At 47.9% G+C, this 141217-nt stretch overlaps 6 protein-coding genes across 9 annotated transcripts; 3 read left to right on the plus strand and 3 right to left on the minus strand.

The window, feature by feature from the left end:
• Nucleotides 1-10959: 10959 nt before the first annotated feature.
• Nucleotides 10960-28255, minus strand: Dmkn (dermokine). Of its 2 annotated transcripts, XM_036182130.1 has the most exons (20): nt 27887-28255; nt 27525-27683; nt 27376-27432; nt 27128-27172; nt 26823-27035; nt 25858-25902; nt 25227-25283; nt 25004-25054; nt 22750-22797; nt 21257-21316; nt 21059-21106; nt 20629-20676; nt 16426-16482; nt 15750-15794; nt 14116-14163; nt 13954-14004; nt 13514-13582; nt 12085-12111; nt 11923-11970; nt 10960-11260 (listed from the first exon to the last, which is right to left on the minus strand). In XM_036182130.1, exons 1-19 carry the CDS (start codon nt 28253-28255, stop codon nt 11923-11925), a joined length of 1545 nt encoding a protein of 514 aa, XP_036038023.1. In that variant the 3' UTR covers nt 10960-11260. The 2 variants fall into 2 exon arrangements, with proteins under 2 accessions (XP_036038023.1, XP_036038104.1); XM_036182211.1 differs by lacking the exons at nt 15750-15794; nt 16426-16482; nt 20629-20676; ... (9 more) ...; nt 27525-27683; nt 27887-28255 and adding an exon at nt 15392-15489.
• Nucleotides 28256-39066: 10811 nt separating this feature from the next.
• Sbsn (suprabasin) lies at nt 39067-43621 on the minus strand. Of its 2 annotated transcripts, none has more exons than XM_036177922.1 (4): nt 43176-43621; nt 40337-40402; nt 40172-40216; nt 39067-39238 (listed from the first exon to the last, which is right to left on the minus strand). In XM_036177922.1, exons 1-4 carry the CDS (start codon nt 43527-43529, stop codon nt 39215-39217), a joined length of 489 nt encoding a protein of 162 aa, XP_036033815.1. In that variant the 5' UTR covers nt 43530-43621; the 3' UTR covers nt 39067-39214. The 2 variants fall into 2 exon arrangements, with proteins under 2 accessions (XP_036033815.1, XP_036033719.1); XM_036177826.1 differs by having other exon boundaries at nt 39215-39238; nt 41715-43529.
• Nucleotides 43622-57698: 14077 nt separating this feature from the next.
• Gapdhs (glyceraldehyde-3-phosphate dehydrogenase, spermatogenic) lies at nt 57699-69434 on the plus strand. The gene is made up of 11 exons (XM_036182537.1): nt 57699-57765; nt 58770-59010; nt 61077-61173; nt 61339-61445; nt 65402-65492; nt 65576-65694; nt 66098-66179; nt 66461-66612; nt 66719-66881; nt 68240-68337; nt 69312-69434. Exons 1-11 carry the CDS (start codon nt 57699-57701, stop codon nt 69382-69384), a joined length of 1290 nt encoding a protein of 429 aa, XP_036038430.1. The 3' UTR covers nt 69385-69434.
• Nucleotides 69435-69763: 329 nt separating this feature from the next.
• Nucleotides 69764-71579, plus strand: Tmem147 (transmembrane protein 147). Its single transcript, XM_036185413.1, has 7 exons — nt 69764-69967; nt 70040-70109; nt 70591-70650; nt 70734-70870; nt 70994-71078; nt 71174-71295; nt 71377-71579. The coding sequence occupies exons 1-7, from the start codon at nt 69891-69893 to the stop codon at nt 71498-71500; spliced, it is 675 nt and encodes a 224-aa protein (XP_036041306.1). The 5' UTR covers nt 69764-69890; the 3' UTR covers nt 71501-71579.
• Nucleotides 71580-73881: 2302 nt separating this feature from the next.
• Atp4a (ATPase H+/K+ transporting subunit alpha) lies at nt 73882-86448 on the minus strand. 2 transcript variants are annotated; one of them, XM_036203602.1, is made up of 22 exons: nt 86408-86448; nt 86170-86310; nt 85998-86057; nt 85356-85559; nt 84305-84418; nt 83836-84088; nt 83408-83676; nt 82697-82895; nt 82287-82396; nt 82070-82204; nt 81566-81758; nt 80393-80568; nt 79410-79546; nt 79173-79323; nt 78918-79086; nt 78673-78827; nt 76988-77111; nt 76542-76687; nt 75001-75134; nt 74575-74676; nt 74391-74482; nt 73882-74220 (listed from the first exon to the last, which is right to left on the minus strand). In XM_036203602.1, exons 1-22 carry the CDS (start codon nt 86417-86419, stop codon nt 74192-74194), a joined length of 3105 nt encoding a protein of 1034 aa, XP_036059495.1. In that variant the 5' UTR covers nt 86420-86448; the 3' UTR covers nt 73882-74191. The 2 variants fall into 2 exon arrangements, with proteins under 2 accessions (XP_036059495.1, XP_036060220.1); XM_036204327.1 differs by having other exon boundaries at nt 79194-79323; nt 86408-86419.
• A 26704-nt stretch (nt 86449-113152) lies between these two features.
• Nucleotides 113153-113512, plus strand: LOC118582999 (transcription elongation factor SPT4-A-like). Its single transcript, XM_036186266.1, has one exon. It carries the CDS (start codon nt 113153-113155, stop codon nt 113510-113512), a length of 360 nt encoding a protein of 119 aa, XP_036042159.1.
• The last annotated feature ends 27705 nt before the right edge of the window (nt 113513-141217 follow it).

Here is a 141217-nt window from a genome sequence, read left to right on the forward strand (position 1 = left end):
GTCATCTTGGGAATAGCAAGTTGTTTAAGAATCTGGGAACTGTCTTATCTGGCTCAAAACTAAAGCTACCAACCTCTTCACTTGGGCCTGCACAGGTGTCTTATGGTCAAAGAGCCAAAAACTTCACCCACAGGTGAGGCTAATGCACTGTTCTCTGAACAGGCATCCTAGGAAAAGCCTGGGAATTCAATGGAGCAGGTGCAGGCCACTGATGACGTCATATTCCTCCTCTCCAGTCACCACTCCTCACACTTGACACTGCCTGATTTCTTTACCTCTTCAACGATCCCATCCGTTATCCTTAGAGAGGTGGAGCTGGCTCATCCTTCACCTCGAGTTGACAGGTAACTAATGAATAAACTCTAGAGACTTCAATTAGGCGATTACCTCACTGTGCAAGATGGATTCCTTCCCACTTCCTCCCGTCTGTCGGCTTACAATCCTCTCAGAACTCAAGGGTCCCCCTACCTGCCTTCTCCAGAGCCCAGTAGGATAAGGACAGAAACACAGATTCAGGAGCCACTTGATTGGTGGAAAACACTTTATTGGAGGTACTGAGCCAGGGGAGATTTGCCGTAGAATTGATGTGGGATTCCACGTTAGCTCCTCTTCGTGGGGTCAGCCTAGATCCTAGGTCTTAAAGAGAGTGATCACTGGGAATCGGGAGCTGCACTTCTTAGTCCTTTTATCTGAAGGGCAAGGGATGATGGTCAGAGTGAGGACCCCTCCCCCGGGGTTGGAGCCCCCATAACAAAGCCAGGATGGGTGGGGCTTCGGTGGAAAAGAATTCTTAGCCTGGTCTGAGTTTCCATTGCCTTCTGAATATAGTAGCTGGGATGGCTCTGAGCTATAGGGAAGGTTTATCCTTCCTTCGGTCATCCCCTCCCAAATCCTCTGCCTCTTCCCTTACCCCAGTCCCCTTAACTTGTGAATGAATACCACTCTTACCTTAGGGAAGTATTCCCAGTTAATGAAAGGTAACGCATTTTTGAACATCTGAAAGGAGAGAGTGAGGTCAGGTAAGCAGGGATCAGTAAACACACACTGAATGAGCAAGGATCAGTAAACACTCACTGAATGAGCAGGCATCAGTAAACACTCACTGAATGAGCAGGGATCAGTAAACACTCACTGAATGAGCAGGCATCAGTAAACACTCACTGAATGAGCAGGCATCAGTAAACACTCACTGAATGAGCAGGGATCACACACTAGCTTGCTCACCACAGTGTCACAGTGCCTATTGCTTTGGTCTGTAATCACAGGAAGAGCCCACATTCTAGAAGCTTCCTTCTGTGTTTGGCATTGGCTGCTGTGCAAACACGCTTTCACTTAGACATCCCAGCATCCTCTTCAGATAAGCAATGTCTTCATTCCCCGCATCCCAGATAAAGACACTGACACTCAAAGAGCCAAAGATGTTTGCAAGGGGTCACACAGAAAGCACAGACCAGGGACACTCAGTCTGGCTGTACTTCTGACTCAACTCTCTTGGTTTAGGAAAACCCGTTTCTTCATGAGGAATAACAGGACTCAAATAAATTGTGGTTGGTTGGTTGGTTTCAAGTCAGGACCTTAGCTATGTCCCCCAGGCTGGCCTTGAATTCACGATCCTCCCACCCCAGGCACTGGAATGCCAGAATTTCAGGCATACTTCCCCATACCTGGTACTCAAATACAACCTAAGCACTTACATCAGCGATAGCATGCCAGTTCAGGAAGTTATCAGACTTAAAGGCCTGTGATGGGGAAGAGAAGCCAGAAATCGGTCAGTTCCAGAGTCCACCCGCGCTTCACCCAGCCCTCTGGAAAAGAGGAGGATGGGCCCCGGAATGTCGAAAGCTGTCTCCTCTGTGAGGCAGGCAAGCCGTGGGTGCTAGAGAATCTTACTTACAGACTGCAACTTGTCAAGGTTCAGGAACTGGTTGTTAAAGCCCTAAGCAAAAAAGCAGCGTGTTAGGGAAGTCAGGAGGAAGACAGACATGAGGAGACACCAGAGAGTGTAGGAAAACAGGTGTTTACCTCTGATCCCGCAGCATAATTACTGACGGTCGTATCTTCCTAAAGAGGGTGACAGAGAAGAGACAGATGACCCTGTGAATGATGAGTCCCTCTCCCTGACACCCATCCCCTTGCCTCTCCCTGTCTCCTTCCTCCTCTGTCAGCTGGTCTCCAAGAGGCACCACCATCCTCTCTCATTGGGGCCCCAGTGCCGGTGCCATTCTGGTCCAGTACACCCAGTTGCTGGCAGTGGGTGGAAAGGGTGGAGAAGCCCCAGCTAACAAAACCAGCTAGTATTGTTTGGCAGTTGATTTTCTGTGCGCCAAAGCGCCCATGCTTATTGGCCTGACTGGGTGGAGACCAGGGTGCTGGCAGGAGCCACGCCCCTAAGGTGGGCTGCCTGCTCACAGGCTGAGACTCCTCTCTTCTACCCCTAGATCTCTGTTCCTCCATCTTACTGACTCCCTTATCCCTCCCTCCCCATGACAGGGGTCACAAACATGTGGCCATCTGGGCAGAGTCCCAATGCAGAGCTCAGTGGTTTGACAGAGCCGCTTTAAATTTGAATTCATCTTGGGCAGGAGGGGCCTGAAGTAATGGCTCAGAGGTTAGGAACAGCCGCTGCTCTTGCAGAGGGCCGCAGGTGTTACCAGCACCTGCATTAGGGGCCTCACAACTGCCTGTGACTCCAGTTCCAGGGATAAAACATTCTTCTGGCCTCTTAAGCACTGGCATTGTCCATGCACATATACACAGACGCTCTTTTTTTTTGTTTTTTGTTTTTTGTTTTTTGTTTTTTGAGACAGGGTTTCTCTGTGTAGCTTTGCGCCTTTCCTGGATCTCACACTGTAGACTAGGCTGGCCTCGAACTCACAGAGATCCACCTGGCTCTGCCTCCTGAGTGCTGGGATTAAAGGCATGTGCCACCACTGCCTGGCCAGACACTCTTAATTAAAACTAAAATCTTAAAAATTAAAAAAACAAAACAAAACACATGCGTGCATGTGTGTCAGGATCTAACTATATAGCCTGAATGAACCTCAGACTCCTACTTCTCCTGCCTCAGCATCCTAAGTGCTGGGATCACAACTATGCTCCACCTCACCCAGCTAATTCCTAATAAGTAAGAATTCATAAATAGACACAGATGTCCAGTTTCTTGTGAAAAGTGTAAGGCTCCAACCACCATTTAGGCACAGTCTGATGGCATAAAGACTGAATCCCCATAGACCTGCCAAAGTCCCCCAGCTCATTTGAGATCTAAGCAGATCCTGCTTTCCCTGAGGCCACTTGCTCAAACCCAGTTGAGATCAAGCCCCCTTGTCTTAGATTTTTAAATCCAGGAGGAACATTCTTCCCTCCCTAAGGATAAGGCAGAGGCAGAGGCAGAGGAACTCCAGTGTCTTCTCTGTCTGAGGACCCAATCATAAGAGTCTAGGCCAGCAGGGAGCCTCCCGTCATCTGGAAGCTCCTCAGGGATTTAGAAAGGAAGGCTGAATTAGGAATGACCCATCTCAGCTTCCAATCCCCCCACACACACCTTACCATTCTTTCCAGATGTGTAAACACCTCTGTCCTGAATGTCTTCCCAGAATTGTTCTGTTCTGTGCCCTCCTTCCTTTTGCACCAGCTTCTTCCCCATGGTCACCTGCTTCCTCCCTCCCCCCTCAGAACCCCGGCTTCTCATCCAGCTCCCGGAGCACATTTAACAAATACGAGCAACTTCTCCAGCAATGGACAGGAAGTACCAAGGGGCAGCGGGGCAATAGGTCTGAAAGGCCAATGTAGGTGGTGTGCTCACCTCAGTGCCCCCCAGGGCAGCTCCCTGGGCCGCATGTAATGCCAGAAGAGAGAGGAGAGCCACAGCGGGAAGAATTGGGATCTTCATGGTGTCAGGTTTGGGGTGCTCTGAGGCGGGGCCTCACTGGTGGCCCTTTATATTAGCAAGGAGGTGGCTCTGAGGACAAGTGGGGTTCCCACCCTACTGACTCACCCCCAGATCATGTTACCCACCCCTGGGGCTCTGGGAGGGGGAAGCATAGACTGTTCCCAGTATATCTTTGATTTCTCAACTCTCCCCTTGCAAGGTGAGGCTGCCCTGTGTCTGTTCAGGCACAGGGTGATGGGACAGAGACAGGTTGGGCCTGTCCCTGCAGGAGTTGGCATCCAAGCGAGCTCTCCTTCTGCATTTGTCTCTTTTCCTCTATGCCCCACACCCTGTGCAATCAATCTAAAGCCCTCGGACTGGTGGGAGGCCTTCCACACTGCAGACCCCACCTGCCCTTCCAGCATCCCTCTTTGCTCCCTTTGTACATGTCTCACATGCCGGCTAAAGTGGGCTCCTTACCCAGCTCCCCCTTCCTCCTCCAGGCATCTGTCCAAGCCTCTCATCTTTCTCTCTCCCTCTCTTTGTTCTTTCCTTTCCTTACAGTTTTTTGAAATAGGGTCTCGTGTCGCCCAGGCTGGCTCACTGTGTAGACAAGGATAACCTTAAACTCCTGATCCTCTTCCTCAGCCTCCCAAGTGCAGAGATTACTCACAAGTATCACCCTGATCCCCTAAACTGTTCCTTAATCCTAAAGTGCTTTTTGCTCATCTCCAGTTCTTGGAATTCAACATCCACTGTAGTGAAGCTTTCCTGGTTGCTCCCATTATCCCAACATATGCCTTCTCAGAATCTTATGGCTCTGAATAATACACATGCCTGAACTTAATTTCTCTTGTTTCTTCCTTGAAATATCAAGTCTCATATAAGTGTGGGGGTGGGTTGGGGGAGTACACTTTGGATATATATATATATATATATATATATATATATATATATATATATATATGTGTGTGTGTGTGTGTGTGTGTGTGTGTGTGTGTGTGTGTGTGTGTATATACATATATATGGATATATATATCCCAAGCTTTCTAACCAGGCTGGCCTCAAATTTACTATGTAGCCAAGGATGACCCTGAACTTCTGAGCCCTCTGCACTGCTACATCTGATTTATGTGATGCTGGGACTCAAACCTAGGGCCTTGTGCATGGTAGGCAAGTATCCTACCAATTGAGCTATCTCCCCGGCCCAGGAACTATGCATGGATCTCCTCTCTATCCACCAGCACCATGCCTTACACACGGTGCAATGGCAACTGGGAGCATTAGAATTGCATCCACTCATCCTATGGCCCAGCTCTGCACCTGCCTCTCTTGGGCATGGACCCTGCACATTATCCAGATGTTGCTCCCGGAATTTCCCATAGATGACCTAGGAATACAAGGAAACCAGAAACACAGAGGAGCAGAAACAAGTGTCCCAGAGACCCAGCTAGAGGAGCCTCGGAGCTGGCCTGACCTCTGAGCTCCTGCTCTCCCAACAGTCCCACTACCCACCCCACCTAAAAGCGACAGAACAGCCCCATGACTCAGCTTCTGCAATGAGGTTCAGATGGCCCAACTGGTGTCACAGGGAGGTGCTGGGACAGAAACCAGTACTGTCCTGGCAGAGCCACCCCTTATCTGAGGGTTGGGCTCCCTACCCCAGCCTGAGGCAACACACACTGTGGGCAGGCCTAGGGTGGAAGGGTTGGGTGTCACTCCTGAGGAATCTTCATGAACCCCAGGGGCTGGTGCTGCAGCCCCCCCCCCCCCCGCTGTCCTCGCACCCCAGTGCCCTTCCCCTAAGCACCGAGCATCTTCCCCTTTGCTAAAGGTATAGGAGGACACAGCCTGAGGAACACTCTCCCCTGTGATGACAGTGAGACTGTGGATGTCGGGTTCACCTGATGCTCCTGGAGGGGGCGAGGAAGAAAATAAAGTGAGGCGGGTGGAGGTCCTCCCAAAGGGTTTTCTGGAGGACACAGTTTGGGCGAGAGGGTGGATTCATTCTGTTTAACTAATTAACAGTGCTTGCCTGCCAAGCTCATTCGAGCCTTTGCATCCGGGTAGAGGGAACAGAAGCCCTAGAAGAAGAGAGGAATCAAAAGAGGACAGATGTTATGCAAATCAGCTCGATTTAGACATGCTAATGGTGGAATCCAATTTCAGCCCTGGTTCACACAGTACCCAAACACAGACTAGCCCACACCAACACCACACTATCATCTCTGCCTGGCTCTGGGCTCTGCTCTATGGTGGGGGCTTTTGTAGCAGAGTGACGTCTCAATGATGTTTTCCTTTCCACCTAATGGTACCAATAACCTTGCCAGTTCTGTCTCTGTGGCAGGCCTTGTGCTAAATATTCTGAGTGCATGATCTCATCAAATTATCAGAAGTTCTGGGAGATATGCATTCTAATTACCCACATTCTGTGGGTGGGGGAGCCACGGCAAATACCGAGGTTAATTTAACAAAGGTTGCATGCCTGGTGTGCTTGTGTGGCAGGGCCAGTGTGAGAGCACTGGGTTCCAAGACCTGAGCTGGGTCTCTGACCGTCCTTTGCTCCCTGTGCTGTAGTATCTCTCAAAGGACTTTAGCATTTGCTATGATCAGACCCTTGACCAGCGAGTGCAGGGGAGACTCAGGAGCCCCCTTGGCCAGATGAGCTTTGTGACCAAAGCTTGAAGCACATATGTGTCAATCTAAATGAACTCAGTCAGACACTCTCAGCAAACAAAAAGAAGAAACTAACCAGGCACAGTAAAGGGCTGTCATCCTAGGAAGTCCCAAAGCTGAGGCAGGAGGATGCAAAGATCAAGGCATACCTGGGCTATGGAGTGAGCTCGAGGCCAGCCTGAGCAATTTACTGACATGCTGTCTCAAAACAGAAAGCAAACGGGGGCTGAGGATGTACCTCAGTGGTAGAGCACATGCCTGGAGTCCACCAGTGAGGGAGTCTGAGTGTGGCCGGCTCAGTGGTAGAGCATGTTCAAGGCTCTGAGCTCAACCAAGTTACTGGCATTTGGCAACCATGTCCTACAATAAACCTGCAATTAATTACCTTCGTTTCCAGATGTCCCACATAGAAAAACCAGCTTCCCACATCAAGTATGTCTTTGAAGGTAGTGTTCCAGCTGGGTGTGGTGGCCATAGGGGCCTGGAGAGCTGGAGCCCAGCCTGGGCTACATAGCAAGATCCTATCTCAGAAAACAAACAAACAAAAAGTGTAATCAGACAAAGACAGCACTCTGCTCTGGACCCCGTGTTTGTAGCTGTAGTGTGTAAAGACACAACACCTCAAAACACAAGCCGATCCTCTCAGGTGTTCAGCCAAAGGAATTCTGTCCCTCTGCAAAGGCAAAAGGTGGCTGGCTGTGTCATCTGATGACTTGTCCTCACTTGTCACCTTCCAGATGATCCAAACATTGTGTTTGTTTTACAGTATTGGGGGTTGAACCTAGGGCTATGTTTTGTCTTTAACTTTCACACATAGTGTGTATGGGGTGCATGTGTGTGGAGGTCAGAAGACAGCAGCAGGAGTCAGTGCTGGCTTTCCACGAGCTAGCCAGCTTGTCAGCCCTCTTTTTATTTTTTGTGACAGGGTCCTAGACCAGGGGCGGAAGAGATCGTTTAGTCAGTGAACTGCTTGCCATGCATGCATACAGTCCTGAGTCGGATCCCTAGAACTCTTGTAAAAAGCTGTATAGCAGCGTAGATTCCTGGGCTAACTAGCCAGCCAGTCCAGACACTTGTAAGCCTATGAGAGACCCTGTCTCAAGAACAAAGTAGATGACTCCTGAGGAATGATACCTAAGGTTGCCCTTGCCTTCTGACTGGTACTCAGACATGAGCACCCATGTTAGCATGAACTCTCTCTCTCTCTGTCTCTCTGTCTCTCTGTCTCTCTTCCTCCCTCCCTCCCTCCCTCCCCTCCCCCCACACGATTACACACATGATTCCCAGGCTGGCCTTGACCTCCTTCCTCAGCCTCCTAAGCAGCTGGAAAGATAGGTTCGGCTCCCTGATAAATTTTCAGGAGTGAAATGATTTCTATGTTAAGCACTGATGTTAGTCTCCCTCTCCATCCTCCTCGTTTCCTCCATCCACACTGCCTTGGTGACTTTGTGTTCCCCAAGTGTTCCATGCCCAATAGAATGGGGAGGGGTAGGTTGTTCTCAATAAGGGAGGTCACAACAGTTCAGTCATGGAGTGGAGAAGAAGAGGGAAAGTCTCCCAGGATCCCACTCTGCTTTGAATGAATACATAGAGAAATGGGATCCCACTGACTCTATAACACCATCTCTGGGTCTAGCCACTCCAGTCCTTCTCTGAGAACATCAGTAAACCGCCCCCTGCTGTCTCACCGCCTGCCCCCACACACCCCAACTGTGATAGAACTTGATGTGGGTAGGAGGTGAGGCCCAACCCTGATTGCTCCATCATGACATGCGCTGGGGTAGGAGCCAGCCTCCTGGGTATCAAGGTTGAGTGATTAAAGGGATGAACACCAGATACTCAGGGAATCTGGGCACAGATGGGGGCATCCCTGGAGAAAGAAGGGGACCTGGGGTCTCAGGAGAGGGTGTGGGGCGATTAGAGTCGGAAGAATGACCTCCAGCCAGTGCCAATTATTACCACACTCCTGGAAGCAGCCACTCCCCTTCCCACTCAGAAGCTGTTTGCCCAAACTTCTCCCAGGAAGACTTCCTGGGTCAGTCCCACTGAACTCCAATCCCTCCTCCCGTTGGGTAATCCGTAAACACTTGAGCAGACTCTTCAGTTCTCTGTATTGGGAAGTCAAGAAAGACAAGATGGCCAGCCTTTCCATTCCTGCTCCTGGGGAGGAGGCAGAGAGCCACCTAACAAAACAAACAGGTACTCAGGGATAGTAACAGGTGCCTGGAGATGACCTAGGGAGGGGCCTGTGAACTGAGACCCGAAAAGAAACAAACAGAGAGAAAGAAAGAGTTAACTACTGGGGGTGGGGAGAGATTGAGCTGGACCTGGTACCTGAGGCAGGAGCATTCTGCCTGTACTATGGAACCAGCAAGGGCAACTCGGATGAGAGCCTGCCTCAAAACAAAATGTAGTGCCTGAAAGTTGGTTCAATGGGTAAACGTGCTTGTCATGAAGCAATTGTCTGAATTTGAACCCCAGGATCCGCATAGTGGAAGGAGAGGCCTGACTCCGGCAAGTTATCCCCCTGACCCCCACACAATAAACATGTAATGAAAACATTTAATTAGCAAGTAAAAAGGCTGAAGATACAACTCTGTGGGGAGAAGTAGGGAAGAAGGAGAGAGAGAGAGCAATTCCAGATCACCCCGTCACCTCCAGAGCCTCTCCCACCAGATACTTGACGTCGAAGGAGTAGACAACCCAGTCTAGGGCTGATCGGGAGCTTGAAAAATGGGACCTCAGAGGCTCCAGTAAAAACTCAGGGCTCATTAGGAGGGAGGGACCACTGCCCGTTATTAGAGGGCCCTCACACCAGACAACCTCACGTTAAGAATCGGGAACCATCTTGATCCTAGTTACTTGGTCTCCTCGGGGACTGGCCCCAGGAGACCTGGGTTCCCTTTCACACAGCAGGAAGCCCTGTCACCAGTGAGGACCAGCCTTCTTCCAGGGACGGCCCCTGGTCTTCCCCCACGTGGCTGTGACCAGGTACTACTGCAAGGCCCTCCATACAGTTGAGAGCAACCCTGAGCCTCAATTTAAGAACCACATTAAGGGGAAAACAGCAAGTAGGCCTGAATTTCCACCAGTTTGATCAGGTGCCTTGCCTGAGTCAGCATAGGGCCATGTTCCTTTCATTGGTTCACAACTTGAGGCCTTGTGTCTAACTACAACCAAAGACAGTGTTGCCAAGTGCTTAGCGAACTTGCAAATGGCAAAGGACTTGCTCAACTCCCAGGATGTCTTGTCTTTCTCTTACTTCCTGCTCCCCTCCATGGATAATGGGGGTGGGAGGACAGTGACAGGGGCTCCTCCATTTGGGCACTCTGTACCAGTTCCATGAAACACAGTACTGTCTGGCCTGTTCCAGGGTCTCCTCAGCCTGTGCCCAGTGCCCGAGCGGCTCCCACCGGTTCACCACTGGCCTTCCTCAGTGTCACAGCAGCAATTGCATGGCAAGGTAGTGACTTTGGCTCCCCTTCATTCCCCAGCTTCCTAAATGCTGCCACCACCTGCCGGTCCCCACCCAACCGTGAGTATTATGACACACCCAGCATATGCTCTACCAGTCATTGCTGGTGAGAGGGCTGAGGAGCCAGACCAGAGCCAAGTCAGGTTTCTAACAGCCCTGCCAGGGACCAGGCCTTAGTTTTGGTTTACTGGAACTGGCTGGAGCTGAGCAAGCTGTTCTCAGGAAGACCACAACTCAGGGGCAACCAATCAGCAGATGCCTCACATCCTCCTGCTGGTTCAACAGATGCCCTCCCCCAGCCTTCTGCTAGCTAAAGATAGCTTTTCCTACCCTCTGGTCAACAAGCCCCTAACCACTACAGACTCCAACCAGTCAGCCCCCAGACTAATCTTTCCTCTACCAATCAGCACCAGATTAATCTCTCCTCCCTGGAATTCCCCTAACTCCGCTTAAAAGGAGCTTGCCACCTCCCTTTGGGGGTCACTCCTTGCCACCCCAACATGTTTTGGAAATAAATGCCCTTGCTAAATTGCATACGTGACTGTTTGTCTTTCTTGGGGCTTCTTTCGGACCCTGACAGCTGGTCTGCCCTGCCCGGTCCCTGTGTGTCCCCACCCCCAGAACTGGTCTGTTGTTTTGAACAGCCTCCTCTGGCCACCAAACACCTACAGCTACTGTAAGCATGATATTTGTATGCTAGGCAAAAATTGTTTTTGAAGATGGAGAAACTTACATGAAGCCATCCATCAGCTAGCTGCAACCCGTGTTACCCAAACCTAAACCCGGGTCTCATCTCTCTCCAGCTAACCACATCTCTCATTCTACACTCAGGAAAAGGGTTCTCAGCCAGAAACCCATCCTTCCATTCCTCCACACCCTGGTCAGCCGGGTTGTATTGAAGAATAACACGTGGAGAAAGTCTTGGGAAAACAAAGTCGTGTTTTATTTCCACGGAGAAGCTTGAAGTAGGGAGTTCCTAGTGCGTTATGGGAACTTCCCGTCACAAATGGGAGGAGAAGACACTGGCTGGTAATCCGATGGGGCTGATTGTGATTTGTCTCCGAGACACCACAGCCAAATGAGGAGGATGAGAAGAGGTAAACCAGGTCCCTAGGTGGGATGATGGGGTGTTGTCAACACCCAGGTAGCTCTGTCGCAGCAGAGAGGACTGTGGGTAAGTACAATCAAGCTCCCTGAAGACCTGTGTTCATGAAGTGTCAGCAGTGTCTAGAAGAAAGTTTCTAGAAGAAAAAACACAAAAGGAGGAGAAAAACAAACTGTAGAGCGCAGCCATGCCCACGTCGATGGGAAGCGAACACTCTTTCACAAAGATTCCTATCCCGTCCACCTTCAGCCTCCTCAGGAAACAAATTTTGTGGTCTCACTGAGGTGTTCAGTAACCTTTCCAGGCCAGGCATGGTAGTACACACCTGTGCCACCAGCACCTGGGAGGCTGAGGTGAGAGAAATTAGTAGTTCGAAGCCACCCCGAGCTATACAGAAAGACCCTGTCTCAAAAATGCAAAACAAAAACCTTACCAAGAAGAACAGACTTCCATCCTGGGGCCTCACTTCACCATACCTCTGAAGCTTTGCCTCCTAGAAGGCTCATCTGCCTGTGAGCAGCACAGGCCAGCCTTCTCCTTGGTTCTGTGCCTGTGTGGTTCCCTCTCTGTTCAGCCCTTCATCCTCACTCACACACAGTCCCATGTGTCCTGGACCATTTTCCAGGTCTCACAAAGAGAGTACCCCTCTTCTGTATCCACCCCGAGGAAACCTGAGGTTTGCTGCTGCTGCTGCTGCTCACCGAAGTCCATGGAAATGCCCAGCTCCCAGCCTGCCCCAGAGGTGGCCACTCCTGCTCCCGACGTTCACCCACTTGTGTGGCCCACTCTGACACTTACCTACCAAAACTTCAGCCACTTCAGCAGGCCAGGTTGTGCCCGGGAAGCCTGTGGGACAAGAAGGATGGCTGAGTAGACATCACACTGTTAACTCTACCCTCAGCAGCCTCGGGTCCCTCTGTCTCCAGCTGCATCTTCTCAACCCCCCCCCCCCATACTCACCGAGGATGATGAAGGAGTGACTCCTCCCTGGAAAGAGAAGATCAAAGAAGGTGACATGAGGCCATGGCAGCCCTCTCTAGGCTCTACTTTGGCCTCAGGCTCCCCAAGGTCCCCTCTGGTGGGCACAAGCCAACATTATCAGCAAGGTCCTTCAGGCTGGTTGTGGATACTCAGTCTGTGGATTTTCCCCCAGAGCATACATTTTATCTAGGATGATACTGAATAATGGCCCCCCAAACACACAACAATGGAGGAATAGGAGATCTCTCCTGTCCATGAGATAGATGGAAGTCAGCCTATGGTGGCATTTCCTTCAAAGTAAAAGTGTCTCACACATAATAGGCTAGCATCCTACCTCTGAGTACATCCCTAGCTCTTTTTTGACCTTTATCTTTTGAGACAGAATTTCTCTAAGTTGACCAGGCTAGATTGAACTCTGTAGCCCAGGCAGTACTTGAACTTGTGATTCTCCTGCCTCAGCCACCATCCCCACCCCAACCCAAGTAGCTGGGATGATAGGCCACCAAGCTCCGAGTTCTCTAATCTTAGAAGTGGCTTCTTTCGCCAGGGCCTCAGTGTTCTGGCAAATGGAAGAAGTCACTGGTCTGGCTTTTCTTTTTGAGCCTCATTAGAGTCTACCATATTCACTCTCTGGTATTATAATATCACCTTGCTTATTTCCTGACTAGTTGGCTGGCTGGCTGATGGGTTGCAATTCTAGGAGTGGAGCTCAGGGCCTTTCCTCTGCCAGATGGGCCCTCTGCCATGGAGCCACACCCCTAACTCCTAAGAATGCCTTCTGATTTGTTTGTTTGTTTATTATTCGTCTATGTTGTAAGAGTATGTATTTGGGCCACAGTGCACAAGTGGAGGTCAGAGGACATGAAAGAGTCAGTTCTCTCCTCCCACCACGTGGGTGCAGGGAATCGATCTCAGGTTGTGAGGCTTAGCAGCAAGCACCTTTACCTGCTGAGCCAGCTCATGGGCTAAGACTACCTTCTCTGCAACCATGCAAAACAAGTCTCTCAACTGCCCACGTCCCACCTCTGAGGCACAAAGAATCCAATTTCCCACCAACCAAGAGTCCCTAAGCTTAGCTTCTAGGATGCACTAGGCCGCTTTCCTCCACCCCAGCTGCTGTCCCACAAAGGGCAAGAAAGCCACACTATGAAGCAAGTCTGTGTGTTTGGCCTGGTGGCTGTAATCTGTCCGTATGGAAGCATTTTGTTGCTCAGGTTTCTCCCCTGCATGTACTTCCAAGCAGCTGTCAGGGCAGTGTGTGTGTGTGTGTGTGTGTGTGTGTACACTGGGGTCCCCCTTTCAAAGCAGTGTGATGGAGAAAGGAGGCAAGCCTCTCCCTGCTCCAAGCACACACACACACACACACACACACACACAGAAAGAGAGAGAGAGCTTTTTCAAAACTCACCTTGGTAGTGGTCTTGGCATAGTATTGCCAGTTGTAAGTAGGATTCCCCTGCGGGTTATTGTAGTAGTTCTGGGGGAAACAAAAGGGTGTGAGGGTGCAGAGGAGACGGGAAGATGGCATTTCATTATGTAATAAACATGACACTTTTTTGTCCAGACAACAGGTTTCTTAGAAACCCGTGCTTTGTAACATGGGCTTTCTTTCATGTTACCCCACAGTACCAACTGGAGCCCACCCCATCAGGTCCTTCCTCCTCCTCCCTGGTCCCTATCACCCCAGCAGGTCCTTCCTCCTCCTCCCTGGTCCCTATCACCCAAGCAGGTCCTTCTTCCTCCTCCCTGGTCCCTATCCCAGCTCCCCAAGAGTGACATGGGAGGCAAGCGTAGGTGACAGGAGAAAGGGTAACACTTCAGTTAGGTGTCGGGGAGGAGATAGCTTGCCTTGGCTGTGACAGCTGACAGTTCTTGTCTTGCTGCTTCAGGTTGAGAAAACTATCAGGTGGAGGAGAGACAACAGAGAGAATTTCAGATTAGCCAGCCTTGAGAATGGGCCTGAGAGAGACTCAGGGCTTTCCAGGGAAGCCTGTGGACAGAGGGACTCACCTGATCAGCGCCACCTGCCCTCTTCTGTAGCGATGACAGATCAGAGTCCTAAAAAGAGCCGGAAGCTGTGGTCAGCAGTTCCTCAGCCCTCCAGGCCTTGCCAGCTTCCAAAGCGCAGACATGCCACTGCCTCAGCTCTACTTCCTCTTGGGGCTCTGCCTATCCCTCCCCACCCCTGTAATGGTCCCAGCTAAGTCCAGTAGGGCTGGAGGATGCCGATGGCCCAGACAGATAGAGGATGCGGATTTCCACACTCAGGACTGGGGAGCAATGGTGGAGAGTGGAGTTGGGTAATAGCACCACCCCCACAGTGTGGGACACACACCACCCCCACAGTGTGGGACACACACCACCCCCACAGGTGCCGCAGTGAGGGACACCAGCAATACCACCTCTACAGGTGCTGCATGGTTGGAAGCTCTGAGTGGAGATGGTGCTAGAATAACAAAGGAGATGAACATGTGTCTCTCAGCCCTAGCCCTGCCAGCTGGCAGACACTGCAGCTCCCTCTAGGCCTCTTGATCCTGCTATACTGAGGTTATTCTCGATGGGATGCTTAAAGCTCAGTGATTAGGTTAGTTCCCAGGAAAGGGAAGACAGGCAAGGAGGCATTTAGAGCAGCTTCAGTGTGCTCCCCACAGCTCCTCAACATCTGACACAGGCAACAAGGATCACACCCACAATCAGGATCTCCACCACCGAGCCACACCCCAGCCCCTCACTGGGGGATTCTAGGCAGGGGCTCTACCACTGAGCCACACCCCAGCCCCTCACTGGGGGATTCCAGGCAGGGGCTCTACCACTGAACTACACCCCCAGCCCCTTGACACTTAGCCCCACTACTAGCTCTGACACTGAGGTCACAAACTGGTCACTCACAGGCCTTTAGACACTTTTTGTTTGATCTTCTTTTTTTTTAAAAAAAGTTGAAAATGATTTAAAATCAGATTTCTAGTTTTTCTTGAAAAAAAAAATTACACTGTAGTAACTCAGGTCCCACATGTGTGCATGAGGAACTCAGACAGTATTGTCTCAGTTCTGGTTCCCAAAGGCCACTAGCCATTCAACATTGCTGTGTGACTTTCTAGATGACACAGTGGACCTGCTCATCCTCCCCAAGACCCAGCTGTTCAGGCTTCTCGCACCAACCTGAATGCCTGATTCCCCTCAGCATCCTTCCCTGTACCCCTGTGCCATCGCTTGAGAGTTGACCCCGAGTCCTTTCTTCCTCCCCATCTTGGGGTCTCCCCTCCACCCACTTTCCCTCGGTACCCACCCAGCTGTGGCTGTCTCCGCACCAGGCCACGCCCAGCAGCATAAGCAGCAGAGCCGAGACAGTGCCTGGCTTCATGGTCCTGCTCTGGTGTAATAAGTCCCAAGCCTCTGGCCCCGGGATTTTATCCTACGGAGACCCCTCCCACCTCACTCCTGACTCATAGCTTCTCTCCTGCTCCACCCAACTCAGGATTGCATAGACCAAAAAAAGTGGGAGGGGATGTTGTCTTCCTTCATCAGGGACAGGAGGAAACCCAGACAGGGACATCAGTAAGCCATCTGTCACGGACTGCCAAACCTGAGTCCCAAGAGCTAAGCTGCCTCAACCCAAAATGAGAAGCTTTGTCCAACCCCCTTACCTCAATCTGTTTCCAGTTGAAGTAGGGAGTTTTGCGTTTGAAATTCTGGAAGGAGAAGAAGAGATGAGAGAGTGTCCATGGTATCAGAACTCAGAAATGACAGCAGCACACGGGGCCGGGTGCCAGGCGGCCACGAGAAAGGCCAGGTGTGCCTTGGAGTTGGGTGAAGATAAGCATATGGGAAGCTGAGAGTGCTTGGATTTGAGATAGTGTTGGGGATAAAATACAATGAGATGGTCCATCTCCAAGATGAAAAGAGTCATCAGGTGCAGTGGTACACACCCAGAACCCCTGCACTCCTAAAGCCAAGACGAGGATTGTGAGTTCCAAGCTAGCCCAGGTTACACAGTGAATTCAAGGCCAGCCTGGGCCAGCTAGTGAGTTCAAAGCTAGCTAGGGCTACATGGTGAGATTCCCCCCTCAAAAATATACAATAACAGCTGGAAAAAAGTGAGGGAGAAGCTGGGGGGGGGGGGCGGTCACTTAGTAACCGGGCTTGCTTAGCACGTGCAAAGCTCCATGTTGGATCTCCAGCACTGCAGAAATGAAACAAACACCCCCAAACGAAGAACAATGTTGGTGGTAGGTGGGATACAGCTGCTTTGCGGGACACACATGGTAAGGGGGGCATGATGGTCAAGATCCCCAGGTCTTTGGAAAGTGGGACTTCTCCTACCTCCCAGAGTCTGCGGAAGTAGAGTAAGGCTCGGGTGCTGGGAGGTGGGAGGCGACCCTGTGAACAAAAGATGGGGAACAGGTTAGCAGGGAGCCCCGCCGCTGCTCATCTAAAGCCCCAACACCCACTCCTGCCTCTTTTCAGCCTTCAGAGATGCCTCTTAACTAAGGTGTGAAAGGCATGCTGGGAGTCCCTAGGGACACCAGAACCTGGAAATGGAGAGAGAGAGAGACTGGCTAGATAGATGTCTGTGCTGTGTGCCTGCTCATGCCCAGCTCTGTCCCTCTCCCTGGTACAACACAACCCTCACATGCCCCTCAGGACCCAGGGCTACCACAGTCACCAGCACATCTCCCTGCCCCCTCCCAGGACAACAGTGGAGGCGAAGAAAGGAGCAGAGACCAGCAGTGTGGGACAGCTATGGTTTATTTCCAGGGGGCAGGGTGAGAGTTGGGGGTGAGGGAATGGTAGGACCCCCATCCAGCTTGTAGCTCCTCATCTGGTGGTCATGGTTTGCGAAAGCTCCCTTTGTCCTGAGCAGAGAAATGGGTTCTAAGAGGAAGCTAGAGGAGTTGGGATCTCTGGGGGAGCAGTGGACAGGGGGCAGGGCTGGCAGGGAACCCTGCCCTCAAATTCTGCATGGATCATATAAGACTGCCATCACTCCACACAAACCCCAGGCCCCAGCTGGAGCTAGAGGCCCTCCTCTGGCTCACTCCATTGGCTGAAGTGCTCGGCTCCCTCATCCCCTTCCCACTGGGGAAGACTAGAGCTGGGTGCCCTCTCCTGCCCAGCTATGCCTCCCCCTTCTTCCAGACTGACCTGCTGAGAGGCCAGTCCCTGTGGATCCCACCTAGCTAGCATTCCCCAGATGGGCAAAATGCCTAGTGAAGTGCCAGCCTCTGTCTTGGCCTCCTTGGGGATCCTTAGTCCCCAAGGACCACAGCAAAGAGGTTTGCCCCACCAGAAACTGTTTTCTTAAAAAACAGACCTCCCTTTCCAGGCATGGTGTGCATGCCTGGAAGCTCAGCTCTCAGGAGGCTGAGTCAGGAAACCTCAGGTTTGAGGTAAACCTGGGCTACCTATTGAGTTCAAGGCTAGCCTGAGCTACATTGGGAGGCTCTGTCTCAAAGTTAAATAATAAAGCAAAAAAATAAAACAGAATATATTTTGTCCATTTAAACCAGAAACTTGTTGCCACTGAAAAAAACCATCTCTCCTGCCTTTGCCTCAGCCCCCAGAAGCCAAGAGCACACTCCTGAGGTTAGACAATTCTGTTCCCATTTTACCATGGCCCAGTCTCCCACAGAGACCCCAAGTCTTGGAAAGGATGTTTTAGAATAAGGATTAAAATTTCAGCAGCTCAAAGGGCCGATCAGGCGGCTGGAATGCTTGACAGACAGGTTCAGAGTAGCTTCTAGAGAACAAGGGTCCACAGCACAAAGTAGGACCACTCTGTCCCATGAAGGGGGCTCCCAGAGAGACCAAATCATTCAAGATAAGTCAGGTACCTAAGTCATTATGAAGTCATCCAATTTTTAAACTTCAGCAAGTAATTTATATTATTTTTTTAAATTTATATTATTTTTTTAAATTTATATTATTTTTTTAATGTGTCTTGGTGACTCATGATAAAGCCACCCCATCTCTTGGGTATGTACTGTTGTTTCTTAACACCCTCCAACTCTCCTGAGCCTAGTGTCTCAGGCCTGTCATTCTAGCTACTTAGGAGGCTGAGGCAGGAGGATCATGAGTTTCAGGACTGCTTTGACAACTTAATGAAACTTTGCCTCAAAATAAAAAGTGAAAAGAATGCTAGAGAGGTGACTCAGTGGTAGAGCCCCTGCCTAGAATCCCCCAGTGAGGGGCTGGGGTGTGGCTCAGTGGTCGAGCCCCTGCCTAGAATCCCCCAGTGAGGGGCTGGGGTGTGGCTCAGTGGTAGAGCCCCTGCCTAGAATCCCCCAGCGAGGGGCTGGGGTGTGGCTCAGTGGTAGAGCCCCTGCCTAGAATCTCCCAGTGAGGGGCTGGGGTGTGGCTCAGTGGTAGAGCCCTGCCTAGAATCCCCAGTGAGGGGCTGGGGTGTGGCTCAGTGGTTAGAGCCCCTGCCTAGAATCCCCAGTGAGGGGCTGGGGTGTGGCTCAGTGGTAGAGCATCTGCCTAGAATCCCCCAGTGAGGGGCTGGGGTGTGGCTCAGTGGTAGAGCCCCTGACCTAGAAATCCCCTGTGAGCGGAGTTGGGGTGCTCAGTGGTAGAGCCCTGCCTAAGAAGTTCCCCCAGTTGGAGGGCTTGGGGTGTGGGCTTCAGTGGTAGAGCCCCTGCCTAGAATCCCCCAGTGAGGGGCTGGGGTGTGGGCTCAGCGGTAGAGCCCTTGCCTAGAATCCCCCCAGTGGAGGGGCTGGGGTGACTCAAGTGGTAGAGCCCCTGCCTAGAATCCCCAGTGAGGGCTGGGTGTGGCTCAGTGGTAGAGCCCCTGCCTAGAATCCCCCAGTGAGGGGCTGGGGTGTGGCTCAGTGGTAGAGCCCCTGCTAGAATCCCCAGTGAGGGCTGGGGTGTGGCTCAGTGGTAGAGCCCCTGCCTAGAATCCCCCCAGTGAGGGGCTGGGGTGTGGTCTGTGGTAGAGCCCCTGCCTAGAATCCCCCAGTGAGGGGCTGGGGTGTGGCCCAGTGGTAGAGCCCCTGCCTAGAATCCCCCAGTGAGGGGCTGGGGTGTGGCTCAGTGGTAGAACACTTTGTCTGGCTCTCTTTTGTCTCAATCCCAAGCACTGAAAAAAAATGAATTATTTGAAGTAAAAATAGGGCTGGACAGATGGCTCAGGATTTAAAAGTACTTGTTCTTGCAGAGGACAGAGTTCAGCTCCCAGCACCCACATCAGGCAGCTCACACCTGCCTGTAACTCCAGCTCCAGGGATCCAGTGCCCTCCTCTGGCCTCCATGGGTACCGCTCCCCAACACACAGAGACACACACAAGGAACAAAATTTTAAACTTTTAAGAAAGGTAATTTTTTTTTAAGTAAAAATAAACTCCAGGAACTAATGTCATCCATTGTCACGGTTTCTGCCAGAGACTTTGGATTTTTTTTTTTCCTTCATCCCTCTAATTTCCCATCAAGCTATCATGATGTCAAACTATCCTGGCCAAGGGCATCCACTGTGAAAGGGAGGGGCAGGGCGGAAGAAGGAGGAAGGGTCTCACTGCCCCAGCTGTGAGGATTATATGTGAGCAGGGTCACTCCCGAGACCTGTCACACATCTGGTACTCAGCAGCTCCCCCTGTCCATTCTCCTTGTCTCTCTCGGTTTTTCAGTCTACATATGACCTTGTAGGTCCACATGACTCCCCATTCAGTGAATTCTCTAGGATCATGCCTACTCAGTCTGCCTAATCCCTTTTGTGTAGAGCTGGGACTGAATCCCGAGTTTCACCAGTGCTAGGTAAACAGCTCTACCACTGAGTCACACCCCAGCCCCTCACTGGGGGATTCTAGGCAGGGGCTCTACCACTGAGCCACACCCCAGCCCCTCACTGGGGGATTCTAGGCAGGGGCTCTACCACTGAGTCACACCCCCAGCCCCTCACTGGAGGATTCTAGGCAGGGGCTCTACCACTGAGCCACACCCCACCCCTCACTGGGGGATTCTAGGCAAGGGCTCTACCACTGAACCACACCCCCAGCCCCTCACTGGAGGATTCCAGGCAGGGGCTCTACCACTGAGTCACACCCCAGCCCCTCACTGGGGGATTCTAGGCAGGGGCTCCACACTGAGTTTCAAGTCAGACCTTCACTGATGGACTTTAAATTTAAGATATCATCTCTTAAATTGCCCAAGCAAGCTGTGAACTCACTCTGTAGTCCAGGGTGGCCTTGTATTTGCCAATCCTATTGCCTCTTCTTCGCAGTTGCCGAGATGACAAACCTGCACCTCACAGGTCTAAAGGGGAGACTGAGGCTGAGGAGTCACTTGGTTCTTTATATTAAGATATTAAAGACAGTCATCTCCTCTGCTCATTGCCAGCATCCAACAATTTCCGAATTCACCCTATCTTTTCAGGTCTCCATTGGCTCCCCACATAGACACATTTGGTTTGATCATTTGCCAAATGGTCATGATTACTCTTCTCCTGCCTCACCGTGAAGATATCTAGCTCTCCTCCCTCTGGTCCTCTGCTCTCAAACCATCGGGGCGTGGGCTTCTGGCCCTTACCTTGTTTATGGCATCCCAGTTAATGAAACCCAACTTGGATTTGAAATTCTGCAGAGAAAACAAAAAGAAATGTCCAAATCAGATCATGAAACAATGTCTGGCTTTTTGTTTTGTTTTCTTTTGTTTGGCTTTTCAGGCCGGAAAAGGTCAAGAGCACTGGATGCTCTTCCAGGGGATGTGAGTTCTATTCCCAGCACCCTGCATGGTGGTTCACAGCCATCTCCAATTCCAGTTCCAAGAGATCTAATGCCCTCTTCTGGCCTCTGCTGGCACCAGATGCACATGTGGTACACAGACATTTATGCGGGCGAAGCACTCATGTGTATAAAATGAAAATAAAATTTAAAAGAAAAAGTCAAGACTATGGCTTTCTCTTGGGACGTGGAGGACTGAGGAAGTGGGGCCCCCTAAGGGGGGCCAAGCAGCTTACCTCCCAAAAACTGTCAAAGTTGAAGGGCAAGGAAGACGGGTCGGAGTTCTAAGGAGTGGATGAGAAAGAGCAGACAGTTAAGAGTCCACTTTGTGAGCAAGAGGCGGAGGCAGGAGATGCGGGTGTCAGGAAGGAACAAGGCACAAGGATGCCCGACACCCCAGTCCTGGCCCAAGGCAAAGTAAGAGTTCCACTCACCACAGCTTTGAGACCACTGACCGCTTCATTATGCTCACTGTCCCCATTGGATCCATGCTCCTGGGTAGGGAAAGGAGGCCATGTTGAAGGCCCAAGTTCACCCCCACACAAGCGCCTGCCAGTCTGTCCCAGGCCCAGCCACCTCCACCAATGGGCCTGCGTCTCTCCTTCTCGTCATAACCTTTCTCTTCTCTCTCGCACACCTGAACTCCCAGCTCAAAAAGATGAATGACTTCAACCACGCAGCTGACCCGATCTCTCGAGACATGCACACACTTTGTAGCCCAGGCTGGCCCCAAACTTGCAGTGATCTTCCTGTGTCAGCCTCCCAGGTTTACAGTGGTTACAGTGATCCACCACCATGCCTGATGGTCACATTTGTGCCTCCACTTCCTTCTGCCCGGCCCCACCAAAGGCCAGTGAAAATAATGAAAGGCAATGTGTGGCCCCACTGTGCTCCAAGCACCACAGCATGGGATGGATTTGCAATGACTTCATTTCTCCAGAAGTGGCCAACAGGGCCTCTAGACTGACCTGCCTGTCTAGACCCTGCATTACCTCAGTTTGATGATAATACAGAGAAGTCAACAGTCGATAAGGAAGATGGACAGGTCAGGGTTCACTGTCCCTTCTTATGCTAGGGAGCCAGACTCAAAGAAGTCAATTGACGTGCCTGAAAAAGCCTAGATGAGGGGCGGTGGGCCTGACTCTTAACCCCCATCTTTATACCCAAAGTTCAGCAACCTGCCTCTTCTCCATACTTACTTATTAAGCACATTTAAATGTACCTATATGTATGTCTGTATGTATATATATGCATATATATGTATATGCATGTATATCCTATTGATCTCTATTCAGGGGACAGGTATCACTGGGAACTGAACCTAGAGTCTCACATATGTTGAGCAAGTGTTCTACCACTGAGCCACACCCCAGCCCCTCACTGGGGGATTCTAGGCAGGGGCTCTACCACTGAGCCACTCTCCCAGCCCCTCAATGGGGGATTCTAGGCAGGGGCTCTACCACTGAGCCACACCCCAGCCCCTCACTGGGGATTCTAGACAGGGGCTCTACCATTGAACCACTCCCTGGTTCTCTTTTGCTTTTTAAAATAGGATTTCTCTAAGTTGCCCCAGAATGGCCTTGAACATACTCTATAGACCAGGCGGTCCTTGAATTTGTGATCCTCCTGCCTCATCCTCCCTAGTAACTGGGATTAGAAGTCTTGCCTCCAGGCCTAGTCTCTGTTCCTGTTACTTTTGACTGATTTCACATCTGCCATCAGTCTGGCTCTGATCCCAAACAGAAGGAGGAAGGGAACCAGTGGTAGAGGAGGGAGGGAGATCCCAGCCGCCACTTTGGTTTCCTGGTTGTCAGTCAGCAGTTTAAGAGATGCTTGGGAGAGGATACAGGTATTTTTGTCTCTTGACATTCTGTCCCACTTTCCACTGTCCCTGCTGCTAAGCCACCCTGGCTGTCCCCTGACTCACCTGGTAGTCGTGGGAGCCCCCAAGGAGACGGCTACTTTCTCTGCTTTCCTGGGGAGACATAAAGGCAGAATTCAGTTTGGGAGGAGAGGGCAGGACAGACAGGCGCAGGGGTGGAGAGGGGGGTTCAAACAGCGTCTTCTCTCCCGTGACTCTACCAGATCCTACTTCAACCTCTCACACTATTAGTGCTGAATAATACGCCACCCTCTGTTAATATTTATTTCTCCAGAACCCAGCGACAAGCGCCATTGCCACTAAGTCAACTGAATCTCCCCTGGCCAGGCTGCTGGACTAAATTGACAGAGTAGAAACTCCAGATGGGCTGGTGTCTGCACTGGGCAGAAAGGGAGCGGCAGCCAGTGAGCCTGTGGGTTGAAGGCACACGGTATGGCTACTTAGCCACCTCCTGAGTTAGAAGTCAGCAGTTCCATTGTTTGCTCCTCATTCCCAGAGCTCACTCCCCAGCCAGGGACCTGGCCAGGATGGAGGATACCTACCCTGTTAGCATTGCTACTGAAGACTTGTGACTACTGTTTCATTTGTAAGTAGAGTGTCTATTCTTAAAGACTGCTGTCCCCCTGCCCTAATGTCCCCTGGGACCTCTGGGACCTCCCTGTTCTCTGCTAAACTACCATAAAAGAAAGAAAAGCAGAAAAATATGTAAGTACTTGTAAATACTAGAAAATGTTAGACATTTGAAATAATACACCAGTGGCAGAGAACATAGAAACAGTGATGTTATTGACTCCGTTTCTTCTTCTTCTTGTCTGTCTGTCTGTTTGTTTGTCTGTCTGTCTGTTTGTTTGTTTTTCGAGACAGGGTTTCTCTGCATAGACCAGGCTGTCCTGGATCTCAGAGATCTGCCTGCCTCTGCCTCCTGAGTGCCAGGTCTAAAGGCGTGTGCCACCACACCCAGCTGACTCCCTGTGTTCTTAAAGCTGATTTAAAAAATAAATAAGTAATAAATAAATAAAGGAACAAGCGTTGACAAGCTGAAAGAGTTGCTCTTCAAACCTGGGAACTCATAAAAGTTAGCACCCTAACATTCACGTTCTTCGGAAAGCTGCCTCTGCTCAGCCTCTCCATCTTCTCCCCATCTCATCTTGCCCTTTGCTCAATGTCCTCTGCTGCCACCCGGGCCCAGCCCAGCAGCCACAGCATCTCCAAGGAACAGATGAGAAACTCTTGAGTCCCGGCCCCACCCCAGATCTGCTGGCTCAATCTGCATTTTGCACAAGACCTCTAGGTGGGGACAGGAATGTCACACTTACTCAGCCAGCATCACTGCGGGTGCTGACCTTAGTGCCCCGATTTCCGGAATAACTAGGTAAGTGTGTATATGTTCTGCTCCTCTACTGGCGTTCACTGGATTCTGGTCACTGGCCAGGGACGGGACATTTGAAATGACTGTCTCTAAAATGGACTGATAAAATACTGACAGTGGGCATAGTGGTGCATGCCTGTAACACTGGCACTCAAGAGACAGAGGCAGGAGGATCAAAAGTGTGAAGGTAGCCTGGGCTCAAGTGAGAGCCTTTCTCAAAAATAAGTAAATGAAATTGGACTGGTTTCCACATGGATTCCTCATAGCCTCATCTGGATATAAAGCAAAGCGTGATGCATGAGAGTTTTCCATCCAAGTTTAAGGCCTGTTTGGGAGTTCAAGGCCAGCCTGGGGAACTTAGTGAGCCCCTGTCTCAAGGTAAAAACTAAACAGAAGCTGGACCTGGTGATTTATGTCTGTAATTCCAGCACTTATAAGGCTCAGGCAAAAGGATTTCTGTGGGTTTGAGGCCAGTCTGGACTGATCCTTTTAGTGAAATATTGTCTTAAAAAAGAGAGAGGGAGGGAGGGAGGGAGGGAGGAAGGGAGGAAGAAAGAGAAAGAAAAGAAAAGGAAAGAAAAGGAAGGAAAAGAAAATAAAGACTAATTCCATGGTAGAACATTTGCCTAGAACCCCCCAGTGAAGATCTGTGGCCCATTGGTAAAGTGGTTGCCTACCATGAACAAGGCCCGTGGTTCAATCCCTGGCAGCGCACGCGCGCGCACGCACACACACACACAGAAGGAATGCTGTCCCGTTGTCCACTGTGACTTTAGAGACTTGGTATTTTAGGGGTCTCTGTTTGGGTTCCCTCCAAGGGTTGGATGAAGGTGAGCATCAGTAAGGAGGCTGAGCTGAGTGGGCTCCTGAGGCCACGGCATGGTCACAATGGCAAAAGGCTGCCACTGGACAAGTGGGTTTGACTCTCACCTGGCTCCTAGATCCTCCGGCCGAGCGTTCATCATCCCCTGGGTTGTCACACTGGGAGGAAAAGATTTTTTTTTCTCAATCTCCCACTGACCTACAATCTCAGCCCCCATGGTATCAGCATAGCATTCAGCTCCCTTTGGGAGACACCCACCCCACATGTTCAGCCAAGCCCATTCCCGGCCCCTCTTCCAGCATCTGTGTCTGCCCATCCCTGACCACCCACCTCAGGTTTGTTTCCACCACCGCTTCCACCTCTGCTGCCTGAGGATGAGCCAGTTCCCTGCAAGGGAAGAGTCCACATAATGTCTTAAAACTGTATGCTAGGGGCCAGGAGTTCCCAGCCATCTCTCCAGCCTCCATTCTTCCCTCACCTTTGGCCAACCGGTTGCTAGGGGCAATTGAATTTCAGTAAAAGAAGGCCAAGTATGGCCCGGGGTTTGGAAATACACAGTGACTTTGGGAGTCTGAGCTGTTAGCTCTCCAACACACACATACACACACACGCATGCACGCACGCACACACAACTATAAGAAGCTGACACTGTGGGTGAGGCTGAAGAGAGATGACTCAGAGCCAACAAACACATACTCTTCCAGAGGACCCAAGTTCAGTTCCGAGGACTCATGTTGGGCAACTCACAACCGCCTGTAACCCCAGCACCAGGGCCCGTCAGTCTAGCTGCCATGGGCTTCTGCACTCATGAACGTGTACCTACATACACGTACACACCTCATAAAACATTTTTTAAAGAAGTGCCACTAGGGGACGAGCTAGGGCCTGTCCCACCCCTGCCCTTCTTTATGCATCCTTTTTTACAAAATAAAAATAAAAAGAGGGACCCTAGAGTCCTTACCCTGGAGACTGAGTAGCCTTCATCAAAATTCGACGTCTCTATTTCCTGAATGGGAAGAGAAGTACTCTCAGACTCTACACACAAACCACTGGTGATGTTAACAGCGGCTTGTTTATTTGTTTGTTTGTTTATTCCTGTAGCCCAGAATAACCTTGAACTCATTTTAAGTAGCCGTGAATGACCTTAACTCCTGATCCTGCCACCACCCCCAGGGAGCTGGGATTCCATGAGTGTGTCACCACACTAGGCTTATAAGGACCTGGGGATGGAACCCAGGACCTTGTACACGCTAGACTAACACCCTCTACCCACCTCATGCCAGCAGCCTCCATGCATGCCCCCTTTGACTGTACCATTCTCAGACTCCTACGGAAACTTGTACAGCCCCTGAGTTTGGACGCCCTCTCTTGGGGCTCATTTCTAAGGTGCTCCCTTCTAGCTCTCTTACCCATCCCATGGGGGCCTCACATGTGCAGTTTGTTACCAGCGTTGTCTGCCATGCAGCCGTCTTATGTCTCCATGACGACAGCCCACCCCTGTTCTCCCCAAGCATCCCAAACAAGTTGTTTACTTTGTTTGAGTTGTAGCCCTGGCTGGCCTCAAACTCACAGAATCCTCCTGCCTCAGCCTTCCAGGTGCTGGAGAGAACAATATTATCCTACGCCTACTCCTTCCCTCCCCTCACCCTCAGTTCTACTCAGCAAGGAGCAAAGGTTAGACCTGAGCCAGAGCTATCTCACCATGGCAGCTTGCACAGGAAGGGAGTAGGCAATGTAGGAAGTCAGAGCCCCTTTATAGGGAACCCTGTAGTTAGGGCTGGGAGGGGGGACCATGGCTTAAGGAGTCTCAGGATGACCACTGCCACTGAAGCCATCCACTCTTGGGTTGTGACATCTTTAAGAGAAACCCCAGAGTCTGGGTCCTCACCATCAGGACCATCACCCCATCCCAAGGAAGAAACTTACCCGGGACCCAGAACTGCCGCTGCCACTGCTGCCTTGGCCGCTGCTGCCGTGGCTGCTGCCTTGGCCGCTGCTGCCGTGGCTGCTGCCTTGGCCGCTGCTCCCATGGCTATTGCCACTGTTGCTGCCGTGGCCACCATTGCTGCCACCATTGCCACCACCACTGCTGCTTCCCTGCGAGCCAGAAGAACAGCGCAATGGCCAAGGACAGGGTCCCTACACTTGCCCTTGTCCCTGCATAACCCCAGCCCACCTAGAAAGTAATGCATCCCAGCCTTTCCAGACCTGAACCGCAGGCCTCCTCTTACCCCATAGTTGCTTTCACGGGAGCCAGATGGTGGGGGGTTGGTGCACTGTGGATGGAAGGGGACCCCACAAGGCAGAGATGTCAAAGCCACTGCCGCAGGCCAGGCCTCTCTGCTGCCCGTGTCTCAGCTTCCTTACCCACTTCCAGTTCTCTCCCTCTTCCCTGGCCTGTGACTGCCATCCCTCCCCTTCCCTCCTTGCTCCTCCCTGCTCTGTCGCATACACCCAGACCCCTTCCCTTCTATCTTACCCCTGAGTTTTGGTTGTTGCCTCTCACTGACCCGTAGCCAGGCTGAGCCACAGCTCCCTACAGGGAGGGCGAAACCCAGTTTAGGATCCAAAGTACAAGGCAGGGTGGGGAGGGCAGGGTTGAGGGATGGATCTGGGTGGTGACTTTACCTGAGCATTGGTCTCATAGTTGAATGACCTGCCATCGCCACCCTGACCCATAGAGCCACCCAGAGAGTTGGTTCCAAAGTTGCCTTCTGAGGCCCAGGGGGTCCCTTGACCACCAGTACCACCTTGAGAGCCAAACATTCCATGGCCTCCAGACGTCCCCTGAAAGGACAATACACCATCCTTAGTGTGCCCATCTCTGACAATCATAAGAGAGGGAGGGAGCCAGCACAATGTGGGGGTGGGGGATATTCATGACAACCAAAGCAACAGTCCCAGACAGCCACCAAGGAGCCATCTGTTCACCCTTGACCCATTTCTCGACTTCTTGCCCCATCAGCCCACCCAGCTTCCCAGCCACTCACCCAAGACCCGAAGTTGCGGGCAGTATCCATCCCACGTCGAATGACATCCTCAGCCTGTCTGCCAACCTCGTTCCCAGCGTTTCCCAGAGACCGAGCCGCCTCCCCGAGCCTGTGGTCGAAAGCATCCCCTCTGGCCCCCCTCAACGCATAGCCACCTTCTTCTCCATGCCCCTGACCGAGGGCACTCTGGATCCCAGAGCTGGCTGCTTCTTTTGCCCCTTCACCTACAGCCTCTCCGATGGCATCTCCCATGCCCTGCGCAGCACTTGCCCCAGTGCCCTCCTCGCCTCCATTCTGCAGTGGGCTAGCTGCCCCGCTACCCAGACAGAGGGCCAGCAGGAGGCAAGCCAGAGAGCCCCAGAGCTTCATCTCTCCCTCAGGATCTTTGTAGCCCAATCTGTTTCTTGTTCCCTTCACTCTTCCTCTGGACTATGGGACCTCCTGCCTTTCTCTCTCTGCTTCTGACTCCACCTCCCTCAGGACCCACAGCCTTCTCTCTCTGTTCCCAGCTCCCCTGCTTTCCAGAGGCTTCCTTCTTGCCACTGCCCCTTATACTGTAGGTTCCAAGAAGGTAGCAGGGCTGGGCAGTCCAGGATCCCTCCTCCAGTGACTCAGGGCCTATCCACCGATAAGGTAATGAAGCTTAATTGTGAGTGAGAGCCTATGTTGAAACAGAGAGCCGGACATCAGGGAGGGGGGGCTAGGTGAGATGGATGTAAAAAGTGTTCTAGTTGCCTAACCTCAGGAATTTGGGGCACAGGGTGGGGAGAGGAGCATCCGAGGAGATGGGTGTTGATGTCTTCTGGAGGTGGCAGGGCGGGGGTGCTTAGGAAACAGGACTCACAAGCAGGTGAGACCGCAAGGGTGTAAGGAGAGGGAACCCCGATAACAGAGGACCCATCCTGGGGAAGCCAGCATGCTCAGGGGCAGGAAAACAGGAGAGAGGTGGCCTTTTTTGGTCTCTTCTGAAGTGCAGTGGACATTCCCTGCTCTCATCTCTCCCCTGGCACGCCTCCACCTGCAGGTGACTGTCCTTGCACACTTCCATGGTCCGGGAGACACTGGGAACTCCAGGACTGCAGTTAAGTTCTGAGTTTCGGGGACCCTGGTGTTGAAGGAGTGGGAACACTTCTGTGAGTGGCCCAGCAAAGAAGGGTTTGGGCAGCTGTCACTGCGAGCTCAGGGGCCCTGGGAGTGGAGCAGGGGAGCTGGGCGGGTCAGCCACCCCAGGGGAAGAGTAGGCGGGAAAGACCAAGGGAGGGAGAAGCTGACCCAGACACCCATCCTGTTTACCTGGATGGAGGGCCACGTGTGTCTGTAAGAGCTCTCAGCTACTGTGCTGCCCACTCACCATCCATAACCTTCCCCAGGGGCCAGGGAAGCCCTGGAGAGGGAGGAGGGGTCGGCACAGGATCACCCCCTGGCCCTCACCCTTGGTCACGGTTCCCCGGGGAACCGAGCATCCTCCCCACACCTCATCCCTGTTGGACAAGTGTGACTGCTTCTCTGTTCCCAGAGGCCCCGGGCCCTCCCACTTGGAACTGTCTTGTTTCACTGGGCTTCATCACCTCGTTAGGAGGGGCCGGTTTCCATCTGCCTTTCTCAATGTCTCTCAGTCAGTCTCTCCCCACCCCAACATCCGCACCCCAACTTGTAACATTCAACACTTCTCTGTGTATAAACACCATTCCTGACTGTACCCCGCTCCTACCTCCCTGCTGTTCCATTGCTGACACTTAGTGATAATAGTACTAATACTAATAATAATAATCACAGCTCTGGTTTGTCAAAAGCTTTCTATGTGCCCAGATTTCTATGCCAGCTTCTGTATGGTAAGAATCATCCAGCCCTAAAAGATGGCTCTTTTTATTACCCCATTTAGAGACAAAGACACTGTGGCCCAGAGAACACAGAGGAGAGGGCTTGCAGCCGAACCAAGAACCAAGCCCAGACCTGCCTTTGGCGGAACCTGAGCTTCTAAGCCTTGTCTGTCACTCCAGTATGTCACACCGACCCTTGCTTGTCTAGATGGAATTGATTTTGATTTTACTCTGGAGCTCTGTGGGAAGAAGGGGTTCAGGGGAAATCTGGATCCCCAAGATGAGTGCCAGAGTCCCTGAGCCCACTGATCCCACTCACAGGTTAGGTAGAGGAGGAAGTCAGGACAGAGAGCTCACTGAGTCAAAAGCTCTTTTATGGTCCCCCAGCCAGGTTTCACATGCCTGGTCCTGCACACCTGCCCTGTCCCATCTCCATCAATGCTTGCTTTCTACAGAGGAGCTTACTTTCTTGCTTTCTACCGTAGGAGCCTAGCATGGCGGCACACATCCCAATACTTGGAAAGTTGAGTCAGGAGAACCTTGAATTCAAGGTCAGTTCAGGCTGTATAGCAAGACCCTATCTCAAACAAACAACAACAAAGAATATCATAAGAAAATATTTTACGGGTTGGCAAGATGGCTCAGCAGGTAAAAGGCATTTACCACCAAGGCTAGCCATCTGAGTTTGATCATCTGACCTCACATGGAGGATTCAAAGTTGTCTTCTGACTTCCACACATGCACCATGGGGCATGCACACACAGAGAAACATACACATAAAATAATAATAATAATAATAATAATAATAATAATAATAATAATAATAGTCAGAATACTTTATATCACTCATAAAAATAAGAAACAAAGATCATCTGTCCTAGGTAGAAATTACAAGAAAAACACAGAGTAAAGCAAAGAATAACATTGTTTTGTCGCTGGCTACAGTTCCTGGGTCTTCTTTGTTATAAAGGAAAATGAGCTGGAGAGATGGCTTGGTGATTAAGAGTGCTTGGAGCTCTTCCAGGGGACCTGAGTTCAGTTCCCTGCACCTACATCGAGTGGTTCACAACTGGCTGTAACTCCAGCTCCAGGGGATCCAGCGCCCTCTTCAGGACTCTGTGGCACCTGCACACTGGCTAAAGGACATCAAGAAATCAGCCTCTGATTTCTCTGATCTGGAAACTCTCTCCCTGCTGGCTGGCTCTCACAGTGCTGCAAGGTGCCATGAACACTGCTGGAAGAGAAAATGGTCTTCTCCAGGGTTGGGTCCTGCACTCTGTAGTACCACACCGCCATGAAAGTTACACCCTCTGGAACATTAGTGGCACAATGGCTATGAGGGTAACCAATCGCTTTCTGATCGGATCTGAGACCTGCTCCACAGGAGGGATTTTCTGTTTGGTCCTGTAAGCCAAAAGCCCATGGCTCGAGAGACCATAGACCCTGGAGGGAGATGTACTGGTGTTGATTCACTAAATGGTCATGTGGTCAAACTATTTTCTCAGTCTTTATGCTTATACTCATAGATTTTTGATGCTCTCGACCTTGGATGGTGAAGCCCCTTTTTGCAGTGGGCAGTGGTTAACATAGGACTCATAACTGGTCAATATGCTGAGAAGAAGTGACTGTGGGTGTTCAGCCATAGATGGGTCACCTCTATCAACCAAAGGGAGTCAACATTCCCGCATGGGTGGGAGAGGACTCCTCAGGACCCACCCCTAACTGAGGCGCTATTGGCAGCTGACTGCTTCTGAAGGAGAGCTAGTCACTTTTCTTTGGAATGTGGCCACTGGTAGGCTGCCCATTCCCCAGCAGATGGTTCCATCATAACCACTCAGCCATGGTCAGCACTGTGGGACTCAAGGCTATGAATAGTAACAATAACAAAAAAGAGGGAGATGGCTGGTGGGTCCTGGGGGCAGTTGAAGGAAGGCAATGGGGTGGAAACAATCAAAATACATTGTGTATGTCAGGTCCAAAAGAAACTCCATTTCCCCAAATTCTGGCCATTAGACAAAAGGCAGCATTCCTCAGGAACGTGTGAAGGGAAACCTCTACCCAAGGAGCCATTCCTCATTGAAGGGTGATCTGTGGTGCTTATTAACACACCAAATTGCATGCTGGCCTCCAGGCTCCCTCAGTATCACAAGTACCTAGTTCTTCTCTCACACCCTCCATAGCTCACAGGCTTCCCTCCCCCGGCACTCAATCTCCCTATAACCCTGCTATTTCGGCTATGGCCTCTCCGTGCCCTCTCTTTCACCCTCTCTTTCTTGCCTACACTCTTTTCTCTTGGTCTCCATCTCTCACCCCACCCCACCTCCCTTTGCTTCTCTCCCAGCCAGGTCCAGTCTGCTGGCCATGTTCAGTCTACTCTGCTCTCTCTCTGCCCTGGACTCTTCCAGATACCTCTGGTTGTTCTCTCCCTCACGTCAACAATAAAACCCTTGCCCTCACCCACACCAGGGAGCCGTCATGTTGTCAGTTTATACAGTACATATGTGTATGAAATTTTCAAAGTATTTTTTGTTAGTTTTAATGAGTGTGTATGGTGGTGCACATCTCTGACCCCATCACTCCGGCTGCTGAAGCAGAAGGATCCTGAGTTCAAGACCAGCCTGTGCAACTTCCTATCTCAAAAACTTGAGGGTGGCTGGAGTGATGGCAGTTCCCAGCTGTCTGTAACTCCAGTTCCAGGATATCTGACGCTCCACTCTGGCCTCCATGGACATTGCATGCAGGTGGTGCACAGACATGTGTGTGGGGGCAAACGCCCCCACACACAAACTAAAAATAAAGAAAACCTTAACAAATGCTCTAATTGGATGAGGAGGGTGGCTTGGTGGATCGAGCACTCTCCAGGCAAGCAGAAAAAGCTGGGTTCGTATCCGCAGGCCACAGCAGGCCCCATGGGAAGCCAGGCACAGGACTGCCCGTGTGTTACCCCAGAGCTCCCGAAGTGAGATGGAAAGGAAGGGACTGGGGATGCCCAGAAGCTCTTGAGCAGCTGGCTTAGAGTACACATCTGCAAACAAAAAGGTGGAGGTCAGGGGCCAACATGCTCTGTCATGTTAATGACACTCACACATATAAGTACACAAGTGAACATATGTGTACATACACACATATACATAAATGATTAAATAAACAAACATGTGTTATTATTTTGTGTGTATTAGTATTTTGCCTATGGTCCGTGTGTGTGTGTGTGTGTGTGTGTGTGTGTGTGTGTGTGTGTGTGTGCTCTTAAACCCTGAGCCATCTCTCCGGCCTAACCAACTTTTTTTTTTAATCTCAGGGGTGGGAGTAGGAGCCTCAGGTCAAAGTGTGACCCAGACATGACTCCGACTTGGTCCTTCAGCATCAGCATGCAGCCTCGTTCTTGGACCTAATAGGATCCTGTCTGAGCCTGTTTTAGACTCTCTCTCTCTTCTCTACTACTTCATGCACTGAAACTTATCAGGTGGTGGGCAGAGCTGTAAAGAAAACTTCCATGGGGAGGGGGGGCAACAGAGAAAACCTAGCTGGTATTTTCAGCACTCAAGGTAATCAAGGAGAGGTCTTTCAGATCAACCGGTAGACCGACATCTACAGCAGGAAAACAAACCATCAGAGGGTATAGAACCTTCAAGTAGGACAGCATGCAGGGGCCCTGGAGCAGTAGCCTGGTGACTGCTTAAGACCACTGTGGCTGGAGCAGGCAGGAAGTGGGAGAAGCTAGAGTCAGAGAGGAAGACCTGGGGACTTGGGGATTGTTGTGAGAACTTTGGTTTGCGGACAGTTGCTGCTTTCCTCAGGAACAGAAGGGAGGCTGACAGAGGCTGGCGGGGAAGATAGATAGCCTTGGGTCTGCACAGGTGCTCACTCTGTGCTATGGGTTCCTGGTCTCAGCCCGAGACTGCCACACCCTGTCCTTCTCCTGGAGCCCTCGGTACTCACGGGGTCACAACCCTTCTTGGTTTGGTTGGTTGGTTGGTTTGGGTTTTTTTTTTTTTTCACTTTTTAAATTTACTTTTCTATAAATTCCTACCCTAATTGTGAAATGTTTCACTGAGACTTGCCCAGTGATTGAGTAAAACCAAAACTTTCTATAAGCCACAGTCTTCCTAAGGTCCCCCTGCTATATAGCCTCCCTGGTTCTGTGGGTTGCAGTCTGATTGTTCTTTTCTTTATATCTAGAATCCACTTATGAGTGAGTACATGCCATGTTTGTCCTTCTGGGTTTGGGCTACCTCACTCAGGATGACTTTTTCTAGTTCCATCCATTTGCCTGCAAATTTCATGCTGTCATTGTTTTTCTCTGCTGAGTAGTACTCCATTGTTTATATGTACCACATTTTCTTTATCCATTCTTCAGATGACAGGCATCTTGGTTGTTTCCAGGTTCTGGCTATTACAAATAGTGCTGCTATGAACATAGTTGAGCATGTATGTATCTTTGTGATATGATTGAGCATTCCTTGAGTATAAGCCCAGGAGTGGCATGGCTGGATCTTGAGGTAGTTCGATTCCCAATTTTCTGAGAAACTGCCATACTGATTTCCACAGTGGTTGTACAAGTTTGCATTCCCACCAACAGTGGAGGAGTGTTCCCTTTGCTCCACATCCTCTCCAACATAGACTGTCATTAGTGTTTTTGATCATAGCCATTCTGATAGGTGTAAGGTGGTATCTCAGTCATTTAACCTTCTTTAGAAGTGGCTTCCTATTCTGTAAAGACAGGTAAATTCAAGGCTCGACTGCAGCAAACACTGGAAGAGCTTCAAACAGTGCACCAGGGGCCCCAGAGAAGGCCTCCTGAAGCAGCGGGGCTCTGTGACGCATTGGAATGCTTTCTTGGTTATTGTTATCGTTCTTGGTGATTTTTTGTTGTTGTTGTTTTTTGTTTTCCGAGACAGGGTTTCTCTGTGTGTAGCCCTGGCTGTGTTCTTGATGATTTTTTGATTTTTGTTTTGATTTGTTTTTGTTTTGTCTTGTTTTGTTAAAGCATTTAGTGTGTGTGTGTGTGTGTGTGTGTGTGTGTGTGTGTGTGTGTGTGTGTGTGTGTGTGTGTACATGAGGAGGTCAGAGGGCATTTTGTGGGGGTTGTTTTTTCTTCCTTCCCACCACGTGGGTCCTGAGGATTGAACTTAAGTCATCAGATTTGGCAACAAGAGCCTTTACCTACTAAGCCACCTCACCGGCCCTAATTTTGTATTTTGAGACATGGTATTTATAATATAGCGCAGGCTGGCCTGGAACTCAGTATGTAGTACAGGCTAGCTTCAAATTCATGATCTTTCTTCCTGCCTTAGTTCTATAATCCCTTCTGCCAATGATGCCAGACAGGTGCCACCACACCCTGGCTTATAGTTGTATGGTACCCACCACACACACACACACACACACACACACACACACACACACACACACCTGTCCTTAAAAGGGCCAAGTCAGAATTTTGTTTATAAAGAGGGCTTATTCTAAAGCATTGTCTTTCCTTGCTTTGGGTCACAGGAAGGCAAACGGCCTGATAGCACACATGGAAAGACTCCCTGGGTGGCCCTAGGCAGGGCTCCCTGGGTGGCCTTAGGCAGGGCTCCCTGGGTGGCCCTAGGCAGCTCTCTCCCTCTGAGCCTCTTCTCCATCATCAGTGAGGGGGATAATAAGGGTATCTGCCTCCGGGTACTTGTGAAGACACAATCATGTCTGTAAAGTGCTTAGCACAGACCCAATGAGGACCCATAAAAGGTGGTAGTGAGCAGTGAGGCCCCACCCAAATTCCTCACCCTGTTCTTAGGCATATGAAGAAACTGGCTCATCCTCTGTCTCCCTAGATCCACCCTTCCCAGCAGAGTGTCTCTCCCTTACTCTCATTCCATGGCCTGGCCCCAGTTAGCTCATGTGGCAGACATTCGGGTCTGGCCTTGACCTCACCACTGGAACTCAAAGGGGAGATGCATGTTAAACTAGTAACATTTGTGGTATAATTACGAATTGCCACAGGCACCATGAAGGACAAGATCAGGGTGTTATGAGAGAAGATGGCAACTGGGGACTAGTCATCAGGTAGGACGGTCCAGGCAGCTGTGACCTGAAGGATGCGGAGGAAACATTCCAGCAGAGGGCAGCAAACTCCACCCCTGCCAGCAAAGAGAGGGGCCTGTGAGTGACCAGGGATCATCTTCCCATCCCTGTGGTACCCTAGGGCTACTCTGTAAGCATACCGTGTGAGAAAATGTGCATAGGAAGTAGTTGGTGTGAGGGCTGGAGAGGTGGCTCAGTGGTAAAGAGCACTGACTGCTCTTGCAGAGGACCCAGGTTCAATTCCCAGCACCCACATGGTGCCTCACAACTGTTTGTAACTTCAGTTCCTGACACCCTCACACAGATATACATACAGATAAAACACTGGTACACATAAAATAAGTAGACTTTTGTTTTTAAAGAAATAGTTGAGCCGGGCAGTGGTGGTGCACTCCTGTAATCCCAGCACTTGGGAGGCAGAGGCAGGTGGATCTCTGTGATTTAGAGGCCAGCCTGGTCTACAGAGATAGTCCAGGACAGGCTCCAAAGCTACAAAGAAACCCTGTCTTGAAAAACCAAAAAAAAAAAAAAGAAAAAAAGAAAAAAGAAATAGTTGATGCACGGACTGGCAAGATAGCTCAGTGAATAAGGGAAGCCAAACCTGAGTAAAGTCCCAGGGAATCATCTCTTACAAAGTCATCCTCTGATTTCTTCTGCACACTGGTTACACACACACACACACACACACACACACACACACACACACACACACACATACATATATAAATGCATAAATACATAAATAACTAAGTGCAATTTAAAGAGTAGCCAGTATAAGCTTTCACTTGAATATTGCCCTTGGAAAGCAGGTGTTGTGGGACACCTCCTGGAAGGGACTGGTCCATCACTGTGAGTCCAACACCGTGTCACCAAGTGTCTGACATGGTCTAGCTACCAAAGTGCGGGCCCCCAGATGTCCAAAATACACTTTGAATGCACTATAAAAGAACATGTTGATGAAGGTGCATGCCTGAGACTCTGGCCATCAGGAAGTAGAAGCACAGTGATCAAGGGTTTTTGTTGTTTTGCTGTTGCTGCCATGATCCTTGCTGATTTGAGACAAGGATGAGTTGTATAGTCCCAATTGGCCTTGGGCTTGCCTGGATCCTCCTGCCCCTGTCCCCTGAGCACTGGGATGATAAGTGTGCACCACTACTCCTGGCAACGATTGAGAGTTTGAGCCAATCTGGTCTAAATGGGAGAGCCTATTAAAATAATAGTAGTAATAGTAATAATGATAGCAACAATAGTAATCCTGTAATCCCAGCACTTGGGAGGCAGAGGCAGGTGGATCTCTGAGTTCGAGGCCAGCCTGGTCTACAGAGCCAGTTCCAGGACAGGCTCCAAAAGCTACACAGAGAAACTCTGTCTTGAAAACAAAACAATAATACTAATACTAATGAAATAATAATAATAATCAAGATGTCTCAGCACCTGAAGGAGACTGCAGCCAAGCCTGAGGACCTGAGTTCAAGTTTGAGGCCTACATAGTGGAATGAGAAAGCAGACTCCCATGAGTTGTCCTCTGACCTCCATACATGTACTATGGCATGTGCAGGCCCACACACATACACATGCAAAGCAAATAAATAAATACATGGTTTTTTGTTTTTTTAAGATTTATTTATTAATTATATGTACAGTATTCTGCCTGCAGATAAGAAGAGGGCACCAGATCTCATTACAGATGGTTGTGAGCCACCATGTGGTTGCTGGGATTTGAACTCAGGACCTCTGAAAGAGCAGTCAGTGCTCTTAACCACTGAGCCATCTCTCCAGCTCCCTATATACATGTTGTTTAAAAGGTTGTTCTGAGGCTAGACCGACAGATGTATGCTCAAGCAAGGTCAAGATGATAATGGGGGGATCTGAGCAGAGAAATCACAACTGTCTGCTGTAAAACCTTTTTAATTTTTTTTTGTCTAAAACAGTTTCAGAGTGTTTCAGACATTATGAAATTATAGTACTCTTTAAAAAAATTAGGATGGGGTCTCCCTGGCTGTCCTGGAACTCACTCTATAGACCAGGCTGGCCTCAAACTCACAGAGATCCACTTGCCTCTGCCTCTAAAGTACTGAGATTAAAGGAGTGTACCACCTCTACAAAATGGGGGCGGGGAAGTAAATTAGAAATATCTGGAATGTTGCTTTTATTGTGCAGATGTAGGCTCCTCTGTGCCCTGGGGTGTCTTTGTTTTGTTTTGTTTTGTTGGGGGGGGGTTGTTTGATGGTTTTTGTTTTGTGTGTATATGTGTGTGTTTTAAGGGGGTATCCCCTGTTGGCAAGCGCTCTGTGACTAAGCTACAGTCTAGCCTAGGTTTTTCATGGTCTCCCCAGCAAAGCCGAATTCCCCAGGGCATGCACCCTGTCTTAGTTCAAAGGTTGGAATCGGAGAACTGGAAACAGACTGCAGTCTCTGCCTGTAGACACCCCTACCTGCTTGACACTGGAGGAGGAAATCCTACAGCTCTCCTAGTGCCCTGGCTGGGATTTGGGAAGCCACAGGGAGACCAAGAAAACGTGAGGTAGCATCCCATGTGGAGTTCAGTAGTGCCCAAATACAAGCCTATAGCTTCTGGTGAATGACCCCTAGTGTGCCCTTGCCCTGAGGAATCTCCGTGCACCAACAAGGGTAATACGAGGAGGCTTTGCACAGCACAGCCCTTGTAGTTGGAACGTGCTGGCTGCTTGTTACCCCTCTGTGCCTGAGAAGTTCCTGAACCCTGAGACTTGTGTGTCTCTACCCACGTCACTGAAGAGGCTTGTCCATCTGTCCGAGAACCTCCCACCTGAACTTCCCACCTTCCACTTGTCCAGTCGTCTCCCAGTCCACTGCCTCACCCTGTCCAGCCAAACAAGAAAGGGTTTGCAGCGCCAAGGCCCTTCCTTCCCCTCCACTAACTGCCCATGTGTTTTCTAACAGTGCAAGCCTCCACGAGACTCCTTCCTACCTGGGGATAACAGAACTTTTACCTAATTGGGCGATTGGAGGGCTCAGTGAGATCATGCCTGGAAAGCACCCAGCATGTCTTTATTGCCCAACAGACACAGCCACCATTGTCTCTTCCTTTGTACCACACACCCCAAGGGCGGGCGGCTGATTCCTTCCCAGCTGCCTTTCCCAGTGCTGAGCGCAAACACTGGGAACTGCTCTCTTCAAGCCAGTCAGCTTGAAGTCCCTGGCACTTTCCATCCTGTATGGTAAATTTCCAGCTCCTTACACCAAGTGACAAGAGACAGTGCCAGCCCCCACCCCAACCCTGCTCCTCTCTCTAGGGAGCACAGTCAACCATGATGAGAAAGGACAGTGTGTTCGTGTTTATTCACAAAGCTCAAAGCAGCCCCTTTAAGGACACCCGGAAGCTCTCTCCCACCCCCAGCTCCTCCAGGCTATTTCAGCTGATGTGACAGCAGGAACAACGTTCTGTTGCCTGGGCATCAGTTTAGGGCATGATGGCGGCGATGCTCTGGAAGAGAGGAGAGGGAGGTAAATAAAGGTGTGTGGCCACAAGGGGACTGAGATCTGGCACCTGGTCCACTCTGGAGACCAGCTGTTTATCTTGGACTAATGGGAAACCAGCTCTCCCAGGGAGATGGGTTGCAGGGGAAGGTACTCTACAGAAGAAGTTTTGTGTGTTTCACCTCAGAGGATCTTCTGCCACTCTGAGTTAGGGCTGTCGTTCACCCTAGGCCCTAAGCTCAGGAAGCAGTTAGTAGTAGTTTCTGCTCAATCATGAAGACCAGAGTTTGGATCCCAGCACCCACATCAGGCATCTCACAAACACCTGTACCTCCAGCTCTAAGGGATCCAACACACAGTGCACACAGACACACACACACACACACACAGAGACACACACACAGACACACACACACACACAACTTCAAATGTTTTTTAAAAAAGACAAAGCAAGTATGTGGACCAAGACTAAGGACCAGAATCCCACAGGGACCTCTATACTTTCAACTTAGAAGGAAGCTGCCAAGCCAAATTACCACTCCTCGGCTCACGCATGAAAAGCACCAGGGCAGGGTAGCAAAGGCATTCACAGAAGGGCTAGTACCAAGGAGAGGCAGCTAGTCACTGGGAATGGGAGGAGAGATGATGGGGAGCCCAGATGGGCACGTGAGGGATGCTTTCAGCATCCCCACCCTCCCTGGCTCCCAGATGCTCCAGTGCCCTGGAGGTGATTTCTGTCAGCTTGTTTGTTTGTTGGGACTGGAAAGTACCCAAAAGCTGCAAGTAGATGACGACAGGCCAGAGCAGAGCTAGGAGAACAGGTTGGATGGTCTCTACAGAGGCTGAGTCTGTCCCAAGGGATGCTGACAGCAAAAAAAAAAACTATAGAAAGGGAATTCCAGGTTGAAGCGTGGGGAGTGGGGATCATGTGGGCACTCACCCTCCATAGAGCTGGGATGTTGATAAATGGCTTGTTGACCGAGGCCTGGAATTCAAGGACAAAGCCAGTCACTGACCTTCAATCAACCACTGTCCTTGGGAAAGCCCCAAGAAGCCTCCACTCCCCTCTCCCAGCTCCAAACCCATGTTACACCCAGAGACTCACCCCAGATGCTACTGTAGTGGTGGCGGCCCCTCCGTGTTGGCCTGTGTACCCGCCTTGATGAGTGCCCTAAAGACAAAACCCAGATCGTCACTACCACCCCTTGAGCCGGGAGGGTCTCCCTCATTCCTTTACCTCAGGAACCAGCCCCCTTCTAAGATGTCTGGGTCTGGGGTGGGAGCCCAGGCTGACCTTCTGGGTTCCTCACTCACTGTCCTGAAAGACAACCCAGAGCCCCACCTGCTAAGCCGATTGGGAGAGGTGGACAGGACTCCAGGAAGATGTCTGCCTCTTGTTGACATACCTCACCCAAGCTCTCCTTAAATTCAGCATTAGGGAAATGTTTCCATCTTGGAAAAGGAGCACTCAAAGGACCCACACAAATAGCACCATTCACCCTCAGCCTGATTTTTAATCACTTTTCTACAGTCTAGCCTCCAACCTCACTCAGTTCATCCCCACTCTGGATTGCAGTATGCCACTCAGCATAACCTTCCCAGTTACACCCCACCCTCAACTGCTCTTGCCCCTCTCCCAGCCTCCACTTGGGTGTCCCACTCAGGGTCTCGTTCTTCACCCAGGACTCTCTCTAGTCCCCTCTCCCCCAGCCCAGCCCTCCATGGCTCCATCCAAGCAGCAGACGTGACTCTGGTCTCTGAGACCTGGACCTATCCTCAGGAAGGTGTCCCAGCTTGCTGATCTCAATGACTGCTCCTGGACTGTGGGGAACTGGGAACAGGGCCGTGCAGAGGTCGGCCTGGTACTGATCCCCAGTCCTCCTCAGTGCCTGCTCTGTGGTGGCTCGCATGACCTCCAGCATCTGTTCCCTCTACAGATGGGTAGGAGAGTTCCCCAAATGATCCCTGCCACCCAATCTGGAAGGCAGAGGAAGACAACCACTGTATCCACTGGGCATTTGTCATGTGACCTTGGCCAGTCCCCTTGGCCTCTCTAAGTCTTAGTTTCCTTCTCTGAATGTCAGAGTCAGCACCCTCATCCCAACCAGCTCAGAGGCTTGTTACAAGGATGGAACACAACAGAGCCTGTCACCAAAGCGCCTCCTCAGGCTCTGGGGTTCCTCAGTCTCTACCTGTTTGTACAGTGTCTCAGCTCAGAACAATTTCCTGGTTCCAGAAGAGGGGACAGGTTAGGGCCCCTCATCTAGGAAGACAGCTCCCCAATAATGGGACTGAGTCCCTTCCACCTTGTCTCAGGTGAAGCTTTGCGAACAAGATGGTTTAGTCCATCTGACCAGCTGGCCACCAGCTCTGTAGTAATGGAGGTGGAAGGAAGGGAACCCAGTGTTATGGATTCCCAAGGGTTTAGCCTCTTCCCTCCCACAACCACCTTCTCCCCAGGTTCCCCACCTCTGTTCACCTACATTCAGCAGCTGGTTGGCCTCCTTGCTGGCTTGGTTGACCCCATTATGAACATCTTGCTGCCACCTGTCCATTTCCTTCCAGGCCTGGCCAGCAGCATGGTGGACACCTTGGCCAAGCTTCTCCGTTTCCTTTCCAGCCTGGCCAGCAGCATAGCTGACCCCTTGGCCAACTTTCTCTGCCTCCTTCTCAGCCTGGTTGACCCCAGTGTGGACCCCTTGAACCACTTTCTCTGCCTCCTTTCTAGCCTGATCAATGGTATGGTGGGCATCCTGGCCAAACTTCTCTATCTCCTTTCCAGCCTGGCTGACTCCAGGCTGCATTACTTTGTCTCCCTCTTGCCAAGCTTGCCCTGCAGAATAGTAACCATGGCCATGGCCAAACTGCTGTGCCTCCATTGCAGCATGGCTAAGTCCCTGATTGGCCCCCTGTACCACCCTCCCTCCCTCCTTCCCAGCCTGACCAAAGGCATTGTGAACACCCTGACCAACTTTTTCTGCCTCTCTCCCAGCCTGACCAAAGGCATTGTGAACACCCTGACCAACTTTTTCTGCCTCTCTCCCAGCCTGACCAAAGGCATTGTGAACACCCTGACCAACTTTTTCTGCCTCTCTCCCAGCCTGACCAAAGGCATTGTGGGCCCCCTGACCAAACTTCTCTACTTCCTTTGAAGGCTGACCAAATGCATGGTGACCATCCTGACCAAATTTCTCTGCCTCTCTCCCAGGCTGACCAAAGGCATTGTGGGCCCCCTGACCAAACTTCTCTACTTCCTTTGAAGGCTGACCAAATGCATGGTGACCATCCTGACCAAATTTCTCTGCCTCTCTCCCAGGCTGACCAAAGGCATTGTGGGCCCCCTGACCAAACTTCTCTACTTCCTTTGAAGGCTGACCAAATGCATGGTGACCATCCTGACCAAATTTCTCTGCCTCTCTCCCAGGCTGACCAAAGGCATTGTGGGCCCCCTGACCAAACTTCTCTGCCTCTTTCTCAGCCTGAACAAGAGCATGGTGGGTTCCCTGACCTAGCTTCTCCTTCCCACCATGACCAAGAGCATGGTGGGCCCCCTGACCAAACTTCTCTGCCTCTTTCTCAGCCTGACCAAGAGCATGGTGGGCTCCCTGACCTAGCTTCTCCTTCCCACCATGACCAAGAGCATGGTGGGCCCCCTGGCCAAACTTCTCTGCCTCTTTCTCAGCCTGACCAAGAGCATGGTGGGCTCCCTGACCTAGCTTCTCCTTCCCACCCTGACCAAGAGCATGGTGGGCCCCCTGGCCAAACTTCTCTGCCTCTTTCTCAGCCTGACCAAGAGCATGGTGGGCTCCCTGACCTAGCTTCTCCTTCCCACCCTGACCAAGAGCATGGTGGCCTCCCTGAGCAAACCTCCCTGCTTCATTGCCCGCCTGGTTGACCCCGTGGTGGACCCCATGATGGATGATGTTGTCTGTCTCCTTCCCAACCTGTCCAGCGGCGTGGTTGACCCCATGGGTTAACTTCTCTGCTTCCCTTCCTGCGTGTCCGGCGCCATTGTTGATGCCATGGGCTACCTTGTCCAAGCCATGGTCCAACTCCTTGCCGGCCTGGCTCCCCATGTGGCTAAGTCCATCAAAAACTTTCTCCACTTCCCTTCCAGCTTGAGTGATTCCATTATTGATGCCTTCAAGGGCCTTGCCCACCTCTCTCTCTGCATTGCTCAGCCCTCGGCTGAACCCTTCTATGACCTTCTCAATGGGATCATCATGGGCTGCCCATGCAGGCAGAGCCCCCAGGAGCAGTAGGAGGCAGCAGGACCTGAGCAAATTGGCGAGATCCATGTTGTTGGGAAGGCGGGGAGGATGCAGAGAGGAGCTGGGGGAGCGAGGCCGCTATTTATCCTTTGCTTCCCTCCCTCTTCTCCACCCACCATGACTCAATTGCCCCTGTGAGGCTCTGACTTAGTTCCCAGTCAGGGAGGTGTTTCCCAAAGACATTTGGAGTTGAGCAATGAAAAGGAAGAGGAGGGAGGCAGGATGAATCATAGAGAAGATCCTAGCATCTTTGCTCCTTGACCTGCACAGGCCCTCCACCCCAGTATAGGGTTCTGCCCTGCCCGGCCCTCCTGTTTGCCTTGCTCCCCTACTGGGCATGCTCCCTGCTCTTAAGCCCACTTCAGGCATCCTCCATAACTAACCACCTTGTCAGCCCTCAGAGATCTAAACATACAGCTTGCCCAGCTGGATAACTCTGGAAGAGTGGAAAGCAGTCAGAGAGGGGGACAGAACCCCAGGAGGTGAGGGAGTTACCCGATTTTGTTCTTGGGGTCCCCTCCCCACCCTCTCTCTGCTCCAGTTCCTCCCACGCCCCTCTCATTACTGCCTGATGGCTTTGCCCGTGCCTGGAAGCTAGAGTGTCAGCTACACCTGCCTCAAATGGCCGCGTCACAGAAAGCCCTTCCTGACCTCCCCCAGGCACAGTGTGGTATTACAGGTATGACAATTATGTTCTGTGACATCATCCTTCTGTTTCTAAAGTAATTATTGCAATCTTAAATTGCATTTAGTTTTTAATAGTGTGTCTCACCTTCTAGATTGTACACTTCCAGCAAACAGGCCCTTTGTGCTGGATACTGCTAGAGGCCCAACTTGCAGGACATTAACTGGGCCTCGGTAAGTATTCATAGATGGAACACATGGATGGATTGGAAGCCAAGGGGATATAGTCCAGGCCCGAGCCCATCTCACAGGATCCCCAAAGCTGCATGGGGAGAGCTGCAAACTTTGGAACAAGGATCACATGTTCATGACAGAATCCAGGCCTCTTTCCTCCCAGCCCATAGGCAAAGGCAGGGGGACTGATTGTCATGAACTGGGAGAGGACGCAGTGGTACCTGAAAAGCCGGTTGAAGCAGCCCTGGGGAGAAGCCCGGAGATCTGGTGCAGCCGCAGCTGTCTCAAATATCTGGGCTGGGGGCCAGGACCTTTTTCTTCCTGTCTTCCTCCCCTGCAGCCTCCAATGCCCTAACCTGAAGCCCCAAGCATCACCCTATTGGCTCAGGTTATGGGGGAGCACCTTGGAGCCTGGCCTGGGGTTGAAGTCTAGCATTAGAAGGAAGGGCAAGCAGTGGCTGTTGGATCTTCCCCAGTGTGTATAGCTGGGGATAGTTTAGAGGGAGGCAGACAAGAGCCAGTGCATGGGGGACAGTTGGGTGAAGATATTTAAGTTTTAATGCCAACGGTGAGGCTGAGCGAGGGGGTAGCAGTGGGAAGGTCAGGCATGGAGGAATGCATAGGGTGTGCCCCAGTGGAGGTGGTAGAGTTATGTGTGTGGGTGCCCAGGTGTGGCTGAGAATCAGCACGTGCTTTCAACTTCAAACCAGGGCATGAGGTGGTCCCCTTAAAGAAACAGTAGCCACACCCAGAACTAAACATCCCAGAACCAGGGACCCTGTAGCCTCTGCCTTCACTGTCTCTGACAGCAGAGGGTGGCTAAGTGGGACACTCTGCAGAGTGGATCTGTTACCCAGTTTCTGCTCCAATGACAAAGGCAGATCTCTATGCAATCCTGGGCGTGGCACTCCAGCCTGAAGCATCTCTAAATGATGGAAAGTCAAAGACCAGGCAGAGAAGTGAGCCAGAGTGTGGTGGGGGATCAGACTCCCGATCCACCCTGATAGATATAAAAGGTATCCTATCTTTTCTATGTTTTGTTGTGACAGGGTCTCACGTAGCCCAGAATGACCTGGAACTCATCCTATGTCAGAGGCTGGCTGGCCTTGAATTCTTGATCCTCCTGATGGCTGAGTGCTGGGATTGCAGGCACATACCACCACTCAATCATTTTTTTTTCCAGCCTTCTCTTCCTCCATCAGCCCCTCTTCTCAGCTTTCTGTCCCCATTTGCCAATGGATTCAGGACATCTTATCTTTCTCCCTAACTGGTGCCAGCAGCCTCTGGCAACCCAGTTGTGCTGGTTCTTAGATGCTAGTGGAAGAAGTTCAAAATTCGGGGTATCACATTTTACGTCACAGTGCCCCAAAGAAGAATAGATGTTCCCACAAGGTGTTTGCCTGCCCAAGGATGTCACAGTGAGTGCCTGACCCGGCCCCCTCTGCAGAGGGACTGCCTACGGCTCCCCAGCTCAGGTTAGGGTCTGCCACAGTTAGAAAAGTAGATACCCCACTAGCAAAAGGCAGACATCTATTCCCTAGTATTTGGCAGATTGGCCCATATCATGGATCTGAAGCAGCTGGTTGGGGGAAGAGCTCCGGGCTCTTTCCTCTCTTGTCATTAATAGGGCCTGTCACTCCTAATGTCAGATTCTGGGGAGTTAGTGTCGTTTTTGTTTTGTTTAACCTGGGACCTCATACTGTAGTTCAGGCTGACCTCAGACTCATGGCAAGCTTCCTGCCTCAGCATCCTGAGTGCTAGGATGACAGGCACGGACCACTGCACCCACATGGAGGGTGTTGATGTGGCTCTAGCTTTCGTTTTATGAGACAGGACCTCTACATGCACTCAGGCTAGCACAGACCTCTCAATCTGTCTGCCTGAGCCTTACGGGGATTGAGAAGACAGGCTATGTGCCACCAGACCAAGGAAAACTTTGCCTAGTAGCATCTAGATAGCTCTTGCCATACACACTGCTTCCTCACACATGCTAGGCAAGTGTTTACAAGGTTATATATACCCTAAACATTTTTATATTTTATTTTATTCAGTTTCATTTTTTGAGACAGGGTCTCACTTTGTAGCCCTGGCTAACCTTGACCCCATGATCCCCCTGCCTCCACTGCAATTACAGATTCACGCCTGTCTCCCTCCAGTTTATTTCAGTTTACTACATCAGGGCCATCCAAGCAGGAGATGGCCTCGCTGACTCCTGTCCCACAGCTGGTTCTTGACATGACATGGTTCTGGCTTTGGTTTTGTGAGACAGGAGCTCTGTGTGTGGCCCACAAGCTCTTGTGGGGACTGGGGTTGGAAGAGGTTATGTCATTGAATGAGTTTCGACCCTTCCACCCTTCTCTAGGAGGGTGATGACTTGTACCTGTAGCAAAGCCCCACGCCCGTTTGGTCACAGCTGCGTGTCAACCGGCCCTGCAGGCGAAGGTGCCTGACAGTGAGTCACTCAAATGCAAGCAAGGCCTGGGGCTCGAGGGGACATTTTCCCCTGCTCTTTCCTAGACACTTCCTGAAAGCCCGCTTTGTAAACTGGGCGTGGTGGCCTGCAACAGTAATCCTAGGTAGGACCCAGGAGGCAGAGGCAGGAGGATCGCAGCAACCTTGAGGCACTCTTCACCAACATAGTGGGATCTATTCTCAAGAAACCAAGAAGATAGGGCCTGAAGTGAAACGTAAATATAATAAATCTCATCAATAAAAAACAGGAGTTAGACATTGGGTAAAAACCTGAAGGCTCAGAGAAACAGGAGAGCAACCACCAGTTGCTTCCTACCTCCACTGTTCCTCCAACCAAGGAAAGCCTAGAGCCTCTCTCTGCCCCGCCTTATCACTTCCTGTTTCCTCTCTGTACAGACCTCCAGACCTCTATGGTTAACTAGTGGCTAGCTCCGCCCTCTGACTCCAAGCAAGCTTTGTTGAACACCAAGAAAATATCACACAACACTGGAGAGGTGGCCTAGTGGCTAAGAGCACTGACTGTTCTTGTAGAGTACCTGAGTTCGGTTCCCAGCACCCACAGGATGGCTCATGACCATCTGTAATTCCAGATCTAGGGGATTCAGCCCGAGAAAGCACACAGTACACAGACATATATGCAAGCAAAACTTTCAGATACATAAAGTAAATATTGTTTTAAAAGAAGAAGAGGGAGAAGGCCCAGTCTGTGGCAGGTGCTGCCCCAGATGCTGAGGGACACCTGAGGACACAGCACGCCCAGAATACACAGGAAATACACAGAATACAGGAAAACTACAAGGCAAAGCATGGGCTATTGTAGGAAGACATGGCTTGGGGCTTGCTTCAGGACTGGGGACCAGAAAATACATGACAGCTGAGGGTTGGCTCAGGGGTAACAGGCGATTGGTGCAAGGCCTGAGGAGCTGAGTTCAACCTTGGAGCCCACAGTTGGAAGGAGAGGATCAACTCCCACAAGTTATCCTCTGACCCCACACAGAGATGTGGGGCAAGAAAAAAATAAAATAAAATAACTTGAAGGGTTGTGGCTCAGTGGAAGGAAACTTGCCTAGCATGCTCAAGGACCTGGGTTGATACCAGCAACGAATGGAAAATAAAAGAAACTGAGGAAATGGGAGACCAGACGCATTCATCACTTACGTACAAATATACCAACCTTACCAGTGCTTCCTACTATTGCAGTGATGGGTTTGGTTGTTTTAAATTTTTGTTTTGTTTTGTTTTGTTTTTGTTTTTCTCGGTGTAGCTTTGCGCCTTTCCTGGAACTCACTGTAGACCAGGCTGGCCTTGAACTCACAGAGATTTGCCTGGTTCTGCCTCCGGAGTGCTGGGATTAAAGACATGTGCCACCACCGCCCGGCTGTTTTAATATTTTATTATTTTTTTATTTTACATGCATGGGTGTTTTGCCTGAATGTCTGTCTGTGTGTGTCTGGGGCCTGTGGAGGCCAGAAGAGGCGTCAGATCCTGGAGTTACAGAAGATTGGGAGCTGCCATGTGGGTGCTGGGAACTGAACCTGGGTCTTCTGGAAGAGCAGTCAGCACTCTTAACCACTGAGCCATCTCTCTGGCCCTTTGTTTGTTTGTTTGTTTGTTTGTTTGTTTGTTTGTTTTGATACAGGGTCTCACTATGTAGTCCAGCCTGGCCTCAAACTTACAGAAATCCTCCTGTGTCAGTCTCCCAAGTGCTGAGATTGTTGACATGGCATTTTTGACAAATTGAACAACCTCACCAACCCTGTGTCCACACATGCTCTACCTCCATTTCTTCAACAGCACAGATGGCTGGGAACAGCTGTTAGCAGTCGTAGTTTAGGGTATGTGTGGGCTTGAGTGTGGATCCACAGCAGAGCACATGCTATTTATTCCTCTACACCCAGCCAGGAATAAAAACCAGGTGTGCACATCAGATAGGCTGCACATTTAACATAAGAGAGGACTTACTGGGCATGTTAGGTAAGTGCTCTATCACTGAATGTCAACTTCAAGCCAAAACTTAAAAAAAGTTATTATTTTAATCTATTTTATTAATGTTTCTAATTTATGGATATATTTGTTTATATTTACAAATACATTTTTAAATTTTACTTACTTCTGAATGGGTATGAGTGTATGCCCATGTGAATGCAGGTGTCAGTTACCCTGGAGCTAGAATTATATGGGGTTGTGAGCCATTCAACAGGAGGATGGGGATCTGAACTTTATATATATATGTTGCAAATTATAAAGTTAAAAAAAAATCATGGGGGCTGGAGAGATGGCTCAGAGGTTAAGAGCACTGACTGCTCTGCTAGAGGTCCTGAGTTCAATTCCCAGCAACCACATGGTGGCTCCAACCATCTGGTGCCCTCTTCTGGCCTGCAGGCACACATGCTGTATACACAATGAGTAAATAAATCTTTTTTTAAAAAATCATGGAAATTTTCTTCCCTTAATAAGCAAAATCTAGAGGAAAATGTGATTTTGATCACGGAGTGAGTAACTTCCAAGTTAAACTTGTGACTAAAGGCAGCACAGCTAAGGAGGACATTTGCAGAAGGCCTGACAAGTTTGGAACTCAATCCCCAAGACCCACAGAGTAGAAAGGGGAGCTTACTCCCAAATGTTATCCTCTGGCCACCACATGTGTGCACACGCACACATATCATAAACGAATGTGACTTAAAATTTTTAAAAAGTGTCACACACACTTGTGGTCAAGGGGACATAGTGAAGAAGACAAAGTCCCACCCTTTCAGAGTGTGTAGGTGACCTTGTTTAGGAAGGGTTCTTGTTCTGCAGGGCTGTGTAGTTCAGGCTAGCTGGCTCATAAGCTTTTAGAACTATAGATGCATGCATGCTACCACATCTGGCTGTGTGTGTGTGTGTGTGTGTGTGTGTGTACACTGATTGGGATTTTCTTTAGAATTTCATATATGCATAAAATATATTTTGATCATGTTTCTCTGTACCCCACCTCCTAACTTCTCTCATATCCCCTCTACCTCCCACCCTCTACCAATTTCATAGACATTTTTTAAAAATTATTTTTATTTTATATAAGTGTTATGGAATATTCCTTACATTGTGTCACTGTGACTGGTTTAATAAAGAGCTAAATGGCCAATAGCTAGGCAGGAGTATAACAGGGACTTCTGGACAAAGAGAGCTCTGGGAAAAGGAAAGGTGGGGTTGAGAGCCAGATGCCAGATAACCAGGATGGGTATAATGGAGATAAGATTCAGTTCATGGAAGAATGTAGATATAAAAATATGGGTTAATTTAAGTTATAACAGCTAGCTAGAAACAAGCCTAAGCTAAGGCCAAGCTTTTATAATTAATGTCTCTGTGTCATTTTTCTGTGATTTGGGGCCCCCCAAAAAATCCATCTATGCAGGGTGGTGGTGGCGCATGCCTTTAATCCCAGCACTCAGGAGGCAGAGACAGGTGGATCTCTGTGAGTTCAAGGCCAGCCTGGTCTACAGACCGAGTTCCAAAACAGACACCAAAACTACACAGAGAAACCTTGTCTCAAAAAAAAAAAGTCCATCCACATATGATTGTTTTGCTTGTATATATATATATATATATATATATATATATATATATATATATATATATATATATATGTATGTGCACCACATGAATATAGTATCTGAATAGACCAGAAGAGGGCATCAGATCCCCCTGGAACTGGAATTACAGATGGTTGTAAACCACTATGTGGGTGCTGGGAACTGAAGCCAAATTGGCTATAAGAGCAGCAAGTGCTCTTAATGGATGGGCCATCTCTGCAGCTGACCCGTCCAGCAGGTCAGGTTATTCGAGGGTCTCGAGGAGGGAACCACCTGAAAGCCAATGGGGGCGAGAGGAGAAGGAGACCAGGCGCATAAAGAAAGACAGAGAGTCAGTCTGAGTCGCGTCAAGGTCTCGTTTATTGGCAGAATATTACAGCTTATAAGCAAGATTTCAGGAAGGGAGGGGGAGCAGGGAAAGGAGAGTGGAAAATTTTGAGAAAAATCAGGGTGGTCAGGGTGGGGGTGTTTTTGGTCCCAGGCTCTTGCAGCTAGCTGATTTACAGTTTATTCCAGGTGGCCTATCTAAACATTTTTGTGGTTAGGCCAAGGACACCCTGCTTTTGCAAGACTCCAAGAAGCAGGGAAACTCAAGACATAACAGTCCTGGGTCAAACAGTCCTGGCTCGGTCTCCAACAAATCCCCCCTCTTTTCTTTAAAATGGACCACGTTTGTGATCGAGCTTTGAGAAGTCTGGGGGGGTCTGAAGGAATGGCTTCTGGAGGATCACAGGGGCCCCGTCCCTCTATGCTATGAGACAAGAGGTCCGGGAGACAGTATCTCCCCAGATTCAAACACTACAGGCGTCCCCGTGGTGCGGGAATCAGTGGACTGTGCGGTTTTTCAGAGGGAATGGAAATTGATAAGCGTTGAGTGTTAGGCTGCTACCGCACAACCATTATGCAACGGGGCATGTAACCCATGCTCTTGGGATATTAGGGCACCCCCGTCCCCAGCCTGTGCAGTCACAGCTGCATTCCAGTCATGCCTGGAGCTTTTCCTCACACAGGGGCAGCCTCGCCCGAGTGGAGGGGCCTGTGTGGGGCATCATCATGGTCCTAATGAAACCAAGGGATGTTAGGACCCGAGGACACTGAACCTGAGTCTTTGAGGGGGCTCCTGGCCGCTCTCCTCTGTGTCTAGTCTATGATAGTGAATTGAAATATGCTGTGGTAAGGCCGAATCAATCTGACTTTTGATAAATCGAGTCAGCCGCTGAAAAGCCCAGGGGCCAAAGGTGATGAGGAGAAGAAAAATATCAAATCTATTTGTAATTTTATTTTGAACGTAACTCCTGGGTCCGAGCCTGACTGATACCAACGCAGGCCCCAGGTGCAGCCTATAGCCCAACCTGAAAATGATTTTCCTTTCTGAGTTAAAGAGATGTTGACGGGAAGGGACAGTCCCCGCATAAGGGATTGTGGTATATTGTTCCAGTAGCATCCACTGGCCCCTGTATAGACCTTGTTATAATTTCGCTTAACAGTTATCAGGTCCCAGGAGGATGAAGGGCGCCAGTAAGCACTTCCAGTTGTTTCGCATCCCCATGAGGCACAGAAATATTTTCGAATCCTCCACATTTATATGCCTGGGCAAGATTTCTAACATCTCTGGGACAGACATAAAAGTCAGACTGGACAAGTCATCAGCGTGCGGTGGGACTGCTGCATCCAGTGTAGGCGCGCTGACTATGAGGGGAGCTACCACGACTTGTATTTAGCTCGTTGATACCTTTATCTGGGATGTCCCAAGCATCTAATCCCGCAGACAATTGACAAAAATCAGGGGTCAGGTCCGGCCACCATGACAAAGAGGCGTGATTGGCAGACGTCTGCCAGACCGTTTCCCCAGTTTGGGAGATGACCTGCCAAGTGAGTCTTTTAAAAGCATGGGGACTGGCCTTGGCCCTAGAGATGGTGGTCAAAGTTAGAAAAGGAAGAGCATAGAGGCGGGTTTTCCTGATCTTGAGGCATGCTGAGAGAGTGATGAGAGCACTCACGGTCCTTCTCCTTCCTTGGGTCGCAGGGGTACCTGCAAAAGAAAGATTCATGTCTCAGGGCTAATTCCTGGACCCAAGGTTATTATTTATTTTTAGGGGACCCTTTTTATAGAGTAAGGTTTAATTAATCTTATGGGCAACCAGCGGGCCCCATTTTCCTTGGTGTCATAGATACATGCAGACCCTTTTCCCCAGATTAGTACTGGATCTGGGCCGCCCCATTTTCCAGTGATGGGATCTTTCTAGAGAACCTGGGCGTATCCTGGACTGGTCTCTGGGTGCCAATGCCGTTCGGCTGCGGACTTTCCCAAGCCATCCAAGGTCAAGAAATTCAACACAAAGAGGGCATGTGCAAGCAACATCCTTTGGTTTCCTTTGATAGGGAACAAGGTTTCCTGTGAGCTGAGTTTACTAATAGCGTTCTTTAGGGTTTGGTGAGCCCGTTCCACAATGCCTTGTCCCTGTGAGTTATAGAGTATTCCAGTGACATGCTTTATTCCCAACTGCAAGCAGAATTGTTTAAATCTATTGCTAGTGTACCCCGGGCCATTGTCAGTTTTTATACATTTTGGCTGTCCCAGCACAGTGAAAACATGTAGCATATGGTTGATGACATCCTTAGTGGCCTCCCCACTGTGAGCGGAGGCACTAATAAACCCGCTGAAGGTATCGATGGTAACGTGTACATATTTTAGTTTTCCAAAGAAAGCGATATGGGTGACATCCGTCTGCCAAATTTGTCCTGGAACAAGCCCCCTGGGATTTACCCCATAGTGGGGCTCGGGCAAAAACATTAGACATTTTTTACAGCTTTTGACAATTTCTCTAGCCTGCTCTCTAGTGAGTGAGTACCTTTGTCTCAAGGTCTGGGCATTAAGGTGGTGTAATCGGTGGGCTTTGCGGGCAGCTGAGATCTGGTCTTGTTCTATAAGCAGAACTAGGGGCGAGCGCGTAGCAGCGTCCGCAAGTTCGTTCCCTAGTGCTAGAGGTCCAGGCAGTCCAGTGTGAGCACGGATGTGCCCGATAAAAAAGGGCTTTGACCTTTGGCGAATCAATCTCTGAATTTTTGAAAACATCTCAAAAGTTGGGGTGTTTGGCTGAATTACTGGCACCATTTCCAGGACCTGCAGGGCTCCTACCACATATCTACTGTCTGAATACAGGTTAAGGGGACGTGCCTCAAATGCTTCAAACACAGCTAGAGCGGCGTAAAGCTCCACCAATTGGGCGGACTTAAAGGGTGTTTTTATAACCCTTTGTTGCTGGTTATAAACATATGCAGCTTGACCATTCTTTGATCCATCTATAAATACTGTGCAAGCATTGGGAACTGGCTCAGACTTTGTATTTTTAAGAAAGAGAAAGGGGGTGAAAGAAAAATATTTTAATCGTAACCACAATTTCTTTTACTTTCCAAGTTTCAGGATATAAAATTGGTGGATCAGGAACATAGGCCCAATAGGTTTTATTCTAGTGGATGGTCATCAGCAACATCAGGATCAGCATCTCTCTGCTCCATATACCGCACCAATCCTTCAGGCAACCAATGAGTTTCATTTCCATCTTGTGAGAAAACATAAGCATGCCCTCATCTCCATATTAAAACAAGGTTGGGGCCCTTCCATAAGCCAGTACAAGGATCTTTACATTTAACTTGAGCAAATTTTGTGGTGGTGCCTTCATGCCAAAATCGATCAGCTGCAGATTTTCTAGCAGCATCCACATTAAAAAATTTTAAAACTATATTTAAAGCATTATGTGGTGACTGGGGGTATAACTCCCCCTGGTTTTATTTATTTATTTTTATTTTTGAAGATGTAATTTTAGACTTCCACAGGCTCACTCAAAAATACTTGTCTTTGAGGTTTATAAGAAATACGTTTTTTAAATGTTCAATTTGCCATTGAGAGCAAAACTGATAAAAAGCTTTATCAATATATCCAGATCCATTATCAGTTTTAATAACTTTTGGTATCCCCATATAGGAGAAACTTTTCAGGCAATGAGCAATTACATGCTTAGTAGCCTCCATTAAAAATCCTGAATAAATATCAATTGTCACATGCACATATTTCAATTTTCCAATTTCTATAATATGAATGACATCCATTTGCCATAAATGATTAGGAAGAAGATCTCAAGGGCTGACCTCCAAAGTGAGGTACAGGCAAATATTGTGGATATGTAGCACATTTCTTAACATTTTGATGAGCAGTTTCTCTTGTTAAACCAAATTGTTTTTTTAAGCTTTTACTATTTTGAAGATACAAAACATGTGATTGCTGAGCAAGCTCAGCTAGAGACAAAGTGATCAGCTGAGTAAATTTAATCAGCTAAAGCATTACCTTTAGCCAACAGACCAGGAAGATTTGAACATGCTCTAGTGTGTCCCATAAAATATGGCAATTTACTTAAATGAATGGCATCCTGAATTAGTTGAAATAATATTCTTATTTGCTCATTAATAGTTTTAATATAAGAAAGTTTTTATAACTTGAAGAGCTCTATAAATATATTGACTATCTATATATAAATTAAATGAATTAACTTTAAGAACTTGAAAAACCAACAGCTCAACTCAACAACTTGAGCTGAATCAGGAGTAGTTTGAACTACATATCCTTCATCATTAATCATATAAGCTGCTTTCTCATAATCATTTCACGTCTTTAAGACCATTATCATCTGGGAGACTCTTAAATTGCAAAGTTTACCTGTCAGAGCAAGGTGCATTCTTGTGTATAAAAGTATTGAGGTGCAGTTTTAATATGTTATTAAACATTGTTTTTAGATCTTATCTTGTTAAATCTTATTTTTATAACATGAATTATCATATAGAAATCTACCCCAATCCAAAATATTTGAGGATTGTTGCCTCCTTAGTCTAAAAGGAGATACAGTGAACAGATTCTTTAACTTTATTTAAAGATTGTTGCCAGCCACGTGGCTGCCCACTTCAGGATGAGGTCACCAGCCAAGATGGAGGAAGACCATGTGACTGCTGTTTAAAATGAAACAATAGTTACATGCACACATACATACAGTTGGATCCGACTTTCATTCATACCCATAAGTCACATACATGTCCACATACATGTCCACATGTATATATTTTCATTTTTAACATAAACATTTTTCAATGAAGAATCGTCAGCTATTTTTAAAATGAAGAAAACCAGAATTAACATAGAACATTGCATAGGCATAACATTTCAAATAAGAATAGAAACTTATAGATATATGCATATATCATAACAAAAACTTATTTTTGCATTAATATATTAAAACCCTGTATCAATGTGAAACATTTCAGATTAGCAGTTTTTTTTAAATCTTAATCAATAATAATTTGTAATCAGTTCTCTTAAATGATGACAAGTATTTGTAACCCATTGAACTTAAATGACCAGAATCCATGTATTTTTTTTTTTCTTTTTCTGTGGAGGCAAAAGCATAGTTGTTGTTGTTTTTTTCCAAAACATCAGAGTATGCAGGCTGGTAGTTCAACATTTTTTCTCAAGCAGTATCAGGACACAGAAGGGTTAAAGTGGGTTAAATTGGAAGTTGTTGGCCAGCAGAAGAGACCTTGATGTTATCAAGAACTTGGCTTGGGAAGGAAAGGAGGCACAGAGTGTGTCCTTGGATACCAGTGTTCCTGAAAAAAAACCTTTTTTTGTTAACTTCTCTGATGATAATAATTAATAATTAACATCAGATTCCCCTTTGGACATCTGTCCACCTTGCTAATTGTAGGAATGAACTCCCTGCGACTTCATCTGCAGCTTTGGTCTCTGCCCTTGAAGGAATGGAGGTGGGGGAGAATCTTGAGGTGTGAGAGAATCTTCATTATAACATTTAGCAAGCAGTCTTTCCCTCTAATTCTGCCTCAGTGTCAAAATCTAACTAGTCATTATCATCAAATAACATTATAAAAGCATCCACATAAAGCCGTCTGACAGGGCAGAATGTTTAGTTTTAGTTTTAATTTATTTAGGAAACACTTTATGCCTTTCAGGACAGAGGTCTAAGTTGTCCTGAATGAGTGTCCAGAGACTGAAAATATCTGTTGTATATTTTTTTTGACCATGCTTATCATAATACTGCTGTATCTTAACTCCAATGTGTTCTAAAAAATTATGTAGTTGCTTACATCCTACTTTAGTACTTCTGGCCTTTAAGATATCTTTAAGTAAATGTACAAACAGCAGCCTAGTACCCTTCCTATCTATCTACCTATCTACCGATCTATCTATCTATCTACCATCTATCATTTATCTATCTACCTATCATCTATCTACCTATCTATCTATCTATCTATCTATCTACCTACCATCTATCATTTATCTATCTACCTATCATCTATCTACCTATCTATCTATCTACCTACCATCTATCATTTATCTATCTACCTATCTATCTATCTATCTACCTACCATCTATCATTTATCTATCTACCTATCATCTATCTACCTACCATCTATCATTTATCTATCTACCTATCTATCTATCATCTATTATCTATCATTCATCATTTATCTACCTACTTACCTACCTACTATCTGTGCATCTATCTCTATTTTGAAGCCCACACTGATTCATACTGCCAATAGATTCATGGATGTGGGATCACACAGCAGTGTTTGGCATACAACCCAAAGGAAAACTGACTCATCCTTTTCCCTATCTGCAGCTCCCAAGCTAGGGGTTGGTTGGGGCTTGTGAGCCCCTCCCCCATCATGAGAATGTTGACTGTCTTGATCTTGGGCAGGCAACCGTGCCTGCTGTTGAGTTCAGGAGTGCAGCTGTCCTGTCATGTCAGCGAGAAGCTGTTTCCGGGCGGTCCTCCCAGACCTCTGGATCTTACAGTATCTCCTTCCTCTCCTCCGCCTGGGTGAGAAGAGCTACTCATAAACCCCTGGGAACCTAGGTAGCCAAGGGGAGACTTCAGAGAGACTTTCTAGTCCCTTCCAGACACTGTGAGAGCCAGGGAACCTCCTCAGAGATCCAGGACAGCAAGGAGCAGGTGGACCAGGGGAGGGAGGAAGGGAGGCAGCAGCCATGAGCAGCTGTGTGAGCCCAGCAGATGCCAGAGTGTGGCCCTGAAATACTAGGTGTGAGATTCCCAGAGGCCTCTGTGGGCTAAGGTCTCCAGCCTGCACACCACTCCCTCTGTGATGTCACTGGACAATGTGACATCATCAAAAGCTCTGGAGACATAACCAGCCCCGGGGAGCCTTACACATCAGTACCATCTCAAAGGGGCCCAAGGCAGCCAGGTCTTAAGACCTTAGGCCATGTCAAAACGTGACATCGTCCTCACCAATGTCACTGTTGTCCAACTACTGAGGCAGTCATGTCCAGGTGAGGAGAGCCTCTGGAGATGACCCTGGGAAGAGGAAAGTGTGGCCTGGGAGTCAATATACCCTCATATACAGAGTGCTCAGAGTCCTGAGACCCTCCTGCCACCAGAATGCTGACTGCTATGTGCCCTGGAGGAGCAGGCCAGGAGGCAGGAGGAGGGAGCCCTTCAGGCAGCTTCCAGACCTCTTTCCTCCAGGAGTCCCTCCCTTTCCACCCCCACTCATCTTCCTCACCCAGAGCTTCTGCACAAGAGAGGGAAGGGGGAGGGGAGCAGAGGGAAAAAGAGAGGCGGGAGAAGGGGGAGGAGAGGGGAGGAGAAGGGAGGAGAAGAGAGAGGAGAGGGGAGGGGAGGAGAGAGGGGAGGGGAGGAAAGAGGAGAGGGACATTGTGACATCATCAAAGGCTCTGGAGACATAACCAGCCCTGGGAATCCTCACGCCTCAGTCCCATCTTAGAGGGGCCCGAGGCAGGCAGGTCTTAAGACCTAGAGAAGGGAGAAGAGGGGAGAGGAGAGGAGAGGAGAGGAGAGGAGAGGAGAGGAGAGGAGAGGAGAGGAGAGGGGAGGGGAGGGGAAGGGAGAGAGGAGAGGTGGAGAGAGGGGAGGGGAAGGGAGAGGGGAGGGGAGGAGAGGGGAGGGGAGGAGAAAGGAGGGAAGAGGAAAGAGGAGAAAAAATATTCTTGGGCCTCAGTATTGCCCAATCAAGTCTGATTTTTCTAGAAAGAGGCCTCCCAGGGTGAGTCTTACCTCTAGAACAGGTTGGAGCTCACAGAATTAGATCTATTATCAGATCCAGATATCCTCTCTGAAATATTAACAAGTAAGAGTGCTGTGCACCAAAGTAGGCGAACAATTGTTTAACAGGTGGGCCTGGATTTATCCCCAGCACTGAAACGGGGGGGGGGGGGGGGGGTGTCTCACACCCAGGTCAGGGGCAGTAGGGGCAGTCATCATTTGCCTATTGCCCCATCTCACCCTTCCCCACATCCTGAATGGAGTGACCCAGCTCACCACCCCCTTTCTGGACCCTCTCTGCTCCCCACAGTGATTAGATCGCCACCCCCACCATGTCCACCTGAGCCCAAAATTGAGGAGCTGCCACCTAAGGTCGAGAATCCGCCACCTAAGGTCGAGAACCCGCCGCCACCGCCACCGCCACCTCGACCAGAGCCAGTCAAAGAAGCGCCACCTCCCATTCCTCCACCGCCCAAAAAGCCAATGAAGGAACTAACAGTGGGCATCAATGGGTGAGTCTACCTCACCTGAGTTGACGCTGCAGCCAGCCCCAGAGGCTGACACTGTGGCCTCCTCAAGTCACCATGGCCTGGGGCATCTTCCTTCTCACTGGGCCAGCAAGGGCAAGCCAGCCCTTGGAGAACTCGCTTCTAGGAGACAGTATTCAGATACAGGCCCGAGGGAGTTGGAGGCTGCAGTGGAGCTCTCACTAAGGCCCAGGAGGGAAGCACTGGCTGGCCACAGGAAACCTCTGGGAAGAGACATAGGAGTGAGACTAAGTGACAAAAGGCAGCCAGCCGTCTCTCCACTGCAGAAAGTCCTCAAGGTCGTGGGGCAAGCAAGTGTCCTAGCATGGGAGGGACGTGTCTATTCAGAGACAGCAGGAAATTTGCACAGCTGTAAGAACAATGGGGGGTAGAGAGTCAAGACCTGAGGCATGATGGTAAGGAATATACCTCACATTTAACACAGAGACCCACCCAGCTACGGAGTGAGAACGGGATGTTAGCAAGGTATGGTGTTGTGTCTAGAACACTAGCAACTAGGGAGCCTAAAGCAGGACTCCCAAATTCAAGGCCAACCTGAGCTATGTATTGCAAGTTCCAGGCTAGTCTGGGCTACAGAGTGAGATCCTGTCTCAAAAAATACAGAACAAAATAATATGAAAAGGAGCTGGAGGCTGGAGAGGTGGCTCAGAGGTTAAGAGCACTGCCTGTTCTTCCAGAGGTCCTGAGTTCAATTCCCAGCACCCACATGGTGGCTCACAACCAGCTGTGATGAGATCTGATGCTTTCTTCTGGTGTGCAGATATACATGCAGAAAGAACACTGTATACATAACAAACAAACAAACAAACAAACAAATAAATAAATAAACCACCATCAAAAAGAAAGAAAAAAAGAAAAGAAAAGGAGCTGGAGGCTGGGAAGAATAGCACACACCTTTAATCCTGGCAGAGGCGAGGGGCAGAGAGGAGAGAGTCAAGAGAGGCAGAGGCAGGCAGATCTCTGCAAGTTCCAGGCCAACCAGGGCTACCCAGTGAGACCCTGTCTCAAACAAACAGAAAAACAAAGGAGGTACAGAGGGGTGAGGGTGAAGGTATATAAACTGGTGGTAGAGTACCTGTCTAGCATGCACAAAGCCCTGGGTTTGGTCTCCAGCAACACACACACACACACACACACACACACACACACACACACACACACAAATAATACAAATAAAAATGAAAATAGAAAATACAAAGGAATGGAAAGAGGAAGGGGGAGGAAGGGAGGGAGGGGAGCAGAGGGAATGAGAGAAGGAAAAGGGGAGGAATGAATGAAGGGGTGGGTGGGGCTGGGAAATGGAAGTACAGCTTAAGAGCTGAGCAGTCTCACCTGGGCAAGAGATGAGACACACAGAAGCCGTTGCTTCCCACACCCACACTGAGGACCTAGCCCCCTGGAGTGAGCCTCATGATGGCTGAGTGTATTTTCAGTGGCTATCACTCAACACCTGATACTGGGTCATTTCAAAGAAAAGAGATTTCTTACGGTCTGGAGACTGGGGGAGTCCAACATTGGGATGAAGCATCTGGTGAGAGCCTCCTCACCGTGAGGACTCTGTAGAGTCCTAAGGCAGTGCACTAATGGCATCTCCAATAGAGTCAGAGCCAGCTTTCGGGTCTCTTTCCTCATAAAGCCACTAACACCACCTTAGGGGCCCCACCCTCTGAACTTCATTTAAACTTAATTTTTAGTCCCATCTGCTAATACCATGAGAGGATTAGAAATGATCTGTGTTTATGTGTGTGGGAGTGTGCGCGCGTGCATGTGCGCACGCAAGTGCATGCATGTATGCGTGTGTAGGTCAAAGGACAACTTGCAGGAGTCAGGTCTCTTCTACCGCCACGTGGGTCCCAAGGATAGAACTGAGGATGTCAGGCTCGCCTTTACCCACTGAGCCACCTCACCATCCTTTTAATGCCCCCAATGGTTCAAAGTTCAACATGAACTTGGTGGGACACTGACACCATGACATCCCTGTCACCTTCTCCCACACCCATGCTTTATTTTGTACCTTCCTGCTTGGACAGATTTGGACGCATTGGTCGTCTGGTGTTGCGAGTCTGCATGGAGAAGGGCATTAAGGTGGTGGCAGTGAACGATCCATTCATTGACCCAGAATACATGGTAAGTAGCAGATGGAGAGAGGGACCAGCAAGAGTAGCACCTGAGTTGGGGAGAGGGTTCCAAGAGCTGTATGGAAAGCCTTGCAGAATCTTCTCCAAGGTGGGGACTTCTCTGGGGTTGCTGGCTCTGCCACCTAAGATGAGGACCCTGTTCCGTTTACTGCAGGTATACATGTTCAAATATGACTCCGTGCATGGGAGATACAAAGGGAGTGTGGAGGAAAAGGATGGAAGACTAGTTGTGGATAACCTTGAGATTCAAGTGTACCAGTGGTAAGGACTGAATGTCTCACACACCATGAAGCGGGGAGGTTGTCATCCCATGCTACAGCTAAACTATATGTGTGTGCCTCTAGGTGCTGTTTAGAGAGAGGGTCTCAGGAAGCTCTCTGATTCCTACAACAGTTAAGAACAGCCCATGGTTCTTTAGTGTTTTGTACCTAACACACATCTGCATGTGTTCTCTTGGGTACATGGGTTCACTGTGCCTTGTCTCCTCCTTCCCCTGAGCCATCAACCACCCCCCTCTTTATGGCAATTGAGCCAGCTCCTACCCAGCATCCCCTGAAGCCTTTTGAATCCTCCACCTAGCACCCCCATGCTCCTCAGCACCCCAAATAAGGCTCCAGCTCCCAGTGTACACCATGCACTATGCATCCCCCCCCCCTGCAGTCTCTCTGTGCCTCATCTGCCACCCTGGTCATCACCTCTGGGGACCCTGGGCCTGCACCTCTTACACATAAGCAAGACCAACTTCATAGTGCCTACCTCACATGGCTTCTGCTGATGGAATGTCCAACAATTTGCAGATAGATTCAGAATCTATCAGGCAGTAGCATGCCAGGTGTGGGGTATACACTCATAACCCAGGCACTTGGGAGGCTGAGACAGGAGGATTACCTCAAGTTCTAGGTCAGCCTGGAGCTACATAACAAAATTCTGTCTCCAGGAAAAATAAACAATGACGTGTTAATTGCAAACCCTAAGAAACCAACCCTCTGTAGCCCCAGAGCAAGGTCTTCTGGCTCCTGCTCAGGCAGAACACTCACAGCTTCCCTTTTAACTTGCTGAGGTATAACGAAGTTTGGAGGGACTGACAGGAGGTAGGTACTGGGGTGTCCGGGAAAGCAGAAGGTGCTTGCCCTGAGTTTGAAATCATGACCCCAAGAGCAATTCCAGTGGGTCAATCACCCTAAGTCCCTCTGCATCTGTCTGGACATTGCTAATGCTGCCTCCCCCTTCCCCCCCCCCCACACACACACACACACACACACACACACACACAAAACACCCCCACTCCCATACTGCTAGAGAATGACCTGATAACCACACTTTCAGTTTTAAAAAAGTTTATAAATTATATATGGCAAGCCAAAGTCAAAAAATAAACAGCAAGGGATGGATAGATAGATAGCAAAATGTCAAATCAAGTGCTCAAAACATCTGGTGGAAATCAACTGGGGATAACCCAAGAAGATTCAGTTCCCAGGCAGGGCTGGTGGAACGTCAAAGGAAAAGAACAGAGTAACAGAGAGCGATGAGACATAGTCTAGTCAAGGGCTCACAACACCCAGCAGAGACTGACTGGGGAAATGCAGGCTGGAGCTCCTGACTGAGCTTTCTCTCATGGTGGAGCTTGTGTACCAAGGGATAAACACCAGGAGCCTCAGTTCTCAGGGACTGTGCTCTTACACTTGGGCTATTTTACTGTTTGCTTCTTTTTCTGTCACAGGGGAGAGGGCTAGTCCATCCCTGGACAAGGGGTCTTGAAGAACGCTTGACATAAACATGCTTGGGTCTCGAGCCAGCTTCACAGTGAGCCCAAACAGCAGTGACAACTTGCCAATAGAATATACAATGGGGGGCGGTGGTGGCACACGCCTATAATCCCAGCACTCTGGAGGCAGAGCCAGGTGGATCTCTGTGAGTTCGAGGCCAGCCTGGTCTACAGAGTGAGTTCCAGGAAAGGTGCAAAGCTACACAGAGAAACCCTGTCTCAAAAAACCAAAACCAAAAAAAAAAAAAAAAGTCCTAGTCACTAAACATTGACATTTGGGGCTGGAGAGACGGCTCAGAGATTAAGAGCACTGACTGTTCTTCCAGAGGTCCTGAGTTCAATTCCCAGCAACCACATGGTGGCTCACAACCAGCTGTAATGAGATCTGGCGCCCTCTTCTGTGTACATAATGAATAAATAAATCTTAAAAAAAAAAAAAAAAAAGAATATACAATGCAGTTGCCTTCCCCCACCCATGCAACTGAGTGAACAAATCTTCAGAACAGACCTGTAGGCATGAGGGGCTGGGCCAACTCAAGTATTGTTTCAGGAATTGCTGAAGTATTCCCAGTCTGAAAGCCAGAAAACGAGTGCATCAGAGAAAGACCACCTGGGCTAGACGTGAATGGTGTGGGCTGGTGGAGCAGAGGGAGAAAGGAGCCATGTTGTCCAGAGAAGAGAGGGGAGTTTGTGCATTCATTCATTCCCACACTGTAGCTAACTGGAGGCAGAACCTAGGGCTGGCTAGCCTGTGCTCCCAGCCTGCTATCACCACTGTCCTGACACAGGCTCTTCTGAAAAATGAACACAGTGGTGGTTAACAGATAAAAACCTAAGACTGAAGGCTCATGACAGCTTAGTGCACATGTGTAAAGTGAGTAAAAAGAAGAAAATAGGACAAGGGGTGTAGCTCAGTAGTAGAATATTCTCCTCTGTATAAAGGCCTGGCATCAATCCTCAGCACCACAAAAATTAAATGAATATGCATCAATCGGTGCTGAAAATAGCTCAGCACTTAAGTTCAAAAATTGCCCTTTCAGAGGACCCAAGTTCAATTCCCAGAACTCCCAAAAGTGGCTCATAGCCTCCTGTAACTACAGCTCCAGAGGATCCAACAACACTCTCTGTCTCTGTCTCTGTCTCTCTCTCTCTCTCTGTCTCTCTCTCTCTCACACACACACACACACACACACACACACACACACACACACACACGACTTAAAATAAGTTAATTTAAAATGTTTAAATATAGCCAGGTAGTGGTGGTGTACATCTTTAATCCCAGCACTTGGGAGGCAGAGGCAGGTGGATATCTGTGAGTTCAAGGCCAGCCTGGTCTACAAAGTAGTTCCAGGACAGCCAAGGCTACACAGAGAAACCCTGTCTTAAAAAAAAAAAAAAAAAAAGTTTAACTAGATACAGATTGATTAGCTTCTTATGGCAGAAACAGATCCAGCCATGTGGTATGGAATGATCCAGAAGTAGAGCCAGAAGCAATTGTAAGAACAAATCTCACTGTCACATGATAAATTCCATGGGGGACAAGCCCACAGATGGAGTCACTGAGCTTGCTCACTAGACACAAGTAGAAAACCAGGGTGTTGACAAGTTTCAGATAAAAAACATCTGGGGGATATCGAGGCAAAACTGGTCATGACGGTGCTTGTGCACTCGGCAGGCAGAGGCAGGAGATCCCTGAAGCTGCAGACCAGACTGGGCTATGTAAGACACTACCACCAACCAACCAACAAAACTCCAGTGAAAATGCAGACTGGAAAGAGGAACAGAAAGCCTTTGGTGGTGGGGGGGGAGGGGTAGTCTACTGTCAACGACTGGTCACTGCCTGGCCACAGGGTCCTTCAACTGTAGTCTTCCCACGAGCTGTTGTCTGTCCTTGGGGTCTTCCCAATAAGAGCTCAGTGGTGATGGCAAAAGGTGACAAGGGTTCACGTGAAGTGGTCAGAGCTGGGCACCAGAAAGGAGCGTTGCCAGTTCTGGTCTCTCTTCGGCATTGTCAGAATAGTTCCTGAGGGTGTAAGAGCCACAGTTGAAGATGTGGAAGCCTGTGTCTAAACACTGCAGGTTTAGCAGACAAGAAAAGAAGAGCTGCCGGGCAGTGGTGGCACATGCCTTTAATTCTAGCATTCAGGAGGCAGAAGCAATCTCTTCGTTTGAGGCCAGCCTGGTCTACAGAGTGAGTTCCAGGACATCCAGGGCTACATATAGAAACCCTGTCTTGAATGTCCTCCCCCACCAGAAAAAAAGGAAAGGAAAAGAGGAAGGAAGAAGTAAGGGAGAGTGGCTGGTGTGGGCCTGAGAGAGGGTACCAACCTGGAGCAGGCAGGTACAAATAGAGTTATGGACTGGGTGTTAGTAGGTCAAGGCACCAAAGCCTCTTGGCTTGCCCGGTACCCAAGCAATGAAGACTGACACAGCCTTCCCACCACCACAGCAAAGATCCGAAGGACATCCCTTGGAGCTCCGTAGGTTGTCCCTATGTGGTGGAGTCTACAGGCGTATACCTGACCACGGAGGCAGCTTCGGTGAGTGGGAACAGTGCCCACACCTGTCTGGGAAGAGGGGGCAGTGGTGCTTGGAGCCCTTAACCCTTGTACTCTCTCACTAGGCACACATCTCAGGCGGTGCCCAGCGTGTGGTGGTCACTGCGCCCTCCCCTGATGCGCCCATGTTGGTCATGGGTGTGAATGAGAAGGACTATAACCCAGGCACTATGAACATTGTCAGGTACCTGGGCTGGCAGCCATCCTTGAGCACGGGGATGGTACCAGCAGACTGGCCAGGCTATAGCACAGGGAACACTTTCTTCCCACCCCAATTCCACTAGATCTCTGGAGTCTTTCAGGTCAACTTTCTTCCACTTATCAGTCCCTAAATCTCAAGTCCACATGTTAATTTCACCATGAAACTACCAGGAATGTTCAGTATCTAGAGGACATGCCTAGGCAGCATTCCCCAGTGGCACTTCCAATGGCTCCTTTATCTTATGGCACTCCCATTCCCATCCCATGGCATCCCCAGGAAGCCCACCCCCTCCATCCTCACATCTCTCAAAGTCAGACCTGGTTAAGTAAGAGCAAGGATGGGAAGGTGGCTCCGCCACTCATCTGGCACACCATGGTCATTCCAGCAATGCGTCCTGTACCACCAACTGCCTGGCCCCCCTCGCAAAAGTTATTCATGAACGCTTTGGGATCGTGGAAGGGCTAATGGTGAGTTGGGGCAGAAAGGATGGCAGGGAGACTAAACTCCTTCTTCCCAGGCCTTGCTTAAAGTCTGGAGTTAGCAGGGAGAGTGGCTTGGGAAGGAAGCCCACCAGCACCCTTTGAAGTGCTCTGACAAGGACAGGCCCTGGCCTCCAGGCACCCTTCCTATGATCTGTGGTGGTGGCCCTGTTAGCCTCCATACCTAGACCACCTCCCAAGTCCTAGAAGAAAAAGGGATGAGAGCTTAAGAGCAAGAAGGCTTCATCTTGATCCTCTTGTTCCCCAAGACCACAGTGCATTCCTACACGGCCACTCAGAAGACAGTGGACGGACCATCAAAGAAGGATTGGAGAGGTGGCCGCGGTGCTCACCAGAACATCATCCCATCCTCCACTGGGGCTGCCAGTGCTGTAGGCAAAGTCATCCCAGAGCTCAAAGGGTATGAGGATCCAATGCTGTAACCAGGGTGGGGACAGGTCCCAAGGCAAGGGGAGAATGGAACAGAAGTCTCTGAGCTCTGACTCCCTTACTGTGAAATTCTCCAGGAAGTTAACGGGAATGGCATTCCGGGTGCCAACCCCAAACGTATCTGTTGTGGACCTGACCTGCCGCCTGGCCCAGCCTGCCTCCTACACAGCTATCAAGGAGGCTGTAAAAGCGGCGGCCAAAGGGCCTTTGGCTGGCATCCTTGCTTACACAGAGGACCAGGTAAGACTGAGGAAACCTTAGGGGGACCCTTGGGAGGAGGATTCCCACTCACCAGGGAACTATTACACATGGGCCAAAACAGGAATTACAGGCCAGCTGGGCATGGTGGAGCACACTCAAGGAGGTGAGTCTCTGCTTCCAGATCAGCCAAGGCTACATAATGAGACCCTGTCTCAAAAAACAGACACACAAAACCCGCAGGCCAGGGAAAGTAAGTCTTTCTGCCTGTGTGCCTTGACACTACCCTGCCTTGATCTGGTCACCACAATGACCAGAAGTCACTCATGTAACCCACAGCACATGCTGTCCAAGAAAATAGTAACTTAAGAGGTAACTCCCTATGGAGCTTTTACTATCTACCCAGGGCCTGGCATACAGAGGTGCTTAATACACGCTTAGTGAAAAAAGACACCAGTTCTTGTTTTATAAAATTTTTTCCTCAGGGTTTAGGCCAAGTCAGACGCCTTTCCTGGGAGACTTCACAAGTGCCATCTGCTAGGTTCAGAGGTGGTGGAGGAATGCACACCTTTAATCCCAGCAGTCAGGAGACAGAGGCAGGCAGATTTCTGTGAGTTTGAGGCCAGCCTGATCTACATAGTGAGATCCAGAACAACAAAGAGACCCAGTTGTTTAAAAAAAAAAAAAAAAAAAAAGTATCTCAGTGCTTCTGCCTTGGAGAAGTTCCCTTGAATTGGTTCCTGCAGGTCTGCCCTCAAGTGCCAAGATGTCATCTGAATGGTTCAAATCAAATCAGTCCAATGCCAAAAAACCCTCCTGTGTCCTTAAGGCTGCATCCCTCAGGGTCTGTGCCAGTAGCTGTTCCCTACCTTCAGATCCTACTCATAAGACCCAGGCTCATGCCATCCATTGCTTGCATGTAATGTTTCTTGGAACAGCGTTAGGGCATTGTGGTCTGAGTCATGTGCCTCCCACCCCCACTCCGTCCTGTGTACCTGTGTGGATGCATGGGGAAATGTGTACAGGTTCATGAGCAGAGGTGATACATGTGTGGAGGCATGAAATTGACATGTCTTATTTCACTCCACTTATTTACTGAGGCAAGCTGTAACTGTAGCTTGCCAATTTCAGCCAGTCTAGCTAGCCATCTTGCCCCAGGGATCTTCAGTCTGGATCTGGAATGCTGGGATTACAGGTGTCCACCACATGCCCAGCCTTTGGGGATCCAAACTCAGATGCTTGTGCTTATGTCTTTTCTGATAATCCCTGACACATCTTATCACCAACACAAAAGAACTCTATCCAATATGCCAGATGACTGAATGACAATGTGGTCTGAGAGTCAAGTCTGGGCTTGAGGTCCTTACTCTGCTACATTTATCTTTGAAATTGTCACCTAGGTGGTCTCCACGGACTTTATTGGCGATCCTCATTCGTCCATCTTCGATGCTAGGGCAGGCATTGCCCTCAATGACAACTTCGTTAAGCTCGTTTCCTGGTAAAGGGGAAAGATGCCGGAATATAGTGGGACAGGCTAGCAGGAGGGCACACACACACACACACACACACACACACACACACACACACTCTGATGCTCCTTTCTCCCCTCCCGGAATATAGTGGGAGAGGCTAGCAGGAGGGCACACGCGCACACACACACACACACACACACACACACACACACACACTCTGATGCCCCGGAATATAGTGGGAAAGGCTAGCAGAAGGGCGCGCGCGCACACACACACACACACACACACACACACACACACACTCTGATGCCCCGGAATATAGTGGGAAAGGCTAGCAGGAGGGCGCACACACACACACACACACACACACACACACACACACACACACTCTGATGCCCCGGAATATAGTGGGAAAGGCTAGCAGGAGGGCACACGCACACACACACACACACACACACACACACACACTCTGATGCCCCGGAATATAGTGGGAAAGGCTAGCAGGAGGGCGCACACACACACACACACACACACACACACACACACACACTCTGATGCCCCGGAATATAGTGGGAAAGGCTAGCAGGAGGGCGCGCGCACACACACACACACACACACACACACACACACTCTGATGCCTCCTTTCTCCCCTACACACACACACACACACACACACACACACACTCTCTCTGATGCCTCCTTCCTCCCCTACACACACACACACACACACACACACACACACACTCTCTCTGATGCCTCCTTCCTCCCCTACACACACACACACACACACACACACACACACACACACACACTCTGATGCCTTCCTCCCCTACACACACACACACACACACACACACACTCTCTGATGCCTCCTTCCTCCCCTACACACACACACACACACACACACACACACTCTGATGCCTTCCTCCCCTACACACACACACACACACACACACACACACACACACACACTCTGATGCCTCCTTCCTCCCCTCCCCAGGTACGACAACGAATATGGCTACAGTAACCGGGTGGTCGACCTCCTCCGCTACATGTTTAGCCTGGAGAAGTAACCCGGAAGGCCCCTCCTTGCATCTCCGTGCACCTCACGTTCTCCCCTTGGGTCCCCTTAGAAGGAGGTGGCGTGGCTCTCCCGGCACCGCCGAGTCAACAATGAAATAAAAACCAGTGCGCGCACAGCTTCGTCCTCTTGTCTCAGCGCCGATCACCGTGCGTTTGGGGCCGGGTTCTCGGATAGGCGAGAAAGAGGTGGCGCTTGGTTCCGAGCCGGGTACCACTTAAGGAGAGCAAACGCATCTCTGCCACCGACGGCAGATGCTGCGAAACTCCGGTCCTCAATAGCGTCAGGCTCTGGAAGCCCCGCAGCGGGGCGGGCGAGGGACGTTCTGACGTCATGGCGCGCGACGTGCCAGGCCGGACTACAATTCCCATAAGACCGCGCGCGGGCCACGGCAATCAGGTGTGCGCCAGGCCCGGGTGCCGGCGAGGCCGAGACCCCTTTCCCAGAGGAGGCGCCGCTGGGCGAGTTCCGCGCTGGCGGGACCGGGCGGCCGGCGTCATGACCCTGTTCCACTTCGGGAACTGCTTTGCCCTCGCCTACTTTCCATATTTCATCACGTACAAGTGCAGCGGCCTGTGAGTGCAGGGCGGGCGCGGGGCGGAAAGGGTGCGGGTCCTGGGCCGACCCCTCACCACCCACTTCTTCAGGTCCGAGTACAACGCCTTCTGGAAATGTGTCCAGGCCGGGGTCACCTACCTCTTTGTGCAGCTATGCAAGGTGAGGGACTCCGGGACTCCACGTGTTTGGCCTCCAGGCATTCCAGACCTCAGGGCCCCGGATCTGCTGCTGTTGCGCTCCATGGGACCACCCTCGAGACAAAGCTTAGGGACTGTGCCCGAATACCTTAGAAGGGGTGGAAGCCCAGGAGAGTCCTTGATGCAACTTTTTCTTAGCACTTTTGGTAAAACTGAGAAAACACCTTAAGTGTTGGCTAAGCAGTATTTCACCCACAGGGTGTCGCATGGTGCTGCTTAGGCTAGGCATGCTTTCACTCCGGCATTTCTAGACTTCAGATTCCCATGTGAACTAATAGACTTCTCGGGAACCGGGCATCTGCTCTCTTTCCCCCCTGCTCTTGTGATCTTGCCACTTCCACCCGGAATGACCCCAGAACCCAGCGTCCAGCCCTCCTCTTGCAACTCACTCACTGTCCACAATGCCCTCACCTTCAGGTGACCTTCCCACTTTCTTTTCTCAGATGCTGTTCTTGGCCACTTTCTTCCCCACCTGGGAAGGTGGCATCTATGACTTCATTGGGGTGAGTTGGACATGGGAGGGGCAGGGAGGGCAGGAGTGTGTTCACCTGGCCCCTGTGTTCACTCGTCTCTACCCGACCCACAGGAATTCATGAAAGCCAGTGTGGATGTGGCAGACCTGATAGGCCTAAACCTTGTCATGTCCCGGAATGCAGGCAAGGGGGAATACAAGATTATGGTTGCTGCCCTGGGCTGGGCCACTGCTGAGCTCATTATGTCCCGGTGTGTGGAGCAGCCTGGAGCCTAGACTTCTGGGTCTCACAGGAGTGCTGGAGGGTGGGGATCAGAGTCTGGGTGTCCAGGGGGTCTGGGTACTAGAGAGCCCTCCCCCCTTGCCTTCCTCAGCTGCATTCCTCTCTGGGTGGGAGCCCGAGGCATTGAATTTGACTGGAAATACATCCAGATGAGCATTGACTCCAACATCAGTCTGGTATGCAGTCTTGTCCCTACCCACCTTTATGCTGTTAACCATACTTTCCCCAAAACTTGGCCCCAACTCCCCACTTCCTTCCCTCCTCCCTACAGGTGCACTACATCGTGGCAGCAGCTCAGGTCTGGATGATAACACGCTATGACTTGTACCACACCTTCCGGCCTGCAGTTCTCTTCTTGATGTTTCTTAGTGTCTACAAGGCCTTTGTCATGGAGTGAGCCAGCTGGGGTTTGAGGCTGGGTTCAAATGGGGGTGTGTTTGCTCTTTCCATCCTCATTGTGATTTTTCCCCACAGGACCTTTGTCCATCTTTGCTCCTTGGGCAGCTGGACAGCGCTGCTGGCCCGGGCAGTAGTGACAGGACTGCTGGCCCTTAGCACCCTGGCCCTGTATGTTGCTGTTGTCAATGCACACTCCTAGCTTGGTGGCCCAGGTGTTAATGTACCTTTTCGCTGCCTCTCTCCAGATTTTAGTGAAGTAAATGGTGTTTGGAAAGTTTTTTATGTGTCCATTTCTCTCTCAGAAATGAATCCTAGGAATGTGTCACTTAGGTCCCACAGAACCTGTCTGGCTTTGGAACCAGGGAGACAAGCTGGCCAGACTTTCTGATTTCCCCCCATGGGTGCTTGAGGGCTTGATAATTGTTTAATAAGCTAAGGAATGGGCATACTAGAGTTGAAGAGGGGCATTTGGGTGGAGGGAATTCCTCCTCTCCTTACAGCTGATCTGAGCCCTCTTCCCTAGAATGGCTACCTCCAACACTCAGTCCCTCCTTCCCCACTCTGATCCATCCACTGTGTGACAGCTGGGTGGGGGTGGGGGGATTTGAAACCTATCTAACTAGGTACCCATTGCACAGTTGACAGTAGCCCTTGCCCTTGATATAGCTAGAGCTGCTCCTTGGAATGATTTCCCTAGTCAAATTCCTATAATCATGTAAGCCACAGACCACTCTGAAGAGGTCCTTGGTTCTGAGCTCCGTGCTTCCGACTCAGTTCTGCAGCCTTCAGCTTAAATCCTGGCCTAAGTCTCTTAAGGTGGAGTTCTGGGTCAGCTAAATAGCCAAATAGCGCCTAAGCCCACCAACTTGGATACTGTCCTAGATACTGATTCCACCACGATGATCATGCCCGTTGTGGGCCATTGGGCCAGGCCTTTGCTCCATCCACTCCGTCTTCCTGAGAAGGATGTGTCAGAACCAAGGCCTTGAATGTCCATTTAAGCTCCACCTCGATGGAAAGCCTACAGTCCTGGGAAGGCACTTCTCGGCCTTGGTCTTCCCACTGTCACTGGGCTCTTAAGATTCTGCATTTTGTTTAACCTTAGACATAGGAAAGAACACTTCCTTTAGGCTCGACATGACCGTCTGTTTACAAAAGGCACATTTTTCCATCACATGGGCCTACCTCCTTCCCTGACCCTTCCTCGGTGCCCTGAGTATCCCAGTAGCTTTGTGTACTGAGAGTAAAGAATGTCCTTGACTGTGCATGCTCAGAGAGTGGATAGGGTGCACACTGGATATACTCTGGGATCAGTTTCTGGTACAGCCCTGCCTTGAGGCCTGCCTGTCCCTTCATAGAGATGACGGAACTAACCAGGGTCCTAATGGAGAAGCCGGGGCTGTGGTTAGAGGTCTGGATGAAAAACAGGGTTTACTGGAACTACCTTACAGAAACTACCTTACCCAACCTGTAGGTAGGAGGGTGTTAGGGGAGGACCAGTTAGTGGCCAAGCAGAAAAGGAAGTGTGGGAGCAGATGGAAAGGCCTGGGTAGGACTGATGGCCTGGCTTCTGGGATGCATCAGACTCTGGTTCCAGATCAGCAGGGCTTGAGACATAGTCCAGTAGGAGGGTCTAGAGCTGCTGTCTGGCTATGATGTTGACCAGGGCAGTGGGAGTTTTACCGGGGTTGGTTTGGGGTTTTGGAAGCTGTGCATGGTGGTGATATGGAAAGAGACAAGCCAGAAGGCCTGGTGGAAGAGTCCCTCAGCAGAGTAGGGAAATCGCTTGAAGCCTGTAAGTGAGGTGTGACAGTTGATTGGTAGTAGGCTAAGTGGGGAGGTGACAGGTAAGGAGCAAGAGTCCAGGATACCATTCATTAGGGCTTGACAGCTCCCAGGAGCCTCCCACACTTCCCAGGGAGATCCACCCTGTGTCAGGGAGACTGGACAGCAAATGGGAGCAGGTTTGAGCATGCTGGAAAGGCCAGTGTGAGTTACCTCCGTCCCAGCAGGAGAGGCTGGGGACAGGCATGACAGAGATGAGGGCTTGCGGGGTGGGGGCAGGGACAGTCAACAAGAAGGAGAAACAAGCTTCTGACACAGAGGTTCCCAGGGAAGGGGATGGGGCATTCCCAGCAACTGGAGGAGCTGGCTCTTCAGGAGGCGGGAGTTTGTGGGAGAACCCCCATGATTTGGTAAGGACACAAGGGCACAGGTGCCAGCACATGGAATCAGAGATGACCCTGTGGACCCTGGCAACAGGCTGCTTGCTGTGGATGTTTTTATCCCTGTGCCAAGAAGCTGGAGAGGAGGGTGCAACTGAGAATACCCCATACAGGGCTCAAGGGGTAGTGGAATGATTCAAGGCCACTCTGAATGGTATCTGAGGTCATATCCCAGCTTGTCTTTAAGTTTGGGTGCCTTAGGCAAAGAAATGGGAAGTGATTTCCCAAGGGAATCTGTTTGAATCCCTACTCCAAGTTCCTCCCTCGTCCCTCAGACACTGCAGCCCTGTGGTAGGTTTGTGGGAAGGCAAGGGAACTGGTAAACATGTGACTGCACAGTTGATGTGGTCAGGTTTTATTACTGTCCAGCAGAACATGACGGGTATGTAACAGCTCCCAGGCAACCTGTCCAGATGGAGTGTTTGGGATGGACATATATCCAGAGTAACTGCCACCTGCTTAGTCTAACCCCTCCCACCTCAGAAGTCTGGGCTGGGGTGTGGCTGCTCCAAGAGGGTATGGAACTTTGGGGAACAGTATGGGCTGCAGAAGTGGGTACGGCCAGGGCTGGGAATCAGTTGCATAGATGCTTCGGTGGCTACCCATAAGTCTCATCCCCATCATGCTGCTAGTAGATGGAGAGATTACTGAAGGCTGCAGGCCCTCTAATAGTAGAGTTCCTGGTCCCACCAGCCTGGAGGAGAGAGGAGGAAGGAAACTCAGTGCTGGGTTACACAAGCAAGAACAGGTTATAAGTACTAAAGGTTTGATTTCGAGGGCCAAAGGCTTGGAGTCCTATGTTAAGGGTCAGGGGTCTGAGGGCTTCTCAGTCCCCACTGCCAGGCCCCCAGCCTCCACACTCACTCCCTGGGCAACAGCGAACTCCAAGTTTCCGGATCTCATCATAGACAAAGATGAGGAGGCCGAAGGGCATGGGGACCAGCCACCACTGGAACCTGAAGAACGGGCAAGGGATGGCAGGATCAAGGCTGTGCCAGGTCTGTGTGCCACACCTCCCATCCCTTTGCAGCACCTCACAGCTCCTCACCGGATGGGCATGAAGTTGAAGATGTTGGGCATCCCTGGGCAGTAGCACAGGAAGCAGCCGATGCAGACCTGGAACACGATAGCAATCACCAGGATCCTGTTCCTGTTGGGGAGGAAGGGCTCGGGCTGGGGCAGAGACAGACCGACTGAAGTTGGAAAGCAGGAGGGACAGGGAGGTCAGATGTCACAGTAGTGGGAAGATGCCCTAAAGCTGTGACTGTAATGGCCGTCCCTAGGAGCAGGAGCTGGCCCTCTTGGCCTCAGCCCTTAGCTGAGGTAAGGAAGGACCCTGCGGGCCTGCTGATAAGGTCATATCTCCATGGTTTGCACCCAGCTCACTACATCTGGTGCTGGCATTTGCTGGTTGGAAACTGGTAGGCTCTGGGACTGGGGACTAGAGGGCAGGGCTGGGGACAGCTGGGGACACCTGAAGAAGCCCTGCTGGAAAGCAGAGAGGCGGCGTGTCTTGCGGATGAGGACATCGGCAATCTGGCACATCTCGATGCTGATGAAGAACACGGTGTAACAGGTGTATTGCTGGTACAGACGCTGACCAAATGTCTGCAGACCAGGAAGGGACAGAGGCAGCCTGAGCCTGGGTGGGCCAAGAGCCTCTGCCACCTCTTGGGCACTGAGATCCCTAAACTCCCTTCTCTCACATCACGGGCTGGGGATGCAGGACCGCAGCATCTGAAGGGGCTTGGGTAGCTCTGCCTGAGCTGACCAATGGACCATGGGGTTTTCCCTGAACACCAAGGAAGGAGCCTGGGAAGGAGAATTGGAGGATCCTCAGAAAAGTGACAGGGGCCAAGGAGATGGCAGAGAGAGGGACGTGAGCAATAGAGAACGCATACCCCACATGGGGGGCAGCTGCTCTATATGCTGTTCCTTCGACACCACTCTGCGTGTGTGAGACACGATGCAGCCCTGACTGGCCTGGACCTCACATAGCTTATCTATCTCATCTTAATCACTGCCAGCAGTGTGGGAGTCACTTGTGCTCCAGGCAGCCAGCGCAGCATCTCTCTCATCCACCCAGTAAAACAGCAGAGTGACAGGCATCAGACTCACTCCCAGAGCTGCTGATCGGAGGCCCCAGTGGGACCTGAGAACTGAATTTCAATTGAATTATTTTTTTTTTAGATTTATTTATTATGTATGTAGTATTCTGCCTGCAGAAGAGGGCACCAGATCTCATTACAGATGGTTGTGAGCCACCATGTGGTTGCTGGGAATTGAACTCAGGACCTCTGGAAGAGCAGTCAGTGCTCTTCACCTCTGAGCCATCTCTCCAGCCCTCAAGTGAATTCTTAGATGATGTGAATTCTTCTGGAACAGACTGGGAAGGGAAGCACGGACAGGCCACACAGCTTGTAGGATCCATATAGTAAAGTGAATCCAGGCTAGCTCCAGACTGCATTCTGTTTGTTTGTTTGTTTGTTTGTTTTTGTTTTTTTGAGAGTTTCTCTGTATAGTTTTTGGTTCTCGCTCTATAGACCAGGCTGGCCTTGAACTCACAGAGATCTGCCTGACTCTGCCTCCTGAGTGCTGGGATTAAAGGCGTGTGCCACTGCCACTGGCCTAGACTGCATTCCTAACTGTGACAGTGGCTATGGGGAACATGTTATTCTTCAAGACAAACTAAACACAGCTGGCCACACTACCCTTGAAGTCTTCAATGAAATAGGTGCCACACACCAGAACTCTGTGTGAATGACATTATGGGGGAAATGACAGGAGACAACCAGGTGAGCCTGAGATAAAGTGGTCTGTCTTCAGCAAGAGGGCCACCTCTATTGGGAGCCTCGGAAGCAGAAGGTGGAGCCAAGGATGGTGAGGGAAGGTCTCCTCCCCACAGCAACTACAGAGGCAGGCAGGGAGGGGTGCAAGACACTGGCTGAACTACCCCAACAAAGGTACATGGCACTGGGCAGGAGGAAGTGGGAAGGGATGGCAGACAGAGCTCACCCATTCCTGGCCGTAGCTGTCTTGAAGATCTTGTAGGTGGTGGTCCTCCCACTGTGGCCTCAGCCCCACACACAGCAGAGGGAACCAACCCTCCTGGGCCATGGCGGTGAAGTAGTCAGCAAAGCCTGCAAATGACTGAATGGCGCCTGGAGAAGGCGAGACACAGGAGTGTGGGAACAGAGATGGAAACAGACACCAGAACCAAGCACATACACAGAGCAGGGACATGGGATTCAAAATACAAGAAACACACACAGAGAAACAGAGAGAACCCCCAAAGACCAAGCACTGACCCCAAGAGAGCAGGGTCAGCATTATACACTGGGACCAGCAAGGCCACCTTGAATAGATCAGGACACATAGCAACCGAGCCCCAGAGCCCCAGCCAGGAAGCCCACAGCAGGTGGGCAGTGCCAAGGGATCCCAGTCTTGGATGACAGGCTTACCAATCTGGAAATAGGAATAAGCAGCCAGGGGTTCGTTGACCAACCGGTCCCGCCTGGGGTTCCGTGGACGCAGGTGCATGATGTCACTCTCGGCCTTCTCATATGCCAGGGACACAGATGGGAACTAGCCAGGAGCAGAAGGATGCAAGGTTGGGGGTAGCCTGGGCCACTGACGCCTCTCACTCTAAAGCCAGCCACCTCACAGACACACCTCTAGGTAAGAACAGGAGGGAGGTCCTGCAGCCGCACACAGCCACACCTGCCCGACAACCTGGGCCACTTGGCATGTCTGGGTCACATGAGTCCCAGTGTCCATCTCCATACAAATGCCTGCCTTTTGTTGTTTTGTTTAAGACAGGGTTTCATGTAGCTGAGGCTGGCCTCAGACTCACTATGTAGCTGAGGCTGGCCTTGAGCTCCTGTTCTTCCTACCTTCTCCCAAGCATCCCTGCTAGGATTACAGGTGTGCATGAGCACACTTGGCAAATGTCTGCTTCACTCCCAGTAGCCTTTGCCCTCTGGCTGCCCCTCCCCCTCCCCCTCCTTACCATGCTTCCTCTTTCTCTGTATCTCCGCTCTCTATGCTGTGGTCCTCCGGTCTGTTTCCTGTTGGTATGCTTTTCTTCTCCCTTCTCTTTCCCTTGCCCCTCACCCACCCTTCTCTCTAAGGGTTTGTATGTAACCCAGGCTGACTGTGAACTCACTATGTAGCTAAAGAAAGCCTCGAACTCACGGTCCTCCTGCCTCTGCTTCCCAAACTGTAACACCAGACCTTACTCTATTTCTTTGATCCTGTCTCTTTGTTCATATTCCCCTCTGTCTCTCTCTCTGTCTTTCTGTCTCTCTCTGTCTCTGTGTGTGTGTGTGCCTGTGAGTGTGCGTGTGCGTGTGTGCGTGTGTGCGTGTGTGCGTGTGTGCGTGTGTGCGTGTGTGCGTGTGTGCGTGTGTGCGTGTGTGTGTGTGTGTGTGTGTGTGTGTGTGTAGAGGCAGTCACTGCTGGGATGGCAGCAGAATGGACTGATCAGGTCCTAGGGAACATGGTTGCCTGAGCTCAGATCCCAGCCGGGGTCACTCCTTAGCTGAGGGACCTGGGGCAAGCCACTCAGCTTGTCTGTGCCTTAGGAGCAAGGTGGCAAGAATCACAAGAAAGCCTGTCCTGAGGACTGTGAGGAGAACATCAAGTAAATTAGCGTGCACATAGCTGAATCAGCATGGGTAAGGTGTTGAGCACACTCTTCAAAAGGGGCCCGTGTCTGCTGCCTTCAGGGCTGCATCACAAGGAGGTCTGCCCTGTGTGTGCTGTGGGATATCTGTCTGTGAACTACTCATGGCTATATACCTATGTCTGCAAACAACTCTAGTTATTCTTGCTTTTTGTTTTGTTTTGTTTTGTTTTGTTTTGTTAGCAGGGTCTCACTGTAGTCCAGGCTGGCCTCAAACTTGATATTCTCCTGCCCCTGCCTCTCATGTGCTAGGATTCTAGTCATGCACCCAACTGGTATTTGTTTGTCTAAGTGTCTGTAAGTCTTCTATATCCGTGACTCTCTGCCAACCTCTGTGTCTATTTCTGGATGTCTGTTGATCTAAAAATATTCATAATGATCTTGGTCCATCATGTCCATCCATGAGTGTATGTCTGGGGGCACAATGGGGTAGGGGACCCAAGGATCAGACTGGAGACTCACAATGTCTGTGCAGAGTTCTATGAAGAGAATGGTGATGCACCCAAGGGGTAGGGGCACACTGACAGTGATATAGATGAGGTAGGGTGTCAGTTCTGGAATGTTCTTGGTCAGTGTATAGGCGATGGACTTCTTCAGGTTGTCAAAGATCAGTCGGCCTGGGGGGGCAAAGCAAGTACCTCAACCTCCTCCCAGCCAGCTTCCTCCTGAGCCCTCATGGCCTGCCCCATCCCTCGAAGGGCACAGACCCTGCTCCACGCCCGTCACAATGGAAGCAAAGTTGTCATCCAGCAAGATCATGTCAGCAGCATTTTTAGCAGCATCCGAGCCAGCAATACCCATGGCTACACCAATGTCAGCTTTCTTCAGGGCTGGGGAGTCATTCACACCATCCCCTGTTACAGCCACGATGGCACCCTGAGGGCAGCAGGTGAGTAGGAGGTCAGAAAGACACCAGCCCATGGCCGCCTAGCCCATTGCCACTTTCCTCAGCAGGGCCTCACCAGTCGCTGACAGCTCTCCACAATGATCAGCTTCTGCTGGGGACTAGTGCGAGCAAACACCATCTCAGGATGGGCACGCAGTGCCTCCACCAGCTCAGATGGGTCCATGTCCTTCAGCTGCATGCCATTGATCACACAGGCCCGGGCGTCCCTGCAGGAGGGAGAGGGTCTCACTGGGGTCTCACTATGGGGGGAGGGGGTGAGGAGGAAGCACAGGGAGGGCTGATGAGCACTTACTTCCGATTAACCTGGTCCACGGGCATGCGGAGGCGGGCAGCAATGTCTTCCACTGTCTCACTGCCTTCTGAGATGATGCCCACACTGGCTGCGATGGCCTTGGCTGTGATGGGATGGTCACCGGTCACCATGATCACCTGTGGGAAGACCAGCACACCCTTACCTCTTCAGACCAGTGACCGATCCTCCCTGGTAGATATCTGCTGACACATCACTATTCTGCAAGCATGACCACCTGCTGTGCCTAGGACAAAAGAGACAACTGTCCCTGTCCTTACACAGTTGACATCCTAATGCAGGGGGATAGAAAGTAGACAAGATAAGTGAGTGAACTGCACAGCACATTGGGGAGATAAAACCACTGAGGGAAGCAGGGGCTTAAATGTGCACAAAGAAGACCTCACTGAGGAGGCAACATATGTGAGAAGACCTAAACATGAAAGAGTTGGCCACACAGAGGTGTCAGAAGAACACTTCTGGCAGAAGGAAAGGCCAGGTGCAAAGGTCCTGAGGCAAGAGCATGCCTGAGGTGCTGGAGACACAGGTAGACGGCTAAGTGGCTCTTCCCAGGCTATGGACTAAAGGGAGTTCCATGGCCAAGACCGAGCAAGTAAGCCCAGACACAGGCGGCCAACCAAGGCATTCTATCCCCCAGCCACCCCCCCAGCCACCACAGCTGCTTTGGGGATGAACGTGTGACCCGACTGAACAGGAGAGATGGGAGCTGGAAATGAAGCTGCCACAAGTGGAGGCATGCTGTCTTCCCTGCACGCTCACACTGAAGTGCTCCTTGAGATCAAAGCCAGAAGAGACATAATGGGAACTAGAACCAGGGAGGCAGCGTCCTCACTGCCCCGAGCCCCTGGATACAGTTACACATGGAGCCTCCTTCCCCAGAACTTCTGTATCATGAACCAGTACAGTTTAATTCAGGACAGTTACAGGTGGGTTCCGTCATCTGTCCTCATCCCCAGCTGGCATACCCGGATGCCTGCCGTGCGGCATTTGAGCACAGCATCAGGGACGGTGGCCCGGGGAGGGTCTATCATGGATACGAGTCCCGCAAAGCAGAGGCCACTACTTGGAAAGTTCATGGCCTCCACGTCGAAGGTATAGCCAGGTGGGTAGTCCTTCTCATTCAGGTAGAGCAGGCAGAAACCTGACAGAAAAATGAAAAGGAGAGGAGTCTGGGCAGATGGTGTGCTAGCACCTGTGGATGCTGGAGCCTGAGCCCATCCTCACTCACCCTATGAGGTGCACCCCCACCCTGAATATGAAGAGACTGAGGTTCAGAGCCAGGCATGGCCTGTAATCCCAGCACTTGGGAGATAAAGGCAGGAGGATCCAGAGTTCCAGGACAATCTGAGCTACATTAGGTTGTTGGAAGGAAGGGAGGAAGGGAGGGAGGGAGGGAAGGAGGGAGGAAAGGAATGCAGGGAGGCTGAGAGAGGAAACATTTCTTTCAATGTTAAGTGAAAGGCAGAACTGGACCACGGGTCTGTGCCTTCCAGGATTCCCAGGGGTTAGAGAAGTTTAAAGGGGAAGGCAAAAGTTGGGAGGATCCCAGATAAATCAGAGGAGGGACATGGTGGCGCACGCCTTTAACCCTGCACTCCGAGGCAGAGGCAGGCGGATCTCTCTAAGTTGGAGGCCAGCCTGGTCTGCAGAGGGAGTTCTGGACAGCCAGGGTGAACAGTAAGGCTGGCGCTGAGAACAGGACAAGGGTCCTGGGGAGGTCCAGCATGGAGACAAGGACTAGGAAAGAGCATAAAGTCAAGAGGACACAGGACCACAGATGGAGCAAGGGCTGGAAAAAGAGACGGCACAGGCAAAGTAAGTACAAGGGTAGTCAGGGTGAAGCCAGGAGAGTGTCAGTTATGCGGTCAGGACCCACACAGTGAAGGGAAATCAAGGGTGATGCTGGGGCAGACCAGCCCCTGGGCCAGAGGGGGGAGAAGTTAGGGCCAGCAGCCATAGAGCCTTGCCTAGCACGCACAAAGCTGCAAGGCCGTGGGCTCCATCTGCAGGGCCACACGGGAAAAAACAACAACAACAACAACAACAAAACAAAAACAAAAGTCAGGTCTTGGCCAGGCAGTTTGGAGGGGGCTGCGCCCATTTCTCTTTACACACTGTTCTCCCAGGGCGTCTCTCACCAAGGACGCGTTCGCCCAGGCCTCCCAGGCTGAGGTAGGCAGTCTGGAAGGCCTCACGCCATTGCTCGTCCAGGGGAAGTTCTTGGCCTTTGATGAGGATGGAGCTGCAGCGTTCCAGCACGCGCTCCGGGGCGCCCTTCATCACCAGCAAGTGCCGGGAGTCCCGCGGATCCTCGAGGGTGTGGATGGACAGCTGTGGGCGGAGGGAGGGACGGAGCTGCGGGACCATGACTTGGGGGGGGCGGGGTCGATGGGTGTGGCCATGGTTGGGGGCGTGGTCGCACGAGGAGGCGGGGCCTAAGAGTGCAGGGTCCTCCCTGAAGCAGAAATGCCCCTCTGCCTGGTGCTGTGGGTGAGGTTTGGTTGAGCAGGGACTGGTGTGTGGGCGTGGTCTATCTGAATGTGGGCGGGATTGACATGAAATTGAGCCTCGTCTGGAAGAGTAAGAGGCCCCCTCCCACTGTGGCTTGGCCTGCTGTGGATCATGCCCAATGAGCAGCGCACCTGGAACTTGTTGGTGGAGTTGAAGGGGATCTCGCAAACTTTGGGGAAGCGGTCCCGGTAGCCCATGGCGTTGCCCAGCGTCAGCTCCGAGAATTTGAGCAGCGCAGTCTCAGACGCGTCTCCGATCACGATGCGCTGAGAACAGGGTCCAGTGTGAGGGTCGGAGCCGGTGTCACCAGGCTCCGACATCACTCTCTGGAGTCCCCCTGTCTCTCACCTTGGGCACCGGCACTGCGTCCTGGCCAGACTTGAAGGCGGCGCGGTTGCACAGGGTGAGCACGCGGCACAGCGCCCGCCACGTCTCAGAGGACTGGTCAAATGTCTGCCCTGGAGACTAGACGTCAGGGCTGGGACCTCAAGGGAGTCGACCTCCCAAACCAGAGCAGAGCCCCTCCCACTGCACTATCAGGCATGGATAGTACCCCACTTCTCTTCGTATCCCAAGACAGAGCTCTCTTGGAACACCATATTGAGCCTCCAGGAGTCCAGATTCCCTTCACAGACCTGCTAAACTCCCTCACAGGATCCTGGACCTGCCACTTCTCATAAATGCAAAGCCTGTCCCAGGCTCCCTGTCAGGCCACCAACTGCATCCAGTTCTAGCGCATTCCCCTCCCTCCTCCATACCTGACTGGTCTTCCGTGGTGTCCGCTGTGTGGATGTGGTTGTCAAACCATAGATGGGACACCGTCATACGGTTCTGAGTGAGAGTTCCAGTTTTGTCTGAGCAGATGACTGATGTGGAGCCCAGGGTTTCCACTGCTTCGAGGTTTTTGACAACACAGTTTTTACTGGCCAGACGCTTTGCTGTCAGTGACAGGCAGACCTGCAGGCAGATGGGGGACACAGGCATGGCCAGGCCCTGCCACCAGCCCTCTGCCTCCTTCCTCGACTCCAGCTGCTATACTTTGAGTGCAGGACTCTTCGAGCCAAAAAGCAAAATGGGTTTGTTCTTCCCTCCAAGCTGTTTGCAGCCCATGCCATCCCCAGAATCACCAGATACTCTCTCTGAGCCCTCTCCCAGCTCATATCAACCCAATGGAAATGAGAAGATGACTTCCGAACCTCCCTTCTCTAGGTGGGTCTTGGGCTGGGGCTGACTTCCTACGGGACCTCATCTTCCTTAGTCCAGGACCCGCTTGTTCATCTCTGAGCCCTGGTGTGTGCCGTGGGGCCAGCCCAGAGCAACCTGGTAAATATTTACTAAATGGATGGATGATGTTGGGTGGGGAGGGGAACAGATGGATGGATGGTACGAGGTGATGGGTGGAAGTCTGGTGGGATGATCAGACAAGCAGCTCTCTGTTCCCTGAACCTCCTTCTGTCTCCCCTACTCACTGTGACAGTAGCCAGCAGCCCCTCAGGCACATAGGCTACCACAATGGCCATAAAGAAGACCATGGCCCGCAGGAAGGTGTAGCCGATACACATGGCCACCACAAAGAATGTGGCACCGAAGAGGATGGCCAGGCCCGCAATGATGTCCACAAAATGTTCAATCTCAATTGCAATAGGCGTCTTCTCATTTTCCACACCCGAGGCCAGCGATGCTATGCGCCCAATGATGGTACGGTCACCTGTGCTCACCACCAGGCCCTGTGCTGTGCCTGCCATGGAGAGGAGAGCTCAGGGTGGGGTGGGCGGCATCAGGGGAGTGCTCTGTGGTGGGAAGGCTTGTGGCATGCATCAGAGAAAACAGAAAGGGGCTGCTACGGGAAGTGTGGAGGCTGTGTGGCTTCAGGGCAGGGTAGCAATGCTTCACAGACCCTCCAGACACATGGTGGAGAAGAAGGCGATGTTGCGGGTCTCCAGGGGACTCTCATGTGTACACTCAGGTGAGCGGGTCTGCGGCTCAGACTCTCCGGTGAGTGAGGAATTGTCCACCTTGCAGCCCTGGGCTGACAGAATTCGGATGTCTGCTGGGACACGGTCCCCGCCTTTCATCTCTACCAGATCGCCCACCACAAGCTGATCTGCGTTGATCTGGAACTTGTCCCCATCTCGGATCACAGTGGCTTGCTGTGGAGCAGGGATGGTAACAGAAGTTGCTTACTGTCATGGAGTCATGGGGGGTGATAATTGGGAAGAGCTGAAGGCTAGCACAGGAGATGGAAGCCACAAATAAGGACAGATTGGGGCTGGTGGGATAGGTCCCCTGGAGATGGCAGGACATGGCCTGGGGTGGTTTAGAGACTCTGGGAATCTGAAGAGAGAGGTAGCAGGCTGAAGGAGCACCTGGGGTACGAGATTCTTGAAGCTGGCAATGATATTTGTGCTCTTGAACTCTTGGTAGTAGCCAAAACAGCCAGTAACTACAACCACAGCAATGAGTGCCAGTGCCAGGTACAGCTGCAAAATGAGACGCACAAAGGGTTTATACATAGGCGTTAGAAGCCCCCTCTTCAAGGCCACTGTCCCTCTTCAGAGTCCCCTGGTGTTCCTGGAATTTCTTCACTCTACCAAGAAGTCTCATGTGCTATTCCTGCAATCCAAGCCGGGTCCCCATGGTCTATAAATACCAATCCACTTGCCTTATATCTCCAGTGTCTGTGTCCACGCTCCTAATCCCACAGTCCCTGGCTCCCGATCTCCCATGTCACCACATGGTTCCATGTTTCTTGGTCTACTCCTGCCTCCCCTAAGGCCTGCATCTGACATGTCTCCTGGTGTTTCTGTTCCACGTTTCATATTGTTTTTTCTAATCCTTATGCCACCCTGTGCCCTTGTGCCCACCAGTCCCTATGTCTGGTCTCCATCCCTGGAGTGCTGCAGACCTACGCCGTGATTGGTATCTATATGTCCCAAATGCCAAGTCTGTGTGCCTCTGAGTACCAATCCCACATCACTTGACCTATGACTTTTCAAGCCCATGTCCAGTCACACATGTCACCCCATGTCCTCCATCTGACCCTGACACGTATCCAATGTCCTCTCTACAACTCCATTTCCTCTGCCCTCTCTGTCTCTGTGTGCTGTGTCTGGTGTTAAGTGTTCCTTATGTCTCAGTCAAGTGCTTGTGTCCCCTGCCCCATGTCCTTGACCTGCCCTATGTTCTTATTTCCTCTTAGATTTTGTAGTTCCATTTCCCACCTGTGTTCCCCCATCCCAGAGTCCCTCGTGACCTATGTCCTCGGGTCTGTCCCATAGCCCAGTGTCCTCCGGCCTCCATCCCTGTCTCAGAACTTCATCTTAATGTTTCCATATCCTCATTCTACATCCATCTGTTGGGAGTCCTGAGCTCAGTGTAACCGTTGCCCAGGGTTATCCCGAAGCTTCCTCCACTCACGTTGTCGTCTGTGGTCAGGTCACCCTCGCTGGCCTGGATGGCAAAGGCAATGAGGCAGATTGCAGCAGCCACCCACATGAGGCACTGCAGACCGCCTGCCAGCTGCCGGGCGAATTTCACATACTCGGGAGTGCCGCGAGGAGGCCGCAGTGCGTTGGGCCCATCCCTCAGCAGCAGCTCAGCTGCCAGGCTTGAAGTCAGGCCCTGGGGACAGGCAGGTGTGGTCATGGCTGAGGCCACAGGGTCTTACCTTCACCCTTCTTTTCTCTCCTCCTCTCTTGTCCCCTCCTTCTCTCTTCTTTCTCCTCTTTCCCCCATTTCCTCTCTCCCTCCATCTTTTTCTTTCTCCCCCTTCACTTCCCCTCTCTCTTTAGTCTCTAACTCCTCTCTTCCTCTCCATCTCTCCCTTCCTCTCCCCCTTTCCTGTTTCTCTATAGAGGCCTTTCTTCACCTTTTCTCCATGTCTCTCTTCCTCTCTCTCCCTCTCTCTGTGTATCTCTCCCTTTCTCTTCATCTATCCACCTCCCAGCACACACACACACACACACACACACACACACACACACACACACACACGCTGCTCTCTGGTGCTTCTCTCTGTGTCCGTCTCCCCCTCACTATGCCCTTCCACTCCTAACTCACCTTGGTAGCACTGGTCCGGTACTTCTGCTCCAGCTCAGACACTGACAGCTGGTGGTCGTTCTGGGGGACGGAACAGGACTCTCACTGACTGGCTCTCACAGCCCCACCCTGCCCACTGATGGGCTCCCAGCCCCCACCCCAATCCTGCCCAGGCTCTAGCTCCCATGCTCACAATCTCCATCTCCTTCTTCATGTTCTCCAGCTTCTCCTTCTTCTTGCCTCCCCCACCACCCGCCTTCTTCTTGCTCATCTTGGCAGCCATGTCCCCACCAGGGCCAGACCCCAGTTCCACTGAGTACAGTTCGTAGTTCTCCTGAGGATGGGATGGAGCAAAGGAGATATCAGGTGTCAATAGGACTTCTAACCCCCCGACACACACACAGCCCCAGACATCCCCAGGTGCCACTCACTGCCTTCCCCATTGTGCCCGTGCTCTGCCCCCTTTGGTCTATAGAGCTCAGTTAGGGTCTGGACCAGGCTTGATATACCCAGGGAGGGTGGGGCGGAGCAGAACCAGCTGATTACAGCTGATTAGGAGGCTCCTTGGGGTAACCTTCAGGCTTGGACAACTCAGACATTTTCTACTGGGCTGTCCCAACCTGCCCAAACCCTGTTGCCACTTGTCACTCAGATCAGGAGCCCCTGGGCTGTGACAGCCGTAAATCAACCAGGAGAGGAGCAAACTTCACTTCATGCTGGCATGTGTTGGGGGCTTCCACATATTCATTCATTTAATCTTCCAGAAACTCTTCAAGGTGAGGAATACCCACTACAGGTGGAGAAACTGAGGCATAGAGAGGTCAAGTCACTTGCTCAACCCTAGTCTAGGACATGGTCAAGTCAGGACCAGGCAGATCACCTGCACAGTATCCTCTTGTAAGCCCTAAAACATGTGCACAGTCACCTGTGAGATCAAATCTATCATTCCTACTGTACAAGGCAGGAAACAGAGGCTTGTAGGAGTTAAATGGGGTCCTGACTGCATGCTAAACCTCTAGCTGCCGCACACAGCTCCCAGCCACTCCCGATCCCCATGCCAGTCTGCTCAGAGAAACAAAGGTGCACACTGGGGACAGGCTGTATCTAATGGCCCTTGTCCGAGCTGGGTGCCAGGTGTCAGGAAGTCTGGGAAATCCCTCCACGTTCCCCAGGCAGGGATCCCTGGGGGCAGCAGGGAGAGGCTAGGCTGGGGAAACATAGGACTTTTGTATGATTTTTGCACAGGCCTCCCACAGTGAGCATGTCTCCAAGGACATGTGTAGGTGTAGCTGATAAGATAATTGCCATGGCAATGTCCTCCTTGGGAGCAGGTCACCTGGGCAACACCCAGCTGGCTGAAGATGCCCATCCTACTCCAGGAGCCCCAAGAGGAGACAGGCACACTGACAGCGCAGCAGTGAACACCGAGGAACCTCATCTGAGCTGAGCATGCCGAAGTTGGTGCCGTTCCTCGACTCACAAGCTTTTCCCTCCTCACTCCTTATATTTCCTGTGAGATCTACCCTGATTAGCCTCTCTGTCTCAGTTCCCACGCTGGATCCCTCATGTGCTACACGTTGCACAGACTGAAGTCATTCATGTCCCCAGGCCTTGGCATTTGGAGTACCGACTCTCTGGTTCCCTTTTCCAGAGATCTGTGTGGTGCTTTCTCATCTCCTTGCAGTCTCAGTGCTAATGCCACCTTTTCTGAGGGTCCTCCCTGAAGCTCTGCTGTACCATAGCATTCCGTTCACTTCCACCAACCACACATCCCGCTCCAATCTGGCATTGTACTTTATTCACTTGGCCATTGGGATCCACGTGGGGGAGAGCCAGGACTTGCGTGCCTTTGTTGCCCCCAGCACACCATCCCTGAGTGTGAACAGGGTTTGGCTTCGTGGTGGGTGGGAGCACCCATGCACAAGCCCGGGGCACCGAGCAGGCTCTTGGGAAGTCTCACTCTCTGGGAATGCCTCAGATGCATCATCTTCAAACCCCCACCCTGGCCTACCAGCCTCTGCCCCAAACATGCTCAGGACCTGGGGAAGCTGTGGGAGGGAAGGGGTCACATCTGCAAACAAAGTCACAGATGGGGGTAAGGGTACCAACACCATCCGTGGCAGCAGATGGTTGACTAAGATGCTTTACGGACCTCTGCCAACATAGGGTAGCCCCCTTTGGCCTCCCCCTCTGTGGCTTTCTCTTCTCTCTCAAGTCTTAGTGTTATTATACTATTGTAAATTTTAATACAAGCTAATATTAGCGTTGATTAATATTTAAATATTTCAGATCTGTACATTACAGAAACCGTAAAATGAACATTTTAGCAATTTGGTGCATTTGTGTTAGGTAAATAGATCAATGGATGAATAGATGATAGATAGATAAATAGATAGATGATAGAAAGATAGATAGATAGATAGATAGATAGATAGATAGATAGATACAATTCAATAGACTGATGGATTGATCAACAGATCAAGAGATTTTAATTTTGTTCTGGTTGAATTATTTAGAAGACCCGTAGATAGGAAGTTGTGTTTGTCTGGGTTTTGTGGGTCTCTCCTGTGACCCATGACCTTGAACTCCTAACCCTCCTGCCTCCATCTCCCAAATGCTGGGGCTACAGACATGCCTGGCTAGGAACAAGATGCTTTTTAACTATATTCAGGCAGCTGCTGCCTATGAATAAAGACATTTTTGACCTAAGCATAGTCAGGTGAACAACTTCAAAAAGTTAACAGAGATAAGGCGCTTTTATCTAAGTGTGAGAATTTATTTGACTCTCTGAGTTTTCCCACCGCCATCCAGGAGCTGGTCCAGATTGTGCCTCACGAGAGCTGGCATGCCCCTCGTGCTGGCATCTCTTCGTCTCTCCCGCCTTCCCTGGCTTCTTTGACGTGCGTTTTGGAAGTGTATCTCGTTTGTGGCTTTTGATCTCAGCTTTCATCTGCTGATGGGTCTTAGTGATTAAATTTGGGTGGCTCACTTTGGGCAGGAACACAGAAGCGATATGTCCTTTGCAGAGCATCGTGTCGGGACATACCTCATCTAAGTCTGAACAGCCTAGAAATGAACCTACATTTGGGGATGCCTATGACTTAGTCACTGCCAAAACCTGAATACATATAACTACTGCCTAAGCCTACATCCACACAGTCACTGCCCGAGCCCAAGTTCACATACCTATCATGTGAGCCTGCGTCCACAACAGCCATTGCCCTGAGCCTGTGTAGTGGGTAGCCATCCCAGCTTTGATCTGGAAGTTCCAACCCCCACTGAGGCTTTGGTAACTGTCATGCCTACAAGGTGGGGCCGAGAGAGGACCCTGAAGACCCAAGATCCGGATGCGCCTGCTCTCTTCGTGCCCCGACCCTGGACGCTGGAGGTAGACTGAGCAGAGTTCTCCAGAGAACACTGCCAGACTGCGCCACACCTTTCCCAGACCCTGTTACCTGTCCCTTCACCTGTAAGTTACCCCACAAAATAAACCTCCCTTTCAACTACGTGGAGCGGCCTTAATAATTTCACCATTAAGCCTGAGTCTGTAAAACTGTCGTCTGAACCTGGAATCTGTGCAGCTACTAAATGCCGCCCCTTCACTGCCTGCTCCTGTGGCTAGAGAGCCGCTTTCCAGACCCGGACAATGTCTCCGATGCTCCGGCCTCCTACAGCTGACCACCCGAAGGCAGTGTTTGCTGCAGCCTTCCTCAACTCGCACTGTCCTCATGGCGTCGTTCATCTCAAGTGTGCACCGGCAGACAGGCTGATGACTGAACATTTTCACCGGCTTCTCTGATTATGCAATCTCCAGGTGGTACTCAATCCTGTATGTTTGGGAGGAGCGTCTTGCTTGATAAAATTATCCTTTTATCCTGTGTATAAGCAACTAACGCCATCTCTAGGTGGTGAACATGTAGACTTCTACCTCCAGGCTGTACCTGGACTGAGAAGTATCTGGCTACGTCTGGTACCTTGGAGGGACCGTAGCCCATGGAGTGGGGATGGGGAACTGTGCAATGCCATTCAGGCTAATGGGAAGCTCCTGGCACAGCTCAAGGACAAAGGCTTCGAGAATGGCGGGTGTTCTGGGATGAAGTCTCTATACAAGTCAGCAGGGCATATCTCACTGAACCTGAGGCACACAGGAGAATTGCAAGCTTGTTTTTGAACAATGGTCAGAATTTAATGTATTTTTCTTCCCCTAAGAAAGAAGGGTCAGAAGAGAGACCATTAAACAGAAGGAGAACATCACACAGATTATAGGGGAATTTGACAGACTTTCCTGTACATATATACTTCCAAAGCCTGAAAAGGCCCAGATGCCTGCTGTAGCCTTCTTCCTCATACTGTTTTCCCTGTTGGGATTGAGGACCCTCTGTTTTTCAAAATGTTCATTTCAATGGTAGAGCACTTGCCTAGAATCCCCCAGTGAGGGGCTGGGGGTGTGGTTTAGTGCCTAGTATATGCAATGCCCTGGATTTCATCCTTGGTAACACACACACACACACACACACACACACGCACGCACACACGCACGCACGCACACGCACACCAGCATGGTTCTGGAGAGTTGGCTTAGTGCTTAAGAGTACATATTATTCGTACAAGGACTCAAGTTCAGTTCCCAGCACCCATATCAGACAGCTTACAACCACCTGTAACACTAGCTGCAGATGATCCAACACTCTCTTCTGGCCTCTGTGAGTACTTGAGCACACATAGGGTGTACCCGTGTGTGTGTGTGTGTGTGTGTGTGTGTGTGTGTGTGTGTCACACAAAAATAAATAAATAAAGCAATTTTTTTCTAATAAATAAAATGATCATTCCAAGACGATTCTTGGCCCAGGGTGGATCAACGACTTCCCTTGGCTTCCCCACCACAGCCTCATATTCATATTCTGTCTGTCTGATGATCTCCCTCCCTCCCCACTTCCTCCCTCTCTCTTCCTCTTCTTCTCCCCAATGCCAGCTGTTGAGTTTGTGTGTGTGAATACTCCTGTACTGAATGCTGAGTTTGTGTGTGTGAATACTCATGTACTGAATGCTGAGTTGTGTGTGTGAATACTCCTGTACTGAATGCTGAGTTTGTGTGTGTGAATACTCATGTACTGAATGCTGAGTTTGTGTGTGTGAATACTCCTGTACTGAATGCTGAGTTTGTGTGTGTGAATACTCCTGTACTGAATGCTGAGTCTGTGTGTGTGAATACTCCTGTACTGAATGCTGAGTCTGTGTGTGTGAATACTCCTGTACTGAATGCTGGCCCACTGCTAGCACTGTTTGAGGGGTTCTAGAAACTTCAGGAGGCCTACCTGGAGGAGGTGGACCATTTGTGGTGTGCCTCTGAAGGTTATAGCTAGTCCCAGGACTCTCTATTTCACAAAAGTCATCTGCTTTGTCTATTGTGAGTCTCCTCCTCCAGACACCCCCACCTTCATGATGTTCTACCATAGTCCATGGAGCCAAGTGGCTAAGGACTGGATCCTTTAAACCATGAGTCAAAAGATAGTTCAATAGGCTGTTTCTGTCACGGCATTGCAACACAAAAGTAACATTTCAGGCCTCACCATTCCCTTCAGTAATGCTCCACCACAGCCCTGAGTTGTCACCATTTGGTGACAATTCATTCCCACTCTGCACTTCCAAGAAGACAGGTTCCAGATATCCCAGTATGCACTGTGTGTTCTGCATTGCTTGCCTGGCCCAGGCTGGCCCCAGGGAATGTTTGCTGAGCCTGTGGACCTCATTGTGACCTTGACTTTCAGTTTGTGTTTGAGACTTACTGATAAGATAGTGGGCCCAGCAGTGCCCTTCACTCCTCATTCGTTTGCAGACACAAGAGGTTGAGGCAGACACTGGGCACTCAAGTACCTTGCATCTCACTCCTTTTCAGGCCAGTATCAGGTACAGGTGGTGAGGAAAAGAACAGAGAACAAGGTTTGCCCCCCCCCTCAAAGCTTGCTAAACTGGCAGCCAAGGCTCCTGCATCCTGGTCCCCTCCCACCTTTGACCAGATTGGAAAGGTTCTAGGCAGAGCCTTTGCTTTGGGGTCTCAAGGTCATTATATGTGGATGTAACTTTCTCTCCCTTCTCTGCTCCCAGCTTGGTCCAGCCTCCATCACCTCCTATCTGCACATCCTAACAGCATGCCCCCTACCCCACCCACTCCTGAGAGTCTGCTCCCCAAACTTGTCCGAGGGAGTATGTGAATGATAGAGCCAGATTACTCCATGCTCAGAGCCCTGCCCTGGCTATGCCTCTCCAGCTGAAAGCCAAGTTCTCTCAGAGCATCCAAGACCCAGTGACATGGCCCTCCTGTGCCTGCCTCTGGGTCCCTTCTGCAGCCACTGTGCCTTCCCTGATGTTATTCCCACACAGAACACCAGCTGTGCCTCACGGTTGCCACCCAAGCTGGAAAAGTCCTTTGTTCCCTGCCATTGTTTACTTAAAGGGCTTTGTATCTACAGATACAGATTGCTAGTGGAACATGCCAGTAACCCCAGCACTTGGGAAGCTGAGGCAGGAGAATCTAAAGTTTAAGGCTAACCTGGGCTACATAACAGCACCATCTCAAAAATGAAATTGAAGCCGGGTGGTGGCGGTGGTGGTGCATGTCTTTAATGCCAGCACTCGGGAGGCCAAGACAGGTGGATCTCTGTGACTTTGAAGTCAGCCTGGTTTACAGAGCAAGTTCCAGGACAGGCACCAAACGTTCATGGCATGGCACAGGTGTGGAGGTCAGAAGACAAACCGTGAGAATTGATTCTCTCTTCCCACCCTGTATGTTTCAGAGATGAAACTCAGGCCATCATCCTTGGCCCCAAGTACCATTACTCACTGAGCCAACTTGCCAGCCCATGTTTATCTGAACGTATTTGACTCTGAAATGTGCCCCCATGGGTTTTAAGTACCCGGTCCTCAGCTTGTGGCATTGTCTTGAAGGCTGTGGAGTGTTTAGGAAGGGGGCATGGCCAAGGGGAGTGGGTCCTTGAGGGCAGAACTTTGAAAGCTGTGCCTATGGTCTTTGCTTCTCAGCCTGAGCCTTCTGTGCCAGCTGCTGCTTCACACTTCGGCTGCTGCAGACAGAGTTGTACATGCCCCCATGAGCCTCACCACACATGGCCTGGCATCCCTCTGAAACTCAGAAATAAACCTTTCTGACCTTCTCTCTGTCAGACTGACACAACAGTAACCACAGACTGACTGCTCCATGGGTGCATTTGAAACACAGGTAAATATGTGAATATGGAAGAGAACAGCCTGAGATATCTGGGGGAGCCCAGAGATACCGTGGCTATGTCTGAGTTGGGGAGCAGAGAATGGGGCACACTGGCCAGGGCCAGGGACGGAGAGGAGAGTGCAGAGAGAAGATGGAGGCAAAAGCAATTTGTGTTATAAAGAACAGGGTGGGAAGGGATCTAGAACAGCCTGGGAGCTGCCATAGTGGAGGGAGGGAGAGAAAGGTCAGAAGGCTAGTGTGGGTGCTTTGATATTCATGACTAGCTCATGTTACTAGGGACCAAGGAGCTTTGATATGTAACCCTAGGTGTATGCCAAGGGAAGTGGTCCTTTCCCGCAGGCAGAAACTGTTATAATTTGTAGCAACTTCCTACCTACTCACTGCACATGTGCTGTCCAGCAGTCAGGCAAAATGCTTAGTCACCCCAGGGCCTCATGTCCTATGTAATCTGTGCGCCCTGGGTTGTGTAATCTATGCACATGCATGGCATACCTATGTAAACCCAAATGCACATGTACAGGTGACCTATAAAAGCAGATTCCACCACCCATTCTGGGATTAAAGGCTTGTGTGCTTCCCAAGCAATGGCATGAGATCTCAAGTGCTGGGATTAAAAGTGTGTGCCACTACTGTCTGGCTCTCTTTCTTTCTAGACTGAGTCAATCTCATTCCAGGGTGGCTTTGAACTCACAGAGATCCATCTGGATCTCTGCCTCCTGAGTGTTAGGATTAAAGGTGTGTCCCACCACTGCCTGCCATCTATGCTTAATCTAGTGACCTGTTCTCTGATCTTCAGGCAAACTTTATTAGGGTACAATATATCACCACATTTCCCCTTTTTTGTCTAAAATGATAAAAGGTTACAACTAGTATAAGAAAAACTATATACAATAAGTATATACAATATACAGTCAATAATTACATTAACAATGTCCAGTCCATAATCATTTGACAGATTCAGAGAAAGTACTCCATTATTTATCCTATTTTGGTGAGTCCAAAATGTTGTACCTAATTCACTTTCTATCCCAAATTGTATTACCAACCCAAAACTATCTTTTGATGTCTTTTGTTCTTACACACTTACCACTTTTTTAGTGAGTTTCTTTTCTGAATTTGTTAACAAGGAAAACTATATCTATAACAATCTAATCTTCAACTCCATCAGAGACCTGAGAATGAAATAATATTAACTGAGTAAGCAGGAAGTGCAAACAAGTGACTTTCAAAAAAGGACAGAAACAGCCGACTGCCTGGACAATCACCCAAGATTTCTCTGCAATGTTGGGACATCCATCTTTGGCCTATAGGCTTAGCATATTTGACAGACTTATCTGTGAAGTAGGGTTTTCTGAAGGGCTGTCCTACTTTGTCTTAGCAAAGTTCAGCAGTCCTCTCTTTCGTGTCCTGCTTGTCCATTTGGACAGCACACTGTCAGCAGTCAAGGCACTTTCTTGCCCAGTGGCTAACTTTTGCCACAAAGAAAGTAAACTCTGTATGGAGTTTCTTTGATGCCTATCATCTATTCCAAAGGAGATTGGTGCTCCCAGGAGTAGGCATGTCTCATAGTTATAAAAAAGGAATCTATGTTAAGAAAACATCTTAAATGCCTAGTCTGTAGATCTATGAAATGTTTGAAGATGACCTGTCTATATAAAATATATTTCTGTTTGACTTTGAAAACATACCTAATATGACTACAAGTTTGAGTGTAATGACTAACTACTGACTTGCATTCTTTTATATCCTAATTAGTTGGTAATAACTTTCAAGGACTAGCTAATTGCCTTACATTATTAAATGAGCTGTATAGGTACAATACCTTGAACAAGATTAGAAATACAGAATGTTCTAACAAAAATGATCTCAAATTTGTATCAATATACATAATTTGTAAACAATATACAAAAATCCGATCCAATGCAAAATATTTAAAACTAGTAGTTGCTTTTTAAAGGTAGATTCAATAATCTACCTTATTATCTTATCATATTTATATCCTCTTTTTTTTTCTTTTCAGAGTAGATTCAATAATCTACCCTTTTTTCCTATTATTTCTATATCTCTTTTTTTTTCCAAAAAAGAACCCTGAATCTAATCTTCTTTGTTTAGTTTTTTCCTGATCATTACCAATAACAACTTGTAGTCAACCATCCTAAACCATGACAATTATCCTTAACCCACTAAATGATCAAAAACCACCCACCCCCACTTCTTGGCAATGTGAGCATCGTGTTCTTAAAATTACTTTCTGCTGTCTGGGGGTGATGGTGTGTTTAGGGGATCCTGAAAAAATTTGGGGTTAATTGTCAAGTCCTGGGAGAGGGAGATGTATCATTTGTTGTCCAGTCTCAGGGTAAGTACAGGGCTTGTCTCAGTCCTGGCTAGAGTAGTCTGTGAGGCTGTGTCAACTCAAAATTGTCCTGAGCAGTTTGCAGTGCAAAGCCGATCTTTGGGTGATGTTTGTCAGCTTAATGGCATTACCATTGTCCTGATGGAATCCTCATTGTGGGGTCCCATCATCTTTTTGGAGACTTCAAAGTCACTATTAGGCATGGTCATGGTTCACTGCAGAAAACCTTTATTGTGAGACATTTTTTTCTGGATGATTTGTCCTTTTTCTTCAGATATCTCATTTGTCCAGTGTTCTTCAGATTCCTTAGCCTTCATTCTCCTGAAAGACAAAAACAAAACCCTTCCCCAACCCTAACTTTGAGGAGTTTCCAAACCTAATCTTTATCAATTTTGATTTATAACTTCTCCTTAAATTTTTGTTTTATTTTCTAAAGCTGTCCTATCACCCAGAGCAATATGGTTTCTTACAATAGGCATTAGGTTCTTTAATTACTCTGGGAAGGAGTTTCTTCCATGATGACAGGAAAGGACTGAACAGAATTTGACATGGGGGCCTGTGAGAGACCCCTCAGGGGTTTCCCTATGGCAAAGGCAAAGGATTACCTTGTCTGTCCCTTGTTGATCAACATTCGTTAGTCCAATGTCTGCCTTTGCCACACCTTCTGCATAATCCAGAAGGGAGGGAATTATTCCTTGAAAAAGCATTATTTCTAAGAACACCCTGTTTACAGTCCCTTTTTAGGTGACCTTGTTTACTGCAATTGAAACATTTGACATTACTATTTTTCTTCAAACCTCTGGAAGTCACTTCTCCTATCCAAGCATCATCACGGTCATGAGATTCAATATTAATTGTGTCTCAGATCCATTCCTGCAAGGGTGCTGATCTTGCCTTTAATGGCCTAATTACCCTTTTTTCATTGTGCATTAGCATTTTCAAAAGCCAGAGATTCAATTATTATTTGTCTAGCTTCTGAATTTGGTATCATTCTATTCACTGCTGAAGTCAGTCTTTGTAAGAAATCAGTGGAGGTTTCTTTTGGGCCCTGTATAACCTTAGCAAATGACTCAATTTTCTTTCCTGCTTCTTCAATTCTGTCCCAAGCATTCAACGCTGCCATTCAGCATAAAGCCAGGGTGTGGTCATCATATAAAGATTGTATTGGTGAAATTATTAAGGCCACTCCACGTAGTTAAAAGGGAGGTTTATTTTGTGGGGTAACTTACAAATGAAGGGATAGGTTGTAGGGTCTAGCAAAGGTATGGCATACTCTGGCGGTGTTCTCTGGAGAACTCTGCTCAGTCTACTTTCTGCATCCAGCGTCCCCGAACCAAGAGAGCGCGCCCCTCCTCTCTATCTTGGGTCTTCTGCTTCCTCCTCTGCCCCGCCTTGTGGGCGTGACCATTACCGAAGCCTCAGTGGGGGTTGGAACTTCCAGGCCAATGCTGGGATAGCTATCCACTACATCTCCCCCTTTTGTCTAAATAAGAAAGTTCTAACCTAATACAAGACTATATACAAAGAGATGGTTATCAAATATTGTCCAGGAGTAATGAGGGATAATGACCTAGATAAGTTGGAATTACAATAAGTGCAAACAATATCAAGCAAAAAACACATAGTAAAATCCAGGGAAGTCTAGAGCATGGGTAGGTGGCATGTTACAAAGATCATTCCAAAAGGTGTTCTATCCTAAAGAACCTGAGTCTAATACATAATATATTCTATCTAAGATATTATATATGTATATATACTAAGTTGTAACTATAACTGCTAATCTTCAACCTCATCAAAGACCCGAGAATGAATATAATAATACCTGAGAAATGGGAGAAGGATGCAAGCAACTTTCAGGAGTCTTGCAAGAGTAGACAGAGACAGCTGGCAGCCTGGACAGTCACCTAATGTTTTTCATCATCATTGGTGCATTCAAATTGGCTACAGGCCTAGAGTATCTGACAGACCATTTTCAGAAGCAGGAATTCAGAAAGACCATCTTACCCTGTCTTAGCAAAGTATAGTGGTCGCTTTCCTTATGTCCTGCTTGTCCAGAAAGGACAGCATTTGTACTGTCAGTAGTTGAGGCAAGAGCAGTTCTTTGCCCAGTAGGCCATTTTGTGCCAAGAAGACAAACTTCCAAATGGAAATGTCTTAGAAGCCCAACATTCTCTCAGGATCAAATTGGTGCTGCCAGGAGCAATTGTGTCTCATGCCAACAGAATTCTAAGTTATTTAAATGCCATATTCTCTAGGTCCATGAAGTGTTTGAAGATTACCTGTCCATCTGACCTGTGTATTTATAAATCTGGATAACCTAACTAACATAATTATAGAGATGACAAGCATAGGTGACAATAACTCTGTCTTATCTATCTAAACAACCTAAGGACTAAGCTTCCTATAAATAAGGCAAACAGCCTGTAAGCAAATGTACAATAAAAGGACAATGACTTTAAATTGTGACAATACACAAAATATCTTTAACAGAGGTAGGAATGTATAGTGCAATATGCAATATGATAATAATCCTAAATATATATCAGTATACAGAATATCTTAAACAGAAGTAGAACATACATACAGTATGACAGATATAAATTCACATTTGTATCAATATACAAATATTTCAAATAAGAGTAAAAATGTGTGTACAATATAACAAACATAGTTCTGTATTTGTATCAATATACAAATTATCTTAAATAGGAATATAAAAACTTTATATTTGTATCAACATATAAGAATTCATAACAGTGCAAAGGCTGCTATATTACTAAATTTGTTAACTAATGTATATGATAGTCTACCATAATATCTTATACCTATCCATTCCATTTCTTCTTTCCCCCCCTTTTTTTTTGAGACATATTTTCTTTCCTTAAGGAGAGTACTGAGTTTAACAGTTTCTTCCACCCCCAACCCTAGAACCATTATCCATAACCCTGAGAAATATGAAACCTTAGGGATAAGGGTCGTGGTTTTATTAGAATTGCTTCCTGTTGTTTAGGGGGCGATGGTATCTCTGTTGGGTATTGTGAGAAAGCTCAGATAGTTAAATCTCAGTTAGACTAACTGTAGATTCTGCAGCAAGTCTCAGAGTAATGGGTAAGATTGTCTGAAATTCTGGCAAGAAGTGTAGTATGATGATAATTACCATGGCATCATTCTGGACTGTGTAGAGTTGTTGTTGTTGGGGCCCCATCTTCCTTCTGGAGAATTTAGAGATTGTTATTGGAAAAAACTTATTTTTTATCAGAATGGAAGGTTTGGATTTAAAGATGTCATGACATGTAAGAAAGGATTCCAAGAAATCAAGAATGAGTATGGAGAGAATTAGAATCTTGAAGATAATGGTCCCTTATAATTGGTTTTTTTCTGTCTCACACCAGAGGGATCTTCTGATATGGAACTGAAGAATCTCTCAACCTTTTGTTTTATCAATATGCTTGGGTTTAGAGAAGGAGTGAGCCAATTCCATCTCCAAAGCCAGCTTGGTTTATAATTAAATTGGAACCACAACTATTCTAGATTGATAGAGATATAGATGTTAGACAGTGATATCTTACCCTGTGTAGATTGGTACCAATAGATTCTTTCTTTTTGTTGTAAACATCCGGATATCCAAGGCCTTATGATTTATGGAAGATGGGTATTTCTATTATCCTGGAAAGACAAAAACAGAACCCTACCCCAGCCTTTGATTGTTAAATTTTTTTTACAACCTGAAGAGATGTCACATTGGTGGATGATCTTTTACTTCTCATCAAGGGGTTTTTCCTGTTCAAATCGAATTTTTATTAATTTTGTTGGTATCCATAGCTTTTTTTTTCCTGTAGAAACAAAAGCAAAACCCCTTCCCCAACGTAGGACATATCCAGGTTTCCATTCTGAGGTCAACACATCTTTGAAATAAACCAGTTGGTTTAGCTCAGGAGTTTTTTCTGTCGTCCAATGTCTCTCCGCAGCTGTTGTTCCTTTCTCATCAGCATTGAGAAAATTCAAGGTTAATAAAGCACTATGCAATCTATTTCTAGGAGTCATTGTTACCTGTTGCTGTTTATTTAGCATATCCTTTAAAGTTCGATTGGATCTTTTTATGACTGTTGGGCCTGTGGGATTGTGTGGTATACCTGTAACATGCTTTATATTGTAATAAGCAAAGAACTGTCTCATTTTATTGGAGACATATGCTGGGGCATTATCTGTCTTAATTTGTACAGGTATTTTCATGATGGCCATAACTTCTAATAGGTGTGTAATCATAGAATCAGCCTTTTCAGAACTCATAGGAGTTGCCCATTGAAATCCTGAATAGGTGTCAATGGTATGGTGTACATACTTTAATCTTTCAAATTTTATAAAATGAAACACATCTAAGTGTCAAATTTTATTTCTTTGTATACCTTTTGGATTGTTCTCTGCAGGCAATGGAGTTTGGTTATAGAAGGAACAAGTAGGACATTTTTTAACAATATCCTTAGCTTGTTGTCAAGTAATAGAGAAATCCTTCTTTAAACCTTTGTTATTTACATGGTGTTTCTTATGAAATTTTGAGGCTTCTAGCACATTACCTATTAGTAACTGATCAATCTCATCATTACCTTGTGCTAGAGGTCCTGGCAGACCTGTATGGGATCTGATATGTGTTTTATATATATAGGATGTTCCCTTTTTCTGATGATTTCCTGCAATTGTATGAATAATGAAGTTAATTCTGTATTATCAGGAATAAATTCAGCAGTTTCAATGTGTAAAACAACTCTCTCTGCATATTGACAGTCAGTGACTATATTGAGGAGTTCTGTGAAGTCCATCAGTACCATAAGAAAGGCATACAGTTCTGCCTTTTTACAGAGCTGTATGGACTTTGTACCACTTTACTTAAGTCTCCCGATTTGTATCCTGCTTTCCCTGATTTATTTGCATCTGTATAGAATGTGAGGACTCCAGAAATTGGCTTGTGTCGTACAATGTGAGGAAGGACCCATTCAGTCTTCTTTATTAATTCTATTCCCTTGTTTTGGGATAATGGTTGTTAATCTCTCCCAAAAAGTTACTGTAGGCTCTCTGCCAGTAGTCATTATCTTTCCATAGTGATGAAATTTCCTCATTAGTTAAAGGTACTACAATTTCTGCTGGGTCCATTCCTGTCAACTGATGAAGTCTTAATTTACCTTTTTGAATCAAATCAGAGATCTTTTTTATATAAGCTTTTAATTTCTTATTTGGTTTACATGGTAGGAATATCCATTCCAACATAATATCTTCCCTCTGCATCAAAATACCTGTGGGGGAATGTCTGGAGGGGAATATGACAAGAATGCATTTAAGTTCTGGATCCACATGATCCACATGTGTTTCTCGAATTGTCTTTTTTATTAGAGCCAATTTCTTTTTAGCTTCAACTGATAATTTTCTTGGACTATTTAATTCTTTGTCCCCTTCTAGAGTATTAGCCAAATTTTGTAGTCCATTTTTGGGTATTCCCATGATACCCAATAAATTGGAAATGCTTCCTAACAACTTTTGAAAATCATTAAGAGTCTTTAATCAATCTCTCCTCAGTTGTACCTTTTGGGGTCTAATTTTTTGTAACTCTATCTTATATCCTAAGTAATTAATAGAATCTCCTCTTTGTATTTTTTCAGGAGCAATTTGCAGTCCCCAGCGAGGCAAAACTTTTTTTACTTCTTCAAACATACTTTCTAATGTGTCTAACTTTGGATCAGCTAATAGGATATCATCCATATAGTGATAAATTATGGATTGTGGAAACTTTACACGAATTATCTCCAATGGTTTTTGCACAAAGTACTGGCATAAGGTAGGGCTGTTTAACATTCCCTGTGGGAGAACCTTCCATTGATATCTCTTGACTGGCTGAGAATTGTTATAATTAGGAACTGTGAAGGCAAATTTTTCTCTATCATTTTCTTTGTATATCAGCATAATTACCTTCTCCAAGAAGTTGATCTTGGGAGATTTCAATATCTCTAGCCCTATTTCATTGTTCAATGATCTTAGCCTCATCCTTCCACCAGGTCCTCCATTGTAATTAGGGACCAGTCTCTAAGAGGGCTGTAACCAATCTCGCTGTAACCAAATCTCTCCAGTCTTGAGGAATAATTCTAATACAAGTTGACCACGAGTTTAACACCTGCTTCACAAAAGATGCCATATGAGACTACTGCTTTTTTTTTTTTTAATCTCCTCAAATCTAACGTTTGCACAGGAGTCTCATCAACTTGTACCCAGTCTTGGGGATATCTATCATTTGGTAGTTCCTGTAAGGTTACTGGATAGATTAAGGTTGGCTGTTTGAAAGCCTTACGCTGCTTCTCTGTAACCATATAATGCACTGCTGAGATTAGTTCACCTTTAAATTCCTCTGTCTGAGTCTGAATATTTCTATGATCTGTTTTAACAGATTTTTCTAAAATTTTTATATTGGCACTCATATTAGCCAACATTTTTAATGATAAAACAGAGATGATCAAGCAAATAATATTTATAATTGACATTACATAAATCCCATCAACACTAATTATCCTCTCATTTAATTGTTCCATTTTCATACTGTTTAATGTATAGTCTAACTGGAGACCAAACACTTTCCATTGTAACAATGTTTCCCATTTTATAATGTGGGAAAAAAATTTAAATAACTTATCCCTTTAAGAAATCCCAATTGAGGGGTTGGGGGTTTAGCACAGTGGTAGAGTGCTTGCCTAGCAAGCACAAGGCCCTAGGTTCGATCCTTAACTCCAAAAAGAAAAAAAAAAAGAAAAAGAAAAAGAAAAGGAAAAAAAAATCCCAATTGAAAAAAATCCCAGTTGACTCACCAAATCTGCTGCTGACAATGATGATTCAGCAGCCTGAGAAGGGGGCCCAAGGAAAGCCAAAACCCACCAGGAGAGGAAAGAAGTGAAAGAATCAGCCATCTCACAAGAAAAATATGTAAAAAGTTGCTAACTTCTGCAGTTTGGGGGGCCCAAAAGCCTATGGAGTTTGCTGCAAAGAGGCTGCAATAAAAACTTAGCAGGCAGGGTGGGGACTCTGGCTGGATGTAGCTCCTGCCTGAACCACAGGCTTTTTCTTGAATTCATGCCCCAGAAGTTGGACTCCAGATGTTACATAAATTCTTAAATGGTCTTATTGATAAAAACCCAGAACCAGATATTGAGGTAAATGCTGAAAGATCAGAAAGACAAAGGAACAAGGCACTGCCACATCTTACCTCTAGGACTGCTCAGCCTGAAAAAGCTTCAGTTCCTGTTTCCTCATGCCTTTTATACCTTTCTCCACCCAGCCATCACTTCTTTCTTTCTTTCTTTCTTTTTTTTTGGGGGGGGTTGTTTTGGGTTTTGGTTTTGGTTTTTTGGGGGGGTTGTTTTGGGTTTTGAGACAGGGTTTCTCTGTGTAGCTTTGGTGCCTTTCCTGAAACTCATTTTGTAGCCCAGGCCAGACTCGAACTCACAGAGATCTGCCTGCCTCTGTCTCCCGAGTGCTGGGAGTAAAGGTGTGCGTCACACTACCCGGCCATCATTTCTTAGTGCTGGGATTAAAGGCTTGTGTGCTTCCCAAGCAAAGGCATGAGATCTCAAGTGCTGGGATTAAAAGTGTGTGCCACCACTGTCTGGCTCTCTTTCTTTCCTAGAGTCAATCTCATTCCAGGGTGGCTTTGAACTCACAGAGATCCAGACAGATCTCTGCCAACTGAGTGCTAGGATTAAAGGTATGTGCCACCACTGCCTGGCATCTATGTTTAGTCTAGTGACTTGTTCTGTTCTCTGATCTTCAGGAAAATTTTATTAGGGTACAATATATCACCACAATAACCCAGGTATGGTGGCACACACCTGTAATTCCAGCACTTAGGAAGTAGAGGATCAGAAGTTTAAGGTCATCCTCAGCAACATAAAAAGTTAGGGCCAGCCTGGGCTACATGAAACCTTGTGTTAAATTTAAACAACACACACACACACACGCACACACACACACGCACACCACATTTCTTAAGAATTCTTTTTACCTCCAATGTAACTCAATTGTGTTTTAAAGATTCATTTCATTTTTAACTCTGTATGTGTCTGAGTAGGAATCTGTATGTATGAGTGCAGCTATCCATGGAGTCCAGAAGAATGTGTCAGATCCCTTGAAGCTGGAGTTAGTGTGAGCAGGCTTGGCATGGGTGCTGGTGTTCTCTTAACCGCTGAGCCATCTCTCCAGCCCAAGGTTCCCACTCTTTTAAACTCCCAGAATAAGCTACCCCCCCCACCCCGACTCACAGCTTTTCACCAGGGCTCAGGCTGAAACCTTCTTTACATTTCCGTTTCATTTCTTCCCCTTCCTTTTAGACAAGGTCTCAAACTGGCTTCACACTCAAACTAGCCAAGGATGAGCTTGAACTTCTGTTTCTCCTGCCTTAATTCACAGAGTACTGGGGTTATAGGGTGGGCATCGTTTCTGGGGTGCTACCAATGGAATCCAGAGTTTCCTGCACACGAGGCAGGCACTGTACCAACGGAACTACACCCCAGATAATTTATGTTCTGTCTGCTGTGCTTCAGGTCACAGCTCGGCTGTTAGCTCCCTGCCAGGGCTAGTCTCCCAGTTCCATCCTATTTTTCATACTTACCACCGTCCGGAAACACTGTCCAGCTATGGCAGCTCCTAAGAACAAAGGACAAGTTGAACTGACTTTTAATTCAGTTAAATCAAAGCTTGACCTTCTACATTGGGCAAGATCCAGCACATTTGGCTAGTGGCTTCAACTCTGGACAAAACAGACGGTACTCCTGTCACTGAAGACGTTAAACTTTACATTTTTTTTTCTTGGTGTTTTCTCAATATTGTGTGAGGCTTGTCTGTTTTGTCTTGCTTTTTTTTTTTTTTAAAGTTTTTGTTTTTTGAGACAGGGTTTCTCTGTGTAACAGCCCACTTGCTCTGTAAACCAAGCTGAACTCAAAGTCACAAAGATCCGCCTGCCTCTGCTTCATGAGTGCTGGGATCAAAGACATTCACCACCAAGCCCAGCTTTTTTTGTTTTTGTTTTTGTTGTTTGTTTTAGGATTTTCTATTTTATGTATATGGTGCTCTATCTGCATATACACCTGCAGGCCAGAAGAGGGCATCGGATCCCATTATAGATGATTGTGAGCCACCTTGTGGTTGCTGGGAATTGAACTCAGGACCTCTGAAGCGCTGACAATGCTCTTTAACCCTGAGCCACGTCTCCAACCCACTTCTTTTGCTTTTAAGACAGGTTCTCATAGGTAGCACTGGCATGCCTGAAATCTGCTACATAGTCCAGGCTAGCCCAGACTCTCAGAGATCCAACTGTTCTTGCTTCCTGAGTACTGGGATTAAAGGCACCACCATGCACCACCATGGCCAGCTTTTTGTTTTTGTTGTTTATAGTGTTGGGAACTGAACTCAGAGCCTTCCTCGGGCTAAGCGAGTGCTAACCACTGAACTGGATCCCCAACCCAGTAAATGAAAGGGTTTTCTTGTTGTTGCAGTTTTAAGTTTTTGCTTGTTTGCGATGTCTGAAGTTCAAACTGTCCTCAAACTTGCGCTCCTCCTGTCCGAGCCGCTCGAGCGCTGGCATTACATATGGAAGTCATTGTACTGATTTTGTTTTCTCAGAGAGAGCCTCGCTCTATAAGCCAAGCTGGTCTTAAATTCACCATCCTCCTGCCTCTGGCACCCAAATACTGAGACTATAGATGCACCCACCACCGCGGTAGTTTGAATGGGAAACTAACTTCCTTTGTAGGCTCATGAATTTGAACACTGGGTCCCCAGTTGGTGGCACTGTTCGGGGAGGTTTGGAACCCGGGGGAGGTGGAGCCGTGCTGCTGCTGGACGAGGTATAACCCTGAGGAGAGCTCATTCTCTTCTCCCTTTCTCTCTCTTCCTTCACCACTGCCCGCCTCCCACCCACACCCCACCACCATCCCACCCCTTCTTGGGTAAAGACAAAAATATGACCTTTGCTTCCTGCTCCTTCTATGCCGTGCTTTCCCCACTGTGACAGACTCTTCCCTCTGGAACACTGAGGCTGAAGCAAAGCCTCTCTTCCTTAAGTTACTTCTGGTCGTGGAGTTTCATCACAGCCGCAAACAAGCTAAGGAGACCCCGTGCCTATCTTCCCTGGACAGTCGTCCATGGAGAACTACACCTCATCCATCTGCCTTAGGATTGAACCCAACGTCCACTCTCATCACAGACCGTAAGACCAGCTTTCAAGGCTGCTGCCGGGTTGTGAGAACGCCACAGTGTAGCAAGGGCTTTAGGAACTTGGTTGTTGTTGTTGTTGTTTTGGGTTTTGTTTGTTTGGTTTTGGTTTTTTTGTTTTGTTTTGGTTTTTTTCCGAGACAGGGTTTCTCTGTAGTTTTAGAGGCTGTCCTGGACTAGCTCTGTAGACCAGGCTGGCCTCGAACTCACAGAGATCCGCCTGCCTCTGCCTCCCGAGTGCTGGGATTACAGGCGTGCCCCACCACCGCCTGGTGGAACTTTTTTTATCTGAGGGTTTTAGGGGAGAAAAAAATCACAGGCGTACTGATGGTAACTTTTTTTTATTCTCTCTTTTTTTCTCATCTTGGCTTCTCTGTCTATTTTCTCGTGTTGGCTCCAGCTCTCCTTTGTCTCAACAGCTGTCTACATCCAATAGCCTCTTTCATCAGAATACAGGAGTTATAGTTTAAGGTTTCAGAAAACGACAACAAGAAACAGCCAATCCTGTAGCAAACCTTAGCTCTCTAATTTTTGGGGCTGTAATGTTGCAGCTGCAACTTCAAAGAAAGATCCAATTATTGTTATCTATTTAGAGAGGTAGTGAAGCTATTGAGGAGTCTAAGAGAACTAAGGAATTTGTGCATACATCCTATGTTTCTAACTGTAGTAACGTTTTAAATTAACATCTTGTAATTAACAGAAATGCCGAGCTTTCTAGAAATGTTTAAAGAAAGAGAGCTATGTCATAAATGCTTTGGTTGGAGCTCAGGTTTACCTTAAATTTCTTGATATGAGCTCATTATGGCATTCTCCAAAGGCACAGTGACAATAAAAGGTTTTAAAATCTTGAAATATATTTTTTCTATCCTGCATGTAATTTCTGGTTGTCTAAGAACGCCTGCAGCCCTCATTAGGGGCTACAGAGTCAGCAGGTTATTTTATTTATTTATTTTTATAGCCTTGACTAGTCAGAATATATTTTTACAGATTGAAGTCAGGAATGTATGCAAAGACAAAATCATTTGCCAGCTAGCAATATTTGGGCTTTTTTGTATTTATGACCTAGCCAGCTAGCTCCGTATGTCCTTGTGAACTAGACTGCTATTTCTGGGAAAGTATATCTTAAAATCTATTAGCAAGGCATCTGGTCTTAATCTAAAGTTACTTTGAGGCCTTAAATCAGCTGTCTTAGAGCTGGGAAGATGCAACTGCTTTCTCATGTCAGCCTGAGCTCTGAACTTAAACACTTCTCAGGGATTTATAATTCCTGAATTGTCTAGTATTTCTTTGTAATCATATTTATTCATTATACTCTGTGTAAGCTAATATTATAGATATCAAATGAACAATACAGCTTTATGAGGAATCATCTTTTAGACAGTCCACAGAATAAATGCCTACAAGATTGAGATGTCATCATGAGACTACATGTACACATTACATGAGATTGCACCTTACAGTCCAGGTGGCGGGGAGATTCCACAGCTGTTTTGCACTTGTGAAATTACAAGCAGAAGCAAACAGTATTCAGTCTGTGGCCTCAGAAGCCTTGCTTGAACGAGGTTCCTCCATCAGAAGATTATTCATCTGGTATGTTGATACCTGAATATAAATTGCCATCTGCTGTATTATGCCATGGCCCATGACACTTTCTGAAGGGGCCCCACAACACCTGGAAAAGTGGATCCACAGTGCCATGGGAACAGGGGCCCAGACACCCATACATACAGCAGGTGAAACCTCCTTGAAATCTTTATTGCTCTTAGCATTGTTGCTACACTGGAGGCTTCCTCATCACAGGCAGTTGCTGATGTCCAAGGTCAGAAACTCCAAGAATAGACAGAACTCGCTGGGTAAGGTGATGCTTTCAGGAAGATGTCATGCTCTCTGTCTCAAATATTAATGTAATAGAGCTGGCCATCAGAAGGCAGCCCACAAGGATGCTGGAGACGCTGAAGCCCAAAGCCAGCCTGGAGTTCCTCTGTGCTCGCCTCCAGTCCCCATTGTAGTTAGCTTCCCGGGTCTGTGGAGGTGAAGGCCACGCAAGCAAGATAGTTTCCAAGAGGAAAGAAGTGAAGGAAGGGGCCTGGAAAGCCCAGTATCAGGACTGGGGAGGTAAGCAAGAAAAGAGTGGGGGCTCAGTCCCCACGGGAAGAAGTGTTAACCAAGGAGGGGACAGAATGAGAGAGTGGAGCTTAGCAGGACCCAGGAGTTGAAGGAACCAAAAGGGGCCCCCTGGGACATGAAGAGGTACTTGAGGAAGAGGAGGGAGCGGGAGGGGGATGTGATCAGGAGCTGGATGGTATTCACCTTAAGGGAGAACATCAGGGCTGGGATCACCAGCAGGATGCAGAAGCAGAAGGAGGTGATGGAGAGACACAGATAATCCTTCGCTGGGGGAGGCAAGGCAATCAGCATGACTGGGACAGACACGGGGTAATGGTTGTTGGATCCGTTTCCCTGATGGAGCGTGAGATTCCAGGTTCTTGATTTTGGTCCCAGGAGCCATGGATCCCAGCCTAAGGAGGGGATTCTGGGTGAATAGAAGCTGTGCACGGAGGGTAAAGGAGTCAGGAAGGAGCATCCGAGATCCCTAGAAAGGAGAGTCTGAGCCAGGCCCGGTGGTGTAGGCCCGACATCCCAGATGCTCAGACTGGACCACAGAATGTGTTGACCTTGTCTCAAAAGAAAAAGTAAAAAGAGGCTGAAGATTTAGCTCAGTGGTAAAAACATGTGGCCATAACATGCGCATGAGGAGCTGGGGATATGGCTCAGCAGTAGCAGCGAGGGGTGGGGACATGACTCAGCAGCATCAGAACCCCTACCCTAAAATCCACCAATGAGGGGCAAGAGGCATGGCTCAGTGCTATATCTTTGCAAACATCTGGGCCCAAGCCAAATGAGGTACAAGACACTGATGATGCCATCCCAAGCCAGGGATAGGACAACATCTAGAGTCCACCACACCTCCATTGTCCTATGGAATAGACTTGCTGGCCCCATATCCCCTCCCCATGCTTCCTGGAATCCCCTCCCTGTCTCTTTCCTTCTTTTAAATCCTACTTCTTCACACACACACACACACACACACACACACACACACACACTTTGCTCCCACATTGTCCATAACTCATCACAAACCCAAAGTCTGCAGGTCTTCTTCTCTTTACTCTTCAGTTCCTGAGATGGCCTTGGCAATCTGAGTCACTGGGTGTGGCCTCTCTAGTGCCCACTACTTCATAGTGCTTAAATCTGATTGGTTCAATGACTGTAAGGGGCATTATTCAGCCACACCTTTTTCTTCATGCTCTTGTGACTGTTGCTTTGAGTCAAGGAGCCTGAATTACAGTTAATAGCCTTTTCTGTTACCCCCTCACCCCACCCCACCCCACCTCACCCCACTCCCATTTGAACTGATTACCTCAGTGGCCAGTGTAAAGGTCTTACTCCCAAGCTGACAGGAGCCTCTAAGACAGTACTGCTGATCACACCATGGTAATAACATCCTGAGATTTATGGCCAGGCTGGACCTTCAGGGCCTCATAGTGACTCAGGCCAACAAGTCCTTGGCTCTCCAAAATTTCACAGCTCATGGGAAAGAAAAAGGAAACAAACAAAAACACAAGTAAATTATATATATATATATAAAGAGGCTGGAGAGATGGCTCAGAGGTTAAGAGAACTGACTGCTCTTCCAGAGGTCTTGAGTTCAATTCCCAGCAACCACACAGTGGCTCACAACCGTCTATAATGAGATCTGGTACCCTCTTTTGGCCTGCAGGCAGAACACTGTATACATAATAAATAATAATCTTTTTTTAAATGAATTAATAAAATTAACTGTGAGCCAAATACGGTTTGAATTTAAAATGCCACGCTCACATTTTAAACACTTGGTCCCTGGGTTTGCGGCGCTGTTGTGAAGGTCATGGAAGTTTTAGGAGGTAAGACCCAAGCAGGCAGAAGTACGTCTCTAGGGGCGGGCCTCTGAGGTGGTTCCCCAGCTTTACTGGCAGCGGCCATGTGAACAGTGGCTGGTTCCACTGTCATTGATCCTGCAAGCTGTATGGTACTGAACAGCAGTTTCCTCCCAACTAAAAAGATTTCCCCCTGGAGGTAGCCAGGGCTCTTGAGATAAATAGAAACTCGCATGTCTGTGTATAAGGTTGAGATACATTAAAAGATACTTTTGGTAGCGCAAGTTAGAATAGAAAGTGAGTTAGGTACAACCTTTTGGACTCACCAAGATAGGATAGATATGGAGTATTTTCTCTGAATTTGTCAAATGTTAATGGACTGGACATTGTTGATGTATTTATTGCCTGTATATATTGTATATAGTTATTTTCCTACTGTATATAGTTTTTCTTATATTAGTTATAATGGTTTTTTTTTTTTATTTTAGACAAAAAAAAAGGGGGGATGTGGTGATATTTTGTTTGTGCCTGAAGATCAGAGGGCAGAGCTAGCCACTAAAGGCCAGGCAGTGGTGACACATAACTTTAATCCCAGCACTTGGGAGGAGGAAGCAAGAAGATCAGTTCAAGGCCACTCTGGGCTACACAAGATTGATCCTGTCTAAAAGAGAAACAGAGCCAGGAAGTGGCGACACACACCTTTGATCTCAGCATGTGGGATCTCACACCTTTAATCCCAGCACTAGGGAGGTGGAGACAGAAAGTGACGTGGCTGGGCAGAGAGAGGAACATAAGGTGGGAGGAGCCGAGCTTAGCCCTCTTTCAGGCTGAGGAGTTGGTGAGGTAAGAGGTGATGGCTATCTATGGCTTGCTATTTGTCTCTCTGATCTTTCAGCATTTGCCCCTATATCTGACTCCTGGTTTTTATTATTAAGACCAATTAGGGGTTGGGGATTTAGCTCAGTGGTAGAGCACTTGCCTAGCAAGCACAAGGCCCTGGGTTCGGTCCTCAGCTCTGAAAAAAAAAAAAAAAAAAAGACAAAATAACAGAATGATTTTACACACCTTTGGGGTTGGGGATTTAGCTCAGTGGTAGAGTTCTTTCCTAACAAGCAAGGCCCTGGGTTTGGTCCTCAGCTGGGGGGGTGGGGGGGGACCAATTAGAATTTGTTCTAATGTCTGTCTGAGAGAACCAAAACTTGAAGACTCTTGAGGGCTCCTTCCCAGCAGTTCAAGGAGTACACAACTGTAGTAGAATGTCAGCACTTTCTTGCCAAACCAGGGTACCCTGATATGGTCATTGGGAATTGAAACCAAGCGAGGTCGGAGGGTCTCATTAAGACTGATGTTGAGACAAGGTTACTGCAAGCAGTCACAATCTTTACCCCCTTATCAGAAACAGGTTATAATGGCAGTTTCCAGGAAGAATACAATTGTGGTTGCCAGGATACAGTGACATTTGCAAGCCATACAAGGTACACAAGATTAATACCTAAGACTAATTGTTCTGTCAAACTTCTGTATCAGGGCCTTAGCACCAGACCTTAGCACAACTGACTCCATGATGGAAGTGCCATTCAAGTTGTAAATCTCAGTATGTAGACAGCATCACCTGCCAAAAATGCAAAGACCTAATCTGTCAAAGCCCATAGTTCTGGGAAAGTCTCTAAGTGTACTGACCTTGCTTTTTGGCTTCTATAGTTCTGCTTCTGGCTAACAGTTCTTGTCAGCTGAAGTATATCAACCCAGGACATGGTTTTTTGCTATGAGCCACAAGAATGTAGTAGGAATTCAGCTGAATATGGTAAAGCTATACCTGGAGGAACCAGGGGAATTCTTCCAGAGGAACCCAAATCTCAAGGAGTATTTGGTGTTATTTGGCTTTTAATACATCAGCTGTTTCCTGCTATGAATTTCTTGTGTGCTCTCATACCTTCCCAAAGAACTTCTAACCGTATCTCATACACTTCTCTAGCATCCAAAGCCAAAAGGCAGACAGGATAAAGCATTTCAGACGAACCACTGAGTCTCCTGAATTAAGGTAAACACCCTTATGGAGACAGGCGATGACCCATCCTGCAGGCCAGGTTATTGGGTAGGACCCGAGGAGGCACCACCTGAAAGACCAATGGGGGCGAGAGAGGAAGGAGACCAAGTGCATAAAGAAAGACAGAGTCAGTCTGAGTCACATCAAGGTGTCATTTATTGCAAAGGGAAGCAAGCTTATATACTGGTGGATATGAGGGGAAGGGAGGGAGATGAAAAAATTGTTAGAAAAGCGTCAGGATGAGGTCTCTTTGGTCCAGTGCTTAAGCAACCGATCAATCAATTAGAAAAGGGTTAGGGAGAGGTCTCTTTGGTCCAATGCTTGAACAACTCATCAATCAAACATATTCCAGGAAGTTAATCTAAAAATACATTTTGTGGTTTTTTCTGGGAACGATTGTTTTGTAAGTCAGTAACGGGTTGTATTGTAAGTCAAGGGTGTAGTTATGCCAGATCATCCAAGCAAGAAAGGTCAAGGCGCAGCCATCCAATTTTTGGTTCCCAACAAGGCGATGTTAGGGACATAGCTGTTTCTTGTGCAAATGAAACTCAGACCCTCCTTTCTTATACAGCCTTAGTGGTATTTATACTAACATTATAGACTCCTAACATTTACCTAGTCACTTTTAAGAATGTAGTTTGAGCACATAAATTCCCTTTTTCTGATATATTAACTGATTTTAGCTCTTAGTTGTAGAAGAAAGCCTGACAGTCACTGCCTGAGGATAACTCGTGTCTGCCTTTATGACCCTGTAAGAAGTCAAGCCTGGGGACCTTGGCCAGAGCACTGCTGTTGCAGGGGTGTATGACTGTGATCCTCAGAGACTGGGGGACTAGGTTGGAGAACCGGATGGAGAAGCAGAAGGACAAAGGGTAGATGAGGAAGAGCCTGGCGGGGAAGAACTGAGTGGGGAGGAAAGAGCAAGATGGGGCAGAACTAAGATGAAGGAATCGAGACAGCACTTAGAGGGGACAGGAGAAAAGTGTAGAGAGAACCAGGCAAGAGAGGAGCTAAGTGTGAGAGCAGAGAAGAAGCTGTGTGGAGAGAACCGACTCAGAAGAATAAAGTGCATGGACTAAGAATTTTGAGCACATAGATTTGTTAGTGAACCCCTCAGATTTATCAGCCACAGGTAGCGTCTTTTCTGGAGCTCTGGGTGAAGGCTATCAAGGGGCAGAACCCCAATAGCTTTCGTTAGATTTTGTGCTTAAAAGCTCATCCCAAGAAAGGCTCAGTGGTACACCGGGATCCCGAACACCCATTCTAGTTGAAGCCGGCTAATGAAGACTTTCTATTGAAACCGGTGTACGGTGTTTACTTCCTGCGGCTGTGGCGCCTGTGACGGTCTTTCTGTGTTTTATCGTGTGGGCGAGGATGGCCCTGGAGACGGTGCTGGTGCCGAAGGACCTGCGGCACCTGCGGGCTTGTTTGCTGTGTTCGTTAGTCAAGACTATAGACCAGTTTGAATATGATGGGTGTGACAATTGTGAAGCGTACCTACAAATGAAGGGCAACAGAGAGATGGTATATGACTGCACCAGCTCTTCATTTGATGGGATCATTGCAATGATGAGTCCAGAAGACAGCTGGGTCTCCAAGTGGCAGCGAGTCAGTAACTTTAAGCCGGGTGTATATGCTGTGTCAGTCACTGGTCGCCTACCCCAAGGAATTGTCCCGGAGCTGAAAAGTTGGGGAGTGGCCTACAAATCCAGCGACACGGCAATAAAGACCTAGCTAGGTGCAGCCCACGGCGTCTTCTCTCCACTCCGACCTGTGCTGCTTTTCGTGGGGAACAGAACAGGCGGGACCCCCAGTACTCCCTGCCCTCGGCTCAGGACCGGCAGACTCCTGTGGATGCAGCACAAGCAGCCCTTGAGTCATCTCTGACGACTGGTGAGGTGGGAGTGTCTGGGTTGGGGATTCTCCACAGACAGGACTTCGGTTCAAATACCAATAAAAGGAACTTTTGGGATGTACTTAAAGCTGTGGCCCCTGCCTTGCGCTCCTGTCTCTCACAGTGAGGGCTCACCTGCCCTGTGAGCTCTGAGGCAGCTCAGCTGAGGCCTTTCTCTGGTAACCCCTGGGACTGGGAGTCAGGTGTCCTGTCTAGACCTGATGCAGCAGTCTCCTCTGAAGGAGTCCCAAGGCCCCTCAGTGCCTTTGACCCTCAGCCCTGTTCTCACTGGTCTTTCTTCTTCCTCTGCCTCCTTCCCACTCTCCTGCACTTTGCCGACCTCACATCCCACAGTTCTTTACTAGCCTCAGTGGCTGTGGGGTTTTGGTCAGGTTTTTGTGTTTCATGAAAGGCAGGCCCTCCTCTGGCCTAGGTAATGCTACATTGATCAAGATGTGTAGTTTTTATAATAAAAAGTTTACCATATATTCTCAAAAAAAAAAAAAGAAAGAAAAAGAAACCCATGTACAAGTAGTCTTCTCTAGTGGATACCCTCCACCACTTCTAGATGCTTCTCTGACTTCTAGGGAATGCAGAGATACCTGGGTGGTCTGAAGGCTTCACTGACTGGTAGAGTGCCTTGGTTTCTCAGGAACTGAGCACCATGCCGTGCCTTAGGAGCCACAGACTCTATCCTGAAAAACTTATGACTCATGCCTCTCTCCAGGCAGCTAGCTAGACCAGGCCGACTCCATGTTCCCCTGCAGGAGGAGATACTGGTAGCCTTTTTGGTTTGGGACAGCAGAAGAGAGGCTCCCTTTCTGAGATAATTTCTTGGGCTGCTGGGCTGCCTACGAGCTGTGCACAGGATCCCAAGTTGTAGCATTAGTTGGGCATTTCCTTGATGTGCAGCAGCTTTGAGTTACCCCTGCTCCTTGTAAAGAACCCCTCCCTAACACTCCCGTAGGGCAAAGGGACTCTGGCAGGCCCAAACATGGTCGACACAGCTCTAGCAGGCCTTCTGCTTCCCCCATTCCCTCTGCCTTGCTGAAACCATTAGATTATATTCCTAAAGTTAGCTACCAAGGTCTATTCCCTCATTTGGCCACTTCCTCCCCGTAAGCTGATTACCAAGCTCCAGCTATCAAGGTATTGAAGTCCAGAAATCAAAAGCCCCCTTGTGGCTGCCCCTCTGGGCTAAATAAATCTCCTTTGTGCTGAGAACTTGGTCTTGGAGTGTCCTGTGCCAATACTGGTTCTTTCATATTAGAAACTCAATTCAGCTTTACTGTGCCAAAGGTCCCAGACATGCTCTGAAGAGCTGCAGTTTTTATGGTTGGTCTAGATTGGACTCACAACTATGTGAAACTTCAATCCCAGGGGCCCCGATATCATCTTTTGGTATCCACAGGCACTATGTGCATATGGTGCACAGACCTGGAGGCAGGCAAAAACCATATGCATACATACATACATACATACATACATACATACATACATACATACATACATATAAATAGATAAATGAACTGAACAGCATAGGGTGCATGCTGACTTTGCATCCCACTCTCTATTGCCAGAGCCCCTTCCACTTTATCTTGAGAAGAGAGATGCTTGCCATGTACCTGCTCTGAGCATCAGCCCAGTTTCTGTAAGAAACACAAGCAGACAGGAAAATTTAACCCACTAATGACAGATGGACAGGAATAACTCTGTTATCCAATCCTGACAGGACTAGGACTAGGTTCCATTGGTCCTTTCATCAGCCTCTGAGAAAGCCTGAGATGGGTCTGGCTCCCAACACATGAAAGTGTTGTGGGATATTTGATCACACTGTAACTCTGACATTGTGTTAATTAAATAAAATCAACCTTGGGTCAAGAGGCGGAACTAGTTCACAGGAAGTAGTCATAGAATAAGAGGGGGTCAGGAAAATGTATCCAAATGTATCTAATGATTTTCAGCAAGGCAGAGGGAATGGGGGAGCACAAGGCCTGCTAGAGAAACGCACAGGTAATGAACTTTGAGTCTGGCAGCCTTTTTGGTTTGGGACAGCAGAAGAGAAGTTCCCTTTCTGAGACAATGGCTAAGAAGGAAGGTCAGCTGGTTGCTCCTCTCTGAGCTAGCAGGTTTTCACCCCAGTCTCTGATTCCCAAGTCTTTATTGGTAAAATTGTAAGATTGAGATTTAGTTTAAAAACAACATGAAAACCTGTGAGGTCAGATGCCAGCCAGTAAGGCAAAACCATGGTTATCACCTACATTAGAAAAAACTAAGTGGGAGCTGGAGAGACAGTTTAGTTTAGGATTCCCTGAGACCCCCACAGCCAGCAGAGTGAGATCTGTGGGAGTCAAGAAGGCAGTTTGGTTATACGCCTAAGTAGCTGGTGTTGGTTCTAACTTCAGGAGTCTGGCCCAGAGTAGTTTACTGCAGATGTGTTTAAGCACAGCACAATTTGGTGAAAACTTTTCAGGTGATAATAACTCAATCCTGTGTGCACAATAAAGCACACATAAATCTCTCTGAGGAACAAAGTAAGCTAAATAGAGATCAGGCATAACTACACAGAAACTCTGTGGAGTACATGTAACACCAACTATAGGTTCTGTGGATGGACTGAGAACAACAAGATCCTGATAAGGGTCTGGGGAAGATCTGGTCTGGAATCCCACACACACAAAGGCCACCAGGCTAGAATGCACACCCGCTCCCAGACTTCTGGGTAGACAAGTATTGAATGCCTTCCCTTGAAGGGACAACCCTGTGTACCAACATCCAGGCTCCCCTAGTGCTTATCTCTGACCACAAAGACCTCACGCCTCCTACAGCTTAGGTGTTGAGAGCACTGGTTACTCTTGCAGAGGACCTGGGTTTGGTTCCCAGTACCCACACAGTGGCTCACAGCCATCTATAACTAGTTCCAGAGCATCAAACACCCTCTTCTGGCCTCCATAGCACCACATGTATGTGTCACCCAGACATTCATGCAGACAAAAACAAAAAACAAAAACATTCACATAAAATGAAAATAAATGACAGTTTGTCAAAGGTTTTTTGTTTCTTTGTTTTTGTTATTTTTTTTTTAAGTAAATTGCTTCTCCCAGTGTGCTTGCTAGCCTGGTTTGTTTTCTGTTACACTCTTTTAACAAAAAGAATTGCCTTGCCAAGCTGTTTTCACTCTGCTCTTGTATTCCTTTGTAAACACAAAGAGTATTCTTTGTTTTTAACAGTAACCATTTGCTGAAAGCAGCCAACAGGTTGAAAATAAATATGCACTCCTCATGTTGGAAACAACATATGGCTAGAGTGTGATGACATGTTTGCAGGTTTGTTTTTGTTTTTTTGTTTTTTTTTAAGATTGATTTATTTATTATGTATACAGTGTTCTGCCTGCATATATGGCTGCAGGCCAGAAGAGGGCACCAGATCTTATTACAGAAGGTTGGGAGCCACCCTGTGGTTGCTGGGTATTGAACTCAGGGCCTTTGGAAGAGCAGCCAGTGCTCTTAACCTCTGAGCCATCTCTCCAGCCCCTAGGTTTGCAGTTTTGAATCCTGTCTGGGACACTGGAGAGAGGAAAGTAATTCTTTTCTGTTGTATGGTGTCTGAATGAGAATGGCCCCATAGTCTCAGGTTTGAATACTTGGTCGCCAGTTAGTAGAACTGTTTGTGAAGTATTCAGAGGTGTGACTTTATTGAAGAAGGTGTGTCACTGGGGGTGGGATTAGAGGTTTCTAAAGCCTGCATGAGGCCCAGGCTTGCTCACTCACTCTCTACACCTCCCTGAAATGTTTGGATCAGATATGAGCTCTCAACTACTTCTCCAGCACCATACCTGCCTGCAGCTATGCTCCCTGCCATGATGATCATGGCCTCACCCTCTGAAACTGTAAGCAAGCCCCCAATTAAATGCTTTCTTTTATAGGTTGCTTGTTCATGGTGTTTTCTCATGGAAATAGAACAGTAACAAGACATCTTATAAGACTCCTAAAACATTCTGTAAAAACTGATCCCTTATCCCTGTTTGATAGGCATGTATTATTGCATACATAAGAACAAAGCCCTTTGTTAGGTATGGACACAGATGTCAGACATGGGACAACAGACAGAAGCAGATGGAAAATACAGAAAGAGAAGTAGACAGTTTAAATGGGGCTTGCTCTTACTTTAATCTACTCAGAGGACCAGATTCTTTAGTACAGTACTACCATGGGCTACACAGTGAGACCTTGTCTCAGGACAGAGGGCAGGGGGGTGTTGGGGAGAGTACAGATATGCCACTGAAGTGTCTCTCCCTGCTGGCCATTTCTTGGGTGGATTTGGTTCCATGTTTTCCTTGGCTTTGTCAATTCATCAGAAAAAGTTGATAAATGTCTAAGATGAACGGAAAGTACTTCTGACTCTAGACATCTTCAGTTAGTGGGAGTGGGGGTATTTTGGAATAATCCTTTTGTACACTGTGAAGAAGTGTCACTCTGACTGGTTTCATAAAAAAACTGAATGGCCAATAGCTAGGCAGGATTTCCAGGCAGAGAGGACACTGGGAAGAAGACAGGCAGAGTTGTGAGGAAACACCAGGGATGCAGAGCAAGCAGGGTGGGCTTTACAAAATAAAGGTAACTGAGCCACATAAACTAATGTAGATTAAAAGATATGGGTTAATTTAAGTTATAAGAGATAGTTAGAAACAAGCCTAAGCTATCAGACAAGCTTTCATAATTAATAGTAAGTCCCTGTGTTATAATCGGGGAGCCGACAGTCCCAACATAAAAGTCTGACTACAGGGGCATACTACAAACTTCTCAACTGGGACCATTGTTGTTGCTGGAATTAAAGATGAGTCAGTGTGTAAAGGTACCTGCCACCAAGGCTGATGACTTGAATTCAATCCATGGATTCCACATGAAGGAAGGAGAACCAACCTGGAAGTTGTCCTCTGACTTACACACACACACACACACACACACACACACACACACACACACACCCTATGGCTCATATCTCACCCACAAATACACAAATAAAATGTGATTTTTAAAAATCACTAAATGAATTTTATCTTAGATTAGGACAGAACCTACAAAAATTTCTGAAATGGTTCTAAACATACTTTATATTAAGTATTTAGTGGCAATCTCAACAATGATGAATTAGAATCAAGATACTGATCAACTCAGAAATACTGAAGACACCGTATGTCCCATGGCATAAAATACTCAGCCATTTAGTCCTTTGTGTAAAAATGAACTTGCCCACTTTATTAGTATGCCAAGTTGCTTTTGTCTTTAATAAATAATATGATTATATGTTGTCATAGTTTTGTCAACTTGACACAATCCTAGACATCTCTTGGAAAAATGGATCCTCAGCTGAGGAACTGCCACCATCAGAGTGGCCTGTGGGTATGTCTGTGGGGCATTTTCTTAGTTGATGATTGGTGTGAGTGGGCCCAGCCCACTGTTGGTGGCACCACCCCTGACAGGAGGTCCTGGGCTATATAACAAGCTGAGTACATGGGAAGCAATCCAGTAAGCAGTATTCTCCCATGGCTTCTGCTTTGGTTCCTGCCTCCAGGGTCCTGCTGGAGTTCCTGCCCTGACTTCCCTTGATGACAGACTGTGATGTTCATGTGTAAGCCAAATGATTCTTTCTTCCTCCCCAAGATCAGTTGGGGAAACAAAACAGGACAGAAATACCACCAAAGAATCATTTTTAAGTAACCTTACGATTTTTATTAGTACATGTTGTATTTGTAGACCTATTTTTATACACCTGTGTACTTAGAGACAGTTAAAAATTTCTCAGGTGGGGCTGGAGAGATGGCTCACTGGTTAAGACCACTGGACTGCTCTCCCAGAGGACCTGGGTTTGATTCCCAGCACCTACATGGCAGCTCATAATCATCTGTAATTCCAGTTCCAGAAGCTCCAACTCACTCTTCTGGCCTCCTTGGGCTCCATACATGCACATAGTGCACATACATACATTCAAGCAAAACATTCCTACACATAAAATAAAAATAAATATTTTAAAATTTGTATTTAATTGCTTAGGCTTTTTGTTTTGGTTTGGCTTTGGTTTGGTTTTATTTTTCTCTGTTTTATTTTTTTGGTTTCTCTGTGTAGCCCTGGATGTCCTGGAATTCACTCTGTAGACCAGGCTGGCCTCAAACTCACAGAGCTCCACCTGCCTCTGCCTCTCAAGTGCTGGGATTAAAGGTGTGCACTTGTTAAAAGGGGCTGGGAATATAGCTTGGTGCTAGAGTGCTTGCCTGGTGAATGTGAGGCTCTATGTGCGTGTGCATGTATGTGTATTAGAGTCTACATGTGTGGACTTCAAGTCACTTTGGCTTTCACAGAATCCACTTCCCTAAAACTGCCAGCTCAGGGAGCTACCCAGCTGATTGCCAGTACTGTATGAGCGTCCACTGGTGGTTGTCACCTGAACATGTGGCTTGAAAATTATAATTCATTTTCCTATGGACCATAACAAACTCCCACAAGCTAAATTTCTGACTTGTGGTTCTTTCTGTGCGTCAGTATGGCCGACTCTCTGGTCAGGACCTCCTATGGCTAAAAATAAGGTGCCCCGTATGCTGGGTCCTCTTCCAAATGAACATGGTCATGGCTGAATTCAGAATCTTGCTGTTCCTGGCTGCTGTTTGGCTAAAGGCTGCTTGCATTTCTTACTTTGTGACTCCTTACAGCTTCAAGACCCAAACAAGCAACTTTCTCTTGCATCCAGCCCTCAGGCCCCAAGTCTCTTTTGTCAATAAGACCAAGGCCCTTGTAAGAACTCATTGGGTTATTTTAGCCTTGTCTGAAGAATTCCTTCATAGCAGGGAGCACTTCAGTAACTGAATGACTAGGAGGAGGTATCTTTGTGAGGCAGCAAGAATCTGAGGAGTACGCCCTCCCAAAAGATGATTTCCGATGCCATTTGTATTTTTAAAAAACTGTTCTGAGGACTGAAGCCATTGAGCTATATCTACATTTAAGTGGCATTCCACTTTAAGACAGTTCTCCCAGCCACACAGCCAAGAGGACATGTCTGCAATCCTGGCACTTCAGAAGGCAGAGAGTGGATCAGGAGGATCAGAAGGATCAGGAGTTCAAAGTCATCCTTGGCTATGTAGTGTGTTCCAGGCCAGCCTGGGCTGTATGAAATCCTCTTTCAAATGCTCATATTAGAGGTGGCCACACCTCCCATGGTTCCTTTTTATTTACAGGCAAGATTTCACTATTAAGACCTGGCAGGCAGGGGCTGGAGAGATGACTCAGTGGTTAAAAGTATTGACTGCTTTTCCAGAAGACCAGAGTTCAATTCCAAGCACCCACAAGGCAGCTCACAACTGTCTGTAACTCCAGTTCTAGGGGACCCGACACCCTCACACAGACATATATGCAGATAAAACACCAGTGAACATAAAATAAAAATAAATAAATTATTAAAAGACCTGGTAGGCAGTCTTGAACTCACTGTGTAGACTAGGCTGGCCTCAAACTGACCCTCTTTTTATTTATTTATTTTGAGATAGGATCTCACTATGTAGTCCTAGAGCTTGCTGTGTAGACTATGCTGACCTAGCACTTACAAAGATTCACCTGCCTGGGTCTTCCAAGTGCTGTGATTAAAGATATGCGCCACAATGCCCAACTAAATCTAGCTTTTTTTTTTTCAGAGCTGAGGAGACCCAGGGTCTCGAGCTTGCTAGGCAAGCACTCTACCACTGAGCTAAATCCCCAACCTAAATCTAGCTTTCTTACAGACTTATCTACCTGCTCTTCAGAGGCCTCCCTTGCTCTATCCTTCAGCACTCTGCAGAAGAAAGAGACAAGGCTCAAGACTTCCCCACAACCAATACAGGAGGTATTACCATCTCACAGCCTAGCTCCACCTTCCTAGGGCTGAGGTGCCTAAAAGCAGCGGGACCACGCCTACTTCTTGAGAGCAGCCAATCAGAACTGGAGGTGCTCTTAACTCTATTGTGAAGAATGGCCTTAGACTGTAGAACTCTTAAGATTCTGAATAGAGCCTCGGCAGTGCAGTGGGATCTGGCTTTCTGTTTTTAAGACACCAGGATCTGTCTTTGCATGAAAAGATCATGGCTGCAGCCCCAGGTCCCAAAGTTAGGGTACCACTAGACCGGCCACAGACTTCGGAAGAACTGGCATTTTATGCTAGGACTCACACAGCCATGACGATCTGTGCACTGCTTCTTTGCCCGCCCTTTGGATTGTTAGCCATCTTCTTCACCTACAAGGTAAAACTATTGCCCAGACATTGCTCATCCTGTCCTGTGCTTACCACCTGTAACTGCTCCGGTGGTCTAGGGTCAGGCTCTCCCTACAGTTGCTAGAGGGCTCCAACCCTTCTTCCAAGATCCTCAAAAACCTATACCCATGCCCCCACTCTTACAGACCAACGAGGCTAATACGTACAGCGACTGGGAAGATGCTTATCTGAACTCAGCTCGAACTATTTGGATGGATGTATTTGGCATACTTGTGGGGTTAGGCCTCATTTACTTTTATGTCTTCTATGTGTGACCCAGCATCCACGGGCTCACTCCCCTACAGACACGACCACTTAAGACATCGACCAACCACCTAGAAGAAACTCAGTGATTCAGACATCCCTTAGCCAAGAAACCCACCAACCTAAAACTGAATACCCAAGCAACCCACCAGGCCACGAAGTCCCAAGGCCACCTGCCTGCACCACATCAGCTTCAGCTCACTGTCATTTGACCTTCCCAGCTGTCTCCATCCACCATGGAGGCCCACACTCAAGTCCTAAATCCGTGTAAATCACTGAGCTGCTCTTTCCTGAAAAGAAAAAAAAATCATATTTCTTAGCCCAATAAAGTTGAAGGGAATATTCTGACTTCGCCTGTGTTTGTAGATGTTTTTCTGGTCAATAATGGTTTCACTGGGGCTGAGTTTGCTTAGATCCCATGAAAATAAGACTGTAATAATGGTACCAGACACTGTGGCACAAGCCTATATTCCCAGAATTTGGAAGTAGGGGCAGGAGGATTAAAAATTGAAGACCAGCCTGAGCTACATAGTGAGTTAAAGACAGCCAAGGACACATGAGACCCTGACTCAGACCACGAAAACAAAACAGCAATGTCCTAACGGTGAAGCCCAGAGCCGTGAAAATGGGACTATATGGATTTTCACCACCATGATACTGCATGTTCTGAGGGCTGGAGGAGATGGCTGAGGTGCTTGAAAACATCTGCTGTGCAATTCTGATTAAGAGTGTTCAGTCTGCATGCAGGGTAATCTCAGCACTCCTGAGGTGAGGTGGGAGGTGGAGACAGGCTGGAAGCCCATGGACTAGTTAGCCTGGAGTACACTGCATGCTAGTAAAAACAAGAAAGATGTTGCCTCAACAAGGTGAAAGATGAGGACCAAATCTCAAAAGTTATCCTCTGACCTCCACACACAAATATTTTTAAAAATAAAAATACTTGCATGTCTTTGATTTCCTGAAGCTTTTTTCTTTGTAAAGCATACATAGAAATTACTGAAATGGGAGTACATTTAGAAATCTGAACAAATTTGCACTCTCTGCATGACTTCCCTTTCAAGCTGAGGTGCTAGACTTCTGGTGTCTCAGAGCAGGAAAAGAAAACAGAAACCTTCACCAGTCATAGTGGCGCACATCTTTAATCCCAGCACTTGGGCAGAGGCAGGTGGAGCTCTGTGAGTACGAGGCCAGCCAGGGCTACAAAGTGAGTTCCAGGACAGATAGAGCTACATAGTGAGACTCTGTCTCAAAAAGAATAAGAATGCTGTAATCCCAGACTCAGAAGGCAGAAGCAGAACAACAGAGATTTCAAGGCCAGCCTGGACTATATAAATGAGACCTTGTCTCAAACAGAAGACACACACACACACACACACACACACACACACACACACACACACACACCAAGAAAACAGGAACCTCTTCCATAGTTTGAGACCCCAACATCAAACCTGTAAGAGGCCAAGGGGAATATGTGAAAGAATAACAATGGATTTCCTGGGGCTGGGGAATATAACTGGTCTAGCATGCATGAAGTCTTGGGTTCAATCCCCAGGACTGCATAAACTGAGTGTGGTTGGGAATACTTGTCATCCTGAAAGGGAAAATCAGTAGCCATCTTGAGAGAACCCCACCCCCAACCCTGCCACCAAAGGTATTTGCTGACCAACAGTTTTAGAACTAACCGGAAGTTGAACTCATGGGAAGATAAGGTGGAACAATAAATCTATATATCCTGGCAAAACAGGATATGGGGAGTAATGGACTCAACTTATCAGAAATTAAACTTATGGGAAAATAGGACTGGAACAATAAATCTAAATGTGTATATCCTGGACTCAGCAAAATCAGGACATAGGGAGTAAAAAATTTATGTCTCTATAGATACCCTGCATCCTGTCAGCCATTAGTAATTTCACGTTTATAGTTCAGCCAGTAACTTCAAAGAACTACCTCACCCCTGGCCCCCTCGTCCAATCCGAAGATATGTAACCCTCTGCATGTAAACCTTTCCTATATAAACCCCTTGAAGAGAGTGCTCAGGGCGTCCTCCTCCACCCTCTGTGTTGAGTGTTTGAAATGGACCAATCCCGGGCTTGCTTTGTGCTTGCATTGGATATAAACCACAGATGACAGGATGTCTGTAGGAGGATACGGCTCTGTATCCATTCAAGTTGTCATGGCACATTCCTGAGGTCCTTCCTGAAACTGAGTACAGCAGGTGGTCTGAGATGGTGGCCCTTTCCCTAAGATGGAACCTATAAAGGCAAGTCTAGGCCTTCACAGTTTAGGGCCCTTGGAGATCTAGATAATCCTGCTGAACAATCCAGATAATCCTGTTCAGCGGGTTGTGGTTCCCCACCAAAAAGTCTAGCCCAATAGTTTCAAATGTGGTTTCTCACCCAGTCTAGACCAATAGTTTCAAAAAAAAAAAAAAAAAAATCACCTTGCCCCATATCCCTTCTGCCCAATCCCAAGTTGCCAAGCTTGTGGTTTTTCCCTATAAAAACTCTCTACACCTGGGCTCATGGCTACCACCACATTTTCTTCCATCTGCCATGTGGTGGCCCAAGTTAAACCTGAATAAAAGGACTCTTATGTGCTTACATTGGAAACCGGCTCCTTTGTGGTCTCTGGGGGTTTTGAGAAACAGGTACAACAGTCTGAGACTCTGTCTCAAAACACACACACACACACACACACACACACACACACACACACACACACCATAGATAGATAGATAGATAGATAGATAGATAGATAGATAGATAGATAGATAGATATAGATGGATAGATCAATAGATATAGATGGTAGGTAGGTAGGTAAGTAGGTAGATAGATAGGTTGGTAGGTAAGAAGGTAAATAGGTAGATAGATAGATAATGTTTAAGAACACTTCCTGCTTTTGCAGAAGACTAAAGTTCAGTTCCCAGCACCCATGTCGGTGGCTCATAACTGCTTGTAACTCCAACTGCAAGGAATCTAATGGCCTCTTCTGCTCTCCACTGACACCACACACAATTGGCATACACGCAGACACACATTCACACACAAATTTAAAAAAATAAAAATAAATTTAAAAAAAAAACTCTTGGGCCAGGCGGTGGTGGCACACGCCTGTGCCTGTAATCCCAGCATTCGGGAGGCAGAGGCAGGCCGATCTCTGTGAGTTCGAGGTCAGCCTGGTCTACAGAGCTAGTCCAGAACAGGCTTCAAAGCCACAGAGAAACCCTATCTCGGGAAAAAAAAAAAAAAATCTTGGGCTGGGCACTCTGGGGAGTGCTTTTAATCCCATCAATCAGGAGGCAGAGACATATGGATCTCTGAATTCTGGGCCAGCCTGATCTAACAGAAGGAGTTCCAGGACAGCCAAGGGTACACAGAAAAACCCTGTCTCAGGAGTGTAGTTGAAATTCTAAACGGTCTTAGTAAATAAGAAACACAGAGCCAAATACAGAATTAAAGCCTAAGAGGTCAGAGCACTAGCGAAGCCCAAGACTCCCATTAGCTTACCAGTCACTGCCTTCTCTTCCCCTGAGAGAGAGACCTTCTCCTGCGTGACCTGTCTTTTTAATGCCTTTCTGTTCTACCTTCTCATTGGCTCTAAACCCAACCACATGACTTCCTTGTCACTGCCTGGCTATACAGACATCCAGGTCTCTATGGTTCATACTGGGATTAAAGGTTAGGGTCATCGCTTGGCTGTGTCCTTGACTATGCAGAGACTCTGCCTGCTATGTGATCGGATTAAGGGCATGTGCCACCACCGCAGGACTTCTGCTAAATAGCTTACTTTTAGCTCTGATCCCCAGGCAACTTTATTTATTTTTCTTTTGTTGATTTTTTTCTTTTTTTTACATTTCTGAAACTTTATTATAAAAACAGTTGAAAAAAAAAAATCACACACCAAACTTAACCAGACACAAAGACTATAAACTCAATGAACTTCTCTGTACAATTGGAGCAGACATTTTGGACAGAAGCAGTGGAGCTTCACATTAGATTTTACACTTCACTATCAAATATTTTTTTGAATGCCAAATGCCGTTTATTGATGGAGGGAGGAGGTCTTAAATACAGGCTTACAGCACAATGGGAGAACCTGGAGGGCAGAAGTTCACTACCGACGTTTTATAATCTTGCATCTAAGCAGTTAATGCCCAATATGTAGGATACATAGACAATGCTCCTTAAGCATTCAGGTGGGTGGAATCTCTCAGGGAATCTGCATAGGAAGGACATCAAGGTCAAAGTAAGCAAGCAAGGCAACAGTTACCCAAAACGGGGGCCAGGGACCCACTTGTCCCCCCACTTTTACTAAAAAATGAGCTTCTGACTTAGGTTTCGTGGGACGTCAGCAGGTCACCTTACCCATCATGGAGACACCTGCCCAGGCCACACAGGCACTCTGTCTTAGGTTGGTGAGCACCCCCCAGGCATTATCCGTCTCTGAATACCCATTATCATACAGGCTCAATCATGTGTAAGCTGCAGAGTTAACTGCTGCCAAAGATCTCTAAGTGGTGCTGGGCTTGCAATCTGTGTGTTTGACACAGAAAAGACCAACAGAAGTCTTAACCCACCCATAGCCAGTAGGCCAAAGACAACTGAGCCATTCCCTTCCTTAACAAGCCTTACTGCAAATTGGAATCCTTGTAAGATGGTATCCCAAAAGCAAATGGAACTTGAGTTTATAAATTTATAACTTTCAAAGCCAATCAAAATGTATATAACTATTGAATTAAATTTATCATGCCCAATAGAATGAAAGATTAACTAACTGTGGTAGCTACTTTTGCTGCCAGGGTCTCCACTGTGCTAGCTGTAGTAACCAGTTATGAAATGGCAATCCCAGAAACAGTAGTAGCAGTGGTTGTCACTGTTATAACAGCAACAATGGCAGCAGTGATGTCAAATTCTCTTCTGGAGCGTGTGGGCATCCACTGGCATGGACACAAACCGCCAAGGCCCATTTTCTTGATCTCAGCACAACTTAAGCTGGCAGCTCTGCAAAAGAATAACTAAGAACCTTAAAGAAAAAACAGGCAGCTCACAAGGAGCAGAACTAATGGTCTCATAATGGCTACATTCAGGCTCACAAATTGTAAGGTATCTTCAAAGGGGGCTAAATGAATTTCAGGAGGCTGATAAATGTTGCACAGAGCCACTCCTGAGAAGTAGATTGAGCATTCCTTGGGTATATGCCCAGGAGTGGTATAGGTGGATGTTGAGGTAGATCGAGTCCCAATTTTCTGAGAAACTGCCATACTTATTTCCACAGTGGTTGTATGCTGTGGATATCGCTCTGTGTAAATAAAGTTCTGATTGGCCAGTGGCCAGGCAGAAGGTATAGGTTGGACAAGAGAGAAGAGAATTCTGGGAAGTAGAAGACTGCAGAGAGACACCACCAGCCGCCGCCATGAAAAGCAACATGTAAAGACACTGGTAAGCCACAAGCCATGTGGCAAAGTATAGACTAACAGAAATGGGTTAATTTAAGAGAGAAGAAGTAGATAACAAGCAGCCTGCCATGGCCATACAGTTTGTAAACAATGTAAGTTTCTGTGTGCTTTCTTGGTTGGGTCTGAGCGACTATGGGACAGGCAGGTAAGAGAGATTTGTCCTGACTGGGCCAGGCAGGAAAACTCTAACTACAAATGGCGCCCAACGTGTTGGCAAAAATTTCCACCTAAAACCTGAGAAAAAAGATTCTAAAATGGAGCTAAAAACAGCTTGCTAGTTGTCTCTCTCCAGTTAGCAACAGCCTGCTGGTTTGAGCTACTGTGGCTGGTTCCTGGCGTGTGAGTCTGACCTGCCCTGTGGCGGGAATGAGGAATCTACAAGCAGCACTTTGCTCTGCTGCATGGTGGATTTAGCCTTTGCCAGTTTTAAAAAAAAAAGATTTCTAGGCTATGCACTGCTTTGATAGAACTACTTCTGATAGTTGATGGTACACATGGCTCCAGACCCAGAGCTGGCAGTAAACTGTACCACCGCCATGTTGGAAAACTGAGGTGGGCGGAGCCAGCAGCCACAGTGGCGTTTCAGTCTTACAAAGATGGATATTACACAGAGAATCTGGTTTGTCTTGTCTTTGGAATTTTTAACTACAGAAAAAGATTTGATCATAAAAGCTGTTGAGTTAAACAAATATGTAAATTTTAAAGGTACCTTGACTTCAAAATTTGGATATAAGGATATGTTGCTTTGGGAAAGAGTCTCTGCTTTTGTTTCCACAGAAAGCCAGAGGCTGTGGATTTGTTCCAGATTAAGATACATCAGGTTTGATCAGCCAAGACCACCTGAAAGGTCTCTGATGACACCATGGCCCAGATGATCCAACATCCAGAATGGTTTCAAGGCAACTGACTCAGAGGTTCACCCTAATGGACTACTCCTTAATCCTAAAATTTTCTTTGTGTCCCCATAAGATACAGCGCCCCCCTCCAGCAGGAAGTAGTAAGAGAAACTATGCCCACATTCCCAAAATTATCAAGCTGGCTTTGGAGATGGAATTGGCTCACTCCTTCTCTAAACCCAGACATATTACTAAAAGAAAAGGTTAACAGATTCTTGTGTCCCAAATCACAAGAGCCCTCTGGTGTGGGACAGAAACAAACCAATATTTTTCTTTAAAGCAGTTTGATTATAAATGAGATCTCTTTCTAAAGAAGAAAAGGGGATATGATACAGATATACTAGGATGAAAGGGTAGATTAAGGAACTTACTTCTAAAGAGCAACAACTTGTTTAAAATGTTTTACATTGGTATAGATTTTAGTTTAATGATACAAACTTAAAGTTAATTTTGTTATACTGTGTGTATATTTCTAATGGTGTTTAAGGTATTATGTTTATAGCTCATTTTAAATTTAATGGATAATTAAAAATAGGTTAATAATTAGTCATCTAGGATAATCATACTTGTAGCCATGTTAGTTAAGTCTTCTAGGTATAAACAGAGATATTTCAGATAGATAGGTAATCTTCAAATACTTCAAAGACCTACAAAATATGGCATTTAAAATACTTTTAAAATTTAGACTTTCTGGACAGTGAGACATGTCTGCTCCTGGCAGCACCAATTTACTTCAGAGAGGAGGATGGACATTAAAGACACTTCATATGGAGTTTATCTTCACCATGGCAAAAATAGCCATTTGGACAAGAAACTGTTCTTGCCTGGACTGCTTGATCGACTGGACATGCAGGACCCATAGAAAGGTGACCACTAAACTTTGCTTGACAAAATGGTCCTTCAGGTTCCTGCTTCACAGAGGAAACTGCCAGACATTCTACAGGACACTGAAAGAAGTGACCAAGAGACTCTAGCCCTGTGGGCTGAAGACAAATGCCCCAACTTTACAAAGGAACATTAGGTGACTGTCCAGGCTGCCAGCTGTCTCTGTCTACTCTTGCAAGACTCCTGAAAAATGCTTACATCCTTCTCCCAGTTCTCAGGTAATATTATATCCTTCTGAGGTCTTTGATGTGGTTGAAGACTAGATAGTTATAATTTCCTCAGTTATGATACAAGATAAGTTAGATATAAAACCTTAGACTCACAAATATAAGATAGATAGGATATCTTCTTTAATATTGTAACTGTAATTCTTGCTAGATAATTGTTTTGTTATATGTAATTGTACTATGTAAAAGTTAAAACCTTCCTTAAAAAAAAAAAAAAGAAAGAAAAAGGGAAGTGCTGTGGATATCGCTCTGTATAAATAAAGTTCTGATTGGCCAGTGGCCAGGCAGAAAGTATAGGCGGGACAAGAGAGAAGAGAATTCTGGGAAGTAGAAGGTTGCAGAGAGACACCACCAGCCGCCGCCATGAAAAGCAACATGTAAAGACACTGGTAAGCCACAAGCCATGTGGCAAAGTATAGACTAACAGAAATGGGTTAATTTAAGAGAGAAGAAGTAGATAACAAGCAGCCTGCCATGACCATACAGTTTGTAAGCAATGTAAGTTTCTGTGTGCTTTCTTGGTTGGGTCTGAGCGACTATGGGACTGGCGGGTAAGAGAGATTTGTCCTGACTGGGCCAGGCAGGAAAACTCTAACTACAGTTGTACAAGTTTGCATTCCCACCAACAGTGGCGGAGTGTTCCCTTTGCTCCACATCCTCTCCAACATTGACTGTCATTAGTGTTTTTGATCATAGACATTCTGACACGTGTAAGGTGGTATCTCAGAGTCGTTTTGATTTGCATTTCTCTGATGATTAAGGATGTTGAGCATTTCTTTAAATGTCTTTCAGCCATTTGTGATTCTTGTTTTGTGAATTCTCTGATTAGCTCTTTAGCCCATTTTTTAATTGGATTGTTCAGTATTTTGATGTCTAGTTTCTTGAGTTCTTCATATACTTTGGAGATCAGTCCTCTATCAGATGTGGGGTTGGTGAAGGTCTTTTCCCATTCTGTAGGCTGTCTTTTTGTCTTATTGACCATGTCTTTTGCCCTGCAAAAGCTTCTCAGTTTCAAGAGGTCCCATTTATTACTTGTTGTGCTCAGTGTCTGTGCTGTTGGTGTTATATTTAGGAAGTGATCTCTGGTGCCAATGAATTCAAGAGTACTTCCTACTTTATCATCTATTAAGTTTAGTGTAACTGGATTTATGTTGAGGTCTTTGATCCACTTGGACTTGAGTTTTGTGCATGGTGACAGATATGGATCTATTTGTAATCTTTTACATATTGACATCCAGTTATGCCAGCACCATTTGTTGAAGATACTTTCTTTTTCCATTGTATAGTTTTGGATTATTTGTCAAAAATCAGGTGTTCATATGTGCGTGGATTAATGTCAGGGTCTTCAGTTCGATTCCATTGGTCTGCATGTTGGTTTTTATACCAGTACCAAGCTGTTTTTATTGCTATAGCTCTATAGTAGAGCTTGAGGTCAGGGATGGTGATGCCTCCAGAGGTTGCTTTATCATACAGGATTCTTTTAGCTATCCTGGGTCTTTTGTATTTCCATATGAAGTTGAGTATTTTTCTTTCCAAGTCTGTGAAGAAGGTATTTTGATGGGGATTGCACTGAATCTGTAGATGGCTTTTGGTAAGATTGCCATTTTTACTATGTTAATCCTACCTATCCATGAGCATGGGATATCCTTCCATTTTCTGATATCTTCTTCAACTTCTTTCTTTAGAGATTTAAAGTTCTTATCAAAAAGGTCCTTCACTTGTTTAGTTAGTGTTATCCCAAGGCATTTTATATTATTTATGGCTATTTTAAAGGGTGATGTTTCTCTGACTTCTTTTTCAGCCCTTTTATCATTTGTGTATAGGAGGGCTATTGATTTTTTGAGTTGATCTTGTATCCTGCCACTTTACTGAATGAGTTTATCAGCTGTAGGAGTTCCCTGGTAGAATTTTTGAGGTCACTTATGTAGACCCCATCTGCAAATAGGGAAATTTTGACTTTTTCCTTTCCAATTTGTATCCTTTTGATCCTCGTTTGTTGTCTTATTGCTCTAGCTAGAACTTCTAGTATATATTGAATAAATATGGGGAGTGGACATCCTTGTCTTGTTCCTAATTTCAGTGGTATTGGTTTGAGTTTCTCTCCATTTAATTTGATGGTGGCTGTTGGCTTGCTGTAAATTGCCTTTATTATGTTTAGGAATGTTCCTTGTATTCTTGACCTCTCTAAGACCTTTGTCATGAAGGGGTGTTGGATTTTGTCAAAGGCTTTTTCAGCATCTAATGAGATGATGATGTGTTTTTTTTCTTTTAGTTTATTTATATGGTGTATTACATTGACAGATTTTCATATGTTGAACCATCCTTGCATCCCTGGGATGAAACCTACTTGGTCATGATGGATAATTTTTTTGATGCATTCTTGGATTCGGTTTGCCAATATTTTGTTGAATATTTTTGCATCAATGTTCATGAGGGAGATTGGTCTGTAATTCTCTTTCTTTGTTGCATCTTTGTGTGGTTTGGGTATCAGGGTAATTGTAGCCTCATAAAAAGAGTTTGGGGGGCTGGAGAGATGGCTCAGAGGTTAAGAGCACCGACTGCTCTTCCAGAGGTCCTGAATTCAATTCCCAGCAACCACATGGTGGCTCACCACCACTTCTAATGAGATCTGGTGCCCTCTTCTGGCCTGCAGGGACACATGCAGGCAGAATACTGTGTACATAATAAATAAATAAATCTTTTTTTAAAAATAAATAAATCTTTTATTTAAAAAAAAGAGTTTGGTAGTGTTCCTTCTGTTTCTATGGTGTGGAACTATTTGAAGAGTGTTGATATTAGTTCTTCTTTGAAAGTCTGGTAGAATTCTGCACTGAAACCATCTGGTCCTGGGCTTTTTATTTTTTATTTTATTTTATTTTTTTTTTTTTTTGGTTGGGAGACTTTTGATGACTGTTTCTATTTCTTTAGGGGTTATTGGTCTATTTAAATGGTTTCTCTGGTCTTGATTTAACTTTGGTATGTGGTTATCTATCCAGAAAATTGTCCATTTCTTCCAGATTTTCTGATTTTGTGGAGTACAGGTTTTTGAAGTATGGCCTGATGATTCTCTGGATTTCTTCATTGTCTGTTGTTATGTCTCCCTTTTCATTTCTGATTTTGTTAATTTGGGTGCTCTCTCTTTGCCTTTTGGTTAATTTGGCTAGGGGTTTGTCTATCTTGTTGATTTTTTTCAAAGAACCAACTCTTTGTTTCATTGATTTTTTTTTGTATTGTTCTCTTGGTTTCTAATTTCATTGATTTCAGCCCTCAATTTGATTATTTCCTGGCATCTATTTCTCCTGAGTGAGTTTGTTTTCTTTTGTTCTAGAGCTTTCAGTTGTGCTGTTAATTCATTGGTATGAGATTTCTCCATCTTTTTTTTTTCTCCCCCCGGAGCTGAGGATTGAACCCAGGGCCTTGTGCTTGCTAGGCAAGCACTCTACCACTGAGCTAAATCCCCAACCCAACTGTCAAAGCTTGTCTTTTTTTTTTTTTTTTTTTTTTTTTTTTTTTTCAAGACAAGGTTTCTCTGTGTAGCTTTGTGCCTTTCCTGGAACTCACTTGGTAGACCAGGCTGGCCTCGAACTCACTGAGATCTGCCTGGCTCTGCCTCCCGAGTGTTGGGAATAAAGGCGTGCACCACCACCACCGCCCAGCCTCCACCTTCTTTATGTGTGCATTTAGAGCCATGAATTTTCCTCTTAATACTGCTTTCATAGTGTCCCATAAGTTTGGGTATGTTGTACTTTCATTTTCATTGAATTCTTGGAAATCTTTAATTTCTTTCTTTATTTCTTCCTTGACCCATTGATATTTCAGGTGGGCATTATTCAGTTTCCATGAGATTGTAGGCCTTCTATAATTTTTGTTGTTGTTGAAGTCTAACTTTAAGGCATGGTGGTCCAATAAGATACAGGAGGGTATTCCAATGTTTTTGTATCTGTTGAGATTTGTTTTATGACCAAGCATGTGGTCAGTTTTTGAGAAGGTTCCATGGGGTGCTGAGAAGAAGGTATATTCTTTTGTGTTAGGAGGGAATGTTCTGTTGATATCTATTAAGTCCATTTGAGTCATAACATCTGTTAGGTCCTTTATTTCTTTGTTGAGTTTCAGTCTGGTAGATCTGTCTTTTGGTGAGAGTGGTGTGTTTAAATCTCCCACTACTAATGTGTGGGGTTTGATGTGCATTTTAAGCTTTAGTAATATTTCTTTTATGAATGTGGGTGCTCTTGTATTTGGGGCATAAATGTTCAGAATCGAGACTTTATCTTGGTGGATTTTTTCCTGTGATAAATATGTAATGTCCATCCTGATCTCTTTCGATTGATTTTAGTTTGAAGTCTATTTTATTAGATATAAGGATAGCTACACCAGCTTGTTTCTTAGGTCCATTTGCTTGTAAAGCCTTTTCCCAGCCCTCTACTCTGAGGTAGTGTCTGTCTTTGAAGTTAAGGTGTGTTTCTTGTATGCAGCAGAAGGATGGATCCTGTTTTCTTAACCATTGATATTGATGGATATTAATGACCAGGGATTGTTGGTTCCTGTTATTTTTGTGGTCGTGTTGTGTTGTGTTGTCCTTCTTTGGTGTTTGTTGGTGTGGGATTATCTATTGCCTGGGTTTTCATAGGTATGTTTAGCTTCTTTAGGTTGGATTTTTCCTTCTAGTGCTTTCTGTAGGGCTGGGTTTGTGGACAGGTATTGTCTAAATCTGGTTTTATCATGGAATACTTTGTTTACTCCGTCTATGGTGATTGAGAGTTTTGCTGGGTATAATAGTCTGGGTTGGCACCTGTGGTCTCTTAGTGTCTGCATAACATTTGTCCAGGACCTTCTAGCTTTCATAGTCTCTATTGAGAAGTCTGGTGTTATTCTGATGGGTTTGCCTTTATATGTTACTTGCTCTTTTTCCTTTTCGGCTCTTAATATTTTTTCTTTGTTCTGTATGTTTAGTGTTTTGATTAATATGTGGCAATGGGACTTTTTTTTTTTTTTGATCCAACCTATTTGGTGTACTGTAAGCTTCTTGTATCTTCATAGGTATTTCTTTCTTTAGGTTAGGAAAGTTTTCTTCTATGATTTTGTTGAGTATGTTTTCTGTGCCTTTGAGTTGGTATTCTTCTCCTTCTTCTATCCCTATTATTCTTAGGTTTGGTCTTTTCATGATGTCCCAGATTTCTTGGACATTTTGTGTTACGACTTTTTTTGTCTTTAGTGTTTCCTTTGACTGACACATCTATTTTCTCTGTGTCTTCAGTGTCAGAGATTCTCTGTTCCATCTCCTGCATTCGGTTGGTTATGCTTGTTTCTGTAGTTCCTGTTCCTTTAGTCAGGATTTCTATTTCCAGCATTCCCCCAGTTTGTGTTTCCTTTATTGTCTCAATTTTATTTTTCAGATCGTAGATTGTTTCCTTCCTCTGTTTAATTATTTTTTCTTGGCTTTCTTTGATTTCTTCCAATTTTTTGTTTGTTCTTTAAGGGCCTCTATCATCTTCTTAAGGTCATTTTTAGGGTTGATTTCTTCTGTTTCTTCTGCCTTGCTATGTTCAGGTCTTGCATGTGTTAGAATCACTAGGCTCTGATGTTGTCATATAGGTCTTCAGGTTGTTGCCTGTGTTTTTGCACTGGCGTCTACTCATCTCTTCCTCTGCTCAGTGCAGGCAGTGTCTGTGTCTGAAGGTGCCTCTCTTGTTCTAATTGTTAGTCTTGGTTCACTCAGAATTCATGGTTAAATTGGTGTTGTTGGGCTCTGTTTCTTCTGGAGCAGCTTAGTCCAATCAGTGTTAGTGGGTTCTTTCTCTGGGAGCAGTTGTTCCCAGTTGGTGTAGGGTGTGCTTGTGGTTTCAGTGGTTGTTAGGTTTGTAGGGGTTCGGTTTGTTGTTGTTGTTGTTGTTGTTTGTTTGGGTTTTTTGGGTTTTTTTTGTGGTTTTTGTTTTCGGTTTTTTTGTTTGTTTGTTGTTGTTTTTTTGGTGGGGGAGCAGGGAAAGGTAGCTGTCTGGTCGCTTACTTGTTCTCAGTTTGTGAAGTATATACTTACGATTCTGATAATCTGGGTCCGTGGTTGGGCGGCACCTTCTTTTGTGTTCTCAGGTCACATTTTGCTCATTCGTCAACTCCTCAGCTGTTCTTGTTTCCTCAGACTGCAAACTGTAGGTTTCTGAATCTTCTCCCGGATGGATTTCAGCTGAGCAGGGTAGTCTCAGCAACACCTCCAAGTTATTGGGTTTCGCAGGATTGGCAGCTGGGCCCTGGGTTGGCAGAGTGTTCAGATCCGTTCTGGTCTCATCCCGCACTGAGATGGCTCCTTCCCCCGGTGTTGGGATTAAAGGCGTCCTTGTTCCAAGCTCTTGAGCTTGTTTTCACTAATTCCTCCATGACTTTTCCGGCAACTTTATTTATTAATATACAAATAAAATCACATTTCAGCACAAATAAAAAATATCACCATACAGGAGGAAAAAGAAGAGGAGGAGGCAGACGTCTTTGCACCTCCTGATATTAATGTTCAGCCTCCACCCACTTTTGTGCTGTGAGGAAGGAAGGACAGGACTTGAGTTAGTGAATGAGCCCCAACCGGAAAACAGGTCAGCTGCGATCTGACCAGGAGGTGAGCAACAGTGCTCACCTGTTGGTAGTTACCTGCAATTTCATCTGTTTTTTTTTTTTTAACCTCGAGTGTTTTTTGGGGGGGGTGTCTTTGTACCTAATATATGTGTGCGCCTGCCTATGAGTGTTGGAGGTAAGAGGTCAGCATCTGCCTCTATTGTTCTTCACCCTAGCTTCTGAGACACGGTGTCTCACTGAACCTGGAGCTTGCCATTTGACCTAGACTGGCCTAGTGAACTCCCAGGATCCACTTACTTCTGTGCCCCAGGACTGAGATTACAGAGACCACAGCCCTGGCTTTGACATGACTTTGGGGATTTAAACTTACACTTGTGCAGCTAGAGGATTCAAGGCTAGCCTCAGCTACAAAGCAAGTGAGAACACAGCCTGGGCTACCCAAAAAACAAAAAACAAAAGGGAGCAGGCAATTAGGGAGATGGTGCAGTGGGTAAAGTGTTTGGAGTTCAAGTGTGAAGACCTGAGTTCAAGTCCCAGCACCCACTAGGAAGCTGAACACAGGGGTCTGTGCCTCAGGCTTCCACTGTGAGTCAGAGACAAACACAGACACACATCTGTACTCATAGGTATAAAAAAATTATTTATCGGATGGCCAGACACCCTAACTGTCATGCTAGAAATCTCATCCAATGACTGAGGGAAGTGGATGCAGAGATCCACGGCCAGGCCCCAGGTGGAGCTTCAGGAGTCCAATTGGTGAGAAAGAGGAGGGACTGTATGATTGAGAATTGTTGAGACCTAGATTGGAAAAAGCACAGGGACAAATAGACAAACTAATGGAAACACATGAACTATGAGCCAAAGGCTGTGGAGCCCCCAACTAGATCAGGCCCTCCGGATAAGTGAGACAGTTGATTAGTTTGAACTGTTTGGGAGGCCCCCAGGCAGTGGGACCCGGACCTGTCCTTAGTGCATGAGCTGGCTGTTTGGAACCTTGGGCTTACACAGGGACGCTTTGCTCAGCCTGGAAGGAGGGGACTGGACCTGCCTGGACTGAATCTGCCAGGTTGAGCTGAATCCCCAGGGGAGTCTTCGCCCTGGAGGAGATGGGAATGGGGATTGGGCTGGGGGGAAGGTGGGGGGGGGGGGGGGACAGGGGAATCCATGGCTGATAGGTAACATTAAATTAAATTATAAAATCAAATCAAATCTTTAAAAAGATAGTGGATTCTTTTTGAGTCCTTTCTCTTCTTCAAAGGATGGTGAGTCAGGGACCTCTTTATCAGCTAAGCCGTCTATCTCCCAGCCCTTTTTGTATTTGTTTTCTGTGACAGTATCTCAGGGAATCTAGTTGACCTTGAACTCCTGAGCCTCCTGACTCTGCCTCCCAAGATCTGGAATTTCAGGTGAGTTTGAAGCCATCCTGGGCTTTATGAGATCCTGCCTGATAAAAATAAAAATAAAAACTAGAAATTAGGGATATAGCTCTGTGGGTAGAGTGCTTGCCTAGACTTCAGAAAGCCCTGGGTTTGATCCCCAGCACCACACAGAGGCAGTAAGAGGATTATCTGCAGCTACATAGCAAATTGAAGGCTAGCTTGAGCTACATGAATGAGATCACTGACCAGAGGTACTGGGGGTGGGAGGGATAAATGTCATGGTTGTGTGTGTGTGTGTTGTGTGTGTGCGCGCGCACACACAGAAATACACACACACAGGCACCCTCAAGCCTACTTAATGCAGCCTGAGACCCTGAGGCCCACTAATGTCATTTCTAAGCTTCAATGTGCCCAGAAGGAACCTATAAATAAGCAAGGACGTTGAAGAGAAAGTCTATTTACAGACCTGTTTTCAAGGTGGAACCCAGAATTCTCAGGCTGACCAATAAGTAGCCAGGATTGAACTTCCATTATAGCAAGCATCCAATAGAAGTAGAAATCAGCTTGGGATTTCTTGTTGCCATGGAAATCTCTATGAAGCTGCTTGTAGCTGAGAGCATTCCTGAGCCAGGGATGTCAGCTCCAGGTACCTACTGGGAACTTTTGAAGGTGGCAATGAGTAGGCCGGAGGAACAGGGAGAGAATGGAGGCAGACAGGGTATCCTAAGGCAGTGGAGAGAGTGTTGTTCACAGGGAGAAAAGGGCCACTGCAGGGAAGCTCTTCTAAAAGGAGAGGCTGGGGATTCAGCTCAGTGGTAGAGCGCTTGCTAGAGGCCCTGGGTTCAAAGCCCTGGGTTTGATACTCAGCTAAAAAAAAAAAAAAAGGACCAGGAAGGAGTTCAAAAGGCTGCTGGAGAACTTAAGAACACTGGCTGCTCTCCCAGAGGACCAGCGTTCTACTCCCAGAACCCCTTGGCAGCTCACAACCACCCCTGCAGTCAGGTGCTCAGATGTACATTCAGACCAAACACCCCTCATGCAAAATAAGACCTAAAATTTTTGAAAGGTTAGGGAAAATGTATTAGTTAGAAACGGGGAGTAGCTTTATCAGGAGACTTAAAAGAGGGTATAGGCAGACATGGGAAGGGGAGTTAGAGTTTATAGAAAGGATTAAAGGAGTCATGTGATGAGCTGGAGGAGGGGTTTATGGGTAAATAGCTAAGGATTAGAGAGGACCACAGAGGATCCGTAGGAGGAAGAGGTAGGGGATCTTTGAGGGAACTGTCTGTGGCCGAGTGTTTTAGAGGGGAGTGGAGAATTTCTATGAAGGTTTTACAAAAGTGATCTTGAGTCTTATTTGGTTTTGTTTTCTGTTTCATGCCTGTGTGTGTGTGAGAGAGAGAGAGAATGGTGCACACACACAGGCATACGCACTCATGGGGAGACCAGAGCGAGACATTAGATGTCTTCCTCTGTGGCTCTCCATCTTATTCAGGGTCTCTCACCAAACCAGAAGTTTGCCAATTTGGCTAGGCTAGCTAGCCAGGGAGCACCAGGGACCCACTTGTCTTCACCTCCCTCCCCCACCCATGCTGGAGTCACAAGCACCTACAGGATTTGAACTCAGTTCTTCCCGATTACTCAGCAATGCCCTTACATACTGAACTGTCTCCCAGCCGTGTGTGTGTGTGTGTGTGTGTGTGTGTGTGTGTACACACACGAGTGCACCCACACTCATGTTCATGCTCAAGTATTAACCTGTTCTGTGCTCCTGTGAAGGCCAGGGGTTGACATCAAGTGTCTTCCTGTCACTCCTCACCTTGTTGTTGTTGTTGTTGTTGTTGTTGTTGTTGTTGTGTCTCTCACGGCACCTAGAGCTTGCTGTTTCTAGACTGGCTGTGTGCATCAAGTCCCTAGGAATCTGCCTGTCTCTATCTAGCCTTACAGTGTGGAGGGCACAGGCATGTGCCACCACCCCAGTGTTTTCATGGGTGCTGGGGATCCGAACTCAAGTCCTCACACTTGTACTGTGAACACTTTGCTCCTTGGCCCTTACTGGGTTTTTTTTGTTTGTTTGATTTTTGTTTGGTTTGTTGGTTTTGTTTGTTTGTTCTTAAGGAATTTGGGGTAGTTCAAACTGGTCTCCCAGTAGCTATACAGCTGAGACCAGCTTGACTCCTCTTGCCGGGGCTTCAACCACCATGGCCAGCTTTGTTTATTTTGTTTGCTTGTCTTTGGGTTTGTGAGACATGACCTCGTTATGAATCTCAGGATTACGTGGAACTCGGCAATCCTCCTGCCTCTGCCTTCAGAGTGCTAGAGTTATAGATGAAGCACTATGACAGGAAGTGTCTGTCTGTCTGTCTCTGTCTCTCCCCCTCCATCACCCCCTGTTAGAATTTGAGAATTACCTAGCTGGCACCTTGGGGACCTGGCCAATAAGCAGACAGTACTTGGGCCTACTCAGGGTCCTGACAACATCATCCTACATAGCTCAGCTCATTTGTGCATTGGCTAAGTCCCCTCTAAGAGCAAACCCCTCCCCTTCTTTCTCTCTCTTCCCATGAGGCAGCGTCTGCACCCCCTTCTCTTCCCCCCTTCCCATCTCCTCTTCTCTTCCTCTCCTTCTTCCTCTTCTCTCAGCTCTTGTGCCGCTCACCACCACCCCAATAAACTTCCCACGTGAGCACTGCGCATGGTATGAGTGACTTTCAGCTGAGCCCCTTGGCTCCAACCAGCCAAGGCTGCTGCCTGCCATTTTTAAATTATAACACCCCCTCTCTTCCTCCTTCCCTTTCTGAGACACAGTCTTACTGTATATCCCTGGCTGGAACCCCAAGGGATCCACCTATTTCTGCCTCCTGAGTGCTGGGATGAAAGACGTGTTACCATGCTCAGAGTGTCAGCATTTAAGCATCTGTGCTGGCCTGCCCTTAGAGTCCTGACAGCATATATCCTCAGCTGCAGCCACTAAGAGTACCCCTGTGTGTATGTAAAAGGAAGGCCTTGCTCACCTCCGTCTCCATCTCTTTCTTCACTTTTCTTCCCTAGGGACCAGGGACCGGTTTCTGACCCCTTCTCTCCTCTTCTCTCCCTTCCCCTCAATAAACCTCCCACATGGGCCCTGTTGTATGGTATGACTCCTTCCTGCCGTTTTTTTAAATACAACATTTAGTGCTGTGACTTGGATAGGCTCTCCCAGGAGTCTGAGGCGTGCGGGGACCCTGGAACCTGGGCCGCCTGCGACAGTCCTACTTTCCCACCTAACGGGTCGCTGGGACTCTCCATCCAACACCCATGACTGGTTTGTGAGCTCAAGGGAGTCAACTTGGATCTACCTCGAACAACATCTTGCCAGGTCCAAGCGATGCCAGATGGTTCCACAGAGCCTGGACAGTGAAGTGAAACAGCTAGCTACCCGGGATGTGGCCAGCATCTTAGTTTTCTCAAGTCCCCCAAAGATGATTGACGCCCCTCAGGCCAGCAGGAAGCAGTCTTGAGAACACAGTGCCCTCATCCCCGCCTCACCTGCTACCTTTCTAACTCCTCACCTTTTTATAATAAACAAAAGGGAGGGGCTGGGGATTTAGCTCAGTG

The sequence above is a fragment of the Onychomys torridus genome, chromosome 1, assembly GCF_903995425.1.
Source record: "Onychomys torridus chromosome 1, mOncTor1.1, whole genome shotgun sequence".
Lineage (NCBI taxonomy): Eukaryota > Metazoa > Chordata > Mammalia > Rodentia > Cricetidae > Onychomys > Onychomys torridus.

Coding starts and splice junctions, on each gene's coding strand:
- Dmkn (XM_036182130.1), bottom strand. CDS start 28,255: ATGAAGCTCTGGGGCTCTCTGGCTTGCCTCCTGCTGGCCCTCTGTCTG. Junction 25,903..26,822: donor GCGGCAGTTCTGGGTCCCGG/GTAAGTTTCTTC, acceptor CTTCCCATTCAG/GAAATAGAGACGTCGAATTT. Junction 12,112..13,513: donor ATGCCAAGACCACTACCAAG/GTGAGTTTTGAA, acceptor TTCTCTTTCCAG/GGAGGAGTCACTCCTTCATC.
- Atp4a (XM_036203602.1), bottom strand. Junction 83,677..83,835: donor CTCCACCATGTGTCTGGAGG/GTCTGTGAAGCA, acceptor TCTCCATGGCAG/GCACAGCACAGGGCCTGGTG. Junction 79,547..80,392: donor GCCGCACGGCAGGCATCCGG/GTATGCCAGCTG, acceptor GTCTTCCCACAG/GTGATCATGGTGACCGGTGA.
- LOC118582999 (XM_036186266.1), top strand. CDS start 113,153: ATGGCCCTGGAGACGGTGCTGGTGCCGAAGGACCTGCGGCACCTGCGG.
- Tmem147 (XM_036185413.1), top strand. CDS start 69,891: ATGACCCTGTTCCACTTCGGGAACTGCTTTGCCCTCGCCTACTTTCCA. Junction 70,651..70,733: donor GCATCTATGACTTCATTGGG/GTGAGTTGGACA, acceptor CCCGACCCACAG/GAATTCATGAAAGCCAGTGT. Junction 71,296..71,376: donor TACAAGGCCTTTGTCATGGA/GTGAGCCAGCTG, acceptor TTTTCCCCACAG/GACCTTTGTCCATCTTTGCT.
- Gapdhs (XM_036182537.1), top strand. CDS start 57,699: ATGTCAAAACGTGACATCGTCCTCACCAATGTCACTGTTGTCCAACTA. Junction 65,493..65,575: donor TGACCACGGAGGCAGCTTCG/GTGAGTGGGAAC, acceptor CTCTCTCACTAG/GCACACATCTCAGGCGGTGC. Junction 66,882..68,239: donor TTGCTTACACAGAGGACCAG/GTAAGACTGAGG, acceptor ATTGTCACCTAG/GTGGTCTCCACGGACTTTAT.
- Sbsn (XM_036177826.1), bottom strand. CDS start 43,529: ATGGATCTCGCCAATTTGCTCAGGTCCTGCTGCCTCCTACTGCTCCTG. Junction 40,403..41,714: donor AGGCCAACCAGCTGCTGAAT/GTAGGTGAACAG, acceptor TTTTGTCTTTAG/GGCACTCATCAAGGCGGGTA. Junction 40,217..40,336: donor CCACTACAGTAGCATCTGGG/GTGAGTCTCTGG, acceptor CTTGAATTCCAG/GCCTCGGTCAACAAGCCATT.